Consider the following 133,459-nt stretch of genomic DNA (forward strand, 5'->3'; position numbering starts at 1 on the left):
GTGTGTTATGCTCAGAACGGAGGGTTCAGGAGTGTGTTATGCTCAGAATGCAGGGTTCAGGATTTCGTTACGCTCAGAATGCAGGGTTAAGGAGTGTGTTATGCTCAGAATACAGGGATCAGGAGTGCACTGCGCTCAGAATGCAGGGATCAGGAGTGTGTTGCGCTTAATATGCAGGGATCAGGAGTGCATTGTGCTCAGAATGCAGTGATCAGGAGTGTGTTGCGCTCAGAATGCAGGGATCAGGTGTGCATTGCTCTCAGAATGCAGAGATCAGGAGTGCATTGCGCTCAGAATGCAGGGATCAGGAGTGTGTTACGCTCAGATTGCAAGGTCAAGCAGTGCATTTAGCTCATAATTGAGGGGGGGGGGGGGGTGATGTGAAGGGTGATAGAGGACACTTTTATGGGGTGGCCCATAGCAGTGTCCTCTGCCCCATTCACATCACCTCACATACACACAGTAGTGTCCTCTTAACTCCTATAGCATCCTACCTGTGCAATGGAAACCAAGACACAGCACAGTTCTGTACAGGGGGCGGAAGCTGACAGAGTATCTTTTCCTGTTATCGAGATGGTGATTGGTTGCTTAGGACCTAGCAACCAATCATCTGTGGGTTAAGTTGAAAAGCTCCTCCCCCGCCATCTGCTCTGATCTGATCTGTGCTGGCTCTGTTCACTGAGAGGAGGTCCAAAGGCATGGCAACGGAGGTTGAGGGCAACGAGAGAAGGCAGAGGTCGGCGGCGCAGAACCATTCCTGGTCCACCTGTCACCGACCCACGGTCGGCAGGTAGCCCAAGATCGTCAGGTTGCTGACCCCAGGTCTAGGGCATAACGCAACCTTGGGTCCTCTACAGGAAAGGGCTGCTAGTTTAGACTCCATTCACACCTGAGCGACAAAACGCCCGACGCCGGACGCTTCTGTCGCTCGAGGGGAGAATTCCCATTGCTGTCTATGGAGATGGTTCACATCTCATAGACGCCGAACGCCTGTCGCCTGAAAAAAAAAGTCCCGGCCCTTTTTTTCAGGCGACATAGGTGTTTTCCCATTGACAGCAATGGGAAGACTTTGAGAAAAAAAAAGTGAAAGTTTTGTACTCGCGGCAAAATACGCCGCTACACGCGAACGCGGCTGTCGCTCAGATGTGAATGCAGCCTTAGAGACATGTCTGAAAGACCTGATGGCCACCAGAAAGGCTACTTTGCTGGAAGGAAATATCTCTGATGGGTTGAAAGGGTGGTTTCTGCAAGACAAAGAGAAAGAAAATTAAAGTGGTTCTAAAGGCAGAAGTTATTTTTTTTTTATCTTAATGCATTATATGCTGCTGCTGTCAATCAAAGTCAGTGAGCCAATGAGGAGTGATAGTGGGTGGGGCCAAGCCACGGCTCTGTTTCTGAATGGACACACAGAGCAGCAGCCAGGCAAGAGGGAGGGGCAAGGAGCACCAGCGAGGGACCCAAGAAGAGGATTTGCACTGGTTTTGCACAGAGCAGATAAGTATAACATGTTTGTTATTTTTACACAAAAAAATACTTTAATAGTACTCACAGGGAAGCACCGAGGGGGGGGGGGGGGGCAGATATGAGAAACACCTTGCATAAAGGTTTGTATAAGGGAATGTGAAGCCAAAGGCCTTTGGAAAAAGATAGATAAGGCACAAACCTGCCCATGCACAGTGCTAAGAGCTGCATTCTAATCAAGACCTGCTTGAAGGGGGACCAGAATGCGAGGAGCAGAATAATCTCTGAAACTGAATAGACTGTTAGGTGGATTCATAGAGAGTTTGGCTGGCGTATCAGTAGATACGCCTACCTAACTCGGAATCTGCACCGCCCTAAGTTTAAGTGTATTCTCAAACTGAGATACACTTAAACCTATCTAAGATACGACAGCCTGCGCCGTCGTATCTTAGGGTGCAATATTTAGGCTGGCCGCTAGGTGGCGCTTCCATTGAGTTTGGCGTAACATATGTAAATAACTAGATACGCCTATTCACGAACGTGCGTGTGCCTGTCGCAGTAAAGATACGCCGTTTCCGTAAGAGATACGCCGCCTAAAGATAAACATGCCCCCTAGGTGGCGTAGCCAATGTTAAATATGGCCGTCGTTCCTGCGTCGAAATTTGAAAATTTTACGTCGTTTGCGTAAGTCGTCCGTGAATAGGGCTGGACGTAATTTACGTCCACGTCGAAACCAATACGTCCTTACTTTGCCGCAATGCACACTGGGATATGTACACGGACGGCGCATGCTCGTAAAAAAACGTCAATCACATAAGGTCACCCCCCATTACCATAAAACACGCCCCCTCAGCCTAATTTGAATTAGGCGCGCTTACGCCGGCCCCATTTACGCTACGCCGCCGTTACTTAGCAGGCAAGTACTTTGTGAATACAGTACTTGCCTAGCTAACTTACGGCGGCGTAGTGTAAATACGATACGCTACGCCGCCGCAAAGATGCGGCAATGTACCTGAATCCAGATATGTGCTTACACCAGACGAGGTAAGATGTGCAGGTGCAATAATAAATCTTCCCAGAAGTAGCTTTTCTTACTTTCAGCAAGGTAGAAATCACAGACTCAAAACATCATCTTTCTTAATGATACTAAAATCTCGCTTTTTTCTCTTTAAAAATAACAAACATGTACTTACCTGCTCTGTGCAGTGGGTTTTCACAGAGCAGCCTGGAGGGGGTCATCTGCATGATAAGGTGGGTAAATGGGAACATGCAGATAGGCATCTTGGATGTCCATGGGTGCAATGTGTTCCCCTTGTCGCAGAGAGGCAATTACTGACCTTGCCAATTCCATGTGAAATTTTGGAATATGAGGAAATTTGTTGAGGGATTTTAAGTTCAATGTTGGATGAATACCTCAGTTGGGCTTTGGTAATGTATACAGGTTGTAGTACAATCCCATGAACCTGCCTTGTGGTGGTACTGATATAACGACTCCCTGGGACATGAGGTAGTTCAAGGCTATTTGCAAATCTGACTGCCCTTCATAAGTTTTTGGTTGATTTTTGGTTGATTTGAAAGAACAAAGCAGTGAGGTGATGGAACTTTGACCCCAACTCCTACCCTTTTGAAATCACTGATTAAACCCACAGGTCTGGGCTGTCTATTGCAAACTGCAACAGATGTCCCCCCACTCTTAGGAGTAGGGTTGCCCCGTCATTGTGAAGAGAGTTTTGGAGAGGACTTAGTGGCCTTTGTGGGCCAAGCCTAGTGCCAAACAGAAGAACTGAACTTTGAAGTTAAAGCCTGGGTGGAGCATTGAGGTGCTCTGCATTATAAGGAACTAGAAGCTCCTGAAGAGGGGGTTCTGCCACCTGAGGAAGCAATACTTTCCCCACCTGTGACATTTTATGAATTGGTCCAATGCCTCCCCAAACAGACATCTTCCTTGAAAAGGCATAAGTGTGAGGCGCCTTTTACAGTCAGCTTATGCTGTCCAAGCCAGATGTCTCTGCCCATATGAACGGAGATTGGGGACATTCTGGATATTTGTCTCATGACGTGTTCCAGGGCATCTACACAAAAAAGAAGAGCAGAAGACAGTTGTAATTGCTCTGCAACAGCATGATCCTGAAAGACAGGATCATGTTGGTTAGTCATTATCCTAGTCCAATTCGCTGCAGTTTGACATACAGAAAGAGTTGGTTGCAGTACTGGGCCTGCCAGGTTGAGATGTGTGTTTAGGACAGAATAAATGGCAGAATCAACCACAAAACTAGCCCACTTTTTTACAAAATGATTATTCCACTGGATAAAGTTTAGCAAAGATTTTTGGGGAAATAAAAATCCTTTCAGGAGTGATTCAATGGTCATGGACTACACTGTGTTCTTCATGAACAGGGAATGTTTTGTAAGTTTTTGTAAATCTCGTGCCCAAATGGCGTAGTGAGAAAGAGGAGAATCAACCTGAACTAATGCACAATCCCAAAGCTTTTGCAGACAAAGGCAATAAGCTTTACAATGTTAGCAAGCATGTTGCCTGAAACGCCCTCTTTAATATAATAGCATTGTAGGGGAGAGAAATCTTCTGCAGCTTCCTTCAACACTGTCTTGACATTCTCTTCATTCCCCTCTGAATCAGGACCCTATATAACTGACATATCAAGGTCTGACTCCTGTTGAGAAATGGGGGTAGGAGAAGAGGCAGGGCATTTCCGAGCTCTGGAGAAAGATGGCTAAATTAAGACCATAATCTGTCTGAGGAATTGTGACATGGAGAATTCTACTTTTGTCAAGTAGGCCACTTGTGTGCCTGAAATCGAGCTATAATTGGATGCTAAGGTGGGTGTTAAAACCAGGTCTTGCTCTGGTGCATGAGACGCACTGTCACTCTGACTTTGAGTGTTGCACGGACCTTCGGCAGGATAAATGTTCACTTTTTGTTTATAATGGCTCCCTTTCGCTTAGTCTCCACCATCCCTGCAAGTGAGGGTATTCTGTCGGGTACTCACTAAGTAGGGTGTGTGAGAAAGGTTAAACATGTCTGGCAGGAGCACTCTATAACCCATGTGTAGACCATCCTGAAACAAATTCTCTTGATGAAAGGGCAGGAGGAAGCACCCGAGTACCATATAAGGGCTTTCGGCAGAAGTGGCATTATAGTGTGCGATCAGTGGTGCAATTTAACACCCGGTCATCCTCCTGAGACTGAGCTCAGAGTGGTTACATTTTAGTGACAAGTGTGAAAAGATTACACAGTAAAGTGAATACATTCTAAACATAACCCCCGTTTTACATAGTAATGGTCAGAGATACTGGGTGTCCACAACACTGAATTGTGTACAATGTCCAAGTTTTGGCTGTCACAGTGGACATACCCCCACAGAAGTCTTTAGGGACTGGGTTCCATAGTTCCATGTAGTTTTCATTGTATACAATTGTTAAAATAATGTAACGTACAAAATAGTTAAAAAAGAGGAAAATCCAGCACACTTATGAGTGAGTGAAAAATTTATATAGCGCTACACATGCGAACTGAATCGCCTCTGGGCGCTTGTTTGACCACTTCTTCCTTGAGCTCAGAAGAGGTGGGTTTTGATCTTTCTCCTAAAGGCCAAGTGGTTCTCCTCCAACCGAAGGGAGGTTGGCAAAGTGTTCCAAAGTCGAGGGCCTTGGACAGCAAATCTTCTTTCTCCTTTGGACTTGTATCTGGTTTTGGGGATTTGGAGTAAATTTTTATATCTCTCCTGATGTATACATATAGTGAAACCTAATCCAGAGCGCATTTCACACCCCCAGTATAGATAAATATATTAACAATATGTTTTCTTTATATTGTAACAGTCTGCATTAAGATATCAACACCATTATAATTGTAGCCTGGGAGTGGGACTAGCCCTCAAACACTAGTTCAGCTTCCTCAGGGGTATGGATGAGGCATGAGATGCTGAAATGCTGTCATCAAAGTGTCCCAGGGGAGAGCACTAAAACCATCCAGAAGGACTAACACTCAACTCTCAAAAGGATATAGCAACTCCAAGATGCCACAATTAATGTTCTTTGCAATCTTACTGACTTGCTCATATGTGATGCAGCGCAGGCTGTACTTACCTTCCATGCATCCTTTGTGTGCATGGTGTCTATCTCGTATCCTTACACTACATAGTTGTTGATAGATCTAAAGGAAATTGTACAATTATACTATACAATATGTGGTCACATGCTGTCTCAACAGGCTATAATGGCAATGGCCTATCCAGAGTATGGTATGTGGCTTGGCTGCCACTTGAAAAAGGACATGCAGGGGCAGCGCCAGGAGGTACTTGGGTTTGCATTAGCCAGTTTTCCCAGTTGAAGCCAATTATGGAGAAACATGTCGGGTGGAGCTATTCTTAAAACGCCATCACACTCATATACTCCAGCTCTTTGGTTTGTTCCTTGGCTGTATATTTTATTTACAAAATATTTTTTTTGATGCTGTTTTTTTCTTTTCTATCCTGAGTTTTTTATGATGAAGTGACTTGCTGTGAGAATTTTAAAAGTGGATTAGTGCCTGCTGTGAAGTTTTTAACCACTTGACCACCGGGCCTATTCTGGCACTTCTCTCCTTCATGTGAAAATCACAATTTTTTTGCTAGAAAATTAATCAGAACCCCCAAACATTATATATTTTTTTTTAGCAGACATCCTAGGGAATAAAATGGCAGTCATTGCAATACTTTTTGTCACACCGTATTTGCGCAGCGGTCTTACAAGCGCACTTTTTTTGGATAAAAATCACTTTTTTGAATTAAAAAATAAGACAACAATACATTTTGCCCAATTTTTTTATATATTGTAAAAGATAATGTTACGCCGAGTAAAATGATACCCAACATGTCACGCTTAAAAATTGCACCCGCTCGTGGCATGGCGTCAAACTTTTACCCTTAAAAATCTCGATAGGCGACGTTTAAAAAATTCTACAGGTTGCATTTTTTGAGTTGCAGAGTAGGTCTAGGGCTAGAATTATTGCTCTCACTCTAACGATCGCGGCGATACCTCACTTGTGTGGTTTGAATACCGTTTTCATATGCGGGCACTACTCACGTATGCGTTTGCTTCTGCGCGCGAGCTCGTCGGGATGGGGCGCTTTAAAAAATTTTTTTTTTGTTTTCTTATTTATTTTTATTTAGTTTTATAATTTTTTACACTGAAATAAAAATAAAAAAAATTGATCACTTTTATTCCTATTACAAGGAATGTAAACATCCCTTGTAATAGAAAAAAGCATGACAGGTCCTCTTAAATATGAGATCTGGGGTCAAAAAGACCTCAGATCTCATATTTAGACTTAAATGCAAAAAAAATAAAAATAAAATAAAAATGTCATTTTTTCAAATGACAAAAAAAAAATGTTTCTTTAAGAGGCTGGGCGGGACTGACGTTTTGACGTCACTTCCGCCCAGCAGAGCTATGAGGACGGGTGAAGGAGATTTCTCCTTCAGTCCCGTCCCCGCTCAGCTGCCGGACACATCCGATCCCCTCCGCCGCTACCGACGGCTCCGGTAAGCGGCGGAGGGCGCGGGAGAGCGGCGGGAGGGGGGGGGCCCCTCTCCCGCCACCGATAACGGCGAATCCGCCGCGGAGACCGCCATTATCGTGTACACCACCGCCCCCTGAAAAGATGAATATCTCGGTTGTGGCAGCAGCTGCTGCCGTTACCGAGATATTCAACTTTAAAAACAGGACGTCTTTTTGACATGGGGCGGTGGTCAAGTGGTTAAAGTGTTTTTTTAATAAATTCTTTGGATATACTACACTATGAGGATCTATTTTTTCTCCCTCCATTTCCACTGAGTCTACGTGTTCAGAATTTATTATCCGGCATCTTCCAAGCTGAAAACTGAAATCTGACTACCAGTCTTGTGTCATACGGCCTGGAAAGACAGCTGAAGCCTTTTCTCTTCCTTCTTGCAAGATAGAAGCACCCAAGATAGTTGATAATACACCTGGGGCCGGCAGGCTAATACACAAGCTCATCTGACCTCCTTAAAACCGGGGTTCAACGATTGGGTAAAAGTCAGTATTTATATTTCTTCAGCTGAATATAAAGATTCAAGTTTCTTCAAGATGTTGGGTTAAAGTCTGCAGCGATTAATGAACTATTGCTTGGAAGTATCTGGTGGTCAGGATTTTCTTTGATATATTTTTTTGAGGACTTTGATCACTCAATTACCCCTTCTTTTTTTATTAATTTTGGGTTTATTTATATCTTTTTTGTTCACCTGGTACAGGGTGTATCAACACATCATTTTTTTATCACTTTATGGTTTTGATATAACATTATTTCACTCCCTTGTGATTGCACATTTAAATGTTTGGAGTTGCGCGCTTATTTCTTTTTTGTATGTATGTCTTTGAAGTTTAAGTATTTGAGATTTTAATAGGTAGCAGCACTCCCCTATTTAAATAAATGTTTCACTAATTTTTTTATTCCTTCCTCTATTTAGAGGTCATATATCAATTTTTCCTCACTTGTAAGTGGATTTAGCGCAGAGTTTTCCCCCCTTTTTTTTATTTGCATTAGCACTGCAAACATCCAGCTAGCATCCTAGTAGCAGATCAAAAGACCATTAACCACTTAAGACCCAGACCTTTAGGCAGCTAAAGGACCCAGGCAGTGTTTGCGATCTGGCACTGCGTCGCTTTAACTGACAATTGCGCGGTTGTGCGACGTGGCTCCCAAACAAAATTGGCGTCCTTTTTTTCCCACAAATAGAGCTTTCTTTTGGTGGTATTTGATCACCTCTGCGGTTTTTATTTTTTGCGCTATAAACAAAAATAGAGCGACAATTTTGAAAAAAATGCAATATTTTTTACTTTTTGCTATAATAAATATCCCCCCAAAATATATATATAAAAAAAGTCCTCAGTTTAGGCCGATACGTATTCTTCTACCTATTTTTGGTAAAAAAAAATCACAATAAGCGTTTATTAGTTGGTTTGCGCAAAATGTATAGCATTTACAAAATAGGGGATAGTTTTATTGTACTTTTATTAATTATTTATTTTTTACTACTAATGGCGGCGGTCAGCGTTTTTTTTTCATGACTGCGACATTATGGCGGACACTTCGGACAATTTTGACACATTTTTTGGGACCATTGTCATTCTCACAGCAAAAAAATGCATTGTTTACTGTGAAAATGACAAGGGCGCTGAAGGGGTTATGTGTGACCTCAAGCTGTGTTTACACGCAGCTCTCCCCATCCTTCAGCTCCGGGGACCAATCGCGGGACTCCAGCGGCGATCGGGTCCGCGGTCACGGCTGGGCACTTAAAGAGGACGTACCTGTACGTGCTTGTGCCCAGCCATGCCATTCTGCCGACGTAAATGTGCAGGAGGTGGTCCTGCAAGCTCACCGGCGGTCTAACGTCCTGCAAGCGTAACCGCCCGAGTGTGAAAGCACACATTGCAATGGATGGGAGGCAGTTTTCAGAGGCTATTTCTAGCACTATAACGCCTGAAAACTTCATCAGTGTGAAGGGGGTCTAAGGCTGGGTTCACATATATGCAAACTGGATGCATTTTTAACCGCATCAAAATTCGCATAACATGTGAATGGGACCGGCTTTGAGTGCAGCAGGAGATGAAAGTGATGAATTTGCCCACTTTTTTCTATTTCACTTTCCAATCACATAGTGGAGACAGGAAGGCAACCTAGCTTATATTGCTTAAAGTGGTTAAGCCACTATATTTATACCATCTCCTCTGTTACATAACATGTGGCTAGTGACCTAGTGTCTGTTCTTTCTAAAAAAAAAAAAAAAAAATGCAGATGATTTCTACCTGATATCACAGTGCCTCCTGGCAAGCGCCAGGAGGGCCACAGGCACAGTTCTTGTTAAGGTCAGAAGGGGCAGGCCACATAAAATATTGGAGAGGCGAAGGATGGCGAGAACAGTCAAAAACAGCCCACGGACCACCTCCAAAGACCTACAACATCAACTTGCTGCAGATAATATCACTGTCCATCCTTCAACAATTCAGCGCACTTTGCACAGGGAGAAGCTGTATGGGAGAGGGATGCAAAAGAAGCCTTGTCTGCACACACGACACAAACGGAGTCGCTTGAGGTATGCAAACGCACATTTGGACAAGCCAGCCTATTTTTGGAATAGGGTGCTGTGGACTGATGAAACAAAGATTGAGTTATTTGGTCATAACAAGGGGCGTTATGCATGGCGGCAAAAGAACACAGCATTCCAAGAAAAACACTTGCTACCCTAAGTGAAATTTGGTGGAGGTTCCATCATGTTGTGGGGCTTTGTGGCCAGTGCCGGTACTGGGAATCTGGTTAAAGTTGAGGGTCACATGGATTCCACTCAATATCAGCAGATTCTTGAGAATAATGTTCAGGAATCAGTCACAAAGTTGAAGTTACACCGGGGCTGGATATTTCAACAAGACAACGACCAAAAACACTGCTCAAAATCTATTTATTTGGGCATTTATGCAGAGGAACAAGTACAATGTTCTGGAATGGCCATCCCAGTCCCCAGACCTGAATATCATTGAACATCTGTGGGGTTATTTGAAGCAGGCTGTCCATGCTTGGCAACCATCAAACCTAACTAAATTGGAGAGGTTTTGTAAGGAGGAATGGTCCAAAATACATTCATCCACCCGGCTTAATGTTCAAGTTACCGTCCAATATCACTGTTAAATGTGGACCTAAAGATCCTCGCGAAAATACTCTCAACCAGATTATTACCATGTATACCTACTCTAATACATCCTGATCAGGTAGGATTTACGCCAAAAATGGAAGGTAGGGAGAATATGCAAAGAGCCATAAGTGCCATACATTACGCTCAACATTATCAAGAACCACTAGTACTAGTATCCACAGATGCAGAAAAAGCATTCAATAGGGTGGACTGGTCCTTCCTGAGAGCGACCATACAACATGTAGGGCTGAAAAGGGGGATGCAGAGTCTATATTCCTTCCCAAAAGCTAGAATTAAGATAAATGAAGTACTCTCAGAACCCTTCTCTATTAAGAATGGAACTCGTCAGGGATGCCCATTATCTCCGATTATTTTTATTCTGACATTGGAGCCCTTTCTCAGAACGATAAGGGCAAATTCAGACATTAGGGGCATCAGAGCAAAGGGAAGGGAAGATAAAGTGGCTGCATTTCCAGATGACCTGTTGTTTTTTTATAACCCTCCCAGCGCTATCCTTGCCGGCACTAATGACTGAAACGGATAAGTACGGGAAATTGTCTAATTTTAAGGTTAACTATAATAAATCGGAAGCAATGGGCATTGGGACGAGCACAGCATTACAACAGCAGCTATCAATTTTTTTTGCATCTAGATGGACACATTCCAAATAGGTTAAATAAGATATTTGAACTGAACTTTGTGCCTTTGGTAAGACAGATTAAATTAGACTTGCAGAAATGGGATAAGGAGGCGTTCACATGGTTTGGTAGAATTAAAGGGTCACTAAAGGATTTTTTTTTTTAGCTAAATAGCTTCCTTTACCTTACTGCAGTCCTAGTTTCATGTCCTCATTGTTCGTTTTTGCTCTGATGTTGCTGTAATCCTTCTCTGTTCTGAACACTTCCTGGTTGTCCGTTTCCTGATGAAAAAAGTAATGGGAGCTTTCTCTCTGTGGTCACTAATCAAGGAGGTGTGATTACTGTGTGTCTAAAACCCCTCAACACCAATCAGTTTCGCTTTACAAACCATCACTGCCCTGTATTGGCTCTGTGTCTCTGTACATCACAGAAGCAGGAAACAGCATACAAAAACGAAACTGAAACTGTAGGTACATTATATGATTGATTTTTATCTATTTTTAAAAGGAATCAGTTAACTAGTATGTCTCTATACCCTGTAAACAGTCATTTCAGCAAAAAAGTATTTTTCCTTTACAACTCCTTTAACATAATTAAAATGAATGTAATGCCAAGACTGCTATACCCATTACAGACTCTGCCTATTAAGATTCCAGCGGGTTATCTGAGAGAGTTGAGAGCAAGATTGGCAAGGTGTGTATGGGCTGGAAAACCTGCCAGAATCCGCAGAAATATTTTGACTTTACCAAAAGAAAAAAGGTGGGGTAGGATTTCCGGACCCAGAGGGGTATTATCATACAATACACCTAGCAAGTATTGGACTGGTGTGCATCTTAAAAAGAAAAACCATGGGTACACATGGAACAAGCAATAGTGGAGATACCCCTGGAGGGGTTAATGTGGCTAAAAAACACGACTATACCGCAAGCAGCGAAGCAACATCCGACAGTAGGAGCGACACTTAGTGTAGTCAAAAGGTTACAAAAAAAAGTTAAGATATCGAACCTGCTGAACCCAATGACTCCTATTCTGGGCAACCCAGAGTTTGGAATGGGCCCAAGCCCTGGTTCACACTGGGTACGATTTGGAACGATTTGAGATGCGATTTGACATGTCAAATCGCATCTCAAATCGGCGGCAATTGTCAGCAATGGCACTGTCCTAATCAGTGCGACGCCGCATCTGCGATTTAAAAAAGTAGTTCCTGTACTACTTTTTGCGATTTCGGGCCGCGATTTACATTAAATTGCGGCCAAAATCGCCGCAAAATCGCAGCCGCAAAATCGTGGTAAAATCGCGCATTTTACCGCGATTTTGAATTCGCAGCAGTGTGAACCTAGGCTCAAGGATAAAAGTTTTATGACTCTAAATCGACAGGGTAAAAATAGACTTATTCATTACACGGTAGACAATCATGTAATGTCTAGAGAAGAGTTGGACCGTGAGTTTGGAGAAAGTTTAGACTTCTTCAGGAGAATGCAGTTAAACGCATTTCTTAGATTAATCTCTATGCGAATAAGAGAAATAGCTACACCGTCTAAGTTCGAAAATTTATGTTTAAAAGGAGAGTCAGTGAAACACGCAATATCAACATTATATACTTGGGTGATCGAGTTGAAGACTCCGCAGAACCTTGGTTTCATACAGACATGGGAAAGAGAGATGGGGGTCACTTTTTCAGAAGTACAAAAAAAATAAGATATTTAGGTTTACACATAAGGTGTCAATAGCAATTAGGTATCAAGAAGGAAGCTATAAGATTTTGAGCAGGTGGTATAGAACTCCAGAAGTACTCAAGCGAATATATCCACAGACTTCGAATCTCTGCTGGCGGTGCCAAGAGACTGTGGGCACTATGATACACATGTTCAGGGAATGCTCAAAAATAAGGAATTTTTGGCAAATGGTTTCAGATACAAAAGAAGAAATTATAGATGTGTCACTTGGAGATAATCCAGCTGCCTTCCTGCTCTTTGATATTCCCGTCTGCGGAAAAATATAAAAATTCTCTATTGAGACGGCGAAAGCATGCATTCCAGCTCTCTGGAAAAGTAACGTTGCGCCAAGTAAAGCACAATGGATGGCTAAAATATCAGAAGTACAATTAATGGAAAATCTTACTATGAGTATGAAAGAGCAGGAGGACAAGTATCGACAGATATGGGCTCCTTACGTCGCATATAGGGAGCGGGTGGGGTAAGGAAAGAAGAGAGAGCGGAGGTAGGAACCAATCTAAGGAGAGCAAGCGAGGGGATGGGTGGGAGAGGAAGAGGAGAGACTGTGTCCCCCCCCCTTTTTTTTTTTAACTATTCTAAGATTAAACCGATATTCTTGGTTTATTTCTTCCTTGGGGGGAGGGAAGTACGTAGTGGAAGGGCTAGAAGGATAGTCAAATTACAAGGATATAATTAAAATAATATAAGTTTAAAGATAAAGTAGTAAATGGGGAGACAGAAGAAATTAAATGTGTTCAAGAGTAACATAAGCAGAATGTATGCATAAGTTGGTTTATTTGTAAAGATGTATAATGATTATCCTTGTGGGAAAAAAAATACTAAAATAAAGAATTGAAAAAAAAAAAAAAATACATTCATCCAGACACTCATTACAGGCTAAGGGAAGAGTCTAGAGCAGTGGTTCTCAACCTGGGGGTCGGGACCCCCTCGGGGGTCAAATGATGATTTGCCAGGGGGTCACCAAATCCTGGGCTGTTCCTGAAGACCGCACTGTTCTCCCAGGAAGGGAGATAAGAGGGGGAGAAACAAAGAAAAAGAGAGGGCAAGAGAGACAGAGGGAGGGATGGGGGGGAAAAACAAGGAATTAGGATAGAGAGAGATGAAAGGGAAAGAAAGTTGAACAAAGAGAGTGGTACATCCTAAAATGTACTATAAGGGTGGTACGAGTGGAAAGCACTCAGGGAACACTAAATGTACGCGGGTTAGGGACTCAAATTACTTGTCTTGCCTATGGTGCTTTCAACCCACGATATGAAAATAATTTTACTGTTAGGGGTCTCCACAACTTGGGAAATTTTATCAAGGGGTCACGGCACTAAAAGGTTGAGAACCACTGGTCTAGAGGCTGTTATTTCTGCTAAAGGAGGCTCTACCAAATATTGATGTGATTTTTCTGCTGGGATGCCCAAATGTATGCACCTGTCTAATTTTGTTTTGATGCATTTTGCACATTTTCTTCAGTTATTTGATCGATCAAAATGAAATTTCTGATCCAAACACCCAAATATTTATAAATGACAATCATGGAATTTGTCAGGGGTTCCTAAACTTTTGCATACAACTGTATTAGTTGTGCACTCCACAAATCTGGCCTTTATGGAAGAGTGGCAAGAAGAAAGCCATAAGAAGTCCCGTTTGCAAGGAGCCATGTGGGGAAACAGCAAACACGCTCTGGTCACAAGGAGTCCAAAATTGTACTTTTTGGCCTAAAAGCAAAACACTATGTGGTGGAAAGCTAACACTGCACATCATCCTGAACACACCATCCCCACTTCGAAACATAGTGGCAGCATAATGTTGTGGGGATGCTTTTCTTCAGCAGGGGTCAGGGAAGCTGGTCAGAGTTGATGGGAAGAGGGATGGAGCCAAATATAAGGCAAAAGACCTGAGACTGGGGCGGAGATTCACCTTCCAACAGGACAACGACCCTGAACATACAGCCAGAGCTACAAAGGAATGGTTTAGATCAAAGCAGGTGTTAGAATGGCCCAGTCAAAGTCCAGACCTAAATCCAATTATGAATCTGTGGCAAGACTTGAAAATTGCTGTTCACAGATGCTCTCTATCCAATCTGACAGAGCTTGAGCTCTTTTGCAAAGAATGGGCAAACATTTCACTCTGCAGCTGTGCAAAGCTGATAGAGACTTCCCCAAAAAGACGTGAAGCTGTAATTGCAGCAAAAGGTGGTTCTACAAAGTATTGACTCAGGAGGGATGAATACAAATGCACACCACACTTTTCACATATTTATTTGTACAAAAGAAAAAGACCATTAATCAGTTTCCTTTCACTTCACAATTATGTGCCTCTTTGTGATGGTCTATCACATAAAATCATAAAAAAAACACATTTACGTTTTTGGTTGCAACATGACAAAATGTGAAAGATTTCAAGGGATGTGAATACTTTTTTCAAGGCACTGTATATCTCAAGACTAAATTGACAGAATTACATATATTTTTGAGGCAAAACTGCAACTATATAATTTAAACTTTGTATTTAGCTGTGTGCCTGGAGTTCAGCTTTAGACTGGGTTCACATATGTGCAGCCGCAGGTCTATGCACAGGGTCCGGTGCATGTCTGTTCAGGTGCGATTCAGGTCTGAATTTTTGCTTGAATTTGCACTTGAACCGGACCCAAACACGCACCGGACCCTTTTTCAATCTGGACCGCAGTCGCCCCGGAAATGTAAGAGCCGGTCACACTAACCTGTTGTGCGAATTGGATGCTGTGAAACCCCTTGATATTCACTGACCATACAATTCCTAATCTTCAAAATGAATAATAGGCATGCAGGTGGGGGGGTCAACTTTAAGAGAATTTCAAAAGCTGACAACATACTACATGACACTTTAATGTGCAAGTATGTTCTTTGCCCAGCTTGACCCCAGCCACTTTAATAAAAAAAACATTGCATTTGTCTAGTGTGGCCATTTAGAACATATAGTGTATCATTATGGTTTAGAATTATTAGGTCAATAATGCTAAATGGGCAATAATGATTTATCCACAAATTTTTGATATCGTTATGAGGAACAGATACGTTTTACACATGGAAGGTTGTCAATATACTGCTTTGTATCTGGGTATAGTTAAAACTGAACACTTAAAGGATCACTAAAGGAAAAACATTTTTTAGCTAAATAGCTTCCTTTACCTTACTGCAGTACTGGTTTCATGTGCTCATTGTTCGTTTTTGCTTTAAAGTAGCTGTAATTCTGCTGTGATCTCCACACTTCCTGGTTCTCTGGCTCCTTATGAAAAAACTCATGGGAGCTTCTCACTGTGGTATAAGCTGTGTGTCTAAAACTCCTCAGAACCAATCAGATTCATTTTAAAAACAAAACACTGCCCTGGATTTGTTTGTTTTTGTTCTGTGGGTCTCTTTACTTCACATAAACATGAAACCAGTTTAAAACCGAAAGTGAAACTTAGGCCCCTTTCAGACTGGGGCGGGAGCTGCGGTGGCGGTATAACGCCGCTAAAAATAGCGGCGCTATACCGCCGGAATTGCCGCGGGTATCAGCCGCTAGCGGTGCGGTATTAACCCCCGCTAGCGGCCGATAAAGAGTTAATATCGCCCGCAATGCGCCTCTATAGAGGCGCATTGCGGGCGGTATTGCCGCGGTTCCCATTGTTTTCAATGGGAAGGAGCGGTGAAGGAGCGGTATACATGCCGCTCCTCTCACCGCTCCAAAGATGCTGCTGACAGGAGATTTTTTTGTCTCCCGCCAGCGCATCGCCTCAATGTGAAAGCCCTTCGGCTTTCACATTGAGGTAGCTGGGCAGGAGTTTTTCAGGCGGGATAGCAGCGCTATTTTTAGCGCTTTACCGCCTGAAAAACTCCTCAATGTGAAAGGGGCCTAAAAGGCACATTATATGATAGAATTTAATCTATTTTTAATCATTTTTAAAAGGAATCAGTTAACTTTTATGTCGATATACCCTGTAAACAGTCATTTCAGCAAAAAATAAATAAATTTCCTTTAGTGACCCTTTAAGTCAAAAAAAAGTTAGGGGTCATTACAGCCAAAATAGACATTGTAACTCTTGGAAGATGCTGATGGGTTGAAACCACCAATAAGATCATTATATCTCTGCACTTAAAGGGGTTGTAAAGATTTGTTTTTTATTTTCTAAATAGGTTCCTTTAGAGCCGGTTCATACTGGGGCGACCTGGGAATCCGACTTTAAGTCGGCCCAAGTCGCGCGGTCGAGAAAATGAATGGAGCCGTCTTAATGTACACTACTTCAGAAAAGGTTCCTGTACTACTTCAATCCGACTTCTAGGCAACTTGTACCCATTGATTTCAATGGAAGTCGGATCACTGTCTTAAAGCGGTTGTATACCCGCTATCTTTTTTTTTTTTTTTTCAAAACCTGAAAAGCAAAAGCCCTAATCAGCTAGTATGCATCGCATATTAGCCGATTATGAAATACTTACCTTGGAACAAGGTGAGAGGAACTTACCTGGTCCACGCCGAGGGAGATGTCATCTTTCCTCGGCGTGTCTTCCGGGTATCGCCGCTCCAGCGCTGTGATTGTCTGGATCGGCGATGTCGTCACTCGCGCGCAGGAGACTTCTCGGCCGGCAAGGTCCGGCAGCTGCCGGGCCTTTAGCCGAGGATTCCCTGCTGTGCATGCGCCACTGCAGTCAGCAGCGCATTGTGGGGGGAATATCTCCTAAACCTTACAGGTTTAGGAGATATTCCTTATACCTACAGGTAAGCCTTATTATAGGCTTACCTGTAGGTAAAAGTAAAAAAACACCTATACAACCACTTTAACTGAAGCAACAATACAGGAAGATAACATACATTTCTCAGGCAAACCCCTTCCTCCCACAGAGCTGATTGTTGTTTGATTGGCCACTGGAAAGCCTCCTTTCCTGGAGGCGACTTGAAGTTGCCTTGTAAGGTGCCTGATGATTCATACTCAAGTCGTGTCCAAGTTGCCTCCCAAAGTCGTGCTGGAAGTCGTGTTGCCCATGTGTGAATGAGCTCTTAAGCTAGTGCATTGTTGGTTCAATTACCTTTTCCTTCGAATTCCCTTCTAAATATTTTTTTTCTTTGTCTGAATTTCTCACTTCCTGTTTCTCCTCAGTAAACTTGCCACCATCATCCGAGTGGTGGATAGTCAGCCAGAACAGCTTACTGAGGAGGAACAGGAAGTGAGAAATTCAGACAAAGAATACAAAGAAAAAAAAAATTTAGAAGGGAAATCGAAGGAAAAGGTAAGTGAACCAACAATGCACTAGCTTAAAAGGAACCTATTTAGAAAATAAAAAACAAACTTTTACAACCCCTTTAATTAGGAAGTGTAGGAAAACTGCTAAATACACAATTAAAATATATATGCGTAAACTATGCCAAAAAATAAAGAAATTTGCGATAAAGGCTAATCGATTTAAAGCAATGTTCTTTCCTTTCCTAATCTACATGCTTATGTACAAAGGGTTACATGAGGATAGTACAAAGACAGAATGCTTCATTTACAATTTTTTTACTGAACGCTTATGTGGGGGGCCTTCTATAGCTACTTGCACTTTCCATGTTCACATCTGGCTATCTGCTATTTCGTCTCAATATTAAACCAATATAGACGATGGTACCCGCCCCTACCTTTAGATTAAGGCAGGGTTTGACAAATTTGCTTGGAATCTAGGAGCCAGCTAAAAAAGTTAAGAGCCAGAAAACGCGACCCCGTCCCGACGAGCTCGCACGCAGAAGCGAACACATACGTGAGTAGCGCCCGCATATGTAAACGATATTCAAACCACACATGTGAGGTATCGCCACGATCGTTCGAGCGAGAGCAATAATTCTAGCCCTAGACCTCCTCTGTCGCCTATGGAGATTTTAAAGGGTAAACGTTTTTCGGCATTCCACGAGCGGACACTTCAGCGTGACATGTTGGGTATCAATTTACTCGGCGTAACATTATCTTTCACAATATTAAAAAAAATTGGGATAACTTTACTGTTGTCTTATTTTTTAATTAAAAAAAGTGTAATTTTTTCCTAAAAAAGTGCGCTTGCAAGACCGCTGCGCAAATACGGCGTTACAGAAAGTATTGCAACGATCGCCATTTTATTCTCTAGGGTGTTAAAATAAAAAATATATATAAATGTTTGGGGGTTCTAATTAGAGGGAAGGAGATGGCAGTGAAAAATGACATATTAGAATTGCTGTTTAACTTGTAATGCCAACGGCCACCACCTGATGGCGCCAGCTGACAGAAGGAAGAGCTTGGGACTTCACAAGGCCGCAAAGCCGCGGCCTCAATTGCCAGCCGCCACGGGCCCGCCGCCATCGCGCGGTGGGGGCGCACGGAGACACAGGATCCTGTGCCTCCGTGCTCTCCCACCGCGCGATCGCGGCGGCCGGTAATTGAGGCCGCGGCTTCACAGCCTTGTAGGCCGCAAAGCCGGGGCCTCAATTACTGGCGGGCGCCAGGTCACAATTTCTTGTCGCAATTGCGACCTGGCGCCCGGATATTGTCGACCCCTGGATTAAGGTATCTCTCTAAATTACATCTGCTACATCTGAATGTTTGGGCTGTCAAGTCCTTAAAATGAACCTGTCGGGATAGCAATTTGGGATCAACTGGCTTGTATGTGACAACACAAGCTCCAGAGCTTTCATCCAGGTCTTTTGATTCACCACTTACTAAACTGCTTACCAAAAGAAAGCATGCAGCTAGAGAAGTGTTGGAACATACTTTTTCATGTCACTGGTTGCATTTTAAAAACACAATTGTGCAGGATCTCCTTTTTTCTGTCTTCAAGACGCACATAACAAGAAAAAGAACACACAAATTCAGATAGAGAAGAAAGCTAGTTCATAATCTGTAAACACACAGACACTTTTATTCCAGAAATGGTATATATATATTATTAAGGGGAAACCGGAGTTCAATAAAATAAGCTGGGATCAAAAGTGTTTAAAATGTGTATATTGCAGCCTTGTCACTCACTACTGGAATGACATCCTTGAAACCAAAATTCGCTATCTTTTTGTACTTGCCCTGAGTAAATCAAATTACACAAACCTTCCTTCTTTTCCAGAGGGCTGAAAGATAATACAGATTAGTAGCTGGATACCCCCAATATAGTTTTTTGGTTACAAACCAAACAGGCAATGAGTCTTTGATATTCTAATTTTGATTTTAGTTTCCCTTGAATTTGAAGCCACTATGTAATGAATCCAAGTAAGGAACATAGGACTTCAGTGGGTAAGCTGCTCTTAAACTCTTTCATTGCTCCCACCAAAGCAAAAAGGACGCCGGGAACCTAGTGGTTTCTGGATATAAAGTAACATGATTCTCCCCTCTGCCTTCCACAATTCACTGCTCTGGCCTAAGCAGCCTATTGCTGGCCCAAGTGCTGTAACAGGTGTATGGTCCGCCCTCAGTAACCATCAACTTTCAGAAAGTTGGTAGTTGCCAATGGGATTTCAGAACCTCCCACCTTATGGTGGCTGCTTCCAAAATGCAATGTTCTTACTCAACAGTTATTTTAAATGGCAAGTGCATGTTCACTACTAAATTAGGATATGCCAATGTTAAAGATTTTAAGCATATGTGAAACTTTTAAGGCCACATGCACACTATAATCTCTATGATGCCTTTTCTCCTACAAAAGTTTAGCAGCAAAAAAAATGCAGTAAAAAGCCACGTTTTACATGTGCATTCGTGGGTTAATGCATTCTATTGCCCAGGATGTTTATTCTGCCCATGAGAATGTATAAACGCACCTACTGTTATTTTTGCATTTATGCGCCTTTGAACGTTTATGCTCAAAAGCTCTTCTGAAAAATGTTGGTGTTTTTTTTCTGCCTCTAAACTCTTGTAAACACCTATAGTGTGCATGGACACATAGGCTAACATTGAAGGGCATTTAAAGGCAGAGAAAGAAAAAAAAAAAAAGCTCAAATGACTATAAAAGTAGCGTTTTTTTTAACTCAAGTGTGTACAAGGCCCTAAAAAAAAAAAAAAACATATAAAAGGCTGAACCTCTGCTCATAAAAGCAATCCTGCATGCTTGCTGTACTTCTTGTGCAACCAAGCACTACTGATTTACATGTTCATATAGAGGAAGTAAACCCCAGCCAATTATTTATTTTTTTTTCAAATCTAACATTCAGTAGCTCATTAAAAGTCATAATCAATAGAAATCGCCCCTAAACGAGGTCTGCAAGTACCTTATTTCGGGTGTTTTTCTTCTCTTGATTTCCGGGTATTGACCGTGCCATTTTTAGTGCTGTTTGCAGAATCAATTGCCTACGTCACTTCCGCCCTTACTGTGTTTGCCTTAGAAAATCTCACGCATGCGCCATAGCGCCCTAACCAAGCCTCGATGTGTGACATCTTATTCAGTCACAAGGGGGAGTGTCAGGAAGACAAGAATCATTGCAGCATCATGAGACTTCCCCTCTGTACCGTTCAGAGGGGAAGTCTCACTCATAGTAATTTCCCCACAAGCAGGAAATACACAAACGGCACAATTTACATGCCGTTAATTAAAGAGCATACTGCGCAATCGCGAATGACGTCATCATCGATTGAAAGACGATTTACACTGTAACTACACAAGTAAGTGCACTTTCACAGTCAGTGATCAGCTGCCTGTGTTATGTACCATCTGATAAGATTAACTTCACTCTGAGGGTTTACAACCACTTTAAAGTACATTCAAGGAAATTCAGGCAACATTTTCTCAGTTTTGGATCGTTTGGTGAAAGGGTCCGATATTACTGAGCTCTCTTTGAAGGTGTTTACTTGTCACTGCAACAAGAAGCGTTAGAAAGTCTCTCCAACAGGAATGCCGATATTGAGCTGAGATTCAAATCTTTTTATCCATAAAAAAAAAAAAAAGTTTTGACTGGAATTGTACAAGAAAATTCTCCGACACTGGCATAGTGTGTGCACATCCCTTTAAAATGGGTTGTAAAATAGACTGTCTGACAGAGGCAAATTATATTGTATGTAACATATTGAAATAAATGTCAAAATAGTACATACAGTAGCTATAAAGTATGTATAAAACCATAACTTTTTTTATTTTGGATACTGTGGAAGGACTAAATCCCCTTTCAGTTTTTTTCTGCCATATGTGACTCCGCTGGAGCCAACTGGAAGACTTCACCCTCACATCCTGTTAAGTTGATACCTGTAAATTTTTGGATTACTCACTTTCTGTTCCTGGTGACAATGGCCTCACAGATGACTAAAGAGGGTAGATCCTCCCAGGAAGAGACAAAAACAGCAATAAATCATTTCACACTATCCAAAACGTAAAAAAAATAAAAAAAAGGGTTTTGGCTGGAGTTATACCTAATAAAGTGTTTTTTATGCAGATGGAAACTTTTCAGTAAAATGGTAGCTCCCAAGAGATTTATTAAAATAATATTAGAAGATTGCAGTTATATGCAGGAGTGAAGCTATACTAAATGTACAAGATAAGGAGCATTAATATTTTCCACACAAGTGGTTATCTTCTTGTGTCCTTTAAAATACTGCATATTTAAAACGCTTTAGGGTTTTTCAAAAATCAAAACCAACGTATTTTCTTTTCATGCCCAAATCTTTTCAGAACGGTCATGATGTGCCACCGTAAAAAAACAATATTATGCCATATACATAGAAAACTGGGGCTTCAGGAACTAGAACAAGAAGTTTTCATTGACATTGAAGACACTGAAATATTTGTTTTAGGATTTTGCCATCTCTTCTTTTATGAATCATGCATTTCTCTTCCTTAGTTTAGGTCACTTAATGGTGGTTATAATGTGAGCCGCTTGTTTTTATTCTGAAAACTTCAATGTGAAGATGAGAAGCTATTTGATTGCAGACGCTCACACTGTATCGTATCAAATCGAAGAGTGAAAGTACCTGTAAGGAATAAGATTGCTGCATTAGGTTTGGCTTTCCCTTTAATGATTTAATGCAAAATTTGGTACATTTTAGAGTTATACAACAAGGCTGTTTTATGTTAACGAACAGCTTTTCTGTAGCAATAGTAGTAAACCAAGCTTTAAAATGTGATGCAACAAGTCTTAAAGATTATGGGCCAGATTCAGGTAGAATCACCTATCTTTAGGCGGGCATAGCGTAGTTCAGATACACTACGCCGCCGCAAGTTTGAGTAGCAAGTTGTGTATTCACATAGAACTTGCGCTTAAACTTACGGCGGCGCAGTGTAACTGGGCCGACGTAAGCCCGCCTAATTCAAAATAGGCTGGTTGGGGGGCGTGTACTATGTAAAATAGTGGTGACCCCACGTTTTTGACGTTTTTAACTCACGGCGCATGCACCGTCCGTGGACATATCCCAGTGCGCATGCTCCAAATGACGTCGGCAAATCGTCATGCTTTTGACGTGAGTGTAAATTACGTCCAGCCCTATTCGCGAACGACTTGCGCAAACAACGTAAAAAATTGTCGCGGAAACGACGGCCATACTTAACATTGGCTGCGCCTCATAGACCCAGGGGTAACTTTACGCCAGAAAAAGCCTAACGTAAACGACGTAAAAAAACGGTGTAAGAGACTTACGCCGGATAGATCTTGGGGAAATCTATGCGTAACTGATTCTAAGAATCAGGCGCATAGATACGACGGCGCACAATCGGACTTACGGCGGCGTATCTGGAGATACGCCGTCGTAAGTCTCTGTGAATCTGGCCCCATATTTCCCATCTTTTTTTGATATTAGAAACTTTCTGTAACATAGAATAGTGACAAAAAGTTACTATTCAGTGAAGCATCCTTTGGACAATATTGGGGGTGTATTTATATATTGCTTTCATAATGACTGGAAATAAGGCAATTCACAAAGAAAGATAGACAGGCCATTATAACCCTTAACCAATTAAGACCCAGACCATTATGCAGGTTAAGGACCCTTTTTGCCCCTTTTTGCGATTCGGCACTGCGTCGCTTTAACTGACAATTGCGTGGTCGTGCGACGTGGTTCCCAAATAAAATGGACGTCCTTTTTTTCCCGCAAATAGAGCTTTCTTTTGGTGGTATTTGATCACCTCTGTGTTTTTTTTTTTTTTGCGCTATAAACAAAAACAGAGCGACAATTTTGAAAAAAAAAAAAATGCAACATTTTTTACTTTTTGCTATAATAAATATCCACCAAAAAATTAATAAAAAACATATTTTTCCTGTTTAGGCCGATATGTATTCTACCTATTTTTGGTATAAAAAAAAAAAAAATACAAAAAAAAAAAAAAAACGCAATAAGCGATTGACTGGTTAGGGAACAGACGATCAGTGTCACTGCCACAGTGAAGAACGGGGAAGGTGTGTTTACACACACCTCTCCCTGTTCTTCAGCTCCTGTGACCGATCATGGGACACCGGCGGCGATCGAGTCCCGCAGTCACGGAGCTTCGGGCGACATGGCTGGGCTCTTAAAGGCAACGTACAGGTAACGTGCCCAGCCGTGCCATTCTGCCGACGTAAATGTGCAGGAGGCAGTCCTTAAGTGGGTAAAGTGGTTGTAAAGTCATGAATCCCAAATCCTGGAAGCCCCTCTGTTATAGATATACTGTTAACAACAAAAACCTGGGGAATGCCCAGGGAAAAACCAAGCCTACTTACCGACCAGCTTGCAGAAAACCAATTAACCTGTCTACAGTATGCGTTAAAAACAGGGGTTCAGTCCGCACGCATTTGCTTGGTGTGCTATAGATATACTGTGCAGGATCGTTTTAAAAAAAATTATGCAGCAAAATACCTTACTTCAGAGCGTTGATGTGAACTCACGTGACCTCCCGGCACTCAGCTTCCCTGATCTGAGGACTAAAGTGGGAGGGGCTGAGATTCCCCATTGACGTCAGCTGGGAGGAGAGCAGTGGGAGATCACGTGAGCGCAAAGTAGCACTCTGAAATAAGACGTTTCGCTGCATCATTTTTAAAACACAACAGTATATCTTTCTGTAAAAGAGTGGCTTCCAGATATTAGGATTTGCTATTTTACAACCATAACAGTGGGAGGGGAGGGGCAGGGAGGATATGGCTGACATAGACTCCCAATATGACAAGCAGGGAGGGAGGGAGGGGTAAAGGGGGAGAGAGAGAGAGAGACTGCAGACAGAGGCACGTAAACTTCCCTTCTCTGTGTCCTCCTCTCTGTGATCCTCCAGTCGCCCTCCGTGTCCCCCCCCTTTCTAGGATCTGTCATAATATTTAATTTCCCTGCTCCTTCCCTTTCTAAAGGCACAGACTGTGTACATTCACAACTGAGTAAACAGTGTTTACGGTGTCTCAGTTTTTGAATGAACAGGAGCCGCTGGCTCCTGTTCATTCATGTTTAGTGTAGCTGAGGCTGCAGAGAAAGGGACCGGGGAATCTGTGTCCTCAATCCCTTTCTCTGACTCAAAAGTATATCGGTATCGGCGAGTACTTGAATAAAAGTATCGGTACTTGCACTCTGTGGCATTGATGCAACCCTTTAATTAATTGATTGATAGATATATCAATCAGCTTCTAGCTTCAACTTGTTCAATTAAGTTTTCACAAAAAAAACTCCACGTAGTACGTAACTACATTCGTGTTTGTTGGCAGAAAATTGTGTGCTGTTAGTATGCAAGACAAAATCCTGGCACATGCCCTTCGGACAAAAATCTGACACTTTGTTGGGCAACAGAACGTTCTCAATAATGAACCAGGAGGGCGTGGCCGGGATGTAGAGCGAGACGGACGTGCATTGCCTGTGCTCCTGCCATCCGTGATCTGAATCCGTCTCCATCCTTACCTTAGGGTGCCATCCTGCTCAGCAAGCTTCTTCCTCCTGTCCGGGGGACAGCCCCGGTCCTCCCGATGACTGGAAAGCGCGGCTCGGCCAAGAAGGCGGTGAGTTCTTCTGCCCGGCGCCCACCGCCAAACACGCGCGCGGCGGCCATCTTGCCGCCTTCACCATCCTTCCCGGCCTCGGTGGCAGCGCAAACAGAATCCTGGATGGCGGACCTCGAGTCGCTGGACCTGGAGGGACCGCAGATGGAAGAGAAGGACCCGCCGGGGATGTTGGGAGGTCGGTCCACCGCCGCGATCCTGGCGGCCATTGCGGACAGCAAGTCCTCCGTGGAGGGTAAGATTGACACCCTGGCCATAGAGTGTGGGCTGATAAGGCAGGACATGGACAAATTTAGAGGCCGCATGTCAGAGGCAGAACACCGCATATCCGTGGTGGAGGACACGGTGGCCTCCACCGCTCACTCGGTTGGGGAGCTGCAACAGCAGGTCAGGGTCCTAATGGCCCGTTCAGAAGACGCCGAAAATCGCCTCCGCCGCAACAACGTCAGGGTGGTTGGGCTCCCAGAGGGCGCAGAGGGAGCCAACCCGGTGGAATTTGCGGAGACATTCTTTAAAGAACTCCTGGGCCTGCGGAATCTGTCCCCTGTCTACGTAGTGGAGCGCGCTCACAGGGTCCCCACCGGCAAGAGGCCTGTGGGTGCATGGCCGCGTGCGTTCCTGGTCCGCCTCCTGAATTTCAGGGACCGGGACATGATCCTGGCAGAGGCCCGAAAACACCCGGAGCTGAAGCATGAAAATGCGGCGATCCATTTGTATCCTGACTTCTCCCAGGAGCTGCAGAAGAGAAGGCGCTCCTTTACGGATGTCCGTCGTCGCCTGCGGGAAAAAGGCCTAGTGTATAGCATGCTCTACCCTAGCCGCCTAAAGGTGATCCATAGGGGCTCTGCAAAATTTTTTGACTCTCCGGCAGAGGCGGTGGATTGGCTGGATTCGATGGCCTAGAGGCCTGTAGAGGCTGGGTGACGGCGCAGTCGGCCTAGGGAGGAAAAGTTACTTACCTCATCACGATTGCCCTTGCTGGGAGCAGTGGTTCCTTGCCGCAGTACCTCCTTACTGCACTCCGGTTGCTCTTGGCTGCTGAACTTTGTAGACCAATGATGGATGGACTACTCTGCGTGGTCAAGCATCCGTTCCTGACAGGAGCAACAGGTACTGTTAAGCACGGTTTGAAATTTCTCTGTGTTTCCCTGGAACCCCTGGGAACTTTTGTTTTTCCTTTACTTTCTCTCTTGGAGTGGATGAACTGTTGAGACGTTTCACACCTGATTTCTAAGTTTTTGGGTATAAAGTTTCTCCGGCGGTAATACCGTTTTTTAGTTTGGTTCGCCTGGAGCAAACAGGGCGTTGGGATTTTAATGACGTTTTTTTGTTTTAACTTTTGGTTGTTAATTTTTTTCCTTTTTTTCCCCAGGCATTTTTTGCCTTTCCCCTGTCTTTCTATATGAGGCTTTGACTCTGTGCCTCCACCCCCTGTTGGCCCTTGGGCCTCGCTCCATATGTGCTACACTGTACAATGTGCAATGCTCTAAGTGTCACACCCTGTTGAACTGCTGTGATATACTATTCAATGGCTCTCTGTGTCCAGCTTCCTCTCTCCTCGTATGCTTGATTCACCTTGCATTAACATGTTACCTCCCCCCACCTGATGAATGATATTAAGCTAGTGTCGTGGAATGTCCGCGGTCTAAACTCTAAATACAAAAGATCTCTAGTTCTACAGTACCTTAAATCTCTAAACCCACATATTGTTCTCCTGCAAGAGACCCACCTGATGGGTAGTAAAACTCTTTCCCTGAATAGGAACTGGATACAGAGAGCGGTACACTCCACTTATTCCTCGTATGCAAGGGGTGTGGTCATCCTGCTGCACAAGAAACTGCAATGTAATATAGAACATGTTGTGACAGACCCCCACGGGCGATATGCTATTGTGGTTCTCACTGTTGACTCCCAGCTGCTGGCCATAGCTAATGTGTACATCCCTCCCCCCTTCAACAAAGAGGTATTATATCTGGTTTTAGAGAAGATTGCCACCTTTGGCCCATTAAAATTGCTGGTGGCTGGGGATTTTAACAATGTACTGGACTACGGGTTGGATGCTTCTAACCCCAATCGGGCGCGAAACCTCGACCTCAGGCACTGGGCGGATGTTGCGGCTGTGGAGGAGTTATGGCGGTGGAAACATCCTGGTGAGAGAGGTTACTCCTATCTTTCCCACGTCAGTTCCTCCTCCTCCCGTATAGACCTTGCCTTCGCAAATCCGGCCCTCCTGCCGCAGGTGACGGATGTGGATTACCTGGCCGGGGGACTCTCGGATCACACTCCCTTGCAGGTGACACTGAGTCGTCCCGGTGGGGGCGGTCGGAGACTCTGGAGGCTGCACCCGGGATGGGTAGATGAACCATCAGTTGAGTCACTGGTCTCTGGTCATGTAACGGAGTACTGGGAGACAAATGAAGGCTCTGCGGGTGGACACATGGTGTGGGATGCGTTCAAGGCGTCCACCCGGGGAGTATATATTGCTGCTATTAAGGCTGCCAGGACTGAAAAGAACTCTGAGTCGGAAGCGCTCCAGGCGCATGAGATTCGGTGTGCGAAAGCCCATGCTGAGGCGCCCTCTGCCTCCACACTTGTGGAGTTGCAGATGGCCAGAAGAACTTTCTTGGTCCACCTACAATCACTTACACAATGCACGTTTAGGCGTAGGGCAGAGGATCTATTTGAAAGAGGAGACAAGAATGGGAAACTGCTTGCCTACTTGGCAGCAGATGTCAGATCACATGTGTCCGTTCCATGTATTTACACGACTGGGGGCACTCTGGTGCGGGACAGGGAAGGTATCCTACAAGCGTTTGTGTCCTATTACTCAGACCTATATGCGGCTATCCCACAATATGACAACCAGGTTCTGACGGACCTGCTGGATTCCATTCAGATCCCGGTGCTGCCTGGAGAGGCGGTCAAGCTTTTGGAGGTTCCTTTCTCCTCCAAGGAGCTGGCCGTGGCTATTGCCTCCTTCCCGAATGGCAAGGCGCCGGGCCCTGACGGCATTCCGGCAGAGTGGTATAAGACCTACTCAGAAGTGGTGTCCCACAGACTACTGAACCTTTATGGGGAGTGTTTGGAGATAGGGAGTATGCCCCCCTCTTGGTATGAGGCTCATGTGGTCCTGCTCCCCAAGCCTGAGAAGGACCCCCTTTACTGTTCGTCCTACAGGCCTATTGCGCTGCTGAACATGGACCTCAAGATATTGACCAAGATGGTGGCCAATCGGTTGATGTCCTGTTTAGACCATTTGATATCTCCTGACCAGACGGGGTTCATGCCCAAAAAGGCTACTGACATTAACATTCGCAGGGTATACACGCACACGCAAATTGACGGAGAAATATCTCACGGGGGGGCCCTGGTGTTCTTCGATCTGGAAAAGGCGTTCGACTCCATTGATTGGGGCTACATGACGCGGGTGCTGGAGCGTATGGGCTTTGGGCCTGTATTTCTCAAATGGATATCGTTGCTGTATGATAGACCAGTGGCGGCAATTCGTCTGAATGGCGAGGTGTCGGGCGCCTTTCCAGTATCCAGGGGCACCAGGCAGGGTTGTCCCCTGTCACCGGGCCTGTTTGCCCTGGTGATGGAACCCTTGGCGATTGCGTTGAGATCTTCGCCCCTAATCCAGGGTATCAAGGTGGGCACTTTGACTGAGTCGGTAACTCTTTATGCGGACGACCTGGTTTTATTTCTGGGGGATACTGGCCCCTCTTTACATGCCGCACTGTCACTGATGGGCAAATTTACTGAGGTATCCGGCCTCAAAGTCAACTGGACCAAATCCAAAATCCTCCCACTCCGCTCCCATGTGTCCCTTGGAGGGGCCGACCCCTCAAACCCCCTGCAGTGGGTGACCCAAATCAGGTACTTGGGGTTACAGATTACTAACTCCGTAACAAACTTTATTGAACTTAACGTGTCCCCATTGCTGAATGTCGTCTCCAAAAAATTGAACTCCTGGAAAAATCTCCCCCTGTCCCTCATAGGTAGGGTCAATCTTCTTAAAATGAAGATCCTTCCTCTCCTGCTCTATACGCTTAGGAACGCCCCAGTGTGGATACCAAAGACGGTTTTCAAGGCCATAGATGGCATGATATCCTCTTTCCTGTGGCAGGGTAGTTCACCCCGCCTTAAGTTGACCATTCTCCAACAGCCATGGGGGGAGGGGGGTCTGGCGGTGCCCAATTTTTCTAAATATTTCCTGGCCGGCCAGTTGACGGTAGCACACCGTTGGCTGACCTCTGCTCCGGATGATGCCGCGGTGTCGCTGGAAGCTGCTTGCGTGGGCTCCTATGAGGCACTCTCCCGGCTAGTCTACAGGGGCCCGAGGGCCCCGTACCCCTTAACGCCTTCCATGAGGTCAGTGATCAGAGCATGGGTCGTGGCGCAAGCATTAAGACCTACTGATCGTGCTACCTTCTCCCCCCACACGCCCCTATGGAGAAACCCCAACTTGGTCCACTTTCTGGACTACCCGGACCCGGTGGTATGGACGGCCTACGGGATTAAGACCTTGAGCCATGTGGTAGTAAATGGTACCTTAAGGACGTTTGATGACTTGAAAACGCGACATGACCTACCCAATACCCATTTTTTTAGATACCTACAATTGCGCCATGCGTTTCAGGCACAGTTCGGAGGAAATCCGTTGGTTCTGGAGTCTGGGGACCTGGAGTCCCTGGCTCGTAGTGAACCACTTCCCAAGGAGGTTTCCAGCCTCTATAAAGACCTTTTCCCCGAGACCACCGGGTTGCTATCGCCTTTTAGGCGTGCTTGGGACTCGGTGACCACGGGATTGGACAGAGACGACTGGGACGATGTCTGGGGGGCGGCTTTCCAGGCCTTAGTCTCTACAAGAGACAGACTTATACATTACAAGTTCCTACATAGGGCGTACCTGACTCCTGCCAGGCTGGCTAGAATGTTCAGGGGTCAGGGATCGGCCTGCTGGCGGTGCTCCGCGCCTACTGCTGATTTTATGCATATTTTTTGGGAGTGCCCCCAGATTCAGGCGTACTGGCAGGCAGTGGTAGATTGCATCCGGTCGGTCACTACTATTTCAATCCCCATGACGGTAGAGGTGTGCTTGCTACTTTTGGTCGAACCCCTAGCGACGACTAGGGCTATAAGGACGCTTCTCATTCTTGTGCTCTTCTATGCTAAGAAACGAATCATTCTTTCTTGGAAAAGTTCCTCTGCCCCGACGGTGACAGCCTGGAAGGTATTAGTCAACAAAGCCATCCCATTTTACAAAGCCACATACTTGAGTAGAGGGGCATTGACCAAGTTCGATAAGGTGTGGGGGGGTTGGATGGCCTCCACAGACACGGTATCAGACTAAGTCACATCGATGGAGAAGTTCAGTGCCTGGCAGCTACAGTGGTCGGGGAATCCTGAATGGGAGGAACTGGGGAGAACTGCGACCCGCACGCATAGGGGGGACAATTCAGGTCTGTGGAGGATCTTGGGGTAAGCTAATGCTATGGATGGGCGCCTTGGGAGAGAATGGGGCCATACGTCTTTGGATTTGGCACTGGAGCTGGGTGTAGGTAGAAGAGTCTCAGGTATAATGTATGGGGGGGATCGGTTGTGCTCTGACCCATATCGTCATTTCCATCCATCCTAGCCCGTTCAGCACCTGCTGACGGGGCTCAATGTGAGCATTTTGGTCCCCCCATTCCTCCCCCCCCCCCCCCCCCCCTTTTCCCCCCCCCCCCCCTTCCCCTTTTTTTTTTTTTTTTTCCCCCCCTTCAGTTTTTGTCATGTTTGGGTTCTGTACACCGGTCTCTGTGTTTTAACCGGTCAATGTTGGTCACATATGTGGCCTGTTATTGTATATGTGTTTTGAAAACTTAATAAAAAAATAATTTTACAAAAAAATAATGAACCAGGAACAAGCAGTATGGAAGCTACTAGATCAGCATGACAGCCAGGCAACCAGGGCTGTGGAGTCGGAGGAAATTTTGGGTACCTGGAGCCGGAGTCAGCAAACAATGCACCGACTCCGACTCCTACTAAATTTAGAGATTGTCGAAACATTTAGGAGTCAAAACATTTATCTACCGACTCCACAGCCCTGCAGGCAACTAGTTTATATTTCAGAAGAAAAAGTCCACAACAGCAACTTCCATATTGCTTCAATATAGTTTCCCTCTAACAGCTTAGGTATGCAAATACACCCGTGTATGTGCATATTTATATGCATTTAGATGTTCATACGCACATTTATGGCAGCATGATCAAACCAAACTGACCTACCAAAAAAGTCCTGCAATCACAAGTTCTTATGCAAAGAAATCTAAGGGGGTTAAAAACAACCTTTTGCTATTGACATATAAACAGTATTAATGGTTTACTACTTCATGTATGTGTCAAAAAGAACTTAAAACAGAAGGCAGGCCATTCCCCCCCCCCCCCCAACTAGGAACAGACCACACCATATTTGCATTTCAATAAACTTGCAAACTATTTTGCTGGCAAAATAAATAAAACACAGATTGTACAGTTTGACAAAATGGAATAACGCATTAAATGAAAAATAAGGCTACTGAGATAAAATCAAATACTTACCAGAGCAATCCACAGGACAATGTATTCATCTATGAAGCTGTTAAAATACTGATCTAGGAACAACAAGGCAGGTCCGATGAAAGCGGTATCGTGCAAATGCATCTCGCTTTTTGTCATGTGTGCAACCTATAGCCAAAGTTTAAATACAATGTAAATGAGAAGAAAATAGGTTATTCAATGCAAATGAGAAGAAAATAGGTTATTCAATGCAAATGAGAAGAAAATAGGTTATTCAATGAAGTGAAGACTATACCCTGAGAAAATATGACAAACAAAAGTCGCCAAAAATCCCCAAAAAAATGAATTACAGCTAACTTTTCAAAGTTTTTATACAAAAACATTTACAGTATAAAAGATTATGTATACCAACATTACTAGACAAAAAAAACCCATAAAAATTGACCAGGACCTTTTTATGGTTATGGCAGAATACTTTTTCTAGGACACTAAAATATACTTTTTATCACACATGGTTAATGTAGGACATACATCTCATATACCTTACAGTCAACTTAAAGTTATCTATCCTTCCAAAACTACTAGTTTCAGGCGAGTTTAAAAAGACAAAGTGCTTGAGAATACTTGAATAGATGTGAAGTCACTGCACCAAAAGTAATAAATCCACGTAGACATTTATTGATAAAACCATTAAGTCAGTAAATAACATAGAAATCCATGAGATAAAATACACACCGTGTCCACAAGTGTGCTTATAATGGTCAAAACAGTACACCACAGGCTGATGCGTTTACTGACATCCAAGAAGAGCAATGCTTACTGAGCCCAAGACTGGAGTGATGACAAGCCGGTGCTGAGATGCAACAAAGGTGCCCACTTCTGGTAGTGCCTATACAGGGTTATAATAAGGCTGGGTACCGAGGAAGACCGGTGTCCTGCGGGGAAACCCCACTATGGAGTCAGAGCGGGGCGCCGGTGGACAGCTGGGCTGGTTAACCAACAGACCAAATGTGCAATCATCTGCTGGAGACAAGCAGCTGGCTAGGGATCATAACATCACAGCTGTCCACTAGGGGTGTTGAATATAATCGCAGCATTGCGATTCAGACATTCACGATGCTGTGATTTGTCCGAATCGATATCTGGTGATTTGATTTGTCGCCCCATGCGGTGCTCTGCCTCTCCTAGAAAAACAGAGGCAGAGCCCTTTATGGTGGATTAAGCTGCCTCCCCTTCACTGAAGCAGAAAGTCAGCTGACAGCCAGTACAGTGCAGGTGGGAGGAGCTCCAGGAGACCAGATATCAGGAGGGGTTTCACTGGAGGTACCGGAAGGGAGAAGACACACTGAGCAGCATGTAGGAGAAAGGTGAGTGCCAGTGTCGCTGATCTCATCCCTCCACTACCATCTACCCCTCTGCCTCTGATCCCAGCCTTCCTTGCTTGAATTTTTGGATAAAAAGTTTAACCATGCACACTTGCACAGTAATTGTGATGCATTGCAGAATCGATCGAATCTTGGACAGGATAATCTTAAATCAAATTTATTTGAATCGTGAGACCAGTGAAGATGCGCACCCCTACTGTCCACTTTATCCCTATGGGAGTACTAAATGGGGACTACCACATGTTAATGCCACCAACTCCGAAACCCTGCAGGCCGAGGTAATAGCCACCAAAAATGCCACCTTCTGGGACAATGTAGGTAAGGGAATCCCCTGAATATTTTCGAATGGAGATTTCTGGAGACCGGATAGTACCAAGTTTAAATCCCATGGTGGCAAAAGAGACCATACAGGTGGAGCCACATGCCAGACTCCTTGAATGAAGGTACAAACTAAAAAAAGAGTGAGTGGCTTGGGGAAGCTAAAAGTAGATTGCTAAGGCAGACACCTGTCTCTTTATGGTACTCAACCTCTGCTCAACACCCCGTTACAGGAAGGCCAAGATCCCACCTACAGAAAATTAGTAAGGGCAAGCGCCAATCAACTCACACCAAGAAATATACGCTTTCCACATACGATGGCATATCTTACTAAAAGTTGACTTCCTCTCCTTTAACAAAATAGGGATCGCCGATCCTGACAAACCTCTATCTCTCAGTACCTGGCTTTCAATGGCTAGGCCATTAAAACCAGCAACTGTAAAGTATGATGGTAAAATCAGCCCGTGGAACAACTGGTCCTCTCTGAGAGGTAGCTCCCAAGTGTTTACAGCAACCAGAAAGACCAGAAGTTTTTCGCCCTCGGTTCTTCGCAGGCACCGCAGAAGCGGAAGGTGTTGGCCCCACACTGGCACTAGGACGACTGGGGCAGCTACCAGAGAAACTTGCAAGATTGTCTCAATAACTTCCTGTTGAAATAAACCTTTTGGGTACCCCCAAAAAGGATAAATTCTTGGATTTTCTTGATGCTCACAAAAGAAGGTCCAAGAATCTGCAAACCAGTGAAGATGTCCCCCCCACCCCAATGAAGGCGTCTTGTCTGGGGGACTGGAGAAGCCAGCATTAGGCTTACCAGACCAAGATTGCTTGGAAGCTCCCGTGAAAGACTTGAGAGAGCCATTTCCCTTGTCTGCAGCGGAAGCCCAAAATAACATTTCTTATGGGCTGAGACGAAAGGCCCACATTTGCGAGGGCCCTTCCCTTACTGTGGCAGGAAGGTACTCTTCCCCCATGTGACACACTTAATGATGCCATCCAGGGTAGCCCCAAACAGGAAATCTATGCAACTTCTCTAGCCTGACCTACTTTCTTGCCATTACTTAGATCAACTGGATCAAGCCAAGAATGATCCCAATATAATAACCGCTATACACAAACACAAACTTCTTCTATATTCCCCACAACACCTACAATTACCATACTATTGGAGGGGGAGAACCCTCTCAACTGATGAGGAAAGATATACTGTATAGTTAGCCCCATTCAAGAGTTTGACAAACATTATTACAGAAACAAATTACCATCTCTTAATTAGGCCATACCAAGTTTCTGTCATCACAGATTAGGTTCTCCCAGGTTAAGCCCTGTACACATGGGCCTAATGCTGGGCGTCATCGACCGGTTCAATAAAAAACGTTCGACATTCGGCCTGGGTGTATGGCAGCCGGTCCAACAGATGTTAGTACAGCGGCTCCGACCGGAGCAGACATTTTTTTTCCGTTCAACCCGCTGGTTTGAACAGACAAAAACTCCCAGTGTATACCAGGCTTAATTCCCCCAATTCCTTTGGAGGCTGTGCAGACAGACAGCCTCTGCAGCTTCACAGCTACGCGGTTTCTTTACCCATATCTGGCGGAATTGTCTAATAAGCCAACAGTTCTGGTAACTTACTGTATGTATGTCCTCATTTCTACCCTATTTGTTCACCCTTTTACAACAGACCCTTGGAAAGCCCTACTCAACAAAAAGCCTTCCAACAGCACTCATTTAATTTTTTATGGGGGCCAAACCAAGGACAGCTAAAGCATAGGGAAAAAAAAACACAATCGTCAAAATTAATTTCATATCACTGCAAGATTTTCACAAAACAAGATACGACGGCATCTTGGTTTGATCCGACAGGCGTACGTCTTAGTACGCCGTCGGATCTTAGATGAAATTTTTTCGGCGGCCGCTAGGTGGCGTTCCCGTCGATTTCCACGTCGAGTATGCAAATTAGCTAGTTACAGCGATCCACGAACGTACGTCGGCCCAGCGCATTTTTTTTCGTCGTTTGCGTTCGGCTTTTTCCGGCGTTTAGTTAAAGCTGCTATACTGAGGCGTACTCAATGTTAAGTATGGCCGTCCTTCCCGCGTACAATTTTGAACTTTTTACATCGTTTGCGCAAGTCGTTCGCGAATAGGAATTTGCGTAGAATGATGTCACCGTCGTAAGCATTGGCTTGTTCCGGTTACATTTCGAGCATGCGCACTGGGATACCCCCATGGACGGCGCATGCGCAGTTAAAAAAAACCGTTGTTTACGTCGGGTCACAACGTATTTACATAAAACACGCCCCCATTACATCCATTTGAATTCCGCGCCCTTACGCCGCAAGAGATACACTACGCCGCCGTAACTTATGGCGTGAATTTGTTGAGGATTCGAAACAAAGCCAAGTAAGTTACAGCGGCGTAGTGTATCTTAGATACGCTACGCCCGGCGCAATAATGCGCCATTGTACAAGGATCTACCTCATGGTATTTTGGCCCTGTGGATCATCCACTTTCTGGCTAAGGATTCTAACTGCTCCCTGTTAAACTATGCAACTACCTTAACATAAGTAACATTCTGAATATTTTCTTTTCTCATGTTCCTTTCTTAACCATCATACTTGGCTGCCCTTTTTTTTCGGTTTCTCCCTTCCTCTCCATTTTTGTTTACTTTACTTTTCTCCTTCCCTTGCTTCCCCCACTGCCTCCTTTCCCCTCCCCACCCCATATATTATCTTCCCATGTACTATATTTCCTCTCCTATGCTTAACCCAAACCAATAGGTTAACAGCCACAGTAGTTCAATCTCAAGCTGACTATACTATAATCTTTGCCCTTAATGAACAAGAGCCGGTTCATACTGGGGCGACTCGTCAGGTGGCTCAGCCGCCTGACGAGTCGCGTCCCATTCTATGCAATAGAACCGTTCTAATAGGAGCGGCGCAAGTCGCTCTGACTTAGAAAAAGGTTCTTGTACGACTTCGGGGTCGGCTCGGGGCGATTTGCATTGACCTCTATACAGAAGTCATCTTCAGGACGACTTGCAGAGTCGCCCCCGAAGTCGTGCCGCTGCAATGTGAACTGGCTCTCAATCTGACTACTTTTAGTTCAATCTTATTTTATTGAAAGATCAGAACATATAAATAACAGATATGAAGTTAACACATTAGTAATATACATCACAATAAAAAGGTATCTCATCATATACTCCATCTTTGACCTTGAAACAAAACTAGTCAGTATAGCATAGTACTGATAATGACAAATATAAAGCTAGGCTATCAAATTCCAAGTATCAGAGGTGTTTCAAAAACACATGTATAAACTAAGTAAAAGGCATCACATATTGTATTAAGGCACTTTCATTTGCTGTAAGGATTACATATAATCATATGCTGGGAGAACATTGCATAACAAATGCTCCAAGAGAAGTTAGATTTGGTAAATAGGGAAAAAGAAAGGAGGGGAAAAGATGGGAGAATTAGAGTAAAAGTAGAGAAAATAAACACTCCATCTAGGCTAAGATGTGGTAGTATCTGAGTCACCGTCGGCCCACGAGACAAACTCTGAAGAGTACTGAAACATGGACCTTGAAGTCCATGCAACGGAAAATCGTTCTTCTTTCCCATTTTCCTGGGCAAACAGACGTTCCAGGTCTCTAATACGATCCAATTCAATAGACCAATCCCCCAGGAAAGGCACCTCTGTCGATCGATCACTGTCTTTGCCACGACTAGGAAGTGTCGAAACACATCTTTTTTGCAGACATAAGAGAGCCCGGGATCATGGATAGAAGGGCCATCTCTGGTGAGGGTTGAATGGAAGTCGCTATCAGTTTGCAGTACAGGTCAAATATTGATTGCCAGAGTCTCCTTACAGGAATCTGTCTACTTTTGATGATTTTTATGTTTCAATAGTTTTTAATAAAGTTTTGCGATACAAGGTATAAAGTTCTCGGCTTTACATTGCCTAGTATACAACACAGTAAGGGAGTTGAACATTATACATCCTTAGAAGGCTCAAGGAATCCTCCTCATATAGCATTCTAGGATCAACCACGATTCCTAGTAAGAATTATGAACATCGGACCCGTAAACCGAACCGCTAAGCCTACAACCCAAGGTTTCCCCTCAGGCCAATATCTTAATGCACATGATTCCCGCTTGGACGAACCAGCTCCCCATCAAACTCTCTGGGGGAGTCAGGCTCCTCTCACAGCGTGGATGACTCCCTCGTTATCCCAAATCAGCAATTGTTCACGGAGGATAAATGGAATAAAGAAAAGACATCAAAACCCTGCAATGCCAGGGTTAAAACCCGGTAGGTAAAAAAAATATATTATATATATATATATATATATATATATATATATATATATATATATATATATATATAGATATATAGATTCGAGGGGGGTGAAACAGTAAAATAGAAAAAGTAAATAAGAAAGGACAGGAAAGATGAGAAGGGACAGAAGAGGGAGGGAACATGAGCCACGACAGTTTATGCCTCAGCTGATCGAATGGCAGGGCAGCGGACCTCCAGTTCCTGGCTATAGTTATTTAGCCTATATAAAAATAAACGTGAGAAGCCTTTGGGATTTAGAGGCCTCCAATACCCTGTCACCCAGCAGCGCATGTCTTGACGATTTTTTTCAGGTTAACCTGGGTAAGGGTATAAATAAAATTGTATACCCTGATCCAAAATCTCCCGACTCTAGGGCAGGTCCACCATATGTAATAGGTGGAACCCTCTTGACCATATCCTCTAAAACACTTTGGAGAGGCTCCAGGTACAAAAGTGGCTAACCTGGCCGGTACCATATACCATATTAATAATAGCTTATAGTTAGCCTCTATAATAGAGGTATTAATAAGCGACCGGGAAGCTGTCTCCGATATTATATGCCATTCCTCAAGGTCAAGAGTTTCTTGAAGGTCTCTTTCCCATTGAAGCATACAACTTAGTTTTTTCGAAACATACATTAAAATTGTATATATTGCTGAAATGTGGCCATGAGTTTTGTCATATTGACTACATAAATGTTCCATAGGTGTCAACGTCAGTAAGTCGCCCTTGCAAGCTATAGTTGATTATACCTAAAAGCGCTCGGTGGGTGGCATTTGGTATTTATCTACTAAAAATTGTTCACATAACACGCCCCTATGATCGCACAGATCCGCTATGCGTATGAGGCCTTTGTTTGTCCACCAACCGAACGCTAAGGGAGTGAGGCCCGGGGTGAAGTCTCTATTTTTCAATAGCGGTGCTAGTGGATTATGGGGTGACTTAAATTTCTGCGTCCTGGAAAGTCTATCCCAGGCTTCTAGAGAGAACGAGAGGGTAGGACATAAAATAATCGGTCTCTTCCATTGGGAGCCACATCAAATGAGAGATTGGTTCAGGAAGACAGGAATAGGATTTCATTGTCATCCATATGGCTTGGGTTTGCTGGGAGTAAAACCTAGAAAGATGGGCCAACTGGGCCGCATAGAAATACTTCTGTAGATCAGGCAGGCCAAGTCCCCCTTTACGTTTTGGAGTGTACATTGTACTTCTGTTCACCCTAGGCCTTTTATCTCCCCATATACATTTAAGAACCCTATTTTGAAACGTTTGAAGGTCATGTCTGACCAGTGGCACAGGTATGGTGCAAAAAAGATATAATAACCTCGGTAACACGTTAATTTTTATTAAGTGTAGTCTGCCAAACCATAAGGGGGGGTGAATTTGCCATTTAGCTAAATCATCGGTCAACCTCTTAAAAAGAACGGGGTAATTCATATATTTATATAGCGTTTGTATCGAGGAGGTGAGATGTATCCCTAAATATGGAAGAGCCTCCTATTCCCATAAAAATTGGTAGGTCCGTTTCAAAGTTTCCTGGGTAGCTCTCTGCAATGAGAGATTTAAAGCCCTAGATTTGCTATGGTTAATTTTCAACCCGGAGATATCAGAAAATGGCTTCAAAATGGCATGTAAATTGGGAAGTGAAGCGATTGGCGACGTCAGGGTCAGCAGGCAGCAGCAAATAATAGGCATTTATGTTCGCAATCTCCGCAGACTATCCCCCGCACATCCGGACACATACGAATCTTAATGGACAGTGGCTCTATTGCTAGGACAAACAATAGCGGGGATAAGGGGCAGCCCTGCCTAGTACCCCTCCTAATGACAAACGATTGGGAGGAATACCCTCTGAGCATTAATGAGGCCGATGGACCAAAAGCGACACAACACGTCAAATAGGTAGTCCCAGGAGAGGGAATCAAACGCCTTCTGAATATCCAACGAAAGCAACATCCCTTGTCTGGGGCCCTTGCGGTCCCAGTCAGACTGTACTGCGGAAATTAAATCTATTACCCTGCAGGTCCGATCCGAAGCCTGCCTGTTCGGAACAAAACCGGCCTGGTCCGGATGAATATAGAGTGGAAGGAAAGTGTTCAATCTAAGAGCCAAGACTTTCGTTAATATTTTTAGATCCGTATTAATTAAGGAAATTTGGCGATAATTTTCACAGTCCCCAAGGTCCTTCCCTGTTTTCGGTAGTACGTTAATATAAGCTGCGTTTTTAAAACTAGGTATTTTATGTCCCCGTCTTAAATCATTAAAATAGAAACACATAAGTTTGTGATATTTTCTGTAATACTGGCGGGTAAAGCCGTCCGGTCCCGGGGCCTTTAAGGGGGTGGATAGTCTTAATGGCTATTGTAATCTCTGCTTCCGTAATCTCCCCTTCCATCAGTTATGTATGGGCCTGCGTCAATTTGGGCAAGTGAATCTCGCGAAAAAAAAAACATTTCTGCCTAAGAAGGTTCAAACTGGTGAGCAATACAGTTTAGTGTAGAATTTATGGAATTCCTGAAGAAGTAATTCAGGGTTTTGAGTGGGATGTCCAGTGGGTAATAGAGCTGCACGATTAATTGTCAAGAATCGTTATCGCAATCTTTTTCCCGTTGCAATTCTTGACACAGGGTTTCACGATCTTTGACATGAAAATAATTTTCTCTCTGCACTTTGGTATGCAAAGAATTTCCTCTCTGCTCTCAGCCAAAAGTCAAAGTCTGGGCAATCTGACAAGTCTGGGCAGCCTGCCAAGTTTTAAAAACATTCTTTATCAGTGGAAAGTTAAGTCTAAACATTGTATCACATTGACTTCTGTATGTAAATTAGGAACGTTTAACCACTAAAAACACTAAACCTTTTTCTGACAGCTCTTTTCAAGTTAAAATCATTATTTTTTTTTGCTAGAAAATTACTTAGAACCCCCAAACATTATATCATTTTTTAGTAGAGACCCTAGAGAATAAAATGGCGGTTGTTGCAATATTTTATGTTGCACTGTATTTGCGCAGCAGTCTTTTTAAATGCAATTTTTTTGGAAAAAATTACTTTAATGAATTAAAAAAAAAAAACTAGCCAGTAAAGTTAGCCCATTTTTTTTTTTGTATAAATGTAAAAGATTTTACCCCGTGAGAATCGTGATCTTCATTCTAAGCAAAAAAATCGTAATTCTCATTTTGGCCAGAATCGTGCAGCTCTAGTGGGTAACCTTAACTTCGGTAAAGTCGGTGTATATGGCCGGGCACTAATTTTCTCGCTAACAATATAGTGGGTTTATCCCCCATGGAATCGTATCTGCTTGGACCAGCCAATATGTTTCTCCACTTGAGTAGTCAAACTCATGTTAAGCGCTAACCTTGCCTTGTCTATCTTACGTCTGATATCCATCTGAGGATTTCTGTGTTGTTCCTCCATTAGAGAGTCTAGATTCCCTTCCAATTGTCGAATTGTTTGTTCGCTCTGGCCGCTAATTGAATCAGTTTACCCCTTAATGTTGCTTTATGGGCAACCCAATTGATTGCAGGGGATGTATCGAATTATTTATAAATTCTAAAGTACTCCTGTATTTCCTTCTCAATTTTGGTGTAAAATATAGGGTCACTCAGCAGGCTCGCATTGAGTCGCCACGGGGAGGGGCAAGATTTGGTCCAGAGCCCTTTTGTGGTTAGTTTGATTGGGAAAAGATCTGACCACTTTTGATGATTTTTAAATACTGTATTTATTGGCGTATAACACTCACTTTTTTACCCAGGAAATAAAAGGGTAAACTGTGGTTGCGTGTTATACACAGGTTGCTGTGGAAGTTTTTTTTCCTGAAACTTCCCTCTTAAAGCTAGGGTGCGTGTTATACGCCGATAAATGGTAAAACGGTACTATTGCTACATTGTATTGTACGAGGGGTCTTCAAAATGTTTCTGCACTTTTTTGATAGAGTTTTAAAAAGTGCGGAAACTTTTTGAAGAACCCTGGTATTTGTAAACAAAAAATGGTTAGAAAATGAAAGTAAGAAAAAAAAAAAAAAATCTAGAATCAAAATAACTCCTTCATATTTGAACATACTTAGACCTTACAGTATGGCTAATATAACAAGTTCATAACATATAGTGGTATGAAAATTGAATGCTTACCACTAGCTTGTTTGTTACTTTCGCAGAAACAAATCCAAACGCAAGAATATAAAGGCACGGATGCTTTTCGAAAAGCTGAACAGCAGATTTCTTGTAAATCATCGTTGCTAAAATAATGACTGTGCCAATGTGTAGCATTGGGGACAATACACTGGTCCCCTAGAATAGAAGTAAAATCATGAATAGAAAAAGAAAAAAAAAAAAAAAAAACAGCATACATAAATAAATGGAAAATATTATCATTACATGTGTTAATAAAATACACAAAAGGTAGATACAAAATTATAATACTAGGGCAGAATATATTATAGAACATTAAAACAAATTGATTGAAATATGCCCTTGCTGGCTTACAAAATCTTCACACAAAAAAATAAAAAGCTACATACAGTAGCAAAAAAAGTAGATGAACCCATTGCAATTAATCAGTTTTCTGCAGTAATTTGCCATAAGATGTGATATTATCCTCATCTAAATCACAATAGACAAAAAGACAATGTGCTTAGGTTGATAACATAAATTATTCTAATTTCTTCTGTCTTTACTGAACACACCCAGTAAACATTCACAGTGCTGGAGGAAAAAAAGTAAGTGAACACGAAGCCGAATTACTTCAATGAAAGCTAATTGGAGTCAGTTTGCATACCTAAAGTTGAGTTAATGAAATTCGTTTGGAGGTGTGGTTTAAAAGCTACTTTGATTGATAAGACACTCAAACATTTTAAGATTACTGTTCATAACAAGCATCAGCTGATGTAAACTATGCCTCGCAAAAAGGAGAAGTTGATCTGCATAAGGCTGAAAAAGGGATACAAAGCAATCTCAAAATGTTTAGATATCCATCAGGCGACAGTTAGACTAATTGTTTATAAATGGAGACAGTTTAGTACTGTGGCTACCCTTCCTAAAAGTGGGCACCAAACCAAGTTGACCCTGGAGGCACAATGCAGAATACTCTCAATGAGGTTAATGAAGAACCCATAAGTAACAGCTAAAATGCTTGAAGATATCGCTGGAACTGGCAAATATTCCTGTTCATGAGTCTACCGTACACAAGTATGAACAGGCAGGGTGCTCATGGCAGAACACCATAGAGCAGTGGTTCTCAACCTTCTAGTGCCGTGACCCCTTGATAAAATTTCCCAAGTTGTGGGGACCCCTAACAGTAAAATGTTCATAGCGTGGGTTGAAAGCACCCAAGGCAGGACGAGTAATTTGCGCCCCTAACCCGCGGACATTTAGCGCTCCCTGAGTGCTTTCCACTCATACAGTATTAAAACCTCTTATAGTAAATTTTAGGATGTACCTCTCTCTTTGTTCAACTTTCTTTCCCTTTCATCTCTCTCTCTATCCCAATTCCTTGTTTTTTCCCCCAATCCCTCCCTCTAACTGTCTTTCTTGCTCTCTCTTTTTCCTTTCTCTCCCTTTTTCTTTGTTCCTCCCCCTCTTATCTCCCAGCCCAGGATTTGGTGACCCCTGGCAAACCATCATTTGACCCCCGAGGGGGTTCCGACCCCAGGTTGAGAACCACTGCCATAGAGGAAGCAGTTTCTCCCCAAAAAAAAAAAATTGAAGTGCACCTTGGCAAACCACAATGGGTACTGGGAAAATGTTTTGTGGACTGATTAAGCTAAAGTTGAACCGTTTGGGAATTATATTCAGCAATATGTATGGTGGAAAAAAGGGCACAGCTTACCAACATCAAAACATTATCCCAATGGTGAAGTATGGCTAATAGAACATAATGATTTTTGGCTTGCTTCGCTGCTTCAGGGCCTGTACCATTTGCCATTATGAAGGGCAAAAGGAATTTCTAAGTTTACCAAAATATCCTACAGGATAATGTCAGGGTGGGTGTCCACCAGCTAAAGCCAAGTAAAAGTTGGGTGATGCGGCAGGACAATGTGGCTCCCTATGTCCTTTTTTTTTTAAACGACTGGATATTATATTTCACATACTTATTTGGAAAAAGCGTAACTCGTGTATTAAGTTAGAAACACTGTAGGAAGAATAGTGGGCTAGCTGTTCCAAACCCATTTTTATACTATCTGTCAGCACAGCTCCAGCATTTAACGAGCTGCGAGGAGGATTTGAGCACCAATCCAATTAGAATATTTTCCCATCTACAATATTTTTAGGTAAAAAGCTGATAGACTGTTTAGAGGTGGGTGAATTTAGAATAGCTAAACAGTACCCCACATTAGTTATGATAGATAAGATATGGAACAGGATTAACCACTTAAATACAGGGCACTTCCCCTCTTTCTGCCCAGGACAATTTTCAGCTTTTAGCGCTGTCACACTTTGAATGACAATTGTGCTGTCATACAACACTGTACCCAAACAAATGTTTTATGATTTTCTTCCCACAAATAGAGCTTTCTTTTAGCGGTATTTGATCACCACTGGGTTTAAATTTTTATTTTTTTAGTAAAACAAAATAAAAAAGACCAACATTTTTAAAAAAAATAAAGTTTTTGTTTCCGTTATAAAATGTAGTTTTTTCCTTCACCGACGAGGCGGCAGTAATCTGTAGAATTGATGGGCACCGATATGTGGCACTGATAAGCAGCACAGATGAAAGTACTGACAGGCATTACTGATGGCCACTGATTGCCAATGAGTGCCCACCCAAATTGCCATTGTGGTGGGCACCTCTGGTGGGGGCTGTGCTGATTATCAGTGCACAAACCCCCCCCCCCCCCCCTCAACAGGAGAGTCACCTGTCAGTGTGAACTGGCACTTCCTGGTTTATACTGTGATCAGTCACAGCTGATCATGTAGTAAAGAGCCTTAGTCAGAGGCTCTTTAACGTGATCGGAGATCAGTGCCATCTTAATAGCATCATGGGCCCCTGGGCAAAGGAATGCATTGGGGCCCCAATAATGAAGATGGTGACCTGCGGCATGCTATGCGGTCCCAGTCTGAAGATCTGGTTTTCCAGCCATGTAGGCGGTGCGTTATGAATGCTGGGGCAGGAGTGGCACACTCTGAATGCTGGGGCGGCCACTGACATCACTGGTTGCTAGGCGTCAGGTGGCTGGCGATTCTAGCAACCAGTGCAGTCAAGTGGCGTGCCACAGCTTCGTCGGCTTGGTGCCCCTTCTCTGTGGCAGCTTACAGCGCTGGGGCGCGGCGCACCCGCATAGGATTGGCCCTGATGGGGCCCCGTGGGCACCTGGGCTGTGCCCAGGTGTGCCCACTGGATAAGACGGCCCTGTCAGAGATGCGGTGTGTCAGATCGATACTCCACATCACGATGGGCGCACGATCATGGCTTATACTGCTGGATGTCATGTGACGCCCAGTCAGGATAACGGAACCATTTCCTGGCCGTCATTCTGCTAAAGATCACGGTCATTATAATGGGTATACTGATTACACCTGAATTTTTCCAAATCGCAATTACCCTAAATTATTAAAATTGCAGGGATTTAATTATTGGTCAGAGCGAGATTTAGTGTACTTCCCGCAGTAATATGATGGTCAACTTTTGAAAGATTTTCACATTTTACAGGGCGAATTTGGCCTGCCCACTAAAGTTTTTTTTCAACATTTACAGCTCAGCCATGCTATTTAAATGCAGTCGAGACTGATCTTTTTTTCGTTACCAAAGCTTAGTAACAATTTCTAATTGGGGACAAATAACACAGCTTTATAAGGCATTGCTACAGAAAAAGTCAAATTCTGTGGAGGTACAGGACCTATTGGCAAATGGACATTGGCCCACTTACTGATGGAGTGGCCAGATGTTCTTAATAAGGAAGGACAAGTATCTCTTTCTGCATCTTAGAGACTAATGCCGCGTACACACAACCATTTTTCATGACGAGAAAAATGCAATTTTTTTAATTGGTCATTAAAAACGATTGCGTGTAGGCTCCAGAGCATTTTTCTCGACGAGAAAAATGGGCATTAAAAATTTAGAATCTGCTCTATTTTTCCTCGTGTGTAGGCTTGAACAATGGGGAGAAAAAAAAAAAAAAACATGCATGGTCAGAAGCAAGTTATGAGAAGGGAAATTTGCATAATCAGCCCAAAGGGTGGCGCCATTCGAATGGAACTTCCCCTTTATAGTGCCATTATACGTGTTGTACGTCACACGCTTTGCTCGAGCATTTTTTATCACAATCGTGTGTATGAAAGGCAGGCTTGAGAAAAAAATTTTTTTCCATGACATGAAAAACAGTCGTGTGTACGCGGCATTAGCCAACATTTTATTATACAGCCTCAGAAACTTTTGAAGTGGCATAAGAGGGATACTCTTATGTCCACGATGTGAAAGGGAGGTTGGTACATATGATGTGGAGATGTACAAAGATGGTTAGGTATTGGACCTTGGTCCTGGATACTATTAATAAGGTGTTCAGAACGAATGTACTGTTGGAACCCAAGATATATGTATTGGGGTGGCTGGATGGAGAGTTTTACACCCCTCAGGTGTATACAGCAATTATTTTATCGTTGTATATAGCGTGAAAGTTCATAGTGCAGAAATAGATCTCTATGGCTTCAAGTTGCTCTTTGTGGGTAGAATCAGTAAGTGAAGTTTTGCAAAGAGAACATATAGTTTATCAACAGAGGGGATGCCCAGATACATGTTTAAAACTCTGGGCAAATGGTTACACATTCCAGGAATGATCTTGTCACAGTTAGAGCTAGGTTGTTTGGGTGTAGCACATGAATGGAACGCTCCTCCCTATTTTCTTTTCTCTTAAAGTGGATGTAAACCTGAAAAAAATATGTTTTTTGATGTCACAATGTACAGTGTAAGATTTCCTATCATCTGTGCCCAGTCTTGCCACACAGCATTAATCCAGCTCTGAGCAATCCTCTTATTGTTCAGTGAAAAAAAATGGACTTACAGAAAAAACCTTAGTCCGTTCCGCCCCCTTGCTGTGAGTGACAGGTTAACATATCTCATGCACTAGCTTGGAGACAGGCATTATTTTTTAATTCCCACCCCCACTCCTTTTCTGAAGTCATGTGGTTACTTTTCTGGATTTTGACTGGATGTTGGTGATCATAGCAGAATTTAGTGTAAGGAATACAGATGACAAAATGCATGTTGACAAGGGGAGTGTAGAGGACGACGGGGAGTCTACTGACATCACGACTCCACCCACCGAGCTCCAGACAACAGATCCACCCACAGAATCTGCAGTTTTTCAGTTCTTATTACAGACAGAGGGGAAACATTTGACAGGCAAGGATACATGCAGGAGGCATGTATATCCTTATAGATTAGCACTATGGCAGGAGTTTAGAAAGGATGAGAGTGGCTTTACATCCACTTTAAAATTGTGGGGGGGCGGGGGGGGAATATGAAGTACATGAAAACAAATAGATGGAAGTTTGTAAGATTAATACACATAAAAAAGGGGTGGTAGGCTATACGCCAAATGGTGGTTTTAATAATTATATAACACCAAATACAATAAGGGAGATAGAGATAAGAGATAGATTAGGTGAAAAACCTTTGCTGCAGCCCCCCCCCAGACCCCCCCCTTTTTTTATTTTTTTATTACCTGAACCCAATCGTTCCAGCGATGGGGACGAGCACAGACGCTCCAGCCGCTGTCTCGGGTTCTCACTGGATAGATTGATAGCAGCAGCTGACATGGGAGCCGGGTGGCGGGGCCGAGTCTTGCTGTCTGTGTTAAGGGACGCAGCAGCAGGACTCGGGAGCAAGCCTGCATGAGTGCCCCCAAGGAAAGTGGCTCTCCGAGGGGGCACTTAAGAAGAGAAGGAGCCAGGAGCGCCATGGGGTGGGGGGGAACCCCAGAAAAGGATGATTGGGGCACTCTGTGCAATACCCTTGCACAAAGGAGGAAAGTATAACATGTTCGTTATTTTAAAAGGAAAACTTTAAACTAGGTTAATGGAATATCTGACTATTGGACCCCTTTCACACTGAAGCATTTTTTACAGCGTTTTAGCTGTAAAAATAGCGCTATTAAAACGTTCATAAAACGCTCTCCATGCATCTCAATGGACCCTTTCACACTGAGTCCTGCAAGCAGCATCTTTGGAGCAGCTTTTGGGCGCTGAAAAAAAACGCTCCAACGCTTAAGATAACTGAAGACAAGTGTTTTGTTTAATGAATTGTATGTATGTGTTGTGAAAAAAATAAAAAAAGGAAAAAATGTAAATATTATAAAAAGGAGTATTTGATATAAAAAAAACAAAAACAAATGAGGAGCAGATCACATTTGTAGGCAAATTACTGCAAAAAACAAACAGTTCATTTCAAGGGACATACGTTTTCCTGCCAGTGTATACAGTTACATTTGCCAAAGCTGTGCCAATTTAACTATGCTTGCATGTAACGGTTTAAGAACCAGCAGTTTATAAAATTTCAAAGTGCAAGTTCACCTTTACAGAAAATCTGTAAAAGGTGACCTAACCCCGGACCCTCTCCCCACCCCCCGCTGTACTTACCTCCCTCAGTCCCAAGTTGTCAAGGTTCCGCAAGCCAATCCAACAGTCTGGGTATTTGAAATTAACGCAGCTTTCTCTCCTCTGTCCAGCAATGCCAATATGGACCAGGCGGATTCTGATTGCTCAGCACCATCCAGGTGACGGTGCAGACAAATTAGAATCTGTCTGGTCTGTACTGGCAAAGCTGGATGGAGAGGAGAGAAAGCAGCGGGAATTTCAAACTGTTGGAGTGGCTAGCAGAAGCCTTGACAGCTCAGGTTCCTAGGAGGTAGGTACAGTGGGGCCTGGAGGGATGGGGTGGGGACCAATGTTAGGTCACCTTTACAGGTTTTCGGTAAAGGTGAACAATTTAAGCTCCTTACAGTATTCTTTGCAAAGCCCATCTAAGTCTTTGTAGACTGAAGCATATATTGCGCTATTATATTTTTAATTAAAACTTACTGCTATTGTTGATCCATTTTTCCCAACACCACCGGTAAAGATAACTCTGAAGTAATTGATAGAAGAAAATATGGTGCCAGCAACAGTGCAGAAGGCTGGAACAATTTTTACTTGGACGTTCAGAACTGGAACCTTTAATAGGAGAAATAGGGAGAAAAGCTGAAATAAACAAATCTGCCACTTTTATAAAACCCCCAAAAAAGTTGGGACACTGTAAAATCTACATAAAAACAGAATGCAATGATTTGCAAATCTCATAAATCCATATTTTATTCACAATAGAAAACGAAAAAAAAAATGTTTAAACTGCTTGTAGACAAGCAAGGCCCACGGATTCCTCCTCTGTTGAATTGTATCGTAACTGTACTGTCGGACCTCACGTTGTAAAGTGCTACACAAGCTAGTGGTGTTGTAAAAATCCTGTATTATTATTATAATAATAATAATAATAATAATAATAATAATAAGAAGAAACTGAGAAAAAAGTTGACAGGACCACGTTTACCATTGTGTAGCATCCTCTCTATTAACTGCACTCTGTAAATGTCTGGGAACTGAGGAGACCAGTTGCTGGAGTTTTTGAGAGAGGAAAGTTTGTGCCAAATATTTTCAATTGGTGAAAGGTCTGGACTGCAAGAAGACCAGTTAAGCACCTGGGACTCTTCTACTATGAAGCCATGCTATGGTCATAGATAAAGTATGTGGTTTAGCATTTCTTGATTCAATATGCCTGACCTTTCCTGAAAAAAGATTTCTGGATGGGAGCAAATGCCGCTCTAAAACCTAGATATATCTTTCAGCATTGATGGTGCCATTACAGATGTGCAAGCTGCCCATTCCATACAAATGAATACACCCCAATACCATCAGAGTTGCAGGTTTTTAAACTGAGCGCTTATAAGCCGGAAGGCCCCTCTCCTCTTTAGTTCAGGGAATACGGTGCCCATGTTTGCCAAAAAGAATGTCAAATTTTGATTTGTCTGTTCACAGAACAGTTTTACACTTTTTAAATGAGCTTTAGACCAAAAAAAAGGGTCAGTGTTTCTAGATCATGTTCAGATATGGCTTCTTCTTTGAACGATAAGAACTTTAACTTACATTCTTGGATGGCAGGGCGAATTGTGTTCACAGACAGTGATTTTTGGAGGTATTTCTGAGCCCAAGCATTGATGTTCATCACAGAATCGTGCCTGTTTTTAATGCAGTGCCTTCTGAAGGCCCAAAGCTCACGGGCATCCAATGTTGCATTTCGGCCTTGTCCCTCGCGCACAGAGATCTCTCCAGATTCTCTAAATCTTTTGATGTTATGTACTGTAGATGATATAGTCAATCACTTGCCGCCCCGCCTAAATGATCTTACCGGATCGGGGCATGTTGTGGAGCGATCTGTCACCGGCTGTTACCAATCACAACAGGTCACATAACAGTTGTAAACAATGGATGGCTTCCTTACAAGCCATCCATTGTGTACAATTGTGTTGCTAGCTGTGATTGGTCACAATGATCACATGGTACAGACTGGGCCAATCACAGCCCATCTGTGCCATGTGATCAGCTGTGGCCAATCACCACAAAACAAACTGAATGAATCAATTTCATTCAGCAACATTTTTGCTGATAGTAATGAAGTTCATTGCTATAAGCAAACAATGTGTAAAAAAAATAATAATACTGATCACTTACTCAGAGTAGTACAATGTTACTATGTTAACATTATATTGCTTGTCAAAGTGTGTTTAAAAAAAAAAAAAAAAAAAAAAAAAAAAAAAAAAAAGTTATATATGTGTGCCACCAAAAGAACGCTCTAGTTGTGTGAACTAAATGATTTTTTTTTTAGTTTGGGTACAGTGTTGCATGACCGCGCCATTGTCATACCATGTGCGACCGCGCTGAAAACGGACCTGGGCAGGAAGGGGTAAAAGTGGCCAGTATTGAAGTGGTTAAAGTCAATTTGCAATTTTATGTTGGGGAAAATTCTGAAATTGTTTGACAATTTTTAGATGCAGCTTTTCACAGATTGGTGAACCTTTGCTTATCTTTTCTTCTGAGACACGGACTAAAGGCCCTTACACACGATTGGATTTTCAGATGGGAATTGTGATGGCAGGCTGTTGTCGAAAAATCCATCCGTTTGTATGCTCCATTGGACAATTGTTGTCGGATTTTCCTTTAACAAGTTTTGGATAGCATGCTTTAAAATTTTCCGAGAACAAATTTGTGTTGTCGGATTATCCGATCGTGTGTACACAAACATGCATGCTTAGAAGCAATGCTAACCATAACACATTAGCAGAAGTTGCCCAAAGGGTGGCGCTAAAGAGCTGAAAAACCACGTTGTTTCCTGTTTGTTGGCCGACAACTATTTGCCGTTTGTATGCAAGACAAGTTCATGGCCAACGACCTTCGAACAAAAGTCCTACGCTTTGTCCGTGGAATATTCGATTGTGTGTACCAGGCTTAAGATTCTCTTTTTATACCAAACGCGTTACTGACTTGTTGCCAATTAACCTAATTTGTGGCAGAATGTTCTTTCAGCTCTTCCTTGTAAGTACCACTTACATTGCCAACTGTTTGTTGTCCTGTTCCAACTTTGAGATGTGTTGCTGCCATTTCAAAATGACCTTATTTTTTTTCTTAGGATGGTACATTTTCTTAGTGTAAACATTTGATACGTTTTCTATTGTAAATAAAATATGGGTTTATGAGATTTGCAAATCATTACTTTTTTTTTTTATGTAGATTTTACACAGCGTCCCAACATTTTTAGAATTGGGGTTGTAGTACCATGCTAGAATTGGACTTCTTTGAATGTGAATAGTCTAAAAACAACAAACTATGATCAATCTGTAGTTTACACTAGAACAGGCAACATTATGATGTGCGATTTACGGATTTAACTTCACATTGCTAATATGCCTTCAATATGAAATACCTCACAGTTTAGAATACAGTTAAATGATTAGTGCACAGAAAATTAATTATTGGTTGGAGTAGATAGATAGATGTAAAATCCATCTAAATCTACTAGTCCATGTAATACTACCCTCTGCAGAAAGTGCTGCCTTCCAAGGCGGACTCTGTTGCTCCCAATGGATAGAGAAGTCATCCTAAGAAAGGAAGTGTGTTACTGGCTGGATCACCAGGTAAAAATAAAAAAGGAAAAAAGAAAACCAATGCAATCTCCACATTTAAAGCTCAACTCCATGGAAATCAAATAAAACATGTTTTATATAGTGCACCTTACCTTATTCCTAAGCCATCCCACAGTATAATGAGCAATCTATTCTTCCCTGGGGACCAGGCATTTTTTCCTGCTTGTTTTATACTTGGGCACTGGTCCCCTTTCTGCCCCTGTAAATTATCCTGCCTATGAGAGAACACCCAGACACTGAAAGTGTTGCCTCCACCAATAGGCATGCACATCACGCAGGCAGTGATGTGGACAGATAAAATAAGGACCCACAAAAGTAAACAAAAGAAAAAGGATCATGTGACCGTTGCATGAAGTAAAATAGGCACTCAGACAGGTTTTTAATTTTTTCATACCAGCAGTTAGTTACCGTATTTATCGGCGTATAACACGCACTTTTTTCCCCCTTAAAATCAGGGGGAAATCATTGGTGCGTGTTATACGCCGATCCCCGCCATCTCTGAGGGCAAGAGGAGCGTCGCCAACATAGACCGAGCTGAGCCGAGTGTACTGTGTACTCGGCTAGGCTCGGCTCCACTCAGTCACGCCCAGTCCCCCCTCCTAGCCTTTACGTCCCGCCATTGGACCGTTGTTGTGTCCATCATAAGAGATGGGCCAAGAGGACATCTGGCTCTGTGTGTCTCGGCGGCGCTAAATTTAAAAAGACATCATGCTACAATTTTGGGCAAGGTGCAGATGGACGCTGTGCAAGGCTGCAGATGGACGCTGTGCAAGGCTGCAGATGGACGCTGATAAATAAATGTTGTTCTCATGCCAAGGCTAAAACACAACTGATTTTACGAACAGTTTTTCTAAGGAAAAAAAAAAAACGCACAAAAAACACACACCCCTAGAAGAGGATGGTGGTAAATCTCCACACTGTGGACACTGACACCAGGTGACCCCACCCCCTTGTGACATCAGCCAGGGGCATGCTGTGTTGATTGCATCCCAACGAGGGCGGGGTTAACAGATGATCTTAGTTATTCAAAGGATCACTAAAGGAATTTTTTTTTTTAGCTAAATAGCTTCCTTTACCTTACTGCAGTACTGGTTTCATGTCCTTATTGTTCGTTTTTGCTTTGAAGTGGCTGTAATTCTGCTCTGATCTCCACACTTCCTGGTTGTCTTTTTCCTTACAACCATCATACTGGGAGCTTTTCACTGTAGGTCTAAGCTGTCATTACTGTGTGTCTAAAACTTAACAGAACCAATCAGATTCATTTTAAAAACAAAACACTGCCCTGCATTTGTTTGTTTTTGTTCCGTGGGTCTCTCTAGTTCACAGGAACATGAAAACAGTTTAAAAGTGAAACTAACCTACAGGCACATTATACGATTGATTTTTTATCCATTTGTAATCTTTTTAAAAGGAATCAGTTAACTTTTATGTCTCTATACCCTGTAAACAGTCATTTCAGCAAAAAAAATCCTTTAGTGACCCTTTAAGAACTGTCAGACGACGGAGCTGGCAGCGAGTGAGAGCCTTTAGCACAAGCAGACCCTTTTCTTCTTTTTCAGGGTCGGCGAGCTTCATTGTTGAAAATGGATCTACACCGTTTTCTTTTTTTTCTTGACTTCAAAAGCCGTCTCTTTCTACACTACACATTTTTGTTTCTATTGATAAAATGAGTAGGGCGGTCTACTATGTACCTCTCTCTACTCATTCACATAGGGGGACAAGATCTGAGGCCCCCTTGTTAAAAGGGGTCCCAGATTCCGATAAGCCCCTAGACCCCCACAACCCTGGCTGGTGTTTATGGGGGTCTGTGTGTGGGGGGGCCTTTTTGGAATTTGGAACCCCCTTTTAACAAAAGGGCCCCCCAGATATTCACCTGGGGGGGCGGTGAGTATGGGGTACATGGTCTGGATTTCCCATTTTTCTCCCCGATTTTTTTTCTTAATTTTCAGCAGGGAACCCCGCTGACAGCTGATGACTCACTGGTTAAGGAAGCGTTGGTCGCTTGCTCATTAACAACCAGGTTGTATATCGCATGCCAGGACCAATAGTTTGCAGCATGCAATTTTTTTACTTTCACTCTTGTTTTATGCAGAATTTACCAAGTGTTTTGTGGTAAATAGCGCATTAAGGCAGCAGTGAATTGACATTTTTCAGGATCGCATGCAGCATTTGGTAAAACACCTAAATACCGCATGCAAACTGATTCTGTGAATGGTGCCCTCTGTCCCAAACATTTGTCCCATTTCTAATTCTGAGCTCAGCAGTGTACCAAAATGTACAACTAGTGCAAACGTGCCAAACTTTGGCAAACACAGGTGTGACAAATAAAAAATTCAGTATGCCAACTAAGACCACTTATGATTGGTGGGGGTGGTGGCAGCATGTAAAGTTGGGTGTAGAAAGTAACTTGTTCTTCACACAGTGGTAAACATCTATTTTTACATTCAATGAAACATGGAAGTATGTTCACCAGGAACACCGCTTTCACAATTGCATCAGTTGAAAGCAATCATATAGCAAATTAAACACACAGCTTTGCCTTGAAAATCCTTTTCTAGGATGTGGCAACGTAGACTGCATGAAAAACATACACCATATCCACACATGCATGATCAAATGAAAATATTGAACTATTCATGTTAGCAAATAGGAATTGTATTAGACATTTTTTAGTTAATTATTTAAATGCAATGATTAAAACAGCAATAAAAGCTAAATTTGCATGCAATTAAATCATTCAAATTACCATTGATTGCCACAAATCTGGTCCACCGATCACAGCCAATAAATGCATGACTATTATGAAGATCTGAACTTCAGTCACATCAATTCTGATTTTATGCAAGGAGGCAGGAAACAAACAAAAAAAATAACACTTTTAATTAGTTATTTGCAGATACTGGTCTCAAACTGTAAAGGTAACACAGTAAAATATGGTCATTAAACTTATCAAACATTCTAAGTTACAGTTGACTTCAGGTCTGCCTCGCTATACTACCAAATAAAGGTTAGAAGAGCAGCCCACTCTTCAACCAAAATCAGACCAGCCCGCTGACTCCCCTTTGAGGCCAAGGCAGGTTTGGTGTTAAAAGGCACTGACTCAGGACAGTAGACAGCATGAGGGACATGCGGACCTAAAGTCATGAACCTCTCTGTGCCTGTCTGCATTTTGAAGTCATGGCATTGGTTTGTAAACCCAAGAGGACAAAAATTTAAAAAATTCCTGTTCATCCAAACACTTTCTTCTACAACAATAGTGCATATCATCATCCCAATAGAAGCAAAACTGAATTCCCAGAACCCCATGCATCCTGGAAAATTTTTCTTAAGGATTGTTTTTTTTTTTTTTAACAGTATCACAAGTCTGTCAGCTTTCTAATTATACTGTTCGTATTTCCTAAACAGCTGTTGGCCCCAGCTTAATAGATACAGTAGGGTTATTTGGCACGAACAGGGGAAGGAAATCATGCTCACTATGGTCTGAAGTATACGGGCATTTAGTGCAACATCCAGAACGTGTGGAATTAGGCTATATTTACAGAGCTACAGTATCTCACAAAAGTGAGTACACCCCTCAAATTTTTGCAAATATTTTATTATATCTTTTCATGTGACAAAATTGAAGAAATTCGACTTTGCTAGAATGTAAAGTAGTGAGTGCACAGCTTGTATAACAGTGTAAATTTGCTGCCCCCTTAAAATAACTCACTTACACCCCCTAAGTGAAAATGTCCAAATTGGGACTCGTTACAAGGTCTCAGGTGTGAATGGGGAGCAGGTGTGTTAAATTTTGTGTCATCTCTCTCTCTCTCTCTCTCATACTGGTCACTGGAAGTTCAACATGGCACCTCATGGCAAAGAACTCTGAGGATCTGAAACAAAGAATTGTTGCTCTACATAAAGATGGCCTAGGTTATAAGAAGATTGTCAAGACCCTGAAAACTGAGGTGCAGCACGGTGGACAAGACCATACAGTGGTTTAACAGGACAGGTTCCACTCAGAACAGGCCTCGCCATGGTCAACCAAAGAAGTTGAAGTGCACATGCTCTGCGTCATATGCAGAGGCTGTCTTTGGAAAAAATACGTATGAGTGCTGCCAGCATTGCTGCAGAGGTTGAAGGGGTGGGGGGTCAGCCCGTCATTGCTCAGACCATACACCACACACTGCATAAATTAGTCTGCATGGCTGTCATCCCAGAAGGAAGCCTCTTCTAAAAGATGATGCACAAGAAAGCCTGCAAACAGTTTTCTGAAGACAAGCCGACTAAGGACATGGATTACTGAAACCATGTCCTGTGGTCTAAAGAGACCAAGATAAACTTATTTGGTTCAGATGGTGTCAAGCTTGTGTGGTGGCAACCAGGTGAGGGATGCAAGGACAAATGTGTTTTGCCTACAGACAAGCATGGTGGGAGTGTCATGGTCTGGGGCTGCATGAGTGCTACCGGCCCTCGAGGAGCTACAGTTCATTGAGGGAACCATGAATGCCAACATGTACTGTGACATACTGAAGCAGAGCATGATCCCTTCAGAGACTGGGCCTCAAGGCAGTATTCCAACATAACGATCCCAAACACACCTCCAAGACGACTACTGCCTTGCTAAAAGAGCTGAGGGTAAAGGTGATGAACTGGCCAAGCATGTCTCCAGACCTAAAACCTATTGAGCATCTGTGGGGCATCCTCAAAAACGGAAGGTGGAGGAGCGCAACACCAGCTTTGTGATGTCATCATGGAGGAGTGGAAGAGGACTCCAGTGGCAACCTGTGAACTCTCGTGCATTCCATGCCCAAGAACGGTTAAGGCAGTGCTGGATAATAAGGGTGGCCACACAAAATATTGACACTTTGGGCCCAATTTGGACATTTGCACACACTAGGGGTGTACTTACTCTTGTTGGCAGCGGTTTAGACATTAATGGCTGTGTGTTGAGTTGATTTGAGATAGCAGCAAATTTACACAGTTATACAAGCTACTCACTACTTTACATTGTAGCAAAGTTTCATTTCTTCAGTGTTGTCACATGAAAAGAGAAAATAAAATATTTACAAAAATGTGGAGGGTGTACTCATTTTGTGAGATACTGTAAATGCTTTCTGAATTAGAAAAATCGGTGCTGCATTTGGTGGGTAATAAAATGTACTGTAATGCCTTGCCAGCCCTCTATATGTTAGAAATCACTTGGCCAAAGTCTTGCTTTAAAATCATTGGGTCTTCATGAAAAAGTCAGCTCAATTTGCATAAATACCACTTCCAAGTTATAGCGGTTGTGTTTAGGCTCCATATCTAAATACAGCTCTGTGTTACTGTGGCAGCAGAACCCCAAGCCAACCATTTGTTTCTAGTTTTAGTGCAGTAGTGTAGAATGCCCATGAGGTTTTTAGCCATTTTACTGCCAGAACAACAATGTTGCCAACTTGCACTAAAATGTGCATCTTTGGCTTAAAAACCAAATTATGCAACAGTTTACCAAATCTATATTTTCAGAAGAAAAAAAAAATTCTCTTTGGGGCCAGTTTACATCCTGAAATCGCATTCCTTTCAATGGAATGAAACGGTGCCAAACCACACCAAAAGTAGTACAGGCACTACTTTAAAAATGCACAGCAACCAGATTGCATGGTACTACTAAACCAAGTGATTTGGTGCAGGTGAGTGAGTGAGTGAGTGAGTGAGTGAGTGAAAAACGTATATAGCGCTACACATGCAAACTAAATCGCCTCTGGGCGCTTGTTTGACCAGTTCTCCTTTGGACCCTAAAAGAGATGGGTTTTGATCTTTCTCCTAAAGGCCAAGTGGTTCTCCTCCAACCGAATGGAGGTTGGTAAAGTGTTCCAAAGCCGAGGGCCTTGGACAGCAAATCTTCTTTCTCCTTTGGACTTGTATCTGATTTTAGGGATTTGGAGTAGATTTTGGTCGGAGGATCACAGAGTGCGACTGGGGTTGTATGCGTTTCGTTTTTCGCATAGATAGTTGGGTGCCTTACCCAAGATACATTTATGCGTCAGGCACAGAGTGCTTTGAAGGTGATTCTATCTTTCACTGGAAGCCAGTGAAGGCTTCTTAGTGAGGGGGAGATAGATTCCCAAGGTTTTTTTTCCCGTCACAAGCCGCGCGGCCGTATTCTACACGATCTGCAGGCGAGTGATTTGGTACTTTGGGAGTCCGAGGTAAAGGGCATTTGCATAGTCAAGTCTTGAGTTAACAATTGTTCCCACCACGACTGCTATGTCTTCTTTGGGAATAAATGGGATAAGTCTACGTAGTAGGCGCAGCAGGTGATGGGAACCGCTGACTACTGACCCTATTTGTGCATCCATTGCCATGTAGGTGTCAAAGATGACTCTGAGACTTTTGACTTTGGTGCTAGGGGTGATAATTTTTCCCAGAATGGGAGGGGGTATCCAGGGTGTTTCCGATTGATTCTTTCGATTGGCGTGAAACAGAAGAAGAAGTTCTGTTTTCGATCCGTTGAGTTTAAGATAACTCATTGACATCCAGTTCTCTATCAAAAGAGAGAAATTTCTATAGACCGAGGTGATGATCCATTTTATTGCAGATACGAAAGTATAATTGTGTATCATCTGCATAAGAGTGGTAGAGCAGCTTTTGGCTGCTGATGATTTCAAAAAGAGGTCGAAGATAGATGTTAAACAGCACCGGCGACAGAGGGGATCCTTGGGGGACACCGCATGACACCGTGCGTTTTTCAGAAGTGAACTGTCCCAGTCTCAATGTGGTTTCCTGCACCTCACTCTGGTGTGAACTGGCCCTTAGTGCACACAAAAGCAATACAACGCAAACGTGTTGTAACATTGGTTCAAGTAAATAGATGTCATGGCAAGCCATAGAACTGCATGAGCTCATCAAACACCCATGTAACAGAGAATGCAATACCCCAAATGTTCCACAAGTGGCACTTTCAAAGCCTTTACAAAGCTTAATACTTTAGCGTTACCTGTAAATAATGGCCCAAGAAGAATTCCTCTCTCAGCAGCATGTGCAGCGATACCCAATATGGATTTTGTAATAATCATTTACACATGTGTGAAAGACCTGCATGAAAGTTTGCAATCGTATGTGAAATCCATAGTTGCATAGTTAGAAATTTGGGGCTTTTTTTAACTTTTTTTTAAATTCTATTTATAAGTGTTAACACTTTCATCTAAGCTTCATGGTGTGAATTCAGGCACTACATACTTCAAAGATTATTTTAGCCTCATACTTCTGTAGTTTTTATTGAGGATCCTGTCCATCATCAAAAGCAGCCTCTGTGAGCTGGATATGGAATGTGATGGTAAAAGTATCAGTATACACCTTGTTGTGCCAAGTTGGTCAATTACAACTAGGGCTGTTGCAAGTCTACCACGCCAGTGCCCTATTTTGTACACTTTTACAAGTTCCAATGGTTTATTGGACTCACTAAAGATGAGTTACCTACTATTTACCTACCTGGTGGGTTCCCAAATACTTCTATGGATGGACACTTCCCACAACTGCAGACATTTAGACATGTACGTACCGTTACGGTAATCACACTGACTGAGCGGTTTGGTCATTTTATGTACTGAATGTTATTCACAATGCAGAAGCTGTTGGAACTAAATATTAACCAGATGTATACAATATACATTTGTGGCATATGGATGGCGTACCAAGCCCTTGTGATACATTGTAGGACTAGAAACACCTATTTTATGTGTTGTGACATTCAATCATTGAGTTAAGATTTATTGTAATAGTGTCTTAAAAAGAACATCGTGGGCAATTTTTGTTTGGAGGGGCACAATCATACATTTTGTAGCATTTTCCATAAATTCAGTTGAATTTTTTACATTTTGTTCAAATAGAGCAGGGGTCTCCAAACTTTTCAAACAAAGGGCCACTTTATTGTCCTTCAGACTTTAGGAGGGTCGGATTGTGGCCAGCAGGGGCAGAAAATTTCACGGGCCCAGCATCAGTGAGAATAAATATGGCCTCAGGGTTGGTGGTCAATAGGAGGGGTATTCCTTCTATTAGTAGGAGGAATAGTATTCCATCATTGGTATCAGTAAAATATATAGTGCCCCATTGTTGGTGTCAGTGGGAGAAATAGTGCCTCATATCAGTAGAAGGAATTGTGCCCCAAGGGCCGCATAAAGGCTAACAGAGGGCCACATGTGGCCCTCGGGCCGCAGTTTGGAGACCCCTGAAATAGAGAATTGTTCTCAGCCCATCTAAGGCAAACTTGGCGTGGGATGATACCCTACCCAAGCAGTAACCAAAATGAAAAATATGTTTACAATGGAGGGCCTTATGATAGAAATACATGTACAGAACTCCAGGGACTGTGGGGATATTTGTTCCCTACACAGCAGCTGTGTTTACTTTCTTATCAGCCGATGAAGCAGATTTTCTTAGAGATATTTGATGTCATTAGAATGGGTTGCAAGGACAAGATGTCCCCAGGTCATAAAAAAGTTATGTAGGTTTGTTCTTAATCATTTCAATACAGGGCACTTTCACCCCCTTCCTGCCCAGGCCAATTTTCATCTGTCAGCGCTGTCATAATTTGAATGACAAATTGCGTGGTCATGCAATGCTGTACCCAAATTTTTTTACTTTTTTTTTTTTAGACAAATAGAGCTTTCTTTTGGTGGTATTTAATCACCACTGAGTTTATTTTTTTGCTAAATAACTGAAAAAAAAGACTGTTATACAATTTTGTAAAGAAGTCATTTTTCTCCTTCACTGATGAGACTGCAGCACTGATCGGAATCACTGGTGGAGCAGCACCGATAATCAGTGCAGATCCCCCGTCAGGAAAGCCGATTATCGGCTCTCCTCTACTCACACGCTGTCAGTGTGAATAGATGAATGCCAATAACCAGACCTTCCCATTTACACTGTGATTGGACACAGCTAATCACATGGCAAAAAGCGTACATCATAGGCTCTACTGTAATCGGAGATGCAGTGTGTCCGAGCAACACACCGCACCACCAATCGCCACGCTGCTTGCCTTGTTCTGAAGGATGTCATATGACGTCAGTCAGTACAGAAAAAAAAGCCACCAATAGCAAAATGACAGCCAGGCAGGAAATAGTTGAGTTGAATTTGTATGCAAGTTTGAACAGGTACAGTTTAAGTTTAACACCAGCCCAGAAATATATTTTACGTTTTTTTGGATAGCATAGGGAAGGGTTAACACTCCTGTAACATTTGTTTTGCGGTCTGTGCCCATGTTCAGAAGATTTCACCTCACTTTCTGTCGCTGTGACAATTGGATGTTGAAAATGTTAGGTTGTCGTGGAAACAAGGATTGGTGATAAAGCTTCAGTGGAGACGCCTTTTTCCTATGAAAATCTATACAGGAGTGAATTTCCCTTCCCAGGGGTAGCATTCCTCACGCTTCCTGTTGCATCCCTCTGTTTGGAAGTACAAGTCCTATGCCGGTCGGATGTATGCAATTTGGGGACTGCCTGTAGTTTGTGTGACAGAGAGAGGCTCTGTCACTAGAGGTTTATAGAAAAAGCTGACTCAGGAGTCTCATTAAGGGTTAATCCTAGGTTCAGAACTAGCATCTTTCCAGATTCTGTAGTTCTGAACCAGAACATTTAATCCTGGATCCAGGTTTTGCTAGGTGCCTGCAACGTGTCTCACTGCACAGGTGTGCAGGGTCATTATATAGTCAGGTCTGAGAATTGTTCAGGGCTCTCGTTTTGGAGCCTCCAGTTTGGTGTCTGGAAGGTCTCACCTGGGGTCAGAGGACCCAGCCACAAGGCAGCGGCTCTTGGTCCAAGGAGTCAGGTTGGCTCCTTACAGGGGTGTCAGGAGAACCCCCAATTCCTAGGCCAGAGGTGGGCTATGTAACAGGGCGCTGTAACTGAAGGTTAGAGAGCCAAGTGTGCGAAAGGACTGAACGACACAGTCTGGTAAGAGGAGCAGCAGTGCTGCCAACACGCAAGCCAGGTGGCTTGGTATTTTCATTAACGGTTGTTTTGTGGAAGAAACCCCTGCGTGGGCAACTGCTGTATAAGTGAACTTTTCTGTCATTTTAAATAAACGTGAGCTGCCACGCCCTAAAACTACAATTTGGACTGGCGCAGCGCATTGTGAATGTACCCGCTACTTGAGTTTAATTCCCCCAATCTTACATTGGTCAGCAGATAAGCTCCTGCCACTGCTTACTACTACTTCAAAAAGGGATTTTCTCCATATATAGGTCATGAGCTGAAGCATTGCTCTGTTCACCTAATGCTAGATAAATTCATCATGTCAATATTCCTAAGAGGACAGGCAAATTCACAATATAAATTGCTTTTGCGTTATGAAGAATGATGAGCATATTTTGTTACCATTGAACTGACAGATTTGTGTGCCGCAAATGGTATGAGACATCATCTAGTATTTCCACTATACAGGCATGAGGCCTCATAAAATGTTGTATACTCAGCTGAATAACAGCCATAAGTAAGGTAAGAAAGCATCAAGATTTTTTTTTCTTTTAACCCCTTTCACACTGAGCGCGTTAATAGCGCCTGCAATCTGCCCTCAGCTGCTCAATTGTCTCCCGAGGGCTTTCACACTGGAGCGTTGCACTAGCAGGACAGGAAAAAAAAAAAGAGTCCCCGTAGCCGCATTTTAGGAGTGGTGTGTTTACTGCCCCTCCACCGCTGCTGCCCATTGAAATCAATGGGACAGCATGGCTATACCGCCCACAATGCACTGCTGCAGAGCATTGCGGGCGGTTTTAACCCTTTCTCGCCCGATAGCGGGGGGGTTAAAAGCGCCCTGCTAGCGGCCGAAATGCGCCGCAAATCCACCCACAGCGTCGGCAGGTAAAAATAGCAGAGTTTTACCACAGACGCTATGGGCGGTTCAGTGTGAAAGGGGTCTTAAAAAGTATAGAAGGCATTTACCTGTATTTACTTCGCAAATGGTTTAGCAGTGTTAAACGGTAGATGTTTGAATTATTTGTAAAAAAATAATTAAATAAAAGTTTGTAAAAAAAAAAAAAAAAAAAAAAAAATGATATCTTGCAAGAAATGAATCCTACAACTACTTACATCCCAAATCGCAGCATTCCAGAGACATAGGTTTGCCAGTGAGCACAGTAGAACATGAACATGGCTGCAAAGCAGCAGAAGAACATCCAATCTGGGTGTGTCCCAAGCTGTACAGCGATGCATGTTCCCAAAACCACAAATACTGCAAAGAAAAGAAATGACAGAAAGTTTAAAAGTTGGTTTTTCATTTAAAAAATATTTCAGATACCATTCCCCTTTTACCTGAACAAGATAAAAATACTGATATGTTCAGGTCTAAGCCAACTACTGCAGTGCTAAACAAACCGGTGATATTACAGTTCAAAGTGGCGATACAAAACAACTCATTCCACTTTTTAGGTAAAAACAGTTATACATTAAAATGATTAAAATGGAACTTTGCATTCTCAATCAAAATGTATACAATATTGATTTTTTATATATATATATATATATATATATATATATATATATATATATATATATATATATATATATATATATATATATATATATATATATATATATATATATATATATATATATATATATATATAAAATGTTTTAAACAAACCAGCTACTTTCTGGTTTCTGGCCTTGGCAAATGATGTTCCCAGGAGTGTTTAGGAGAGGAGGGGTTTTCTCAGTTAAGCACACCCTCCTGTCTGCATGCCTAAGCTAAGAACAGATGGATTCCAGGAAGTTAGTGTTACATCAATCATCTGCACTTACACAAGATGGCCACGGCCAGAAATGCTAGGGGTGTTTTTCAATGTGATTTCTCAACAACAAAGAATGCAGACATAGATGGAAGGAGGAGTTTGCTTTGAATTAGAGCTGCACGATTCTGGCTAGAATGAGAATCACAATTTTTTTTTGCTTAGAATAAAGATCACGATTCTTACGGTTTAACAACTTATTTCACATTATACAAAAAAAAAATAATATATAAATATATATATATATATATATATATATATATATATATATATATATATATATATATATATATATAGTGTATGTATGTATGTATGTATATATATATTTATAAAAAAAATAATAATAATAATGGCTAACTTTACTGTTTAGTTGTTTTTTTTTTAAATGAAAGTGTATTTTTTCGACAAAAATTGCGTTTGAAAAAACGCTGCACAAATACTGTGTGACATAAAATATTGCAACAACCACCATTTTATTCTCTATAGTCTCTGCTTTGAAATTCCTGGCGTGCACGTGACCATGCCCGCGGGACCCGTGGACTCGATCTCGGCCAGTGTCCCGCAATCGCTACCCTCTGCCTGGGGTCCATCTCTAAGCATTTACAGAAGTTACTTGATCAGTCTTAATTGCTACCATTCTGAAACGTCACCTCTTGCTGCTAGACCAAATCCTGAAGCTATAGAACTATAGGGCACACTGTACAGGGGTCAGGTAAGAAATAAAAGAACAATAGAACAAAGAATTATTGTTTAATACAATAGAACAAAAAAATCCACCTGTAGAGAGGGAGTCACATCCATGGTCAAAAAGCTCTCCCAGTGGAGTACTGCTGTTTGTTCTCCTTGCTTGCTTCCCATCGATGGCATCCAAGGACTGGTAAATAAATAAACCAACAGCACAAGATAAATATGTCCACGTTGGGGCCTGCAGAAGGAATAAAAAATTATTGTGTAGAAAGCAATCAGCGTTTTTAATTTTAGAGCCAACAAGTCAAACAGTCTGAGAGTGTTCCGTCAGAACTTATTTACCTGCTATATAGGGCAGAACAGAAGCTCCTGTGAGCCAGCGGAAGAGCCCAACTGTTCATGAGCAACTATTTAAAGCCCGTTTACACAAAGCCAGTTTGTTGCGGTGCGATTATCATGTGCATTGACTTGCAACGTGTACTGGGCAGTCCATTAATTTGATTGGGTTGCCAAAGCACTACAAAAAACATGCACCATTTTTGGCAATATAGAGCACTGTACTGAAATGCGGGAGCCCGTTTACATTAATGTTGTGAGGGGATTAGTACAATTTTGTGGTCCATAGACTTCAATGAAAACGCAGCAAAATCAATAAAATGTGTGCGCGAGTCCCCCAGTCCCTCTCCAGAATCATACTAGACTACATGCCCTCAACAAGGGGGGCAGGCACTTTGTCCCCATGCTGATGAGGACATTGGCCTCTTCCCCACAACCCGGGCCCACTGGCAGTGGGGGTGCAGGGGGTGGGGGTAGCTTATCTTACTCTTAAAACCCCCAACGGGGGGGTTCACTCCTGTCCCCCTATGTGAATGAGTGTGGGGTACATAGTATCCATACTTATTCACAAGAAAATGTCAAAAGTAAATAAAAGCATTTATTTAAAAAAAAATTCAATAAAAAGGAAAGAAGGAGAAGAAAGGCTAATAAAGCCTGAAACAGTGACATCACCTAAAGGCTTCAATGGTTAATCCGTTGTTTGTGCTTCCTCCTCTCCCCTGCAGCTGTGCTGGATGACACAAAGGAGCCAGATCACTTGACCGAACCTAAACGGGCTGAAAATAGGTAGTCCTACAGATCCTTCTTACATAGGTTAGTCAGAATAGACGTTATGATGGCTGGGGTCCATTTTTAAGATTAGTTAGGTGGTGCCTGGAATTAAACTTTAAAGGACTAGTTCACCCTTACTGTAAATAATAGTAGGGATGCACCGAAATCTCGGCAGCCGAAAATGGCGTTATCAGTATTTTGCCGAAAGATAAATAAGCTGCCGATAATGGCCGCGGGTCACATTGGGGTGGAGGCGCGGCTGCACAGTTAGGATGCCTGGACTTTGCCGTTGTGCATGCCCACTGGTAGTGCCCACGTCACTTGATGTACGGCCGGCATTCTCCGCAGTTGAGACTTGCGAGCATACAAGGCTTCGTGGGAGAGCGGGCTCCTTCCCTCCTGGATGGATGGATGGATGTGGCTACAATCATTTATTCTAAGGGTGAGCATTGCCGCCGAAGATCTTTCCAAATAGACATCCTAACCACTAGAATATATAAATAAAATACAATACAACATTGCATGCTAGTTAGAAAGAGATAACATTTAGTAGTATGTGATTACTTTTCTAACAACAGGGTAGTGCATGTTTAAAATGCACAACCCTGTTAATAATTTGCTAAAGGATCAGAAAGTAGTAGTTTTTTTTTCCTCTAAGCAGTGTTTGGTTTTACTTGAACACATTCAATTGCTATTACATCATGAGTGAGTATGACCTAGGAGTGCATATTCTATTTTGTTTAACAGGAGACATGGGAGATATAGAACAGGGTTTGACAAATTTGCTTGGAATCTAGGAGCCAGCTAAAAAAGTTAGGAGCCAGAAAACGCACCCCGTCCCGACGAGCTTGCGCGCAGAAGCGAACACATACGTGAGCAGCGCCCGCATATGTAAACGGTGTTCAAACCACACATGTGAGATATTGCCGCAATTGGTAGAGCGAGAGAAATAATTCTAGCCCTAGACCTTCTCTGTAACTCAAAACATGCAACCTGTAGATTTTTTTAAACGTTGCCTATGAAGATTTTAAAGGGTAAAAGTTTGTCGGCATTCCACGAGCGGACGCAATTTTGAAGCGTGACATGTTGGGTATGAATTTACTTGGCGTAACATTATCTTTCATACGATAAAAAAAAAAAAAATGGGGATAACTTTACTGTTGTCTTATTTCTTAATTAAAAAAAGTGTAATTTTTTCCCAAAAAAAGTGCTCTTGTAAGACCGCTGCCAACTGTCAATCAAGAAGGAACGCCCACTCCCGCAGCCCATACCCGGAAGTGACGGAGTAGATGCATTGCGTAAACGGTAAGTACGGCTCATATTTTAACACAACTAGCGGATTCCCCTAGACAAAACGAGCATTAATCTAAGGGGAAAAAGTGTAATTTAGGGGTAAACCTCCGCTTTAACTGGTAATGCTTAACTTGTAATACCAACGGCCACCACCAGATTGCGCCAGCTCACACATCTGGTGGTAATAACTTTTTTTTTTTGCCCACCTTCCAAGCCAAGTCGCCAGGACACTATTTCTAGTCGCCATGGCGACCGGGATTTGTCGAGCCCTGATGTAGAATACAGAGCCTTTCCTTCTAGTGCTTTATAGAACTTTGAACTACAGAGGTGCTGAGGGGAGGAGTTTCAGGAGGCGGAGTCATACAGGAATTACTGGTTGCAGGCACCAAAGGTACCATGGGACATGTAGTCCTTGGGAACTGCAGAGAAGTCATTTGCAAGAGGAGCTCAAAAACCTAGAAAAAGGTGTTACTTGATGTGCTTGAACGTTAGAAAGTGCTTTTAAAAGATATCAGGAAAATAAAAAGGGAAGAAAATAAATGTAGCACACGTTCCTAAACTAAATTCCTAGTAAAATAAAAACAGTGCTTTTTGGTATTGGAAGTCACCCATGTGCAGAAGGTGGATGTTTTTACATCATACCTAGTGAATTACCTTTCAGTAAAAGTTATGCAATAAATACATTTAGATAGATATGTTAAACTGAATGATTTTGCAAGGTTCACTAATGTTTGGACAAATATACCCAGATATGATCTAACAATACTCAGAGGGCACTCCTTGCCTGTTCTATTCTGCCCTCAGATGCCCTTTCCAAGATGAGAAGTACTTGCATGACCCTGTGCTGTGGCACGCCCAAAAAAAGAACAACATTGCCTGCAGCGTACCAGTTTACTTCAATCAGCGCTGATCAATGGGCCCCTGCCCAGAAAGTGTCAGGAAGCCAGATACTATACAAGCGACCCGAGCCACATGGGTCCCTTGTATAGTCTTCCATACGTTTTCCACTTTAACTAGAAAAAAGAAAGCATGTTTTCTGCCAATTACCCACCTCTTTGTGAGAAATTCGGAGAGCTCAAGTGTTTAGAGAAATGCTGCCTTTTTCAGCATGATGCAGCTCTGCTTGACAACCTGTTGCTTCTTGCTTGGTAAAGCATGATAAACTAGGCAGCTGTGCGCTCGCCTTTCTTTTATATTTTTCAAATTTATACCTGAGGTTTACTTTCAAATAGATTTTGAGTCCCCCCCCCCCCCTTTTACTCCCACTATGGCTCTACTGTCTGCAGCGTGGAAATATTTGAGGCCGGGTTCACACCTATGCGAATTGGTTGCGGCTTAAACCGCATCCAATTTGCATAACATTATAAAATACATTGATTTCAATGAGGCTGGTTCACATATGTGCGATGCATTCGCACTGTGCATAGGCGAAAAAACGTCTGCGTTTTCTAGGCATTGCGGTGCGGCTCAGGTGCGAATTCAGGCCCATTATCTTCTATGAGTACACATCTGATTCGCACGTGTGTTAATTTCTCTTCAGGATTTCTCTCATTCAGCTCAATACACATTCCCCTCCCCTCTCCCAGGTCTACAAATTAGCATCTAAAACAGAGCTGATCTGCTGAACAGTTCTCTTATCTCTCTCTAACAGAGCTGAAATTCGCACCGCACTAGTGTGAATCCGGCTTTAGAGTTTCTGATGATGAACCCCTCAGAGCTTAAGATGTGACAGCAGACCCCCCCCCCCCCCCCCAACTAGTGACGAACTACAGGTCCAAGCATAGATCTGTGAAATCTATGGGATCACACAGGTTCATGCTGGGAGTTTCAAATTGGGGGGGGGGGGGGGCACACCCTTAGATGTCAGGGGTTCATGCTGGGACAGGTAGTCCTTTACTTTGGGGGGTGTGACCTCCCCAAAGTTAAGGACTACAGGTCCCAGCATGACCCCCACCCCCCAAGAGCTGAAGATGTGACCCCCCCCCCAAATAGTGAAGAACTACAGGTCTTAGCATAAACCTGTGAAATCTATGGTATCACACACTTAGATCTCAGGGGGTTCATGCTGGGTGTTGTAGTCCTTCAAATTTGGGGGGGGGTTCCCGTCTTTAGATATTAGGTGACCCCCAAAAGTGAAGGACCCAGGCCCCACCATGAATACCTCAGAGCTGAAGAATTCCCTCCCAACCAGTGAAGAACTACAGGTCCCAGGATGAACCAGTGAAATCTATGGGGTCACAAAGAAAATGTATAAAAAAAATATATATTTTTTTTTTTAGGAAGGGGGGGTGTCCCAGGCATCCGAAAAATTTAAAGGGGTAGGGGACGTATATTCCTGATAGAGCCATGATTGAACACGGGTTTACAAGAACACAAACCTATCAGAAATTAATGTATATCATAAAATCATCAGACAAAAGAAAAACAGAAAAAGAAAAAAAAAAAAAATTAAAAATGTACTTTTACCCACTAATAGGATATTGGGAGATGGTTGATTCCACCTAACTATTAGGACTGGTTAATGAATGCATTAATATCCCACTCTACATTCATACCCTGAGGAGAGTGGGATTGCAATTCATATATCCAGTAGGTTTCGAGTCTGGATACTCCTCTGGTTTTGGCTCCTCCTCGCCAAGGTGGGATATACCTGTCAATGATCAGGAATTGTGACCCCCTAGGATCCCGACTGTGACAAGATCTATAATGTCTTGGTACAGTGTGCTTCCTGTCACCCCCTATGCTCTTGGTTATATGTTCACCTACCCGCACGGAAAACGCATGCGTTGTGCGACCCACATACTGCTTCCCGCATGGGCAGGTGATCAGGTAGACAACATGTGTCGTAGCGCACGTACAAAAATGTTTGATCGGATAACTCTGATTTGTCACTCTGGATTGAAATTCCAGAGTTTTACGTCTTCCACTGAGATTGTACTGGCAGACCGTACACTTTTTACATGGGAAGTATCCCGCCATGTTCTGAAAGAAGGTTGAGCGTACCGGAGGATCTACAATATTTGGAGCGATACTGTTCAAGGAAGGTGCGCCTTTAAAAACGATCCTAGCCTGTTCAGGCAAAACTTGTCCGAGTACTTTATCCTTTCCAAGCACGTTCCAATGGCGATTGAAGATAGTTTTCAGATCTCTATGTTGGTTGGAGTAAGATGTGAGCATAGAATATCAAAAAGAGTTATCGCTATCTCGTGGAGGTCTATCAGCCAAGAGGCATCCTCAATCAATCTGCTCTACATTTAACATCTCTAAGTTCACAGAGGATTCATCATATCCTTTATCAAGAAATCTCTGTTTAAGCAGAGAGGCCTGAGACAGATATGTGTCAGTATCGCTACAATTCCTCCGTAAGCGTAAGAACTGACTCCGGGGCACCGATTTAAGCCATGACTTATGATGGCAGCTATCCATAGGGATAAAGTGGTTACGGTCCGTGGCTTTAAAATGGGTTTGAAACTTAAATTGCCTGGATTCCAACCCAATCTCGAGATCGAGAAAGTTAATCTTAGTGGTACTACATTCAAATGAAAGAGATACCTCGATTATTCTCATTCAATATGGAAAAGAAATCCTTAAGTGATTCGGGAGACCCGTCCCATAGGAGGAGGATGTCGTCTATATACCTGGCCCAAAGGACCAGGGAAGGATTCCGCTCCGAATAGACGACATCCTCCTCCCACTTGGCCATGAATAAATTGGCCAAGCTCGGGGCGAACTTGGCGCCCATCGCCACTTCACGTTTTTGTAAAAAGAACTTCTGGTCGAACCAGAAGTAATTGTGGGTAGTGGCGAATTTTAGTAGTTCAATGATAAAACTGCGTTGTTCATTGACCAAGGAATGGTCCCGATCCAAAAATAGAGTGAGTGCTTCTATTCCCAAATCCTGGGGAAGGCATGTATATAAAGAAGCTACGTCTGCAGTAGCTAATAAATAATCACCACGTATTTCTGTACTCTCTAATAATTTAATAGTAGAGGTGGTGTCCTTCAGGTAGGACAGGGTTGTTTTGACTAATGGTTGTAGAAAAAAGTCAATATAGCGGCCAATACGAGAGGTAATAGAATCAATGCCGCTCACGATGGGCCTTCCGGGAGGGTGTATAGGATCTTTGTGGATTTTGGGTAAATGATAGATCATCGGGATTCTGGGGGCAGTTGGTATCAAATAGGCTCGTTCTTTCTTATTCAGAATACGAGACTGAAACCCTTTCGTTATTAGGCCAACAAGTTCTTTTTTAAACCTATTAGTGGAATTGTTCTGTAATTCCTGATAAGTATCATGATCTGACAAGATTCGACATTTCAGCGACATATTTAGATTTGTCCATGACCACAATTCCACCACCCTTGTCCGCTGGACGGACAACAAGGTCTTTCTGATCACAAAGGGATTGAAAGCCTTCTTTGGGTAGGGGGATTATGATAGTGTTTTTTGATAGGTAAAGATGCCAGGTCTTGGAGGACCAGATCCTTAAAAATGCTTACTGCAAGGACTACTGCAACAGATGGATTGAACAACGATGGATTGGACAATCTAGTATGAACTGTTCCTGATGTAGCTGCCCTCTCTGCAGGGAGTGAGGTATTAGTCAAAAAGTATCTTTGTTGATTTTACGCACAAACTTTTGCACGTCTATAAACGTGTTAAATTTGTTGAATTTACTAGGGGGGGCGAATTTCAAACCTTTGTCCAAGACCAGCAGCTCATTAGAGGTTAGTTCCTTGGAACTCAGGTTGAACACTCCTTGGCCAATTAGACCCTTCTTTTTCCTCTGCGCCCTTCTACCCCCTCTGGTCCCTCTTTTGGATCCGAAGGCCTTTGGTGCCCTGGGCCGTCCCGATGAAAATCCTTATTTTCATAAGATCCTGGACCATATGAATCATGGTTATAGTGTACTCAATTAGAATCAGGTCCACCTTCTCCACGAACATCACGAAGGGGTATTATAGGAATAATGGGCATTGGGCTCATAAGGAGCCTCATACTCATCAGATCTCCTGGGTGAACCTCTAGGGCCATAATAACTTTGATCTTGATGATAAAGGTTCCTAGAGTCTCGCTGGTTACCCTTAGACATACCACACCCCCCTCTTTTGTTAGAATTATTGTTAGTCCGTGAACGAGGTGATGCATAATACCCAGGAGAGCTTCCTCTCACTGTTTGCTCCCTAGCAGTATAAACAGATGTAGGATATACAGGAGCAGATTGATGGGCCATATGCTGACTGTTATTGGAATGTGTCCCCGCAGCTCCAGTTTTCATAGTAGAATCTACGCCAACCGGTGCTGCTGAGGATTTTTGCCACTTGAAAACAGTTCCTGATTTATAATCCCCAACATCACGTGAATATTTCTTATGCTTCTTGTTTCTCTGTTCTCCATCTTCTTTTTCAAGATGTGATTGGAGGAAAGGGAATTGTACTCTGTAGAGTTTTTAAATAACAAGAGTTTTTCACTTAACTTCTTTATTTCTCTATCTAGAAGTTGAAGTCTATTTTGTTTCCTTGAAATCAAAAAACCTAAGAAATTGGTACCGGTTTCGTTAAAATACCGGTACCAGGAGTCCAGATCGGGGTCACCTTGTTGGGGCTGGACATCCCATCTAAAGCTCCTGGGGACCATACCCTCTGTTATATACTGTTGTAGGAAAACGATGTCCCACTGTAGGTGCAATTCTGAAACCATTATGTTCTTAAGTCGCATGAACATTCCACCAATTTCAGTATCATTACTCATGACAGTAAATACCCCCTCAGTATTAACAGTCCGTTTGGCCCTATATTCAAAGACATCCATGATGGAAGGTGAAAGAACAGATTGCTGCAGTAAAAAAGATCCCACAAGGCACAAATAAACAAAAAGAAAAAATACTGCGCTATCTCATAGAGGTTAATAATAAAGCCGCTAACACAGCAAAAGAGATCAAGAGTTGCTAGTATAGAACCAAACCCAGCTTTGGCATTGTTGTCCCTGGGTGTGGAATGTATTCAGGCTAATAAACGAACTTCAATCATCAATTTACTCTTAGCAGCTAGACTTTCAATCACCAGAAGGTGGAAAGTTCCATGTCCTCCTTCGGTGATGGAAGCTATAGACTTAACAAATCTTCATATGACATATGAAAGATTGTGGGCTTTATCCCAAAACAACTTACACAAATTCGATGTTGCATGGTCACCGTGGAAAACATGGGTCAACCAAAACATTTGAATGTTTAACCAGGGATCGTAATCTCTATTAGTTTAAAATCGTAGTTTTCTAATATGTTACTTTCATACAAGCTTTGAATGGTTAAGTAATAATTCTGTGGTGTTTTTTAATGTAGCGGTTACTTGTACCTGTAGTATGAGCAATAGTAATATATCTGATATAAATGGAAATAGTTGTTTTTTCTGTCTGACAGGAATTTTACTTTTAGATATGAAGCAAAACATTTATATATTATTCAATTTAATGTTATAAGAATTGTGACTAGACGTTATGTGCAACTATATGAGTATTGTCGAAACTTACACGTTGATATGTATGTATGTATGTATATGATTCTTTATATACTAATAAAAAATATTGAAAAAAAAAAAAAAAGAGTTGCTAGTAAAACATATGTGGAAAAAGTGTAGCGCCAACAGTGAATCAATTGTGATAAAACAATCTAAATTGTATCGTGCAACACCACATGTGAACTAATGGTATCGGTGATAATTAAAGTCCATAAATCCTTGACTGGATAAATGAATTGAATCCAACTATGTTGAAAGACGTTCAATAACTGGATAAATAAACAAAATCCAACGGTGAGAAGTGAGAAGGTGGGGGGGGCGCCAGAGCCATTCGGAAATGCTAGGAAAGACTCGGAAATACTCCGTTCCCGAGCCTTTCCGAGGTCAGCTAAGATGTCCTCTGGCCTTTTCTCGAGGCTCTCTGGTGCCCCCCGCCTCTGGCCGCATGCGGTATTGTATGCCACTAAAGTCAATGCGGAACAAATAATTTTCGTTTCCATTGACTCCAATGGAGAAACTCGCTTTGATATGCGAGTACTTTGGTTTACGAGCATTCTCCAGGAATGGATTATGTTCGTAATCCGAGGTTCCGAACACACATCTATCTCTCTATCTATCTATCTATAGGCTGTTACGGATTCAAATTTTCGTGTTCGATTAATCGATTGTTATTAATTGACTAATTTCGATTAATTATAACGCACATACAGATCCAACTACTTTTAGCTGATCTCCTTGCATTGCAACTCTGCATTAGTCAGTGGTAAATGTGGTATACACTATATACAATCACCCGACACTAGTTGGTTTCCACAATCCATGACTTAAAAGGGTCACTAAAAGGAAAACATTTTTTTTGCTGAAATGACTGTTTACAGGGTATAGAGACATAATAGTTAACCGATTCCTTTTAAAAATGATTAAAAATAGATACAAACCAATCACATAATGTACCTGCAGTTTAGTTTCGTTTTTGCCGTTTCCTGGTTCTCTGATGTACAGAGACAAAGAGCCAATAGAGGGCAGTGATGCTTTGTAAAACGAAACTGGATTGGTGCTGACACACAGTAATCACACCTCTTTGATTAGTCACCACAGTGAGAAATCTCCCAGTACTGTGGTGATCAGGAAACAGACAACCAGGAAGTGTCCAGAACAGAGAGAAATTACAGCAACATCAAAGCAAAAACGAACAATGAGGACATAAAACCAGGACTGCAGTAAGGTAAAGGAAGCTATTTAGCTAAAAAAAAAAAAAATCCTTTAGTGACCCTTTTACTTCACAGTTCACACAAATACGTTTTACATTCAAACTGTAGAACCGACGGAAGTAATTTTTTTCTTATTAAACTTTAAGAAAAACATAGAAAGTAAATTTAACTTTAATTATAAAACTTATCTAGTAGATTGACTGTCAGTCACTTTATAGTAGGCAAGTAGGCATCACTTTAGCCAGTCACACAGACATACCAGAGTGTTTACATTTTCTGGAAGCAGACATGATCGCATTTTATTGACAATATACCCTGAAGAACTGAACAGTCTTTCGCACGGAACAGATGTTGGCGATACACAAAGAATTGTCTGCACAAAACTGCTTCGGACAGGAAAACAATGGTTATTTTTGCCCCCTTCCCCTGATGGAGCCCGATGCATCCTCCTGCTCCACAGATGCAAAGGTACCTCCAACCAATGGGTGCAGTTTGCTCGCATCCAGCAGGGTAATTCTCACTGTCCGGTGACGTCAAGAATTTTGATCGATCAAAAAAATTAAAGATTAAATCGAGGAATTAATCTTTAAATTTTTCCAGCCCTAATATATATATATATATATATATATTATATATATATATATATATTATATATATATATATATATATATCTCAAATTGAAGAAACATTGTGGGTCACTTTAACCACTTCCGGACCACCCACCACACACATACTGCGACAGGGCAGCCCGGCTGCGTGAAACTACATACCTGTACATAGTTGCGTGCATGAGATACTGTGGGCGCGCGCGTGCAGGTCCAGCGGACTCGATGCCTGCAGCCATCCGCGATCGCTCCACAGAAAGGCAGAACGGGGATCTGCCTATGTAAACTAGGCACATCTTTGTTTTGACAGGAGACAATACTGAGATTGGCTGTTCCTAGTGATCTCTGTGTTGCCCAGTGAGCCCATCCCCCCTTACAGTTAGAACACACACTGAGGAAACACAGTTAACCCCTTTGATCACCCCTAGTGTTAACCCCTGCCCTGCCAGCATCATTTATACATTAATCAGTGCATTTTGTTAGCACTGATCACTGCATTTGTGTCTTGGGGTATCACTTGGGGTCAGATTTGGGCACCGCAATGTCGCAGTCCAGTAAACAATAACAAACAAATTAAAAAGTCTCTAAATCTATCCCCTACTTTGTAGACGCTATAACTTTTGCGCAAACCAATCAATACATGCCAATTGGGAGTTTTTTTTCTTACCAAAAATGTATAGAATACATATTGGCCTAAACTGATGAATACATTTGTTTGTTTTTTTTCCATTTTTTTTGTATATGCATTATATATAGCTGAAAGTAATAAATATAGTTTTTTTTCCCCAAAATTGTCATTCTTTTTTTTTGTTTATAGCGCAAAAAATAGAACTCGCAGGGGTGATCAAATACCCCCAAAAGAATGCTCCATTTGTTGCGAAAAAAGGACATCAATTTTTGTTTCGGTACATCGCATGACTGCACAATTGTCAGTTAAAACGAGGCAGTGTCGTAGCACAAAAAAAAAAAAAGACCTGTCATTAAAGCGGGGGTTCACCCTAGAATAAAAAATCATAAATCATAAAATTCGGCATCGTAGCGCGAGCTACAGTATGCCGGTCTTACATTTTTTAACCCCGTACTCACGGTTTAATCCGACCTAGACGATTCCGTCTGCCCACGGGGAATGGGCGTTCCAATCCAGACGGAAAGTGATTGACGGCCGGCTCTGGCGCGTCACGCTTCTCCGGAAATAGCCGAAATAGGCTTGGCTCTTCACGGCGCCTGCGCATAGCCTGTGCGCAGGCGCCGTGAAGAGCCGAGACCTACTCCGGCTGTCTTCGGGGAGCGTGACGTGCCAGAGTCGGCCGTCAATCACCCTCCCTCTTGCTAGGAACGCCCATTCCCCGCGGCAGACGGAATCGTCTATGTACGATTAAACAGCGAGTACGGGGTTAAAAAATGTAAAACCGGCATAGTGTAGCTCGCGCTACTATGCCGGATTTTATGCTGAAATGTTGTTCAGCAGGGTGAACCACCGCTTTAAGGAGGTAAATCCTTCCAGGACTGAAGTGGCTAAACATTCTCCCCTTGCTTATTCTGAATTGCAAGCCTTGCAGATACAGTTTGGAATGCCGATGTAGCCACTCGTTGGAATAGCACCTACTGTTTCAGCTGTGTGCATTCAGGGCTGGTGTAAGGATTTTTAACACCCTAGGCCATAGGTGTCAAACAAGGCCCGCGGGCCGATTCCAGCTCTTCAAGCCATTTCATGTAGCCCTCAAACCTCTCCTGCAGCTGCAGGAGAGCTTCAGCCCTCCTCTGGTCCTACTCCAGACCCTTACTTTCTGCTTTCAAGCAATTCATCCAGCTTCTTCCCAGCAGCAGCATAAGGAAAGGGGGTGGTGGTGCACTGTGATGTAAGGGAAAGTGGGGGACTAAACTTCTGATGGTGGGGTGGCTCTTGAGATCCAATGTAAGGGAAGGGTATGTGCTGGACATCTAATCTTACAGATACAACCGGCCCTTTTGAGGGCAATCATAATGCTGATGAGCCCCATGATAAAATTGGGTTTGACACCCCTGCCCTAGGCAAAACCTCATTTTACCGCCCCATTGGCTTCACCCCTGAACCCCTTTTGTCCTGCCCATGTGATGGCTGTACAGGAAGCATCGGCTCTGCTTCCTCTAGCGCCGAGCTCCAGTGCTGCATTGCACCTCTAATTACACTACCAGTTGGACGGAGCAGCTGCCTGAGACCGAGTTAGTTACATGCTGCAGCCTGCAGACGCAAAACAGTGGCCGGTCGCCCCTAGGCAGCAGTGTGTCCTAGGCGTTTGCCTAGTGGTAGCACCAGCCCTGCATGCATTGCAGATTGCTAACAACATTGAGCGCACATCAGTGGATGTTAGTTGAAAATAGTTTGTCTCTTCCAAGTCCATTTGAACATTTTTAACAAAACAAATAAACTCAGCTAATGAGTCTTTTGCTGAAGTTATTCCTTTGATTGCTGCACTAAAGCGTTTTCTAGGAAAAGAGGCAGAAACAGACCATGGCGTAAAAACATCTAAAACCACTCTACTGGAGGCTGTTAACAACCGGTTTCAAGACACAACCCTCTGTACTGCATTCCATTATATCCTCGATTTAAAGAACATAGTTTAATGCAGAGAAAAAGCAGTGTGCATGGGCAATGCTACAGGCACAAATGAAGGCGATGAAAGTATCTGGTGATGGAGATTGGATGTGCAGCACAGAGAAAAGTATACCAGAGAAATGGTCGCAAACTAGTGAAGAGGAACACACTGCCTCACCATCTGATATGTTTGACAAAATTTTACAGTAATGAACCCCCGGCCCATAGCAGTGCCACAACAAGAGCAGGTACCCAACATCTGGGGATTTATTTAGCTGAACTGCCTATCACCAGAAGGGACAATCCCCTTGAGTACTGGCGCATGAACAAAGAACATTTTCCATTTCTTGGACAGATTGCATGCAAATATTTATCTTCCCCAAGCACCAGTACAGAGAGCGAGAGACTATTCAGTAAAGCATCTCATATCATTGAGAAGAGGAACCGTCTCTCTTGTGAGAAAGCCAACATTCATTTGTTCTTAAAGCGAAATCTGCCACTTTTACATGGAGAAAGCAGTCCAATTTTCTATGTTAAAAGTTATTTTGCACTATATTTAAATTTCAAATACAGTTGAAAGTTAAAACTTGAAAAGAGAGAGAGAGAGAGAGAGAGAGAGAGAGAGAGAGAGAGAGAGAGAGAGAGAGAGAGAGAGAGAGAGAGAGAGAGAGAGAGAGAGAGAGAGAGAGAGAGAGAGAGAGAGAGAGAGAGAGAGAGAGAGAGAGAGAGAGAGAGAGAGAGAGAGAGAGAGAGAGAGAGAGAGAGAGAGAGAGAGAGAGAGAGAGAGAGAGAGAGAGAGAGAGAGAGAGAGAGAGAGAGAGAGAGAGAGAGAGAGAGAGAGAGAGAGAGAGAGAGAGAGAGAGAGAGACACAAATTCAGCGTGATGTTGGAGGTGGGCGGGACCCAGCAGCTATCCAGCCAATGATCGAGCCGTTAAAGAAAGGGACGGGACCACATACATGTAGCGGCCCGCCCAGATCCCATCCCAATCTGTGTGTTCTGGAAGGCATCAGAACCGCATCAGATTCACATGAGTGTGAATCGGGACTAAGGGCCCAGTTACACCAAGTTGTTTTGTTGACTTGCGCGTACCATATGCATTAATTTTCATTGTGTTAAGGCAGTCCAATAATTTGAGTGGGTTGCCAAAACACTGCAAACAAACTTTAAAGAATATGTAAGCCCAACATTTCATTATCCTGATATGTGCCTGCTTGTACTATGTAATTGTATGAACATGCATCCTGTTCTCTTTGTATTGCTTTCTTTGTGTGAAATACCTGGTATTCCTGCTAGCCCCTTTCCTATTAAAAACTGACCACACTAGGCATACGGCCACGGCGTGGTCAGTTCTCTAGCTGTGCTGGGGACTCAACCTGCTCTCTTCCAATAATCAAACTTGTCCTGGCACGCCTCCCCGTCCTGCACAGCTATTCACTTGGAAGATCAGTATGCTGTCGTTTCTCTTCCCCAGCTCTGAGCTCCTTATGCAGCTGGGAACAAAGGGTGTGATAACTTATAAAAAAAAGTGGATGGGAGGTATTTATAATGTGATTTATATATTTATTAATTTTTATTTCAAACTAAATGGGTTGCTTTACAAGGTGAGGGTTTACACATACTTTAACTCAAACATGTACCATTTTTGATAACATAAAGCAGTGTTAGTGAGGTGGTGGAGACTCAGCTTCTTGCACAGATGGAAAGGCTGCAAGGGCTGGGATGGTATTATTAAAGCAGAGGTTCACCCTAAAAACAAGTATATACCATTCAATCCAGCATACTGCCGACATGTACAGTATGCTGTTTTTTTTTTTTTTTTTCGGTTTACACGCACCGACGTTCGCCTTTTTTCGGAAACTGGCGACGCGCCTTTTGCGCCAGGGGGGAAGCTTTTGTCATACGTCAATCACTTAGTCTCTGAATAGGAACGCCCACTCCCGCGGGAGCCACTACCCGGAAGCCGGGGGGAATATACCTATACTACGGTATGTAAACCGAAAAAAAACAGCATACTGTACATGTCGGCAGTATGTTGGATTGAATGGTATATACTTGTTTTTAGTAATTACCCAGAAATTGACTGGAGTAATGGCACTGCTGGGACAGTTAAAAGGGCAAAAAATGTATAAACCTATTACAGGACAATTTTATGGTCCAGTTTATTGAGACCCTAACTAGGAATGATGCTCTGTTGGACCTGGTAATCTCAAACCATGCAGAGCTTAAGAAGGGGTTAACATCAGAGGCGATCAAAGAGTGTCCCCTAGGGAGTGCTTTGACTGGGAGAAAACCAAGATTCATGTTCCTGCTTTGCAGAAACACAAGATCTCCATCTTCCCTTCACACAGAACGGCGATCTGCCTCTCCTGAGAATGATTGGGGGGTCCCGGCGGACATCGTGCATGCCCCAGACCACATGCACGAAAATCACGTACAGGTACATGATTTTGCACAGCAAGGGCTACCCTGCCGCAGTATAGCTGTGTGGGGAGGACCCCAAGTGGTTAAAGTGGTTGTAAAAAAAACATGTCATACTTGCCTCCACTGTACAGTTCGTTTTGCACAGAGTGGCCCCGATCATCCTCTTCTGGGGTCCTCCTCGCTCTCCTGGGGGTACACGTGCAGGCATGCTCCCGAGTACAGCTTTTGAATCCATAGATACAAAAAGCCCGACTCGGCCCCGTCCCCCAGCGCCATTGGATTTGATCGACAGCAGCAGGGGCCAATGGCTGCGCTGCTATGAATCTGTCAAATCAAGAGCCGAGACGGGGAGAGAGGGTGTGCTCATCTCTGACATGGGAACGAACAGGCTTAGGCGAGTAAAAAACGGGGGGGGGGGGGGGGGGGGGTGCGCTCAGTGACAGACGTTTTTTCACCTAAATGTATAAAATGCATTAAGGTGAAAAAACACGAGGGTTTACAACCTCTTTAATGCATTCAATGCATTAAGATAACATACCTTCTGTGTGGAGCAGCCCCCTCGGCCCCCCCAATACTTACCTATACCCATCTCTGTCTAGCGATGTTCAGAAGTGTCTTGGCCGTGGGAGACTCACCCTCTGATTGGCTGAGACATTGGCTCCAGCCATCAATCGAAGTTAGTCAGCCTTGTCTAAATGGACACATGGAGCTGTGACTCTGCTTGGGTGCCCCCATAGCAAGCTGCTTACTGTGGGTGCACTCGACAGGAGGGAGGAGCCAGGAGCTTCAGCCAGGGACACCAGAAGAGGAGGATCTGGGCTGCTCTGTGCAAAACCACTGCACAGAGCAGGCAAGTATAACATGTTTGTTTTTTTGTTTTGTTTTTATATATCTAGAAAAATAACTAAAATCGCTTTAAAGTGGATGTAAACCCGATTCATGAAATTTGAGCTGGGCACATATATCTGCAGTATTTTGTTATCTCTTTTCAATGAGCTAAGTCTTATAGCTCTCTTCTGAACCGTTCCCCTGTTATCATCCTGAGAACTCCTGACATATTTTTTGACTTTTTAGACAAAAGCAGCCTGAATCTTTTGTCAAAGGAGGCTGCTAAATTAGAGTATCAGAGAGCAGCTCCTATTACAAAACAGCTCGGAGAGTCTCTGCCTATGAGGAGAGGGGGTGTGTGCGCCTTTCCTCCAATCAGCAATGTAAGCTATCTTGGCTGTATGCCCAGACATCACACTCTGTGTTAACCAGGAAGAGAAAATCTCCTAACACGATCTCAACTTTCTAAACAGTATGTAAATGTGAACACAGCAGATATACATATAAAACCAATGTAGGGATATTTGGTTAATCTCTGTGTATCATCTGAGGCTGTTCACTTCACTGGGTGTACGGAGGGTTTACATCCACTTTAAGTTATGAAATGTGAAAGCTGTTCATAAATGGGCAGAAGGCTGATGAAAAGATGGGTGGTAACACCTCTGCTTATCTTTATCAAAATGCAGAGACCAGCCTATGTTGATTGACTCCATGACTCAGCATGAGATATAAAGGCTGTATGTAGTCGTATCAGCTGTAGTATTCGTATATTTTTACAATTTGTTTGCAAGAAAAACCTGTTCTATACAATGGAAGCATTTAATAAATAACAGATCTTCACAAAAGAAAATAAAGATCATTTACCTGTTCTGTTGCTGTTGGGCAGTAATATGCTAGCACTACTGTTGTGAAGATATTGACTACAAGTCCTATGATGGTAATGAGGTTGGGTGCAATCCATGCTGGAACTTGTCCTACCAACCATTCCCAAAATCCTTGCATTAACGGCTCCAGCAGGGATTTTCCACAACTTTTGTAACGATGTTCCTCCAATCTCTTCAACTGATGCCGTGACAGCGGTGGAGTTGGCAATTCTACAAACTTGCTTAGTGTGTACATTGTTCTGGGAGTGTGCTCACAACCCGAAGAAAGTTCTGGCTGAAGTTCCACACATCGTCTCCTTGACCTTTGGGAACTCATGGAGCCGAGATTGTGGTGTCAGTCCAAAGAGAAAACTGAGAAAACAGAAAAGTGTGTCAAATTCTGTCTGCAAAATGATCTTTGTTTATAGATATAAAGTCTAACTTCATATTACTGTATATACTCGAGTATAAGCCGACCCAAATATAAGCCGAGGCACCCAAAAAAAAAAAAAATGGGAAAACTTATTGACTCAAGTATAAGCCTAGGTGTCCATCTGCATGCCTCACTGTGCCCATGCCTAGACTGACATTTAACATGGGAGTCTATGGAAGGGGTGCCCGGCTTTGAAAAATCATCATCCCCCAGACAACAAACTTTGCACACTTAGGCTGCATTCACACCTGAGCGTTTTGTAGCCTGAAGCTATAAAACGCTAGAGGGGAAAAAATACATTATTCTCTATGGAGATGGTTCATATCTCCACTCCAAAACGCCTGAAGCCGAACGCCTGAAGCTCAAACAAGTTCTGGACCCTTTTTTGTAGAATCGGGTGGATTTGGGCGTTTTTGAACGTTTGCATTCCTATAGAAACTAATGGAAACGCTCAATTCAAGCGTCTAGCGCGACAACGAGCATTTCTACAGGCGTTTTGTCGCTTCAATCTGTTCTGTGAAATAGAACATTCACCCAGGAAGAAGATAAAAAAAAATCTACAAACATAGCAACCAGTGATGAAAGAGATAATCATTTTTCCTATTGGCTAAAATAAAAAACGACGAAGTTCAAAAACGTCGGACAACGCTGTATGAATACACGCGACAAAACGCCAGAAAAAACAACCGAAAACGTGGTGTGAATGCGGCCTTATAGAGGAGAAATGGGGCTACATTTGTGCCAAGTTTCTGGGTCCATGAGACCTACGACCGGCCTGTACCGGAGAAATTACCATTTAACATGGGAGTCTATGGAAGGGGTGCCCGTGTTTAAAAAATCGGAGCTCCCCGGCCGTAGGTCCCCCATACAACAAACTTTGCACACTTGTAGAGGAAGAGTGGGGCTACATGTGTGGCAAGTTTGGGGTCCAGGGGACCTACGGCCGTCCAATACCGGGTCCCCAAAGTCCAGCTGAATAACTTGGCTTATACGCGAGTATATACGGTAGTTAAATGACAGAATGCATATGATCTCAATATAAGTCGTTTTTCAATCTGAAATTGTTAAAAATTATCTTTGCTTTTGAAAATTGCAAACATCCAAGATTTTCTTTAACCATCAGAATAACCTCGATACTTCATCGTACAAGGTTCACTACTTCTCGGTGATTTGTTGAAGTGACACTCGCAAAAATAAAAAAGCAGTAAACTAAGATCACTCTCACCACCAGCGACTCCACCCTTCTTTCTCTTGCAGAGCTACACCAGCCCAAAGGTTCGAGCCACAAGCCGCTATATCACTACTATGGCCCTGCAGAGAACTGCAACAGAGTGAGGATCAGACTTGTGAGAATTGCAACTCTTCTTTGAGAAGCTGCTTTTTTTTTTTGTCAACCGAGTTGCTTTCAGTTTCAGGATACGTGCAAAACATTGTATGCAAGGATTAGGGCCATGGTTACTTTTAGAATTAGGTTATTTGCTTTGGGTTATTATTAAAATACTGAATTTTTAGAGTGCCAACAGTGTACACAGTGCTTTGCAAATTAAAAGGTTGATAGAACAGTTAGGCCCCCTTTCAGACGGACAGCAGTTTTGCCGCAATTAAAAGCATGTACATTGTCAGTGAAATTCAAGGCTCTGGGCACTGCGATTAGCTGCATTTGTACATTGCGATTACATGCGGCCGCGTTTAGCTGCGGTAGTCATTTCCATAGCAACCCTTTTTATTTATTTTTATTATGATGTGCTTCCTGTTCTTTTTTTTTTTATCACGCTGCTATCCGCAGTTGACACAAAAGACTGCGATTACCTGCGGTTAACTGCATATAGCTGCGCTAAATCGCACCTGGACACATTCAAATCTATTTTTTCTATTGGCACCAAACCGCATGCAACGAAATCGCAGCTAAACGTTGTGTGTGAATGGGGCCATAGGAAAGCATGGTGTGCTTTTAGCTGCGGTAGAAAACTAGAGCTAAAAGCACCATTCTATCCGTCCGTGTGAAAGGGGCCTTAGGCCTCATGCACACTGAATGTTTTTTCTCCTCCTACTAGGGGCATTTGGCATTTTTATTTCTTCTTCCTGACTCTGATCCAGTGGTCTTCAAAACTGTGGCCCTTTGCTTGCCTTTATTTCACCCTTGAGGCAATATCCCTTCCACTGACACAAATGAGGGGGCACTATCCCTTCCACTGACACCAATAGTGGGGCACCATTCCTCTTATCGAAACCAATGACGGTGCATTAGGTCTTCCACTGACACCAACTATAGGGCATTGTGTACACTCACTGGCCACGCTCCAGCCCCCTAAAGTCTGAAGGAAAGTAGCCTGGCTATTTGTTTAAAAATGCCCCTGCATGTTGGTCTATGTGCCCATGCACACATAGGCCCTTTAGAGGAGTTCAGAGGTAGGGAAAAAAAAAAAACAAAACACAGCCAGTGTGTCCAGGAGCAGCAGAGTTTTGGCAGAAAAAAGCTTGATGTGCCTAAAGGCACCTAAGTGCAAGATGCATTCCGCACTTGAGCGTTAACCAACAAAATTAATTAAATGTCCAAGCGCTTACATGTCCAAACGCGTTTACAAACGTCAAGCTGTTTTTCTGCCAAAACTCTGCTGCTGACAAGGAGGCCAGGAGAGTTAGCAAAATGTCCAGTAGTGTGCACAGAGTCGTATAATGCAATGCAAGAGGGTTAGGATTCCAAAAGCTTGGAATAACTTCTGAATGTTGAACATTGAGGGTTAAAGCGGAGGTTCACCCAAAAATCCACTTTTTGACATTAGCTGTAGCATACTGCTAACATCTGCAGTATGCTGTTTTTTTTACTTGTACTTATCGTTATATGAGCCCTTGTTTTCCGGCTCCGAGCGAGGAATCCTGCGGGGAATGGGCGTTTCTAAGCGAAGAGGAGTTGATTGACGGCTGCTATGGTGCATCTTGGCCTCTGTTTAATCTTCAACTGCCATGATGCTGCACATGTGATCAGTTATGACACCAGCCATTGGATGGTTTGACAGTTTGGTTGAGAGCACAACGAATGTGAAAGTTAGCATTGCCGGCATGCCAGGAATGTAACTGCTTTTTCAAACTGTTAAATTGATGGGTTTACTTCCGCTTTAAGGATGCCGGAAAGTTCATTTTGAGGGTGAACCGCCGCTTTAAAGTATAACTAAAGTCAAAACTTTGTTTTTCAGATTTGGATAAAGTGGAGAGGGATTAGAATATCTATTATGTTTTTATTTCTACCTCTGCCCCAATTAGGGAGATTCACCCCCTCTCTATTTGTCCCATTTATCATTATCATGGAAAGTGAAAGTAAAAAAACAAAAACAAAAAACACACTCATTTTGGGTTGTTCCCAGAAAAGGAACGTGAAAAATTTGAAGAAAAGGGGACACTAGTTCTGGTGACCTGGAGGGCCTCAGGGGATTCCCTTACTTCCTGGTTTTGACTATGGAACAGGAAGCAAATGAAAATCTTCTAAATGGGATGCAGATGGCAAAAAAAAAAACGGACAGGTTATAACCCTCCCTTACCCTAGCCCAAAAAAATATATTTACCTATCGTTCCAATTTAAATTTAGATTGAGAATACTTTATTAATTCCAACAGAGAAATTATCATTACGGTATATTGATGCACCAGAACTTTGTCCATTTGGAACAGACCAGCATTCAGATGTAAAGGAGACAACAAAAGCTGTTGCAGGTATGTGGAGGCACCTCCCCAGTGCCCACACAGCACATTTAGTTTTTTTCAATTTAAACCGAACCTGTGCCCAGGAAATGAATAACATTATATTTACCTCCTTTTTCATAGCCGGTTTAGTGAATATTTTTGAGTATATTTAAAGTGATATTACAGCATCAGCTTTTAAAAAAATATATATATAAAAATAACAAACATGCCATACTTACCTGCTCTGTGCAGTGGTTTTGCACAGGGCAACCCTGATCTTCTCGGGTCTCCCACCAGCACTCCTGGCTCCTCCTCCTTGACTAGTGCCCCCACTAGCAAGCAGCTCGCTTTGGGGTCACTGGTGTGTGCTTGCTCCCGAGCCCCGGTGTGCGTGTCCATAAGGCACAGAGCTATGGCTTGCCCCACCCCTGCTCTCTCCTCATTGGTTCCCTCTGCGGTGTCTCAGCCAATTAAGGAAAGAGATCCGGGACAGCCAAGGCTCCTGTGTATGTCGCTGGATTGAGAGGGAGCTCAGGTGAGTATTAGGGGGGCTGTGGGGTTTTAAACTGTCATGTATAGAATGCATTTGCAACCACTTTAACCACTTGTTGCATTAGAAATACCAGATTTAGAACCTGCTAGCATATGGTGTCCAGATTCCTTTGTAGCCACGCAGTAGTTCAGCCAACCTCACCTCTTGCCTACAGCTGGAATCGGAGAAGGTAGGGCCTGTGGCCTGTTGGAAATTTTGATCAGAAAGCCAGCATTCCTCATATCCCAGCTTCCCTGGTAGAGCTAAACAAAGTGGCAGCATGGTCAGTATGCCCCAGGCAGCCCAAATATAAGCTCCCATTTCTATTACGTGTATTTTTCTATAAACAGTTTCCGGTATAACCTCAAAGCAGTGTTTTATGAGTGCAATTATTTAACAGTTGCTACGTTATTTTTTTCTTCAACTTTTGGAGATGGTTTTTCATCACATCACCTGGTTTCAAAAACGCCCCTGGCCAAGTGTTCTGCTGCATACTTCAGATTTGTTAATACAAGTGATGAAATCACAGATTCTTCTGATGACTTTTGCAATCAGTTCATGTCGGGGCAAACAATAGACGTTTAAACTTTTTATAAGTAGAGTCTTGATTAACAGCAATGACAGCAGCATGTCTACCATTACCTTTACTAGCCAAAGTTGTTTATTCTGTGCCCCCCTCAATTTCCCTCATCACTGGGCCACAACTAGATGACTTTATTGCTAAGCTCAGCAAACTGGCATTCCACTGGCATTACATTGGCTCAGTGGCCTTTAATGACATTCTCATTGGATAGGGCATTAAGTGGAGGTTAGCCAAGAAAATGAGGAAGGTCAAGTACCAGTAACTAGGTGAAATGTAATAAGGCAAAGCAAGCACAAGGCATTTTTAAACTACAGTATAAAAATTAATTATAATATAGATGATTATTATTCCTTTAAGTATTATATTAAATTATAAATAATAAAACTATAAATAATATACCCTATTTTCCGGCGTATAAGACGGACTTGGCGTATAAGACGACCCCCTAATTTTCCAGGAAAAATTTTGGTTTTGGGATATACTCGCCGTATAAGACTACCCCCTTCCTACTAGTCTTTCTGGAAGCTGAGGGTTAGTCAGAACAACCGCTGACAGAAACAGGCTTTTTTCAAGCCTCACTATGCCATCACATGCCCCCACAGTGCCATCACATGCCCCCACAGTGCCATCACATGCCCCCACAGTGCCATCACATGCCCCCACAGTGCCATCACATGCCCCCACAGTGCCATCACATGCCCCCACAGTGCCATCACATGCCCCCACAGTGCCATCACATTACATGCCCACACAGGGCCATCACTTGCCCACACAGTGCCATCACTTGCCCACACAGTGCCATCACTTGCCCACACAGTGCCATCACTTGCCCACACTTTCCCCCCCACTGTGCCATCACTCACGTTTTGCAGGCCAGTGACAGTCTCCGTCTGCTGCGAGCGTCCATGATTTCAAAGCCGCGCCGTCTTCTCAGCGTGTCCTGTGATTGGCGGAACACAAATTTTCCCAGTAGCGCCTCTGTTCTGTGTTCCGCCAATCACGGATGCCTTCTCATCTCGTCCGAGGATGAGAAGGCATCCGTGATTGGCGGAACACAGAACAGAGGCGCTGCTGGGAAGTTTTGTGTTCCGCCTATCACAGAACACACTGAGAAGACGGCGCGGCTTTGAAATCATGAACGATCGCAGCTGCACGGAGACCGTACCCGGCGTATAAGACGACCCACGACTTTGGATGCATTTTTTGCATCCAAAAAGTCGTCTTATACGCCGGAAAATACAGTACATATAGTAATAAAACTAGAGCTGCACGATTCTGGCCTAAATGAGAATCACATTTTTTTTGCTTAGAATGAAGATCACGATTCTCTCACGATTCTCACGGCGCAAAATCTTACACATTTATACAAAAAAAAAAAAAAAATGGGCTAACTTTACTTGCTAGTTTTTTTTTTTTTTTTTTAATTCAATTTAATTTTTCCAAAAAAATTGCATTTAAAAAGACTGCTGCTCAAATACAGTGCAACATAAAATATTGCAGCAACCGCCATTTAATTCTCTAGGGTCTCTACTAAAAAATTATATAATGTTTGGGGGTTCTACGTAATTTTCTAGCAAAAAAAAATAATGATTTTAACTTGAAGAGCTGTCAGAAAAAGGTTTGGTGTTTAAGTGGTTAAACGTTCCTAATTTACATACAGAAGTTTATTCTTACAATGTTTAGTAACTTTCCACTGATAAAGAATGTTTTCAAAACTTGGCAGATTGCCCAAACTTTGACTTTTGGCTGAGAGCAGACAGGAAATTCTTTGCATACCAAAGTGCAGAGAAAAAAATTATTTTCATGTCAAAAGATCGTGAAACCCTGTGTCAAGAATCGCAACGGGAAAAAGATTGCGATAAAGATTGACGATTAATCGTGCAGCTCTAAATAAAACACATTAATGGTTCTTCTCTTAGGCAGGACTTGTGTGTGCTTATGCCACGTACACACGATCGGAATTTCCGACAAGAAAACCGTGGATTTTTTTACCGACGGAATGTTGGCTCAAACTTGTGTTGCATACACACGGTCAAACAAATGTAGTCAGAAATTCCGAACGTCAAGAACGCGGTCACGTACAATACTACGACGAGCCGAGAAAAATGAAGTTCAATGCTTCCGAGCATGCGTCTACTTGATTCTGAGCATGCGTGTTTTTTTGGAATTGCATTCAGAAGATTGGGAAAAGTTCTTGTCAGAAATTCCGTCTGAAAATTTGAGAACCAGCTCTGAAATTTTTGCTGTCGGAAATTCCGACAGAAAATGTCCGATGGGGCCTACACACGGTCGGAATCTCCGACCAAAAACTCACATCGAACTTTTGTCGCAAATTTCGATCGTATGTAGCATCTGCCCACCTCCAGAGAAAGAAAAAGCAGAAGACTTATGACTTCACTGAACCCCAAAGACACCTGTGCAAAAGGGTATGAATATTGATTTTTCTTTGTTGCAGGTGGTGCGCCAAGAGGATCGGATGAACTTGGCCAAATCGTAAATATTCGTAGGGGCCATTTACACATGCACCCCATGTATTCCTCTATGTATTTATCACTGGCATTTATATAATGCCAACCATTTTTGCAGCACTTTACATACTGTACATTCACAGTCTCTGCCCTGAAGGAGCCTGCAACACACACACACACACACACACACACACACACACACTAGGGCCAGTTAAGAAAGTACCAAATAACCTACCTACATGTCTATGGAGTGCGAGAGGAAACCAAAGCACCAAGAGGAAACCCACACGTACAGGAAGAACATGCAAACTTTGTAGATAATGTCCTGGGTGGTATTCAAATTGAGTACCCAATTGCTGCAAGGAAGCAGTGCTTTCCACCAAGCTTTTTTTGTTATTTTTATTCATTTATTTTTTGTCGGTTGAAAAAAAAATAAAAAAAAAATAAAACCATACCTACATTTTTATGCTAATCCTTTTAAACCGACTTATCCATGCTGCTGCCATATCCAACATAGCCAAGACTGTTGAAACGGACAAGTGCTGGTTCACATTGTTGCGATTTCTGTTGAGACTTAAAGTGGATGTACCCCAAATTTTTATTTTTTTTGCTGTCACAATGTCAGATTTCCTATCATCTGTGCCCAGTCTTGCCACAGTTAATCCAGCTCTGAGCAATCCTCTTATTTTTTCAGTGAGATAAACGGACAAACTGGAGAAAACTTTTGTCCGTTCTTCCCTCTTGCTGTGAGTGACAGGTTATTTACATATCTCATGCACTAGCCTGGAGACAGGCATTATTTTTTAATTCCCACCCCCACTCCTTTTCTAAAGTCATGTGGTTACTTTTCTGGATTTTAACTGGATGTTAGTGATCATAGCAGAATTTAGTGCAAGGAATAAACAGGAGAAAATGCATGTGGACAAGGGGAGTGTAGAGGTGGGTGGGGAGTCTACTGACATCACAACTCCACCCACCGAGCTCCAGACAACAGACCCACCCACAGAATCTGCAGGTTTTCAGTTCTTATAACAGACAGAGGGGAGACATTTGACAGGTAAGGATACATGCAGGAGGTATGTATATCCTTATAGATCAGCACTATGGCAGTAGTTTAGAAAGGATGAGAGTGGCTTAACATCCACTGGAAGTCACATGACAAGGGAAGTCACATGACAAGGGAAGTCACATGACAAGGGAAGTCACATGACAAGGGAAGTCACATGACAAGGGAAGTCACATGACAAGGGAAGTCACATGACAAGGGAAGTCACATGACAAGGGAAGTCACATTGTCAATGGTGCCCGTTCACATCAATGAACAGAATACAGAATATGCTAACCACATCCAAACTTGCATCAAAGTCGCATTACAAAAATGGCACTGAAAATTGCATGAAAAGCCCATCGCAGTAATGTGAACTGAGCCTAAAAGTAGGAATGAATAAAAGTCCGGCCTGGAGATTTTGCAGCAGTGTGTCTCCCACAACAGTGTATTCAAATTATTATTATTTTTTAACACACCAGAATGCAGCATGTATACGACAATATGGTCCCTCTGAAAACATTACTTTCCAGGACTCTCCTCTAAGAATATGCCTGCAACAAGTAGGTGCTGCAATTTACAACCCAGTGGCAAAGTATAAGCAGCTGACACTGTTGGCTGAATGGCTTATTTGTATTTGCAGTCTCAGCAGGAGGTGAAATCTTAGACTGTCCTCCATCTCATCCATCTACTTTCAGAAATACTAACTTGATCTACTACTTACTTAGTATTTTAGTGGTGGGTTTGACGTCTGAGTATGTTGTAGTGATGATTGGTAAACAGGAAGCAAGAACTTCCTCCGGTTAAAAACGGCGACATCAGAGGAGGATGGTGGTGTGGCCTTTGTGTTGACCAAAAAGCAAATTTATGGTCAACTTGGAGCAAAACATTCTACTCAGGATGCCAGAGCTTGCGTAAGATCTAGGATTTTGAGAATCAGCAGCCACATTGCATAGGCACTTCCAGTCTTACAAATGTTCTATGGTAATTAAGATCATATCCATCACATACAAAAACACACAGGCAGTATGATCAGGTGCACATCACTACCAACCTATGGAGAAGCAACTAGCGGAGGGCAAAGAAATGTCTTTTGCAGTCAAAGGGGTTAGATTTTTATAGGGCAGAGATAAACAGCAACAATTCGTACTAGACATGGTAACACTGGCACCAATGGCCATGATGACCTCAAAAGAGGTGCTTGCCAATTTCCTTTGCAGCCTCTTTGCAGGCATTGTCCCTGTCCCCTGCCAAGCTGTCCCTGTCTCCAAAGCAAATGTCAAAAGTGAAAAGATGATTTTTGCACCCAATGAGCCTTGGCGAGACCAGAATCCTTTTATACTCAAGAATAGCGAGAAATATATTACAAGTACCTGTGTTAAAAAAATAAAAAATAAAAAGAAAGAAAGAAAAATAAAAAAGATAAAAAAAATAAAAAATAAAAAAATGAACAAAAATAAATAAATAAAAAAAAGGAGAAGGATACATAGCGTGAATATAGTTGTGCTCGACTAGGACTGTGGACTAGGCTGTCTATTTCCTAGACACAGACGCAGTGACTACGACAACAACAAAAAAGGAGAAGTAAAGAACAAAGCAGCCAGGCCCTTGGAAATTCTAGATAGACTGTCCGGAATATCTCCGCTTTATAAAGCCAAAGCCAGACATTTTTTAATAGTTCCCCAGCACAGGTTTACAAACAAACATTCTGCTTAACGTGGTTGTAAAGGTTCATTATTTTTTTTATATTTTTAAATAAACATGTCATACTTGCCTCCACTGTGCAGTTCGTTTTGCACAGAGTGGCCCCAATCCTCCTGTTCTGGGGACCCATGGCGGCTCTCTCGGCTCCTTCACTGGCAGTGAAGGGGTTAACCTGTTGGGGGCGCTGAAGGGGTTAAGTGTGCCCTAAGGGAGTGATTCTTACTGTGTGATGTCACTGATCATTGTTCCCTATGACAGGGTGAACAGACGATCAGTGACAGTCTGACTAGTAAGCATGGGGAGAGGTTTGCTCAGCTCTATGACCCGATTGCGGGCCACCGGCGGCGATCGGGTCCGCAGGTTCCTCGGGCGCGGTCACAGAGTGCGCGATCCACGGCTGTGCATATTAAAAGGGGACGTACAATATGCGCAGCCGTGCCATTCTGCCGATGCACATCGGCGGTCGGCAAGCGGTTAAACAAAGTAAATAATAAATAAATGTAAAGAACCCCCATCACGTCGTGCTAATGTGCAAAGGCATACGTAGGTCCCACATGTTTATCCCACCACACATGTAAGGTATTCCCATGAACATCAGAGCTAGAGCAATAATCCTACCAGCAGGCGTCCTGTTTAATGCTAAACTTGTAACCTGTAAAGGCTTTTAACCACTTGAGACCCGCGCTGTAGACGAAAGACGTCCACAGCGTGGCTCTCAACTGCCGGGGGCGCGCAGCGGGGAAAAACTGTGCCCGGCGCATCACTTAGATGCCGGAGCGCGTGCCTGGCGGCCGCGATGTGCGCCAGGTACCCGCGATCGTCAGTGACAGCAGGGATGTGGAGCTCTGTGTGTAAACACAGAGCTCCACGTCCTGTCAGGGAGAGAGGAGACCGATGCTGTGTCCCTTGTACATAGGGACACAGCATCGGTCACCTCCCCCAGTCAGTCCCCTCCCTACAGTAAGAATCACACCCAGGGAATACATTTAACCCCTTCCTCACCCCCTAGTGTTAACCCCTTCCCTGCCAGTCACATCTATACAGTAATCAGTGCAGAAAGGGGGTTTAATTGCCCAGTAATGAAGTGGTTAAAGCGGAGCTCCACCCTAAAGTGGAACTCCTGCTGATCGGAAACCCTCCCCCCCTCCGGTGTCACATTTGACACCTTTCAGGGGGGAGGGGGGTGCAGATACCTGTCTAAAGACAGGTATTTGCACCCACTTCCGGCCACAGTCTGTGGGCAGGACGTCACCTCCCGTCCCATTGTGTTCTGGGAACACTCGGCTCCCAGAGCACAGCAGGAGCCAATCAGCAGGCACAGCGCAACTCGCGCATGCGCCGTAGGGAACCGGGCAGTGAAGCCGGAGCGCTTCACTTCCTAGTTCCCTCACGAGGATGGCGGGGGGGTAGCAGAGTTATGACGATGGCTCATCCTCTGCTGCGGACGGTGCTGGACTCCAGGACAGGCAAGAGTGCCAATATTAAGTCAGCAGCTGCAGTATTTGTAGCTGCTGACTTTTAATATTTTTTTTTTCAGCGGACATCCGCTTTAAAGCGGGGGTTCACCCTTAGAGGGCACTTTTCCCCCTTAGATTCCTGCTTGTTTTTACTAGGGGAATCGGCTATTTATTTTAAAATATGTGCAGTACTTACCCGTTTACGAGATGCATCCTCTCCGTCGCTTCCGGGTATGGGCTTCGGGAATGGGCGTTCCTTCTTGATTGACAGTCTTCCGAGAGGCTTCCGACGGTCGCATCCATCGCGTCACGATTTTCCGAAAGAAGCCGAACGTCGGTGCGCAGGCGCAGTATAGAGCCGCACCGACGTTCGGCTTCTTTCGGCTACGAGTGACGCGATGGATGCGACCGTCGGAAGCCTTTCGGAAGGCTGTCAATCAAGAAGGAACGCCCGCTCCCGAAGACCCATACCCGGAAGCGACGGAAGAAGATGCAGCTCGAAAACGGGTAAGTACGGATCATATTTTAATACAAATAGCCGATTCCCCTAGACCAAACGAGCAGGAAGCTAAGGGGAGAAATTTTTTTTTTTTATAAATGGGTGAACTCCCGCTTTAAAGCATCACCTATGGAGATTTTTATTTACTGTAGTTTGGTGCAATTCCACAGGCGTGCACAATTTTAAAGGGTGACATCTTTGTTATATATGTATTCAACATAACATCATCCTTTATATTTTACCCAACAGCTTAGCATTATATTGTGTTTGTGTGCACCAAAATTAATTAAAGTGTATTTTATCCTGAAACCTGCATTTGATAAACAGCTGCGCAAATATCGTGTGGCATAAAAAACTAGCAACAACCACCATTTTCTCTCCTTGACATTTGCTTTCAGAAAATATATAATAATGTTTGGAAGTTAAGTAATCAGCTAGAAAGAAAAAAAAAAAAAAAGCAGATTTTTACATGCTTTCTTTATATTCCTTTTTATTCTGTGATCTGGCGTCCTATTAAAGGGCGGCTATATTCCTTCTTCATTCCCCCTACTATACAGTGCCTTGAAAAAGTCTTTTTTTTGTTTATAGCGCAAAAAATAAAGAAACACGTGGTGATCAAATACCACCAAAAGAAAGCTATTAGCGGGGGGGGGGGGGGGGGGGTTGAATTACATAAATTTCAATTTCATTTTGGTACAGTGTCGCATGACCACGCAATTTTCAGTTAAAGTAACGCAGTGCCATACCGCAAACAAATGGCCTAGTCACGAAGGGAGGGATAAATCTTCTGGAGGTCAAGTGGTTAAATGTCTAAGGCCCCGTACACACGAGAGGATCGATCCGCTGGAATTGATCCGCGGACCGGTTCCAGCGGATAGATCCCCTGGTGCGTACGATCCAGCGGATCCGTTTCCGCTGTTTTTTGTCCCCGGGGATGGATTTCCAGCGGATCAAAATTTCTTGACATGCTAGGAAATCGATCCGCTGGAATCCAGTCCAACGGATTGATCCGCTGGTCTGTACAGACTCACCGGATCAATCCGTCCGAATCCATCCCCCGCATGCGTCGTAATGATTCAACGCATGCGTGGAAGTCCATATATCACAGCGTCGCACACGTCCCCCCGACGGAATTCCGCGGGGATTTTGATCTCATGGTTAGTACAACCATGAGATCAAAATCCGCCAGAGGATTTATCCGCGGAAACGGTCCCCCGGACCGTTTCCGCGGATAAATCCTCTCGTGTGTACCCGGCCTTAGTGGTGGTCTTATTTCACACATTTTAGCAAAAGAATTGCTAACAATTTCTGTGCTGTATGTGAAAACTTTTGCCATGTAAATGACAAAAAGGAAGTCACATTCTGCTCCTCACTGCAAGGTTATGCTTTTTTTCTTATATTGGCCAAAACAGAAACTACAATAATGATAGAATAAAAATGCTTTTCTAGTCACCATGCCACAGTGAGACAACCCTTGTCATCAAAAAGTAATAACATAAAAAAGAAAACACACACAAAAACTGTCACATCATACCTGGACTGGCTTTCCAAAGCCATAACCAAACGTTTTTTTGGCTCTACAACCTAGAACTGTGGCCTTTCCCTAGGTAGCCACAATGTGCCACACTCACCAAACTTGGCGTAGGAGGAATTTTTGGTCCCTTCTGGTGCATTGGCAGCCCATTCACACAAACACATCAGAACAGGCCTTCCTGGTAAGAATGGCCCCCCCAGCTGGCAGACAGATAGAACAAACGTCTTCAAACTGAGAGAAAATCACCTCAGCATGGACAGCTTTAAAACGACATTCTAGACAGTAAGTGAAACTATTCCGGTCAGCTAGGTTACTTCCCGTTTTATGGCTGTGAGAAACATTTTAGTGTGAAAATGTTATTACATCAGCTTTTTATATGTGAGAGATGCAAATGGACTGCAGTAGAAGTGTTTAGCTATATAGGAGACGCAACAGAGTTGAATGGACTGGTGAACTACAGCAATCAACACCTTGATGAAATGTTGAAGCCCTGAGCAGGCTGGCTACGTAGGCTTAAGCTTACTTGTCAAAAGTGTACCCTAAAATGTATCATTTCATATACACTATATTACCAAAAGTATTGTGACACCTGCCTTTACACACAAATACATTTTAATGGCATCCCAGCCTTATTCCATAGGGTCCAATATTGAGTTGGCCCACCCTTTGCACCTATAACAGCTTCAACTCTCCCGGGAAGGCTGTCCACAAGGTTTAGGAGTGTGTCTATGGGAATTCCGGAAGCATATTTTGTGAGGTCAGGCACTGATGTGGACAAGAAGGCCTGGCTCGCAGGCTATGCTCCAATTCCTCCCAAAGGTGTTCTAGTTCAAGTTCCTCCACCACAAACTCACTCAGCCGTGTCTTTATGGACCTTGCTTTGTGCACAGTCATGTTGGAACAGGAAGGGACCATCCCCCAAATTTTCCCACAAAGTTGGGAGCATAAAATTGTCCCTTCAACAACCCCATACTATAATCCCCCCTCCATCAAATGAATAGGACCAGGCCCATAAAGACATGGTTGAGCAAGTTTGGGGTGGAGGAACTTGACTGGCCTGAGTCATGACCTCAAACCTAATAGAACACCTTTGGGATTATTAGAGCGACTGCGAGCCAGTCCTTTAATTCAACAACAGTGCCTGACCTCACAAAATGTGCTTCTGGAGGAATGGTCAAACATTCCCATACACACACTCTTGTGGACAGCCTTCCCAGAAGAATTGAAGCTCTTTTTAGCAGCAAAGGGTGGCCAACTCAATATTGAACCCTACGGACTGAGACTGGGATGCCATTAAAGTTCATGTGCGCGTAAAGGCAGGCACCCCAATACATTTGGTAAATTAGTGTATATGTCTCCATGTCCATGCAGTTGTTTTTAACTGTAGCCTCATATAGTTCTGATACCTGGTGATCCTGCCAGACCCTCTAATTCCATTTTGAAAATGGAATACGCCAGGTATGGAAGAAGATCCATGCTTGTAGCAACTATCTTCTGGAGTTACAGGGTGCCGTGTCTGTGCAAAGGGTGCCTGTAACTGACATAGTCCGTTACTCCCCCTACCTATGATTGACAATGGCTCCCAGCATCGAAAATTGACATCCTTCTTCAATACAGGTGCACACAGACAGGAAATGTACTTCCCCCGCTCTGTGCTGTAATACACTGCCCACCCCCCAATAGTGTCCACGACCCCTGTGCCTGGATTGACATAAGCTACCTGGAGAACAAAAAGTATGATCTAGTACAGCGATCACCCGCCTGACCGCCTTGCTATTTTTGAGCTATCAGCCTGCTAAAGAATTTTGATCTGCACAGGGATGGGATCTAGTGTTTTTTTTTGTTACATTGGAGCTGTCATTGAATAAGTGGATGGAGTTCATTACATACTTCACTATGCGAGTTTGTCTTATTTTTTCACTGGTGATCTCGATGCTGGGAGCTGCTGAAATGGTTTATGGAATCGCTTCTGTTATGCTGACCATTTATAATCTAGTAGTCCAGCTGATCTGGTAAGAGGTGCATAGGATTACTTCACATGGTCCTGGATCATCTTTGCACAATGGATTGGAAGTTTTTGTGCACCATTTAGGGAGTGGATCGTATATGAGTGAAGGCTCCTTGATCACTTTGTCGTGTGTGTGTGTATACACATACATACATACATACATACATACATACACACACACACACACACACACGCACACATATACCATGTTTCCCCGAAAATAAGACACTGTCTTATATTTATTTTTCCTCCAGAAATCACACTATGGCTTATTTTCGGGGGAGGTCTTATTTTTTTTTACCGGCAAGTATGGTACAACAGTTATGGTACAACAATCTACATTTATTCAACTATCCCCTGGTGTTTGTGTGGGGTGAGAGACTGTTGCTGGTCAGTGCTGGGGAGCAGCTTTACTTCTTCCCCGGAGTACAGAGCGTCCTTCTCCTCACTTCACTGAGGAGACTTTTTACTTTCACTTTCACCTGACAGGGGGAGCCGACCTTACCGTATTTATGGGGCTGCCGACACCTCTCCGGTCACTTAGAGATACCGTGGAGCAGATAAGAAGGGCTGCACGACTTCTTTACAGCTCCTGAGCTCCGCTACAGTACGCCTATCACGTCTTGTTTTCCCGCCCGCGCCGCTACGCATACGACACGCCACCACTACGTCTTATTTTCGGGGATTCGACACGCCATCGCTACGTCTTATTTTCGGGGGGGGGGGGGGGGGATGTCTTATATTTCGATCTTGCGTCGAAATCCCGCTAGGCTTATTTTCGGAGTACGTCTTATTTTCGGGGAAACACGGTATATATACACACACACACAATCTGCACAGATATGTTATTTTACATTTTGTTTATTATTATTGTAACCACTGCTGCTTTTTTTTTTGCATTTTATTTGTTCAACTGGTATCAGTTTTTAAGTGGCTGCTTGTTTATTTATTTTGACCTAGCGCAGATATTATTTTGGAGATTGGTAATAATAAAGCTTACCTATAGGTACAAGGAATATCTCCAAAATGTATGTTTAGGAGATATTTACGGTTATGTCACTGGCACATGTGCACTGCCCTCTGAAGGGACGGCGCCATGACTGAGGCTCCTGTGTGCATGTGCGGAAATGACGTCCTCATGGCTTAGCCATTTAAAGGGCCAGAGCCTGCAAACCTGGAAGGAAGACCGGGTGAAGATAGAAGCCCTGCAAGCAGTGAAAGAGTCCCACTGGAGTGCTTTGTTTAAGTTAAAGCTTTTCGGAACCCTTCGGTGTCACATTTGGCACCTTTCAGGCAGGGGGGAGGGGGTGAAGAAACCTGTATAATACAGGTATTTACACCACTTCCTGGTATAGACTCAGGAGACCCATCCCTTCGCGTCACATCCCCCCCCCCCGTTGTGTTCTAGGAAACACGCGGCTCCCAGAACACAGCGGGGGCCCAGTGAGGACTGCGCCCATGTGCAGTAGGGAACCGGGAAGTGAAGCCGCATCGCTTCACTTCCCAATTCCCTCACCGAGGATGGCGGAGGGGGAAGCCGAGAGGTAGCTCGGCTTTGGCTGCCGACGTTGCAGGCGAGATGGACAGGTAAGTGTCCATTTTTTAAAAGTCAGCAGCTGCAGTATTTGAAAAATTCTGTGAACCTCCGCTTTAAGCCTTTCATAATGTGATGCATACTAGCATTTTCAGCTTTCAGCGCTGTCGCAATTTGCATGACAATTGCGCGGTCATGCTACATTGTACCCAAACAAATTTTTTATCATTTTGTAAATGAGTACGTTTTCTTCTTCAATGACGGGCACCGATATGGCTGCACTGATGAGGCGGCAACGATGGGCACTGATGAGGTGGCACCAATGAGGTGGCACTGATGGGCATTACTTGTCTGTACTGATCCATAATGTTGCCAGTCAGTACCCATTTGCTGGCACTGATTGGCATGTATTGGGCTTTTCTTTTTTATACATTTTGGAGGCTTCCCTGGTGGTCCAGTGTGGGCATCCGCGGGGGGGCTGTGCTGATAAACAATCAGCGCAGACCCCCCCCCCCGTCAGGAGAGCTGCCGATCAGCTCTCCTCTACTCGCCTCTGTCCGATCAACGGCTCCTGTTTACATCGTGATCAGCCGCGATTGGACACGGCTGATCACGAGACTGACACACCGCACCACCGATCTTCGCGATGCATGCCCCCACGCGTTGTTAGCCTGCTGAGTACTTCACCTCCATTACTGTTCCAAGGACAACATAAAATGTGTCTTTTTTAGTTTCACTTTCAGGGGATAATTGTAAACATGATATATGAAGAGGGTGAAGCTTGATAACAGGGGCACAGACCGCAATAAAAACATGGCAGATATTCTCATCCCTCTCCTATCCAAGACTGGGAAAAAAAAGTTTTGCCTTAAATTACACCTTAATACTGTTCTCGGAGAACCATCCCCACACTTCCTGGATTCTTGCCAAGGTGAGAATGATGTAGTCAGTTGCCTGCAGCCTCACATGATACTCATGTCACACATCCCAGGAGTCCTTATGGTATTCTACAGTTTCTCAACTGCTGGGCCTTTCTGGGACATTTTGTGGGGGCATGACATTTATATGGGAGAGGGGGGGGGGGTTGAAAGAGGTTACCACAGTGGGGGGCGATGTGGGTGGGGTACAGGATACTACTGGGGGGGGGTTGAGCAAACTCCAGTGGGGGGAGTTGATGTGAAGGGGGGCAGAGGACACTGCTTTGGGGGGGGGGAATACAGCACACTACTATGGGGGGGGCAGAGGACACTGCAGTGGGGGGGGGGGGGGTACAGACACTACTGTTAGAGGGAGGGGGGGGCAGAGGACACTATAGTGGGATGGTGATGTGAAGGGAACAGTAGACACCGCCATTTGGAGGGGCAGAGGTCCCTGAAAGGTTGCCTACTTGTCACTGTCCTGAGCGGGGGAATGGCTAATCCCCATGTCCATGTATGTTTGCACCCCCCCCCCCCCAATTCTGCATATGCAAGATGACTTCCTTCTTGTGTATGTGTGTCCACACTGTCACCTCTCTGTGCATCAGTGCGATTTAAGGCCCATGTCACTGGCAGCAACTGACCAGTGATACAATCATTAGGACGGTTTATTAGAATATAGACTATTTGTTTTGGAGAATGGAAGATTTTTTTTTAAAGAATTTACCAGGCGCTGGTCTCATGGTCTCCGATGGTTGAGACCCACTGTTCTGCAGTAGATGCACTGCATAATCAGGGAGCCGGCTGTCTCTTTCATGAAGCCGGCCCTGTAATTATTATGGTTATTTTTATACAGGATTTATATAGAGCCAACAGTTTACACAGCACTTGACAAACTAACGGAAGACCGTACGATTCAACAATTCAATTCAAAACGATTGGGCACAAGAGGGTTAGGAGGGCTCACAAACCGGCCATGTGTATGCTCCATCGCAGTTTTCCAGTCAGGAAAACCGGCGGGAAAAATGAGAATATGTTCTCTTTTTTCCCGCCAGGATTCCCGACGGTTTTTAAGCCGGCAGTTTACCTATGGGGAAAACCTGCGGTGGAGCATACACACAGCCGGGTTTCCCGAACAAAGCTCTCATGGCATTTTTACTGTGTGTAGGGGGAAAAAGCTACCGAGCAGGTTCTCGGTTTTCCCAGCAAACTTTTTACTGCAGGGAAAACCGATCGTGTGTACAAGGCATGCGGGGGCGAGTTGATGGAGAAAGTAAAAGTTTAGTTATTACATGGAGGTGGGATAGTCTTCCCTAAAGAGATATGTTTTCAGGAAATGCCTAAAAGCAGACAGCCTAGGAGAGCCAGCTTGGGTAGAGAGTTCCAGAGAAACGGAGAGACTCTGGGGAAGTCCTGGAGGTGAGCATGGGAGGAGGTGACAAGGGAGCTGGAGAGTAGGTGGTCTTGAAAGAAGCAAAGAGATATTCTAAGATGAGATTGGTGATGTGTGAATTTTATTTGTTGGGTGATTGGGAGCCAGTGGAGGGATTGGAGAGCGGTTGTGGCCTCTTCATGGTTGGTAAGCTGGATGAGTCTGGCTGCCAGAAACCAGAGGCACGGCATGCTCCCAATGTCTGTCAATGGAGAGCCCAACAAAAAAGCAGGCTGGGGGGGGATAGGGCAGGGGGTAAAGTTCCTCTTTAAAAGGCAGAGTTCACTTTACTGAAAAACTGCTATGCAGATTGGTGACATTTGTGGATAAAAAACTATGCAGCTCTGACCAAAGTTTAATAATAATTGCTATAGGTGAAGGCCATTTACGTACTTCATAAATCCTGACTGTATAACTCCCATAGACTGCACCTGCCCATCCTGCCTTGATGCCAAGGAGTTTTTCAGTAAGGCTTCATGATGTATGTAAATGGCTTACACCTGTAGCAATGGCATTTATTCAACTTTGGTCAAACCTGCACAGTTTGCTGTTTTCTACAGACACCCCTTATCTGCAATGCATAGGCAATTTTTTTATGGTAAAGGTTAACTGTGCCTTTAAGACCGAGAACAGTCTGCTAATTGCATCCTTTAACATGCCTGAACAACCCGAATTGTTATCAGCATACAATTAATGACTGAAAAAATGTCTGCATAATTAATGGGAGTGGCCAATGAAAACTAAACATGTCCTTTGGTTAGATTATGCTCTGGATTTCATTTATACATTCACAGGAAAAAAACATTATATAAACATATCCTAGCTCCTCCACCCTGCCAAAGCCCCATAGCAAGCTGCTTGCTAAAGTTTGCTCCTGAGCTGGGCTATGTGTGTCTATTGACACACACAGTGCAGCTTGGCTCTGACCAAACCTCCCTGCTCTCTGCCTGTGATTGACAACAGCAGGAGCCCATGGCTCTCCTTGCTGCCTCCATTGGTGTGCTGGTGACATTTATTTTCCTTAAAGGTGTTGTAAAATCTAAACATTTGTTACCTTAAAGGGGTTGTAAAGGATATTTTTTTTTTTTAAATAACAAACATGTTATACTTACCTCCACTGTGCAGCTCGTTTTGCACAGAGGGGCCCGAACCTTGTCTTCTGGGGCCCCTAAGCGACTGTCTAGGCTCCGCCCAGCAAGAACTAACCCCCATGGGAGCTCTCTCCCATGGGGGTTAGTTCTTGTGGGCGCACTCCCGTGATACAGCTGGCGGCCATAGCCTCTCACTGTATCACTTGGCCCCGCACCCCTCGTCATTGGATGTGATTGACAGCAGCGCAAGCCAATGGCTTCCCTGCCACCAATCCATCCACTCTAGCCAATCAATGGCCAGAAGGAGAAGGGGACGTCGGGGACAAGCGTAGTAGGTGAACGGGCTCTGGTAAGTAAAACGGGGGGGGCCGTAACGGTCAGATGTTAATTTCACCTTAATGCATAGGATGCATTAAGGTGAAAAAACATGAACCTTTACAACCCCTTTAATGAATAAAATGTTTAGGCGTCAGCATCGCCCCTTCAGCCCCCTTTTACTTACCCGAGACCCCTTTGGGTCCAGCACTGTGCACGTCGGCAGATCGTTTCTCCCCTCACGTCCGGGTTTTGATGGGGCCACTGGCTCCCAGTGCCATCAATCAAAGAGTGACAATGAAGCGGGGGGCAGGGCCCAGTTCCTCTGTCTATGTCAAGCTGCTTCCAATTGGGGGACTGGACAGAGAGGAGGGAAACCTGAGAAGAGGAGGATCGGGGGCCGCTCTGTGCGATTCTTTTAATACAAAGTTAGACCCTTTCACACTGGGGCACTTTTCAGGAGTTTTAGTGCTCAAAATAGCACCTCTTGTGCCTCCCCAGTGTGAAAGCCTGAGTGCTTTCACACCGGGGTGGTGCGCTTGTAGGGTGGAAAAAAAAAGTCCTGCAATCGGCATCTTTGGGGTGGTGCGGGAGCGATGCATATACCACACCTAAAATGCTCTGCCCATTGAAATGAATGGGTAGCACTGCCGAAGCGCCGAAAAAAGCACTTCAGTCAGATCTGCAACACAAGCGCTTTTAACCCTTTCTTCGGCCACTAGTGGGGGTTAAATGTGCCCCGCAAAGCGGACTAAAACCACCGCTGAAACGAGTGGCGCTTTATCACTACCGCTGGCACTGCCCTAGTGTAAAAGTACCCTTAATGACACCCCCAGATCGGTTTGCATATCGCAGTGCAAATTGCCAAATGGTGCATAGGTGTGAACACCCATGTAATCTGGTTTGAGCGCAGACCAAAAAAAAAGGTTCCTGCACCATTTTGGTGCGAATGCAATGGGAATTCAGCCATACAACCTGTATGGCTGAATTTGCATCGCATGTGATCGGCACAGCGAATCACAAGCGGTGTCTAACATTGCACCATCGTGAACCCAGCCTTAGGGCGATTGTACAATCTCACTGTATAGTGCAGTGATGGTGAACCTTGGCACCCCAGATGTTTTGGAACTACATTTCCCATGATGCTCAACTACACTGCAGTGTAGCCGAGCATCATGGGAAATGTAGTTCCAAAACATCTGGGGTGCCAAGGTTCGCCATCACTGGTATAGTGTATGAACAGCTTTACCCCTTTCCCACCCACCCCAGCAAGTCTGAACGCTGGGGGGGGAGTGGGAAAAGATCAGCCGATCACATGACCATTGCGATTGGTGGCCTCATGATCAGAAGACGGTCCCCCCATTAACGGGAACAAAAGCTTTCAGTCTCTGCACATAAACCTTGGCGTCCAGCGACGCATATGGGTTGCACATGGGCGTTAAAACCCACCCTGTTGCTGCCACATATATACATCATATGGGCAGTAAGGGGTTACAGAGATGGTACAAAATTGGATGGTGTATGGTCATCCTAAACAAGGTCCAGGCAAGCAGGGTTGTTATAGCACATGTCCTTTCTATAATGAACTATAATGTGATCTAACCAAGGCTGCCAGACATACTGCAACACATCCATGTCAATCCCACAATGGATCAGCACTGGAATACAATGGTAAAGGAAATAAGGATCTGCCCGGCTCCTGATTTCTCCTACAAAGGATTGAATGGAACACACAGCTGCCCATTCCATGCCATAGTATTTACTGTGACTTCTAACATCTGTACACAGAGCTGTCATCTCCCCACACAAGTGTCACCCCACATAGAGCAATGACAGCTCCCCAGACCAGCGGGCAGAAGGTAAAGCCCGGCACAGCTCCCACCGCGGACTGCCATACCTGAGCTCCAGCCCGGACTCTTCAATTGGCTCTCGCTGCACAACAGATTATCCCAGCACACACCGGAAGCAGGGAGGCTGCATGATAACTCCGGAATACGCTTTCCTGCTGGCCCCTCCCTCCTCAGCTCTGATGACCAATCAGCCATTGGTGCTCCAGCTACCAATAGCGCTGCAGCCTTGCGCCGTGGCCCTATTTACCTCACAAGGAGGAGAAGCCGCGATTGGACGGCTTCTGGTTGTAAGCGGAAGTAGATCTTCGCGCTGACTGTCCCTATATGGCCGCAGAAGACGTGATGTGGCTCTCATAGGGTGAATGGCGAATGGATTGCTTTGTGTTTGAAAAATCAATTTCTAAAACCTGTTCTGATTTTCTTACAGCGCACCAGGTTATGAAAGAAGAACTACTTGTGAGGAAAAGATGCACAGTGTCATTCCTGACCTTCATAAAAGATCTGGGATTTGTTTATAGTGGCTTCATTATCTTGGACAATATATATTTTTTAGTTTTGTATAGAACATTTGCTGTCTGTGTCCATGTTAGCATACCCCCAACAGACCCGGATTCTGCGGGACAGCCCCGCATTCTGACATATGGTTCCACAGTCCCGCTAAAGTAGCCACCTGTCCAGTATTCAGGTGGGTTTGAAATCATTAGCTAGATTCAGAATGGCGAGCGCATACTTGCGGCAGCGTAGCTTAAGGCATTTAAGCTACGCCGCCGTAAGTTAGCGAGGCAAGTACATGATTCACAATGTACTTGCCTGCTAAGTTACGGCGGCGTAGCCTAAAGCGGGCGGGCGTAAGGGCGCCTAATTCAAATTTGTCTGAGGGGGCGTGTTGTATGATAATGAGGCTTGACCCGACGTGATTGACGTTTTCTCATAACTGCGCATGTGCCGGGCGCCTCCACTACCCAGTGTGCATTGCGGCTAAGTACGCCGCACTGGCCTATTGATTTTGATGTGGACGTAAATCCCTATTCACGGACGACTTAAGCAAACGTAAAATTTTCGAATTTCGATGCAGGAACGGCGGCCATACTTTAACATTACTATTCCATCTATTTGATGGAATGACTTTAAGCCGCTAATGCGTTACGTAAACGGCATATCTGTACTGCGTCAGCCGGGCGTAAGTTCGTGAATAGGCGTATCTAGTGATTTACATATTCTACGCCGACCGCAATGGAAGCGCCACCTAGTGGTCAGCCTAAAAATTACACTTTAGGATACGAGGGTGTAAGACACTTACGCCGCTCGTATCTGAGCCTAATTTAAGCGTATCTGGTTACCAGAATACGCTTAAATTAGCGCCAACGTAAATTCTGACTTAGGCTGGCGTATCTACTGATACGCCAGCCTAAGTCTCTCTGAATCTGGCTACATGTGTCCAGGTTTCAGTCTGCCTGGAACCCGGAAACATTTAGACTGGGCTGTGGCTCCCTAAGTAACTGAGATAGTCACACAAAAATCTGTTGCTGTCCTGGAGCTGCATGCTGCTGTCTGGGGGCAGGTTCAGCATCACTGAGGGGGGGGGGGGGATGATGTCAGCAAGGGCAGTTTGACCACACACACTGTTCGCCATGCATTACCACTCTCTTTGCGGCACCTAAAGGTGTCCCAGGTCTTTTATAATCATATAGTGTATACTACGGCAAAAAAAGGTGTGCCCTATGCAGTTAAATTGTTCGGGTTTGGCTTGAAGAAAAGGTGGCAACCCTAAGTCCCGCTCAGCTGAGCAGTTTGCCACATTACCCCCACTGCCCCACTCACTTTTACAGATCAGATACAAGGCAGAAGAAATGACAGACATTTTTCTCACCTCGTCTTTCAGGACAGCACCTGGAGAGAGCGCAGCTCCACCCACTTCCCAGGAAACACTGCAGCCAATGCTATAACTTCCGCCCCCTTCCACCATGGCCTCAGTTGTAGTGTTTCCTCCGGCCATGGTGGAAGCGCTGCAGGGAACCAAGGGTGTGCTGTACTCTCCCCAGGTGGGGAAGGTGGTTTTTTGGAAGGCATACCGGTGTTTTGTCTAGAAGGTGATCCTCCAGGAGGCGGACTCGACTTCTCCCCTGACGCGCGGGTGAAGTTCGGGTACTTCTCCTCTTCGGTCCGGCGAGGACAGAGGCTGCTGGGGGTCCCGCTCCCTGAGTCCGGGCATCGTAGCTTCCAGGGGGGCGGTCAGGTGCCGTCTTCCGGCATACGAGGTCCCGGAGCGGAGGGCGAGTGACGTCCTTTCCGGGTGGAGGCGGGACTTCCGGCGGCGCGTGGCGGCTTCCGGTTCCGGCCGCTGGAACGCAGGAGGAGGAGTGGCCTCGGCGGTGCTATTTCCGGGTCTCGCAGCGGCGAGGAAGAACCGGGAAATTTAAAAAGCTGTCGCACGCCCCGCAGCGTTCTGGGACCATGGAGCCAGAAGACGCAGCGGAGGTGGCGGGAGCAGGAGCCACAAGCACCAGCCCGGCCCAGGTAGGAGACCCAGCGGTGGTCAATGTACCAGGGTGTTGTTATGTCCCTCTTTCTGCCCCTTCGGGGGAGGGGAGCCTGCCTCACTCACCCTAGTCACGTCTGTGGGTGTGTGTAGTCTTTTCTGGTACAGCGGTGATGGGTTCTGGTTTTATTTTTTGTTCACTAGCTGTGTGCACTTGGGTGTTTACTGGTCTGGCGTACAAAGGTTAAACATAGCGTTGTTGTCCTTTGTGTCGTTTCAGAAAGTTAAAGAAAAACTTAAAGTGGTAGAACCTCCTCCTTCCAAGAAGCGGTGTGCTACTTGTAAAGCTTCCCTTAAAGGGAACTGGACCAAACCTTTATGCAAAACTTGTATTGCGGAGATTGTCAGGGGGGAGGCCTCTACTAGTTCGGCCTCTGAGCAGCCCTCCGTCAAGGGTACGGGGGAGTTGCTCTCTTCGTTTAGGGAGGAGTTGCACCAGACTTTCCAGTCTTTTCGCTCCTTTCTGGACAAGGGTCCGTCTAAGGGATCTGGCCAGGGCCAGTACCCCCTCCACATCTTGAAGGTTAGATAGTGAGTCCGAGGAGGAAGAGCCTGAAAATGTGGTTTCAGGATCAGAGGCGGAGGAAGAAGAAGAGAGGGATACTTCTTCCTCGAGCTATAAACTGTCCTTAGAGGAAGTGGATGACCTATTAAGGACGATTCATTCTACCCTAAACATTAAGGAAGATGCGACACAGCTGTCCTTGCATGACAGGATGTACCAGGGCTTGGATGAGGTGAAACATCGTACCTTCCCGGTACATAAAGTATTGTCCGAGAGAATGGAAGGACCCAGAGAAGGCACCCTTCTTTTCTAGGTCTCTGAAAAGGAGATTTCCTTTCGATGAAGATCCAACGCAGGTATGGAATAAAAAGCCTAAGCTGGATGCAGCATTCTCGAAAGTTTCTCGCAATACTGACCTAGCCTTTGAGGATACAGGTACCCTTAAAGATTCCCTTGATAAAAGAGCAGATACCCTGCTCAAAAAAGCCTGGGATGCCACCTTGAATAATCTCAAGCCAGCTATGGCATCCACTGTTGTGGCTAGAAACCTTGAACATTGGCTGGATCAGCTTAAAGGTCATATCGAGGCTGGGACCTCTCGTAGAGAGCTTTTGGAATCCTTTCCAGTCCTTATGAAGGCGGTAGGCTATATAGCGGATGCATCTGCGGAATCCGTGAAGCTCTCCGCCAGATCCTCGGCGTTGATAAATTCAACCAGAAGGGCCTTATGGGTTAAGACCTGGCCAGGGGACACAGCCTCTAAGGTTAAATTGTGTGGGTTACCGTTTGAGGGAGACTTGGTGTTTGGCACAGGACTAGACGCCGTTCTGGATAGGACGGCGGATAGAAAGAAGGCTCTTCCTTTAAAAAAGGTGGATTCGGGGCCCAAGAAAAATTTTCGTCCTTTTTTCCAAGCCAAGGGTCCTAAGGATGCGCAAAGAGGCCAGGGTGGTAGACCCTGGCGGTCCCAGAGGGGCCGCGGGAAGCCTGGGGTGTTATTTCGCTCCCCCAGCCAGCCTGCTAAACCCCAGTGACGGTCTCCCAGCTGTGGGAGGTCGGCTCCAAGCCTTCCTTCCACAGTGGGCAGAGGCGACGTCCAGTCCGTATGTCCTCAAACTGATTGCAGAGGGCTACGCGCTGGAGTTCTCGGGAAGACCACCGTCGCGGTTTTATGTGACCCAATTGCCCAGGGAGCAAGAGAAATCTCGGGCAATGCTGTCATTAGTGGAAGATTTTCTCCAACAGAGGGTGATTACGCCAGTGCCCCAGAGAGAACAGGGGGAGGGCTGTTATTCCCATATATTTCTAGTAAGAAAGCCGTCGGGCAAATTCAGGTTGATTTTAAACCTGAAAGTCTTGAATCTAGCTATCCGGTACAAGAGATTCTGCATGGATTCTATATACTCGGTGAGAAAGCTTCTTCCCCGGGGGTGCTTTCTAGCATCGATAGATTTAAGGGATGCATATTTGCACGTCCCGATCAGGGCTTCTTCCCAGCGATATCTGCGCCTAGCCATCAGAACAGAGAGTGGAGTGAGACATTTCCAATTCAGAGCCCTCCCATTCGGCCTTTCCTCCTCTCCCAGAGTCTTTTCAAAGGTGGTGGCAGAGGCCTTGGCACCACTAAGGCTCAGGGGGATTTCTATAATTCCATACTTGGACGACCTCCTGGTGTTCGCCAAGTCGGAGGAGCAGCTTCTCCTGGACCTGAGGAGGACCCAGGCTCATTTGGAAGGGCTCGGATGGATTCTGAACAAAGAAAAGTCAAATCTAGTGCCCTCCCAGAGGATAGTCTTTCTAGGATACACTATAGACTCTGTTCAGGGGAAAAATTTTCTACCAGAAGAAAAGATAGAGAAAGTTCAGGCTGCGGTGAAGACAATTCAGTAGAATGTGCCGATTTCTGCTCGCTCAGCCATGTCCACAATGGGCTTACTCACGGCCGCCATTCCGGCGGTGCAGTGGGCTTGTCTCCATTCAAGGGACCTACAGCAGGTGATCCTTCAGAATTGGACCCATGGGGAATCCCTGGAGAAAAGGTTCAGAGTTCCGTCTTCAGTGAAAAGGAAACTTTGGTGGTGGAGAGGCCAGGCAAATCTGCGCCTAGGCCTGTCTTGGTTCTTCCCCACTACAAGGGTCCTAACTACGGACGCGAGTTAGTGGGGATGGGGTGCTCACCTGAACGGGCAGATGGCACAGGGATCCTGGTCGAGGGAGGAGTCCAGAAGGTCCTCCAATTGGAGGGAACTCAGGGCCATTTGGTTAGGGCTAAGGGCCTTCCAGGAGCTGATTCTGGACCAACATGTCCAGATTCTGTCAGACAACGCCACAGCGGTGGCGTATGTTTCCAGACAGGGGGGCGCGAGAAGCAAGGTACTCCTCAGTCTGGCCTTACAGACTCTGTCCTGGGCAGAGGTGAACCTGGCATCCCTATCGGCAGTACACCTAAAAGGCAGCCTAAACCTTCTGGCAGACTTTTTAAGTCGGACAAGGGTTCTGGAATCGGAATGGTGTTTATGCCCGGAGGTCTTCCAAGAGCTAGTAAACAGGTGGGGAACCCCTCAGATAGACCTGTTCGCGTCCCAGTCCAATGCCAAGGTTCCGGCTTATTTTTCTCTCATCAGAATGGACCAGGCAGAGGGTCTAGATGCGTTAGTCCAACGCTGGCCCTTCCGCCTGTGCTATGCCTTCCCCCCAGTTCAGATCATCCCTTTAGTGTTACGGAAGCTTCAGGAGGAGAAGACTACTCTGATCCTGATAGCCCCGTACTGGCCCAAGAGGCCTTGGTTTTCGAGTCTGTTGGAACTGGCAGTAGAAGATCCCTGGGTACTGCCAGTCAGAAAAGATTTACTGTTTCAGGGCCCTCTACTTCATCCAGACGTGAGTCGATTAAGACTCACGGCCTGGTTACTGAAGAAATAATTCTTAGCAGTAAGGGTTTGTCCAGACGCTTGGTAGATACGCTACTTAGTAGCAGGAAAAAGGTCACGAGGGCCATCTACTTCAAGACTTGGAAAGTTTTCAATTCTTGGTGTGAAGGTAAAAATTATTCTCCTTTGAATACATTTTCCGTCTTGGAGTTTTTACAAGACGGTATGGATAAGGGTCTGGCAGCCAGCACCTTGAAGGCTCAGGTGGCGGCTTTGTCAGTGTTTCTAGAGAGACGTTTATCTCTAGAGCCCTACGTTATCAGATTTTTTAAGGCCTTAGCCAGGGCTAGGCCTTCCCCGTTTAAGTTTTTCCCCAAGTGGGATTTATCAGTGGTCCTGGGGGGTTTGACTAAAAAGCCCTTCGAACCACTGGTAGACGCCTCTATAAAATTTCTGACTTTGAAATTGGTGCTTTTGGTAGCGGTCACCTCAGCGAGGAGGGTTAGCGAACTTCAGGCACTTTCCATTTTGGAGCCTTTTTTTGTCAATCTTCCCTGATAGGGTAGTATTAAGAACTGATCCGAGTTTTCTTCCGAAGGTAGTGTCAGTATTTCATAGGACGCAGGAAATAGTGTTACCTACCTTTTGTCCAACTCCTTCTTGTCCGAAGGAGAGAGAATTCCATTCCTTAGATGTCAGGAGATGCATTAGACGCTATCTAGAGGTCTCTAGCGAGTTCAGAAAGGCGAATTCGCTTTTCGTTCTGTTTTCAGGATCCCGCAAGGGGCATGCGGCTTCCAAGAGTACTCTGGCTAGATGGTTACGTATGGCTATCCATGAGGCATACAAAGCTAAAGGTTTGGATCCTCCTCCGGGAGTAATGGCCCATTCTACTAGGGCGGTGGCAACTTCCTGGGCAGAACGGGCTGGAGCTTCGCCAGAACACATCTGTAAAGCGGCAACGTGGACGAGCTTTTCCACCTTCGCTCGTCATTATAGGATGGATTTGCTCTCTGTGTCAGAGCAGTCTTTTGGCAGGAAGGTCCTGCAAGCGGTGGTCCCACCCTAGAGTAAGTACTCGGTTATCATCTCCAGGTGCTGTCCTGAAAGACAAGGTGAGAAAACCTTAGTTAGACTTACCGGTAACGGTATTTCTATGAGTCTTTCAGGACAGCACCGATAACCCGCCCTTTTGTTATTGAAGATAATATATATATATGCTAATGTGTGTAGTTTCTATGTTCTGCTTATCTAATTTCAGCGTGGCCGGAGGTACTCGTGAACAACTGAGGCCATGGTGGAAGGGGGCGGAAGTTATAGCATTGGCTGCAGTGTTTCCTGGGAAGTGGGTGGAGCTGCGCTCTCTCCAGGTGCTGTCCTGAAAGACTCATAGAAATACCGTTACCGGTAAGTCTAACTAAGGTTTTTTTTCTCTGTCTTTTGCCACGGTAAGGCCCTGTACACACGGTCGATCCATCCGATGAGAATGGTCCGATGGACCGTTTTCATCGGTTCACCACTGAAGTGGTCTGATGTGCGTACACACCATCAGTTCAAAATCCGATCGGGTCAGAACGCGGTGACGTAAAACACACGACGTGCTGAAAAAACAAAGTTCAATGCTTCCAAACATGCGTCGACTTGATTCTGAGCATGCGCGGGTTTTGAACCGATGCTTTTGTGTACTAACCATCGGTTTGGACCTATCGGTCAGCGGGCCTTCCGGTCGATTTTAAAGCAAGTTCATAAATTTTTGTCCGACAGACAAAAGACCGATGGGCCGTACACACGGTCGGTTTGGACCGATGAAGCTGAACTTCGGTCCGTTTTCTTCCGATTGGTCTGATCATGTGTACACGGCCTAAGTGGTACTTTGCAATTTCGCCCCCTTTTTTCCTCGATCCCTGTAGCCAAAGTCGTGCCAATCAGAACAACCCCGATCCAGCCATACAATTTAACCATCAGTATGTCACACCCCCTGTCATTTTCAATTCTGGGTGCCAACATCCACCCCCTGTCCTTTTCAGTTCTGGGTGCCAACATCCACTGGCCGACATGTCGGGTTTCTCTGCTCCCCCTGCACCCACACATTTTCTCCTCCCTGCAAGCTCTCCTCTCAGTCCAGCTCATCTGCTTTTTTCCTCCCCTTCCCACCACTGACAGCTCCAGCTCCACTACTCCTCTCCCTACAATCGGTGATTTAAAGTGGTTGTTAAGCCACTCTCATCTTTATATCATCCCCTTTTTTCAGATAAAAAGCTGCAACAAAAAAAAAAGATTTCTACCTGTTTTAACAGCATCTCCTAGTGATAAGATGACTCCAGGCTCTCAGCTCTCACCGTGTGATATCGCCGGTGGGTGGGGCCAAGACTCCCCTGCTGATGTCAGCCAGGGAGGACAAGAGCTGAGAGCCTGGAGTGATGTGATCGCTGTAAGACTCCGTTAAAACGGGTAGAATTTTTTTTTTTTGGTTCAGGCACTAGGACACAGCTTTTTATCTGACAGAGGGGATGATATACAGATCAGTTTAGTTTTGAAGCAGCAGGGAGAGGAGCAGATCAGCGATAGTGAGAGATGACAGACAGGGAGGAGAAGGACAGAGGGAAACAGGAGAGCTGCAGATAGCAGTGTATGACAGAGGCACATATGCTGACAATGGTGTCAGGGCTCAGCAGCCTTGATATATCGAAATCACCGTACAGAGGGGAGGGTAGAAACTGGCAGGATCAGCTAGGTATTTCAGATGATACAGGGGGCCAAAATTCACAGCACAAGCACTGTGTTGTATAACATGCTTTAAAGGAACAGGATCTTTATTTAGTTTTTTTTTGTGTTAACAAAACAAACGCTTTAAGTCCCGCAGCTCTGATTCCAGCTGTCCTCCCCTGAAGGCACACTGATACGACACAACAGTCATCCGACTTTCATCCTACTTTGCTCTGCGACATCAGTCCTACATTGGTCCTACACCCATCTGACTTTCATGAACAGGATACTACTTTGGTCCGACTTTGTGATAGTCTGACTTGTCCTTTGACCAATCAAAACAATCCCAGTGTGAGATAAGTTCCTTTTACTGCTGCTGTAATCACCAATGCGGATGTCAAAAGTCAAATGGTTAGGACTTCAATGATATTCAATGGGCTGAAGTAGGATCAAAGTTAGACCAAAGTAGTACAGGGAGCATTTTCAAAGTCAGACCGACTTGTGTTGGACCAGCTCTCATAGGGAAACATTGATTTTCACACGTCATGCGACATGAGCTCCCAATGTCGGAGCGTTTGTCGGACAAGTGTGAACCCAGGCTCATACACATCTCCTCTTCCCTGTCATCAATAACTCCTGGCCCGACACAGCTGACCTCTGTTCCCTCTTCACTAGATACCTTCCCTCTTTCCCTGCCAGTAGTTTTTGCTAGACTCCTCCATTCCCCAGATACTTCCTCCGTCCACAGCCCAACTCCTTCCACTTCACACTAAAATACAGCCTGCAGTATCTCCCTCTTAACTGTTTGCATCCTAGGCTTAGGATCCCTGTCTATTTAATCTATATCACTGGATCACCCTTCCTAACCCCCCCCCAGTGCCTGATGTAAAGGGGGATTCTAATGTATAAAAGAAGACTGACTCCTGATGCTTAGCTGGGAGCTCCTGCTGTAATGGGGGATTCCTAAGGCCGGATTCACACTAGTGCGGTGCGAATTTCAGCTCTGTTATTTCTGCAGAGAGATAAGACAGTGGTTCTCAACCTTACTAGTGCCGTGACCCCTTGATAAAATTTCCCAAGTTGCGGGGACCCCTAACGGTAAAATTATTTTCGTAGCGTGAGTTGTCAGCACCCAAGGCAAGACAAGTAATTTGTGCCCCTAAACCACAGACATTTAGCGCTCCCTGAGTCCCTCACTGTGTTACTCACTGTGTCTCCAGATTCACGGTGTCTCAGACTTTGTAGTGTCTCGTAGCAGTGACACCTATGCTGAAATCAGGAGATAGGGTCTCCTCCAGCCCCTCTCACTTCACATTCCTCATGTCAGCTGACTTCTAGTCTCTGCCTCCCCAGCCATGCCGTGAACTGAATGGGCGGCTGCAGGCTTCAGGAACAGCCCATGATTTGGTGACCCCCTGGCAAATCATAATTTGACCCCCAGGTTGAGAACCACTGAGATAAGAACTGTTCAGCAGATCATCTCCGTTTTAGCTGCGAATTTAGAGACCTGGGAGGAGGGAAGTGTATTGAGGTTAATGAGACAAATCCTGAAGAGAAATGAACACATCTGCCAATCAGATGCGTGCCCATAGAAGATAATGGGCCTGAATTTGCACCTGAGCCGCACCGCAATGCCTAAAAAAGGCACACGTTTTTTTTGGCAATGCGCAGTGCGAATGTATCGCACATATGTGAACCAGCCTGATTGAAAACAATGTATGTTATAATGTTATGTGAATTGGATGCGGTTTAAGCCGCAACCAATTTGCATAGGTGTGAATCTGGCCTCAAGTGAACAGAAGACTCCTGATGTAATGGGGTCTCCAGATGTAAAGGGGGAATACTTTTTCCCTGTTAAAAAAAGGGGGGAATACTAATGTTAAAGGGGGACTCTGATGGGAAAGGGGGACTCCTGCTGTAAAGGGGCCCCACATATAAGGGCCATTGCAGATGTTGAGGAGAACTCCTGATGTTAAGTATAGGGGGCTCCTGATTTTAAGGGCCACTGCTGATGTAGAGATAAGACTCTGATGTGAAAGGGTGGCTCTTAATGTAAGGGGTCTTCTGATGTAAAGGGGGACTACTGATGTGAATGGGGAGGACTCATGGTGTGAAAGAGGGGACTTTTTTGTGAAGGGGTACACCTGATGTGAAGGGGAGATTCTTATATAAAGGGTGACTAAGTATACCTAAGCCCTTGACTGTATCTGAGTGTATACATGGTGTAGGTTTATGTCAGAGCACATGAAAGCACAGAAATTAGGGAGTATTTTGTGGGTACAAGGACTGCAGACTGTGTACAGTATATACCACTGTAAAGTGGCATTAAACCCCAAATCAAAAATGTTATATATTGCAGCTTTGTAATCTGCAGCTTTGTAATCATCAGATGTGGTGGCTGCATTACTTATCTTTTTATAGGCTTTTGGTCAGTAACATACCTCCTGTATTAGTTAAACACAACTCTGGAAGAAGGGGCACCTTTGAACAGCGGCATTGTGAATCTGGGGGGAGGGGAGTGTTTGATGGACTAGCAGATATAAATACACTAACACTTTATAAGCAGTTCCAGCAAACATTTTTTTTCCTTTCAGGATAAAGGTATTACATAAATAAATAAAAGCTGATCATTGTAAGCACCCCTGTCAGTGGTAAATAGTTTATCTTAACACTGCTACATCTGCAGGACAGCTTGTTCCTTTGAAAAACAAAAGACATAGGGGTAGATTCACGTACATCGGCGCATCTTTCCGCCGGGCGCAGCGTATCTAAGATACACTACGCCGTCGTAACTTTTTTTTATTTTTTCGAATCCTCAAAGAATTTGCGCCGTAAGTTACGGCGGCGTAGGGTATCTTTTGCGGCGTAAGGGCGCGGAATTCAAATAGATGTGATGGGGGCATGTTTTATGTAAATACGTTGTGACCCGACGTAAACAATGTTTTTTTTTAACTGCGTGTGCGCCGTCCGTGGGGGTATCCCAGTGCGCATGCTCGAAAATTAAACTGGAACAAGCCAATGCTTACGACGAGTGACGTCATTCTACGCAAATCCCTATTCACGAACGTCTTACGCAAACGACGTAAAAAATTCAAAATGCGAGGCGGGAACGATGGCCATACTTAACATTGAGTACGCCTCATAATAGCAGGTTAAACTATATGCCGGAAAAAGCCGAACGCAAACAACGTAAAAAAATTCGCCGGACGGACGTACGTTCGTGGATCGCCGTAACTAGCTAATTTGCATACTCGACGCGGAATTCGACGGAAACGCCACCTAGCAGCCGGAGAAAAAAATACACCTAAGATCCGACGGCGTACTAAGACGTACGCCTGTCGGATCGACCCGAGATGCCGTCGTATCTTGTTTTGTAGATACAAAACAAAGATACGACGCGGGAATTTTAAAATTACGCGGCGTATCAATAGATACGCCAGCGTAATTGTTCTGTGGATCTGGCCCATACTGTCTGGATCACTGGGTGAAAATCGAAGAAATCCTAAAAAAAGAAAGGAAAAAAACCCTGAATGCAGCCATCACATCTAATGCCCCGTACAGCCGACCGGTTTTCCCGTCTGAAAAAGTCAGATGAGAGCTTTTGGCCCGGGAATTCCGGCTGTGTGTATGCTCCATTGGACTTTTTCCCACAGGAAAACTGCCAGAAAAAAAAAGAGAGCAGGATCTCTTTTTTTCCCCATCAGGAAAAAATCCTAGCGGGAAAACCGTTCGTCTGTATGCAATTTCAACGCACAAAAAAACGTGCATGCTCAGAATCAAGTCGACGCATGCTCAGAAGCATTGAACTTAATTTTTCTTGGCTCGTCGTAGTGTTGTACGTAACCGCGTTTTTGACTGTCGGAATTTACTGTGACCATGTGTATGCAAGACAAGCTTGAGTGGAATCCCATTGCTTGTGGGTTTAATACTGCTTTAGGCTGGATTCACACCTATGCATTTTTTGTGCTTTTTGCGTTTTGCACTACAGAACGTGTTCCATAGGAAACCATGTTAAATGGACTGTAGTGCAAATCTTCAAAATGCAAAAATGCATAGGTGTAAATCCAACCTTAGACTCTATTTCTCCTTTTGTCTTCCAGGACAGCCTCTGAGATGTATGGCTCCTCCCTCCGGGACAGGAAACACATATACCTATTAGTTTAAACAGAAAAAGAAAATAAAGGTCTGGTGTGACCCCTCTGACACCTCCATCCCTAGTAGTACACAAAAAGACAAAAGAGGTAGCCCTGGGACTTTGAATGAGGTGAGAGAGGTTTAGCCAATGTTTACAGCAAACAATGAGACAAAATTGATTTATTCATTTCAAAGTGTTATGTAACAAAGCGGCAACAACATTGATTGTCAGAGCTGGTTCACACGCAGACGGCACGACTTTTGGGGCGACTCGGCAAGGCGATCTCAAGGCGACTTGAGAGGCAACTTGCTAAATGACTTCTGTATTGAAGTCAATGCAAGTCGAACCCGAAGTCGTACAGGAACCTTTTTCTAAGTCGGAGCGACTTGCGTCGCTCCTATTAGAACGGTTCCATTGAATAGAGTGGACCGCGACTTGTCAGGTGGCTGAGTCTCCTGACACGTCGCCCCTGTGTGAACCGGCTCTGAGTTACCCGGCATATTAGCCAATGTACACAACACAGATTAAAGTAAATATATAAAGATTTATTACAAATGTTGTACATCAATGAGCAACAGTAAAACTTGAAAGTTGCTGGGCCAGTGGATACACATATACAATAAGGAAATAAAATGTACATACATATAAACAGGGAAATATGTAGACATAATGTAGACATCAATAATACCCAGCATGTACAGGCATAAAACAAGCATCAATAAAGCCCTACTAGTTTCGCGAGACCCTGCACGCTTCTTCAGGGCCGGATGCATGAATGTTGTATCTGCAATGTAAGTGATAAAGTTAATAGATGTATGTTGTTAATAAATGGGGGCAGGCGGAATGATTGGCAAGAGAGGTCTGAAAAGGGACCTTACCGACGGGCTGAAATGAATACGCTGGATATCAAGATGTAGTAGTAGTGCATCCAGCTCGGGAGCTGAGGAGATGGAGCAAACAAAAGCCACAACAGGGGAACATCCGGAGGATCAGCATATTCTGCATAGGGGGATTTCTCACAGCAGTCTCCACTAAGCCCCTTGAAATCATGTCTAGAAAATATCTGCAAGAATGCACATGTATCAGAAGGCATCATGGTTGCAAAATGAGCTTAGTGTATAAGGTTCTACTAGACAAAATTTCATCTATATATAAAGATGTAAATAAATCAATTAAGCTTACTAAATTATGTTGGTATGAAGGACTATCTGAGATATGGGATATGGTATATTCCTGATCCCAGCTTGTGTCTGACTCCGCTTCTGCCTGATGTTCCTGCACCTTGCTGCCCGACTCTGTCTACCGAACCCTGCCTGTGTCCCGTCTCTGCCTCTCGTCGCGGTACCTGCTCTGTCTGGCTGTTAATTACCTCCTGGCTTACGTCCCGACTACACCTCCATCTGCTGACCCAGGGATATGGAGCTCCCGTTCTCAGAGTCTGCCCAGCACTCTCCAGTCACCTGGTTCCTGCCAAGACTCAGCCAGGGCCATCCATTACATCGGCCCTCGTGCCACTTTGTGTCCATTACTCCCTGTCATCACTACCAGGGGTGTCAGACAGGAGGTGCAATAGAAGCCCCCTCTTCAGCTTAATCTCCACCAGGTATAACAATGGGACAATAGGGAGAGGGTTCCCAGGTCGCTAGCCTCCTCTCAAGCGGGTTTGGCATTCAACTCTGAGGGGGAACAGGATTCCTCCAGGGGGTCCAGATATAAATTGTCTCTGGATGATATGGGGGATCTACTAAAATAAATTTATGACACCTTAGAAATCAATGAGGAACAGGTTCAACTCTCTAAGCATGACCTGATGTACCATGGCTCTAATGCACATAAGTCCAGGGTTTTTCCCATGCATAAATCTTTGATAGAATCGATTTTGCTGTGGGAGCAGCCGGAAAAGAGGCCTTTCTTTTCAGATAGCCTCAAGCAGAGGTTCCCATTTGAAGCAGATGCTTCTCATCCCTGGAATAAAATCCCCAAGTTGGGTGCTCCTTTAGCCAAAGTCTCTAAAAAAAAAACATTTGGACTTTGATGACCTGGGGTCACGCAACTACAATCCTACATTTTGTCTGGCACTTTTAAAGTCGTTTCCATTATTATTTAAGGCAGTTGGTTTTCTGGCAGATGCCTCTGAGGAATCTGTAAAGTTGGCAGCCAGGTCGGCTGCTCTATGTAGCTAGAAGGGCTGTGTGGCTAAAGCCTGGACAGGAGGCGCAGCCTCAAAATGAAGCTTTGTGGGTTACCATTTTCAGGCGACCACCTGTTTGGGCCCGGCCTCCAGGAGGCGCTGGAGCATACTCAGGATAGGAAGAAGGCATTTCCAGAGAAGAAGAAATCTGAGGCTAAACCCTTTTTTCGAGGCCCCAGGCAGCAGGCCCAACAAGAGAGGGATGGCCGCCCCAAAAAACATTGGATGGGCGTGGAAGAGGAGAAATCTTATTTAATCCTCCTCAAACCACCCCAAAACCTCAGTGACTCCTGCGTCCCGGTGGGAGGAAGACTGGGGGAGTTCCTCTTATAATGAACCACCTCAACTTCAAGTCCGTTCCTACTAGACATCATCAAGAACGGTTACAAATTGGAGTTCGATTCGATTCCCCCCTCAAGCTTCCAGGTAACCCAGGGACCGAGAGAAAGCAAAAGCTCTGGGTCTATTATTGGAGGAGTGTCGTTGTTCAGGTGCCTCAGGAAGTCCGTGGCCAGGGAGTATACTCCCATGTGTTTGTTTTAAAGAAGCCATCGGGAAAGTTCAGGTTAATCCTGAATCTCCGCCCCCTGAACAAGTTTGTGAGATACAAACGGTTCAGGATGGAATCGATCTTTACAGTATCCAATCTCCTGTTTTCAGGTTGTCACATGGCTACAGTAGATCTCAGGGATGCATACTTGCATATCCCAGTTCATCTGAATTTTCAAAAATACCTCAGGCTGGCAGTCAGAGTAAATTTGGAGATCCTGCACTTCCAGTTCCGGTACTCCCTTTCGGTCTGTTTTCCTCACCAATAATCTTTACGAAGGTTCTGGCCCCATTAAGAGTCAGGGCCATTACGGTGATCCCATACCTGCACGATCTCCTGTTCGTTGCCCACTCTTCCCACTGCCCTGCAACCTGCTGACCTCCGTACACTGCCCTGCAACCTGCTGACCTCCGCAAACTGCCCTGCAATTTGCTGACCTCCGTATACTGCATAGTTGCCAGACATCACAATTTGGCTTCCCTCCTTCTTTCTTTATTATCTTTCCTGTCTTCTTTCCTTCCTTTTATCTTCTTTCCTTCCTCCCTTCTCTCCTTCCTTCTCTCCTTCCCTTCCTATCTCTTTCTTCCTCTCTCTACCTTTCTCTTTTTCTTTCCCCCTTTCTGTCTCCTTCCCTCCCTATCTCTTCTCCCTCCATCCCTCTCTTTCTTCTTAAACCATGCCCATTTTTTGCTGCGGAGCTATGCGCACCGCATTTCCCCCACACCTAATTAAAATGAGATTCTGCCTGCAGACAAAAAAGTGTCCCTATAAACTTTTTTACAATGTTGGCAACTATGTTATTGCAAAAACAGAAAAGGATCCTACTCAATGTTCTAGCTATAGTTTAATTTCTTTGATAAATGTGGACCTAAAAATCTTTGCTAAAATTTTGGCCATACGTCTACAAACCATGATCCCTTCCTTAGTAGGCTTAAATCAGATGGGGTTTGAACCAAAGAGGGAAGCTCGTGATCAGGGCCGGAACTCACAGTAGGGCCCCGTACACACGGACGGACAGTCCGCTGAAAACGGTCCGCCGGACCGTTTTCAGCGGACATGTCCGCCCGGAGATTTCTGTCTGATGGTTGTACACACCATCAGACAGAAATCCGCGCGTAAACAATACGCGGGGCGTGGCAGCGACGATGACGCGGCGACGTGGGTGGCCTTGAAGTTCAAAGCTTCCACGCATGCGTCTAATCAGTACGACGCATGCGAGGGATGACGGTCGGTCGGACGTGTCCGGTGAGTCTGTACAGACGACCGAACACGTCCGACGGACAGGTTTCCAGCGGATAGATTTCTTAGCATGCTAAGAAATTTTTGTCCGCTGGAAAAAGTCCGATCCGCCGGACAATTGGCTGGTCGGGCCTACAAATACACCAAAAAGGAAAACTCTGCGCTCCTGAAAGTTCACCAATTATAAATCCACTTAATGTTTGTGAAGAAAAAAACATACATTAACACTTTAATTTTCGGAAGATCCAGTCCTTTATATGGTTAAAAAAGGGAAAGTTTCCACAATGTACACAATATAATAAAAAAGTATAAAAAAAAAAAAAAAAACTTTCCAAATGTCTGCATCAGACCAGCACCCTCTTCAGACTTCAAATGGTTAAAGCTTGCGGTTTTAGTTTGTGGGCTGTCTAGCAAGACATCATTAGTGCAAATGGTGAGCACAGTACATTACCCAGCCAGATGTAAACATCGATCGAATGTCCTTCTCCTGGCTGATGTAACAATGTCCGGGATCCTAGGCTCTCTCCTATGCGGGTCTGGAAGCTTCACAGACCCGATAAATGTGACTGCTGGAGACACAGGGTGGATCAGCCTATCAGAAAGGACGCTCTCCCTGGGTGAACATGCAAGCGTCCCACGTCTGAGACGCTGTCTCAGTAAACCAGCTGTACTGCAGGGAGAAGTTTAGGCGCCCTCCAGTGGGCAAAATGCAGTATGCGCTTGTTGAAAAATCAACAGCGTTGCATGGCGATTAAAATAATCGGATATAAAAGTTCTAATGCATGAATAGGATCTTCCATCATAAAAGGGGGATATTAAGAGGGGTCCTAGACGACGCGTTTCGCCCTTACAAGAGCTTTGTCACAGTCAATAGGACCTAGGTATAAAGTTTAATTAAATAGACTAAGATAGGGGGGGAATTTGAGGAAGGGGAGGAGAAAGGGGAGGTGTACCAAACCGAGAGATTTAACCCTTTGGACATCCAAAAAGACAAACAGACAAATAAATCACATATATATTGCAAGAGAATTATTTTTTAAAAATATATTGCAAGAGAATTCTTTTTTAAAAAAACATATTAGCATATCATAAATTACTGAAAGATAAACAGCAGTTTTTTTGTGTCTTAACTGGTCACTAGATCTCATTATAACAAATCTATATTGTTGCAACATAATATCCACAATAGGTTGTATGGGCACTCTATCCAAATGGTGCCCTCTAGTGGCAATTCATAAAAACTACTCATAAAATGTTTTAGAATATAGAATAAAAAGCTATATATAAAATAGGAAGAGTTAGATAAGAACGTTAACTTCAATTTCCTCATTTAACCCCTTAGGTGCCAAGCTGTCGAACTTATGTATCCAGAAGACCTCCCTTCTGCAAAGAAGGGAGAATCTTTCATTGGTAGTCAGAGTTCCTTTCGGAATTTGCTCAATTACAAAAACTTCAAGATATTTAAAATCCCTGTTGTGACAACGATCAAAGTGCCGAGGAACGCTGTGTTCAGTGCAGCCCTTTTTAATCAGGCGACGATGATCGCCGATTCGGGCGCGTAGGACATAAATAACAAATTCTGTAGAACATGTCACAAAATGTTTGATACCAAATGATTTTCCAGGAGATAGATGAATCTTCTCTGTGCCATGGGAAATGAATTGGCATGCCCAATGTCAAGCATGCCCGTTTTTTGCACTGAAAGATCCCCTTACGGTCATTAAAATAGCTTCTAATATCTAATGGAGAACCTGATGGTTTCTTCTGAATTTTACTAGGGGCTAAGATATTTTTGAGTGTACGGGCCCTCCGAAAAGTAACCTGCGGGATGGCTGGAAGTATAGGAGCCAATCTTTGGTCTAAGTGAAGTATTTTAAAATGTTTCTTTATAATATTGGCAACTGATTTGTAACAATCATTGTATGTAGTAACAAATCTAGTGGTATATTCACTAACCCGTTGTTCTTTGGTTGTTACCGTCTCAGGGGGTTTCAGAAAAAAAGAAAAGGCCTCATTGACTAACTTTTCAGGATAGCCCTTCTCTTCAAATTTCTTCTGCATTAGGATGCTCTGTTCAATATATTCATCATCCCGAGTACAATTCCTTTTGAGTCTATTGAATTGTCCTTTTGGAATATTCTTCTTCCACACAGGATGATGGCAACTGTCATAGTGCAGATATGAGTTACCATTAGTTGGTTTGTTATGATTCTTGGTAATTATTTTATCTTGTTCATGTGTTACCACTAGATCCAAGAAGACTATTTCAAGGGGATCTATTACATATGTAAAGGATAAATTGAAAGTATTGGAATTACAATACGAGACAAAGGAGAGAAAAGTCTCCATTGTCCCACTCCAAATGAGGATCACGTCATCAATGTAACGTCCAAAATAAACTATAAATTCCACAGGACACACTTTGGGCCCAGGCTGGCTGGTCACTTGTCTTGGAGGAACAAGAAGCCCAAAGAAAAGCTACTCCTGCAGCCTGCCCTGCTTTCCCAGTCTCTGCAGCCGGCCGCCAGAGCCTGGGGGTGGAAGTTGCAACCGAATGATCAGCTGATCTGATGGGGGAGGAACTGGAGGAAGTCTCACATGCACAGACTGTGAGAGATCCCATCTCCTGATCCTGGGACTGCTGCTCTCTGCCTGACATGTGCCAGTGACCCAAGGTAAGAACTTGTCAGGTGGGGGGGGGGCGCTGGGGATGTAGACTTCTAGACCTTACCACTGGTGTTTGATCCCACCACTTAGCTGCACCCCCTCTCCTTTCCACCTGGCTCCATCCCTCCACCTAGCTGCACCCCTTTCCTGTCCACCTGGCTCTATCCCTCCACCTGGCTCCATCCCTCCACCTGGCTGCACCCCCCTCCTGTCCACCTGGCTTCATTCCTCCACCTGGCTTCATCCCTCCACTTGGCTCCATCCCTCCACTTGGCTTCATCCCTCCACCTGGCTGCAGCCCCCTCCTGTCCACCTGGCTCTATTCATCCATGTGTTTCCATCCCTCTACCTGGCTCACCCCAACACCTGGCTCCATTCATCCACCTGGCTCCATCCATCCACTTGGCTCACCCCTCCACCTGGCTCCATCCGTCCACCCCTCCACCTGGCTCCACCCCTCCACCTGGCTGCACCCCCTCACCTGTGCCCCTGGCTCCATCCCTCCACCAGCAGCTCTGGTGCTAAGATTATTGAATTCATTTTTTTTGGGGGGGGGGCGCAAGTAGCTCGTCTTGCCTAGGGAGCAAAATATTCTGGCACCGGCCCTGCTTGTGATAATATCTTAAAGACAAGCTTCCTGATACAGTATGCCCGGAAAACTATCATATATGATATGGTGACTGCAGTGGCTCTACAGTCTAATCCCTCTATTCATGGAGTTCAGGTGGACAATGTCTTTTATAAACTGAGCATTTTCACGGATGACCTACTTATATACAGTATATATATATATATATATATACACAGTATATATCCAACCCAAGAATAGCTGGTCCGAGCATCCTGTATGAGCTAGAACAATTTGGACTTCATAGCAAGCAATTTTAAAGTAAATGTAACACAATCTTGGTGTCTTAACATCACGCTATCGTTAATTGAGAAAGAAATATTGGAAACTAACTTCCCATTTCACTGGGAATCTCATTCTCTTAAATATTTGGGCGTTAATATCGCCGCTACAGAAAAAAAGATCTAAGAATTAACTTATTTGCCCAAGCTGAACTCTGTGATTAGTCAGCTACAGACTAGGGCTAGGGAGAAAGATTCCTGGATAGGGAGAATGGCTCGCTTTTTGTACCTACCTGTGTTTCCCCGAATATAAGCCCGGGTCTTATATTAGTTTTGGCAACAAAAGACACAGTAGGGCTTATTTTCGGCGTAGGTCTTACCATGCTGTCTTCTCTCACCCACTCTTTCCCTGCCTGACAGGAATCCCCAATGTGAACTGAGTTAAAATGCTTGTAAAATCCTATAATCCACTCTATTACAGTAGTATATAATGTACAATGTGTGTGTTTCTGAAATATAATTGTGCCAAATACCTTCATTGTAGCACAGCTCTGAGCTTCTGTGACCCACCGGAGCTCTCTTCCCCGCAATTATATTACAGAAACACACACATTGTACATTATATACTACTGTAATAGATTGGATTAGAGGATTTTATAAGCATTTTAAACTAGGGCTTATTTTCGGGGTAGGGCTTATATTGAGGCCCTCTTGGAAAATAGCGCTAGGTCTTATTTTCAGGGAAACATGGTATATCAAACGCTACCTATAGCACTGCTGAGGGCTTTCTTCTCACTACAGTCTGGCCTACTACAGTATATCTGGCCAAATTCCATGGCCAGGCTTCACTATGACATTTTAGTAAAGTGGAAGACAGGGGGGGGAGCGGGTTTACTGCATATGGAATCCATTTTATCATATAGAATCTATATTGACTAGAATAGTGGATTGGTTTTATCATGGTAAATCAAAACAGTGGGTAACTAGTGAGCAACAAATAACACCTGTCTCCTTGACCGCTCTTCTGTGGATTATGTCTAAACTTCGTCAGCCTAGACAAACACTTTCACCTCTGACATTATTACTATTACAATTCTGGGACTCAACTATTCGAAGGCTAGGTATCTCTTCAACCCCTGGCCCATTTACTCCAATTATGGGCAATCCAGAATTCCCACTGGGTCTACTGTCGACCAGGTTCTTACGATGGACAACTTTGGCCCCTTCACTGATTCAACAAATGCTTACAACTAAGGGACTTCAAACATTTAATACAATAGCAACCGCAGAATGTAACTATCCGGGTTGTTGGCTACATTATTTTCAGCTTCATAGGTATTTAACACAATTTGAATCTCTTTGCACTGGGCTTTCAGAGTGGTCCCACATTTTTCTAAAATATATGGTATATTGCTATCCCATGCATTTTCTAATCATCCATACTACACCAGAAATTGGGTGAGGGAATTGGGCCATAAGATCACCACAGTAGACTGGACAAAGTCGTTCTTCTTAACCTTTAAATTGAGTCTCTCTACATATATACAAGAGAAGAACTATAAAATATTAACCAGGTGGTATAGATGCCCTATGAGGCTTCACAGAATGTCCTCAAACTATCCTGAAAAGTGTTAGTGCTCTGGGGGGAGATAAAGGCACAATGATCCACATATGGTGGACTTGCCTCCGGATTATAACATTTTGGGAGTCTGTGTTCCAAATGTGCTCCTTTGTTACTGGTATACCTTATCAGAAATCTCCGGAAATGGCCCTAGTGTCTATCTATCCAGGCTCTAAGAGAGAGACTAAAAAAGGGACTACTTTGTTTTCTCCTCTGCAATATAGACATTGGAACACCAATGTTGCTCCTACTATTAAAGAGTGGATAGTTGAGTTGAATGATTTAAGGAGAATAAAGGAATTGCAAGTATATAAGATTGTTATCCCAAGTATATGGCTGTATGGTCTCCTTGGATTGAGTTCAGGGATCTTTCCTATAAATAGTGTTTACTTCCCAGATTGGTTCCGAGTTAAAATTATGGCATGGACAATTTTTTCTATTGTTTTCTTGTTTTTTAGGGGCCGGCGAGGAGCTCTCCAGATATAGATTGTCAGAGAAATAGATAGATATGTCTTTTTACATTTTCTTTACTTTTTATTTTCTTCTTGTCTTTTTTTATTGTTATTTATTTTGTTTTGTTTTGTTTTTGGGCAGATATTGGTTACCTAAGTACTGTATAGATGTTTTTGTTGAATGGGTGGTAAGACATACTTCTATTGATTTAAAATGATCAAAACAAAACAAAAAAAAAGTTGTGGGTAATACAATAAAATGTGGTTGATTTGATATAGAAGTGTATTAAGTAGACAAAATTAGTATTGCCTATCTAGCCCCCAGGACCGAAACTGGGGGGGGGGGCAGGGTGGAAGACTGCATCTAGGGGTTCCCACCATTACTGGCACTGGGAAGCACTGCTCTAATGCCACGTACACACGATCAGTCCATCCGATGAGAACGGACTGATGGACCGTTTTCATCGGTTAACCGATGAAGCTGACTGATGGTCCGTCGCGCCTACACACCATCGGTTAAAAAAACGATCGTGTCAGAACGCGGTGACGTAAAACACAACGACGTGCTGAAAAAAACGAAGTTCAATGCTTCCAAGCATGCGTCGACTTGATTCTGAGCAGGTGTGGATTTTTAACCGATGTCGTGCCTACTAATGATCGGTTTTATCCTATTGGTTAGGAATCCAATTTTAAAACTATAGAACGTCATTCCAAAGCGACGCTTCAGCATAGTAGAGCCTTCCTGGAACTGGAAGGCATTTATTAGGACATTTATTAGGAGAGGGGTTTGTGTGCAGAAGGCCCTGGACTTTGAAGACCCTTGAATTTGGGGTTGGTATGGCAAAGGATTGGGGGGCCTGGGAGAGGGTGCAGAGAAGGCCCTGGACTGGGGGGTGAAGAGAAGGCCTTGGACAGAGGGGGGTGTGGAGGAGGCCCTGGGCTGGGGGGGTGCAAAGGGAGCCCTGGACTGGGGGATGCAGTGGAAGCCCTGGGCTGAGGGGAGTGCAGAGGAGGCCCTGGACTGGGGAGGGGGGGGTGTTAAGAGCAAATAATTAGACTCCAATAAAATGTCATGTAAATTGACATCATCCCTCATGAATTTAATAGGTTTTTACCTCAAATATTGGGATTTTAAAGCCAATTGAAAATCAAAAAATATATAAAACATATATATCTCTGAAATTGCAGAGTACAAGATCAGTGCATAGAATACATATTGTGTTACAAAGTAAATGTCCATAACATAATATTTCAGCATATACAATGTCGCCTATTGCAAAATACAATAACAACTTCCATGTCCATATGTTCATTCAAAAGAGACACCGCTCCTTCATCTTGGACACTTCACACAAGTCCGCATAAGCCCTCCACAGCATAAAAGAGTGCCAGAGTGTTGAACCCAATTAAGAGATGCCAAACCAAAAATCTCCACCCATAATCACCCCCCCCCCCCAAATTGGGGGGGGGGGGTGGAAAAAGGAAAGCACCTGTGGGGAAATTTTGGATAATGAATGACTTGATACTGAAATCAAGTCCAACAATCAGTTAAATATACTAAGCCTAGATAAGCCCCCATTAGGAAAAAGTGTAAAAAGAAAAGGGAACAAACAATGGCCAAAAACAAGTGTATATAGGCCAAATAATAAGAAACATAAAACATCCCAAAGTATACAAATCCCCCACATATGGAAATGTATCCCCCACATAAACTAGCAACTAAAGGCTATCAGGCAGTAGCAACAAATGCCAAACCAAGGCTGCACATATGATAAAAGGGGGATGGCTATATACTGTCTGAGGGACCTGGAATAGATTATCCAAGGAGCCAACAGAGACAAAAAAAAACCCAGTCTAAATGGGAAGGTCAGGCTGTTGGAACGAATTCCTCGGGAGGCAAAAGGGGCTGTTTTATAAAGTAACATCCACAGGATCCTTATATAGCCCAGGAAGTGATGCAAATAGGCGGAGCCTCAGCATTACTTCCTCTAACCACCAGTCACATCCTATTGTGAAGACTAGCGTGGAGGCGTAACAGCGCCAGAACCGGAAGTGACCTCACGCTGAGAGACCACCCCCGCAAACGACGCACAAACCGGAAGTGACCTCAGACGAGAGACCACTGCCGGACATGACGCGGCTGCGCTCCACGTGACACTTACAGAGCCGCAGTGGATCCTGCACAAATTTCCACTCTGTAGTAGACTTATGCTGTAAAATACGGGCAATTGCGGCAATGCCCAAGTCATGTGGAATACTGTTGTACAATGATTCGACATCTATCGTCACCAATATTGCCAAATCAGGAATTTCCATATTTTCCAAAATTTGAAGTAAATGAATTCTATCTTTCGTGTAAGATGCTAATTTTAATACATGTGGTCTTAGGTGTTGGTCAATGACCTGGCTAATCCCTTCAGAGGAGGCCCTAGACTGAGGAGATGAAGAGGAGGCCCTGACCAGGGGGGGCTGCAGAGGAGACCCTAGACTTGGAAGTGCAGAGGAGGACATGGGGTGGGGTGCGGAGGAGGCCCTGGGCTCGGGGGTAGTGCAGAAAAGGCCCTGAACTGGGGGGTGCAGAGGAGGTCCTGGACTAGAAAAGGGCTGGTGTGGCAAAGACCCTGGATTAAGAGAGGAGGGCTTGGACTAGGAGGGGAGTACACAAGAGGCCCTGGACTGGGAAGTGCAGAGGAGGCCCTGGACTGGGAGAAGCAGAGGAGGCCTTGAACTAGCAGAGAAGTGCAGATAAGGCCTTGTACTAGGGATGCAGAGAAGGCCCTGGACTAGAAGGGGAGTAAACAGGAGGCCTTGGACTGGGGGAGTGCAGAAGAGGCCCTGGACTGGGTGATGCAGAGGAGGCCCTGGAATAGAAGGGGAGTACACCGGAGGCCCTGGACTTGAAAAGTGGGGTTTGTGTGGCAAAGGACCTGGATTTGGAGGAACTTGGGGGGAGGTTTAGTGGTGTATTTAGGTTTTGTGCTGCCCTAGGCCTTGCATAAACTCGTGCACCCCCTAATTTAAATATGACCCACCCCCTTCCTGTCAAGGCCACACCCCTTTCTGTTTAAGACCCACCCTGAAATTTTCGAGTGGGGACACTAGTTCTCAATGCCTGGATGGGGGGAATGGATTCCCTTAATTTGCATAGATTTCCTATCACTTCCTGTTTAGTTATGGGGCAATGGGATAGGGATGGTAAAAAAAATAAACTGACAGGGGCTATAACTAGGGTTGTCCCGATACCAGTTTTTTGAGACCGAGTACAAGTACCGATACCTTTTTTCAAGTACTCGCCGATACCGAATACCGATACTTTTTTTTAATGTCATGTGACAGTTAATGCTGCTTTTTCACATTGCATTTTAACCACTTGCCGCCCGCCAATGACAAATTGACGTCGGCAAAGTGGTTGTAGAATCCTGACTGGACGTCATATGACGTCCTCAGGATTCTAAGCCGCTGCGCGCCCCCGGGGGCGCGCATCGCGGCGTTCGTTGTTGCGGGGTGTCAGTCTGACACCCCGCAACACCGATCTCGGTAAAGAGTCTCTCACGGAGACTCTTTACCACGTGATTAGCCGTGTCCAACCACGGCTGATCACGATGTAAACAGGAATAGCCGTCGACGGCTCTTCCTCACTCGCGTCTGACAGACGCGAGTAGAGGATCGCCGATCGGCGGCTCTCCTGGCAGGGGGGGTTCGCGCTGATTGTTTATCAGCGCAGCCCCCCCTCGGATCGCCACATGGACCACCAGGGAAGCCCACCCTGGACCACCAGGGAAGGGCAACAAAAAAAAAAAAAAGTCTCAAAAAAAAAAAAGTCTAAAAAAAAAACCTATTAAAAATAAAAAAAAGATGCCAATCAGTGCTCACAAATGGGCACTGACTGGCAACATAGGAAAAATAAGTGCCGCCCCACAGTGTCCATCAGTGCCACCCCACAGTATTCATCAGTGCCACCCACAGTGTCCATCAGTGCCACCCCACAGTGCCCATCCATGCCCAGTGCCCACCTATCAGTGCCCATCTGTGCCAACCATAAGTATCCATCAGTGCCACCCATAAGTGCCACCCATGAGTGCCCATCTGTGCCGCCTATGTGTGCCCATCAGTACCGCCCATGAGTGCCCATCAGTGCCGCCTGAGTGCCCATCAGTGCCGCCTATGTGCCCATCAGTGCCGCCTATGTGCCCATCAGTGCCGCCTATGTGTGCCCATCAGTGCCGCCTATGTGTGCCCATCAGTGCCGCATACCAGTGCCGCCAATCAGTGCCACCTTATCTGTGCCCGTCAGTGCTACCTCATCGATGTCCATCAGTGCCATCTCATCAGTGCCGCCATATCAGTGCCCGTAATTGAAAGAGAAAACGTACTTATTTACAAAAAAATTTACAGAAAAAAGTAAAAACGTAATTTTTTTTCTAAATTTTCTGTCTTTTTTTAGTTGTTGCGCAAAAAAAAAAATCCCAGAGGTGATCAAATACCACCAAAAGAAAGCTCTATTTGTGGGGAAAAAAGGACGCCAATTTTGTTTGGGTACAGTGTAGCATGACCGCGCAATTGCCATTCAAAGTGCGACAGTGCTGAAAGCTGAAAATTGGCTTGGGCGGGAAGGTGTATACGTGCCCTGTATGGAAGTGGTTAAACTTCAATTAAAGGATCACTAAAGGAATTTTTTTTTTTAGCTAAATAGCTTCCTTTACCTTACTGCAGTACTGGTTTCATGTCCTCATTGTTCGTTTTTGCTTTGAAGTTGCTGTAATTCTGCTGTGATCTCCACACTTCCTGCTTGTCTGGCTCCTTATGAAAAATCTCATGGCAGCTTTTCACTGTGGTCCAAGCTGTGTGTCTAAAACTCCTCAGAACAAATCAGATTAATTTTAAAAACAAAACACTGCCCTGGATTTGTTTGTTTTTGTTCTGTGGGTCTCTTTACTTTACATAAACAAGAAACCAGTTTAAAAACGAAAGTGAAACTACAGGCACATTATATGATTGAATTTAATCTATTTTTAATCATTTTTAAAAGGAATCGGTTAACTTTTATGTCTCTATACCCTGTAAACAGTCATTTCAGCAAAAAAATTGTGATCCTTTAAGCACTATAGGTGTAATACAGAATAACTGTCAGCGGGTGGCACTGTCCTCCTTAAGAGTTAATTCTTATCTTCTTATTCATGAGAGAAAGGCAGCCCCCGCTCCCAGCTCTTCCCTCCCCCCGGGCCATGCTGAGCTTATCAAAACTGAACTTCGCTTAAAAAAAAAATCGGATTTAAAATAAAATACAAATCTATACATAAATTGATCAATTTCCTTTAAATGAACGTTATTTAGAATAAAACTATACATTCCTAAAGTACAATTAATAATGCTCTATTCTTTATGTGACTCCATACTGACACAGAACATGCAATGCTAGACACTCACACGGCACGCAATTACTTCTGGCAACTGTGATAGTGTGTAGTGTACTACTGAAGTGACAGTATTCATTCAGCTTGAATCACTTCAAAAGTTCACAGTTTCACACAATCTTACTTGCCGAGGGCTGCCTGCTACGATGTCCGTCTTGCTCGTCCTGCTCTCCGCCTGTTCTCTGCCCGCTCTCCGCCCACTATTAGCACACTCACAGCCCCTCTCTGCCTACTCTCCGCCCCTCTCATCATTTAGCACGATCTTCCCCAGCTAGCTCTCCATCCCTTCTCAGCCCCCGCTCTCTGCCCCCTCTCTGCACCCGCTCGAAGTGAGGAAAAAACAATTCAAATGTTCATTGCCACTCTCTCCACCCCTTCTCAGCCGCCGCTCACCGCCCCCTCGAGGTGATGAAAAATAAACAAACAATTTAAATTGTTCATCGCCGCTCTCCGCTCACCGCCCCCTCTCAGCCCGCTCGAGGTGAGAAAAAAAAAAAGTATTGGCAGAGGCATCGAGAGCATTTGCGCGAGTACAAGTATTCGCGCAAATGCTTTAGTGTCGGTCCCGATACCAATACTAGTATCAGTATCGGGACAACCCTAGCAATAACCCTCCCTTACTCTATCCAAAATGAAAAAAA

The 133,459-nt window shown here is 44.0% G+C and overlaps 1 protein-coding gene across 1 annotated transcript; it reads right to left on the minus strand.

Annotated features, from left to right (window-relative positions):
- Positions 1–19,379: 19,379 nt before the first annotated feature.
- Positions 19,380–105,301, minus strand: LOC120927217 (choline/ethanolaminephosphotransferase 1). Its single transcript, XM_040337751.1, has 9 exons — positions 105,128–105,301; positions 82,003–82,373; positions 64,670–64,817; positions 63,195–63,336; positions 54,893–54,977; positions 48,995–49,126; positions 42,113–42,271; positions 31,990–32,115; positions 19,380–22,435 (listed from the first exon to the last, which is right to left on the minus strand). Exons 2-9 carry the CDS (start codon positions 82,336–82,338, stop codon positions 22,316–22,318), a joined length of 1,248 nt encoding a protein of 415 aa, XP_040193685.1. The 5' UTR covers positions 82,339–82,373; positions 105,128–105,301; the 3' UTR covers positions 19,380–22,315.
- Positions 105,302–133,459: the final 28,158 nt, after the last annotated feature.

Source organism: Rana temporaria, chromosome 2, assembly GCF_905171775.1.
Source record: "Rana temporaria chromosome 2, aRanTem1.1, whole genome shotgun sequence".
In the NCBI taxonomy this organism is placed as follows: Eukaryota; Metazoa; Chordata; class Amphibia; order Anura; family Ranidae; genus Rana; species Rana temporaria.

What these genes read in the sequence shown, in the direction of transcription:
- LOC120927217 (XM_040337751.1), bottom strand. Translation starts at nt 82,338, where the DNA reads ATGAGTTCCCAAAGGTCAAGGAGACGATGTGTGGAACTTCAGCCAGAA. An exon ending in ATGTGACTCCCTCTCTACAG is followed by an intron (nt 63,337 to 64,669) that starts GTGGATTTTTTT and finishes TTTTCTTTGCAG; the next exon opens with TATTTGTGGTTTTGGGAACA. An exon ending in CAGATTTGTGGCAATCAATG is followed by an intron (nt 49,127 to 54,892) that starts GTAATTTGAATG and finishes CTCCTATTAAAG; the next exon opens with GTTCCAGTTCTGAACGTCCA.